General features: G+C 42.5%; 1 protein-coding gene across 10 annotated transcripts; it reads left to right on the forward strand.

Annotated features, from left to right (window-relative positions):
• The first annotated feature begins 30,146 nt into the window (after positions 1-30,146).
• On the forward strand, positions 30,147-94,834 carry ACSL4 (acyl-CoA synthetase long chain family member 4). 10 transcript variants are annotated; one of them, XM_056808950.1, is made up of 16 exons: positions 30,147-30,174; positions 49,311-49,353; positions 59,209-59,734; positions 60,537-60,714; positions 67,502-67,611; positions 68,170-68,308; positions 74,371-74,521; positions 74,868-74,991; positions 80,270-80,341; positions 81,950-82,089; positions 83,811-83,983; positions 84,573-84,647; positions 87,899-88,090; positions 89,061-89,175; positions 90,099-90,256; positions 91,896-94,834. In XM_056808950.1, the coding sequence occupies exons 3-16, from the start codon at positions 59,384-59,386 to the stop codon at positions 92,051-92,053; spliced, it is 2,136 nt and encodes a 711-aa protein (XP_056664928.1). In that variant the 5' UTR covers positions 30,147-30,174; positions 49,311-49,353; positions 59,209-59,383; the 3' UTR covers positions 92,054-94,834. The 10 variants fall into 10 exon arrangements, with proteins under 10 accessions (XP_056664928.1, XP_007506989.1, XP_007506987.1 ...); XM_007506927.3 differs by lacking the exon at positions 30,147-30,174 and adding an exon at positions 30,633-30,967 and having other exon boundaries at positions 49,311-49,357; XM_007506925.3 differs by lacking the exon at positions 30,147-30,174 and adding an exon at positions 30,633-30,967.
• The last annotated feature ends 49,345 nt before the right edge of the window (positions 94,835-144,179 follow it).

Genomic DNA, 144,179 nt, shown 5'->3' on the forward strand with positions numbered 1-144,179 from the left:
AACCTGTACATTTTGTGTGTTTGTGTGTCTACAGGTCAGTTGATAAACATTTCTTTAAAAAAAAAACCCTTACCTTCCATCCTGGAGTCAATTCTGTGTATTGGCTCCAAGGCAGAAGAGTGGTAAGGGCTAGGCAATGGGGGTTAAGTGACTTGCCCAGGGTCACACAGCTAGGAAGTGGCTAAGGCCAGATTTGAACCTAGGACCTTCCATCTCTAGGCCTGGCTCTCAATCTACTGTGCCACCCAGCTGCCCCCTGATAAGTGTCTCTTAAGTGTGTTAAGCCCTGGACAATAGGAAATTAATGACACAGTAGCAAAATCCTTAAAAATAGGAGTCAGATGCCCTGGAATGGCAAGCCCTAGTTGGGCTTCTGTCAAGTGACTGGCTGTGTGTCCATGCATAAGTCTTTTCCCCCATTCTGCCTTCCTTAATTTCTTCTCTGTAAAGTGAGGGGGTAGGATCAGATGCTCTCCAGAGTTCCTTCCTATTCAGGCATCTTAAGACTATTTAAACAAAACCTTGTGAGAGTCTCTTGGACAACAAGGAGATCAAATCACTCAATGCTTAAATAGATATTAATTCACTGGAAGGTCAAATAAAGCTTGACAGGACTCCTTGGAAAAGAGCCTACTGTTGGGAAATCTTGAAGACAAAAGAAGAAGGGAAGGCAGAGGCTGAGGTAGAGAGAGTGTCACCGAAACAATGAGAAGGAACTTGGTTGGACAGATTTGGAAAGATAGTGGAGGATAGAGGGGGCTGGTGTGCTATGATCTATGGGACCACAAAGAGTCATACATCTAGTAAGTGTCAGAACTGGATTTGAATTCAGATCTTCCTCATTCCAAATCAGATGAACCCAGGAGGCAATGTCCAGTAGCAGAGTTATGTCCTGCTATGTCCCCACCAGATCATGGGAACACTGTCCAGCAGAAACTACCTGCCCAAGGGACACAAGGTGCCTAATATTTGTGAAGAGAGCTAGCAATATGAGCTGAGCAAGGCTTGAAAACTTCTCTCCTGCCATGATTGGTTATCTCTTTTTTTGTTTAACTCCTCATCTTCTGCCTTAGAATGAATACAGTGCACTGGTGCTAAGGCAGCGGAGCAGTAAGAGCTAGACAATGGAGGTCAAGTGACTTGCCGAAGGTTGTAAAAATTAAAATTAATCTCAAATCATTTCAAATGTTATATCTTAGAAGATGCATTAATGATCACTAGGAATAAAAAGGTAACAAAATCAAACCACTTGCCCATGGCTAATCTACCTGTTCAAAAACCACGTTCCAGCAGAGTTGGAACCCAGGAAGCAGAGAGACAGGAACCCCACTCAATATATCCCCCGGCTATAGAAAGTACACAAGAACAGGAAGTCAGTGAGCTCCTGGGAAATGTAGTTTTTAGGGTAACAGATTTCTAATTACACAAGGTCGGCTAGGAAGGGTCTGAGGCCAGATCAGAACCCAAGACCTCCCATCTCCAGGCCTGGCTCTCAATCTACTGAGCCACCTAGCCACCTAGAGGGCTATAGTTTCTTACTCAAACCTTCCACACTGGTTACAGTCATTTGTCCCCAGTTTAGGCCCTCATCACCTGTCTGGCACCTAGATGCTAGGAAGTATCTGAGGCCAGAGCCGAACGCAGGTGGTCCCATCTCGCAGCATGGCTCTTAACCCACTGAGGCACCCAGCTGCCCCCCGTAGTAAGGGATTAATAAGTGCTTGTTAACTGACTGACCTCTAAGTCCTTTCCAGGCCTAACCCTGATGCTCTTCCTGAGTTCCAAATTGTTTGGTAAAGGAGAGGGGGAGTGATGATGGTTCAGAAGGACTTTTTGTTCCAATCTGCACATTGTGATTATCATTCAGATTAAGGGTAAGATTTGGAAGGGGCCTTCACATGAATGTGAGCCTGAACAAAAGGAAAGATAAGCAAGCTGGGTCACTGGGTCATCATCTTGGACCTGGATGGCCTGCCTCCCAGCTCTCTACCTGTCTTGTGTCTAGCCTGCTGTCCAGAGCCGACACCTTAAGAGGAGGGATTTGCCCAAGCTTCCCAGGCAATTCAATTCCCGAAAAGGGCCGAGAACTCAGCTCTGATCTCCGATGCCCCACCTCTCCACTGATCCTCCTTTCCCTGCCTTCCTTCCAGAGTCAACAGGAGTGAGGCCAGCCTGAATAATCCAACCCTCCAAACAGAAACTAGGCTCTCTCTGTGAGAAGGGAAGGGAGATTTATTGCTGGTCTAATAAGCACTGTGTACGCACATTTGCTGGAGAAACTGGATCCATACATTCAAGCAGATGAGGCTTTCAAGGTAATTAGATGCTTCAAGAGGGTAATCTAAGTATATGAGTTTGACCTCATGAGGAGGAGGCAGCCACCTGTGGGGTGTTAGGGGAAGAGCCCCGAAAGGCTGCCTGCGCCCAAATGTCTCCTTCGTCAGCTGCCCACGGGGCCCAACATTCCCACCATTCATTGCTCCTTAGGGTACACAACTGTTTTCCCCAAAGCTCCTCTTCAACGTAAGTGCCAGTGAGTAAACTGAAAGCCAAGATTCGGTACAGAATAGCCCCCACACTTTAGTGCAGGCTTACATTTTCAAAGCTTAACTATGCTAAGACTTTGGGGATGCTCTCTATAAGGTTTGCAAATACACAATCCCATTTGGCCCTCACAACAATCTTAAGAAGTAGGTGCTATTGTAAGCCCCATTTTACAGAACAGGAAACTAAAGCTCAAACAGGTTACACAACTGGCTCAGAGTCATATAATGAGTAAATGTCCAAGGCAGGATTTGAACTCAGGTCTTCATGACTTCAAGTCCAGCACCCATGCATTTACTCTAGTGTCCTAAAGGAGATTTGTAACTCTGAAGCTTATGAAGGATGGCTATAGTTTAAAGGAGGTCAGAAAGAGGAAGAGAGGTTTAAACTTTGGTATAAACAGCTAGATGGGATTGTAGTGGTTAGAACAGTAGGCCTGGAGTCAGAAGGACTTATCTTCTTGAATTCGAATCTGGCCTCAGGCATTTACTAGCTGTGTGACCCTAGGAAAGTCACTTAATCCTGTTTGCCTCAGTTTCCTCATCTAGAAAATGAGCTAGAGAAGGAAATGGCAAACTATCTGGGTAATCCTGGACAAGTCATTTCACCCTGTTGGCCTCAGTTTTCTCCTATGTAAAATAAACTGGAAAAGGACATGACAAACACTGCGGTATCTTTGCCAAGAAAACCCCAAATGGGGTCAAGAAGAGGTTGGACACGTTTGAAAAGTGACTCAAAAACAACAGCAATGACCAGAATCGGCCATCTCAGCAGAGAGGCCATTGGCAATAAGAAGGTACAGGGCTTCATATGAAGAGGAGACTCAAGAAGGGAGTCGGTAGCAAGGCGTAATGGAGCATCAGAGGAAGATTGTGCTGAGCAAGGCCCCTAGCAATACATATATTTTAAAAAGGAATATATTTAGTGTTTTGCATGAGAATACAACTATAACCCAGACCGAATCACTTGCCAACACTGGAAGAGGGAAGAGGAGAGAGGGACAGAGATAAGTTTGATCATGTAACTTAGGAAAACTTGTGCGGAAATTTGTTATAAAGTGCAATTGATAAGAAATAAATAAAAATATACAATAAAATTAAATAAACAGCAGGGACATATTCAAAGGTATTTACTGAGGGGCTGAGTTATAGTGTCCAGCATTAGGGAGGTGATCATTTTTCTAAATGATAACCTGGTCAGATACTCGAATCAGTTCTAAGAACCACGTTTTTAGAAAAGATGTTGAAGAACTAGAAAGAAAACAGAGGAAGGCAATCAGGGTGCTGAAGGGCTTGGAAAGCATGGCATATGGCTAACCGCTTGAAGGGGCTGGAAATATTAAATTTGGAGAAGAGACTTGGGAGGGACACGATTGCCACCCTCGCGCATCTAAAGGGATGTCACTAGGAGATGAAGTCGTTTTCAAAGGAAGAAATCCAAGCTGCACAGACAAATGGGCCAAATTACAGATTATTAGCAAAATGTAAATTCAAGCAACTCTGAAGTTCCACCTCAAATCCAAGATTGGGATACGTGGTAAAAAGTGAAAATAATGAACGTTTGAAAGGACTTCAAGGGATGTTCTCTTGGTGGAACTGTGAATTGTTCCAGCCATTCTGGAAAGCAATTTGGAACTATTCTCCAAAAGTTGCCAACCTTTGTGTACCCAGAATACCATTACAAGGGCCCATTACCTATGCCCCAAGGACATCAAAGAAAGAAGAAACAGTCCCGTCTGTATGAAAATATTTATAACAGCTCTTTCATAGTTATGGAGAATTAGAGACTACAGGGGTTCCTATCAGCTGAGGAATGGCCATACAAGTGAGGGTATACGAATGTGTGAATGTGAATTGTGCTATCTATCAGAAATGATGAAGAAGATCATTTCCGAGAAACATCAGAAGACTCATATGAACTGATACGGAAGGAAGAGAAAAGAATTAGCAGGATAATTTATACACTGACAATAGCATTGTAAAGTCAACATTTGAAAGACTTAAGAACTCTAATCAATGCAATGAAAAACTAGGGTTCCAGGGGAGTAATGGCCCACCTCTGGAGAAAGACGGTGGGCACAAGATGCAGAATGAGATTTTTTTTTTAACCCTTACCTTCCGATTGTCTCCAAGGCAGAAGAGTGGTAAGGGCTAAGCAATGGGGGTCAAGTGACTTGCCCAGGGTCACACAGCTGGGAACAGAATGAGATATTTTTGTATTCAAAATTTCACTTTGTTTGACTATGCATTTCTGTTAAAGTGGCTTCATTTTCATTCTTGGTTCCCAATCCTGACATATTTGGGGGGACTGGAGTGGAGAGATGAGAATGATAGAAAATTAATGCTTGTTTAAAAAAGGAAAGATGAGTTAGATTATCATTTTTTTTTTTGCTTTTCCAAAGAGATCAAAACTTGTGGAAGCTCTGAGACAGTCTATTTCAATAGAAGGAAAAGCATTCTACCAATTGCCCCAAAGTGGAATACCTTGCCTGTCGAGGTAGTGGATTTTCTCTCATTGGAGGCTTCAAGCACCAGTGAATGTCCAATTGTCAAGTACGACACAGAAGGAATCCTTGTTTGGGCATGCAGCTCAGACAAGAATAGGGTACCCATCATTATCTTCAGTACCAATTGGAACAGACCTTAGAGATCATCTAGTTTTTTTTAGCTAGATTTTACAGATGAGTAAACTGTGCCTCAGAGAGTCACACTGGGGACTCTGACTTGCCCGAGGTCATAAAACTGTGGCATTTGAATTCAGATCCTCTGACTTCAGAGCTGGAGCCCTTCCTCCTGTACCATGCTGCCCCAAAGCAGTTGTTCTTAGTAATCAGAATAACCTGAAAGTTCTGCAAGCAGACCACAGGCCACAGCCTTTCCCAATCCCTAACCAACCTGAATACTTGGAGGATGGGGATGATGACTGGCAGCCCGAGGACCATTCTAGCTAACATCAGAGAAACTTATCACCCAGGAGTGCTGAATTTTTCAGCCATGGAAATCCATAAGGACCACCTATGAAGGTGATCCTTATTGTCAACACTGGTAGAAGAAGAAACCTTTGATCCCTGGATTCCAAACAAAGGGTTAAGAGTGAACTGAACATTGTGTAAAGAAGTCCTCAAAGCCACCCAGCAAACAGAAGGCCAGCCTTGTAAACTGGACCATACCTGGCAGGACTTGAACTTCCTCTTAAGGTAGACCTATCCAAGAGCTGGATAAGGGCAGTCTCTAGCCTAACCCAGGAGTTTTCCTAAACAAAGAATTGCAGGAGTTATCTAAACAATCCCATCAGTCCCACCCCTTTCAGGCTGCCCCCACTCTGGCAATCTGGTTAAAAGAGGACCGACTTGAAGCAAGAACCTAACTCTTAAGAGTTCCTCCTTCCCCTTTCCTTTGTTCTACTTGGCATAAAGGGATTTCTGGGCTTTTAGGATGCCCCACCCACTTGCCCCCAGTCTAGAGTTTCTTTGTGAAACCAGGTGGTAACAAACATTCAGCAGGAGCCTAATAATAATAATAATAATTGTCAATTAATTGTGTCTGACCCTTACTGACCCCATTTGGAATTTTCTAATTTGCTATTTCCTTCTCCAGCTCATTTGACAGATGAAGAAACTGAGGCAAACAGGGTGAAGTGACTTGCTCAGGGTCACATAAGCTAATAAGACATGTCTGAGGTCAAATTGAACTCAGGTCCTCCAGACTTTAGGCCTGGCTTTCTATCCACTGAGCCAACTAGTTGCCCCTAACATCAGGGTCTTTTCCATTGAGTCCCGTCTTCTCATTATGTGGCCAATGAACAGTCCAAGCTAATGTTTTTAATTGGTCTTTAAGTGAGAAAACCAAGGTTCAAATCCTACTTTTGACCCATTACAAGACTGGGTGAGTCACTTGATTCTAGTGGCTTCCTTCCAAGATTTTTTTCCCATTTATGTTGGCTGTAGCTTGTTTGGACATTGTTGTTTTTCTGTTGTCTCAGCCATTAGACTTTGAACTCAGGGACTAGCTTTGGCTTTTCTTTGTATGGACATCTATTAGCACAGTGCCTGACACATAATTTGTGGTTCAGTTGTTTCAGTCATAAAAATGTTCTTCATCCTGAATTTCAGAGAACCAATGACACCACAGGGCGCTATCTTTATTCATGGGCGAATTGGACTTAAGTGAGACAGCCTGTATAATGGGCTCTTAATAACTATTTATTGACTGACGGAGAAACTGGAAAACTGTAGAATAGCTGCCAATCTGCACTTGTAGAGGGAACGTGTCCACTGGGAGTTCCCCATCCTATCAGTTCTCAAACTTGTTGGACTCAGGAGCCCGGTACACTTTTAGAAATGATGACGAATCCCGAAGAGGTGCAGTTCATAGGGGTGACATGGATTGGTATTCACCATCTTGGAAATGAAAAGAGTTTAATTTCATTATGGAAGTAGTTTTGACCTTGTGGATCTCCGGTGCCACCAGGGACTCCCAGGCCCTACTTTGTGAATCACTGCCCTCACTAATGATATCACAAGTCTGTTTTTTACCATTATGATTGTATCAATGAATGACTATGATATGAAAGCAAAAGGCCACACGAAGCCTTTTTAAAAGTTGCCAATAGCATGAACCTAGGAGAGTGAGATGATAGATACATTACATGATCGAGTCTAGATCCAAAAATATTCCAGCAAGCTAGAATGGTAACCTGAATCAAATAACGTGAAATTTAAGAGGGATGAAGGCCAACAACTGCCTCCATAGTGTGCGGCAAGTGGCAAGTGTGACAACTGGTAGAAATTTAAGACCAGAGAAATGTCTTTTGTAGATCAAGAATTTTATTCCTGCAAGTGCGGACTGGGATGTGAATCTCTCTTTCATTGCTCAAATTCCAGTTTTCATCTCCACATATCTCTTCCTCCCAGAGCGTTAGAAATAGGCCTAGATCTGGGAGCTGACTGGTGTAGAGAACTTCTAGGTGAGGAAACTCCCTCTCCCAGCACAGATTGGCAGTTTCTCTGCATTGTAGAGCTGAAAATTTGCTTGAATGTCCATTTTAAAAGTTCGTTTCTGTCACATGTATAATGATGCTTATAAACACAAGAACTATTCAGGTACTGGAAAAACCACATGAACGAAATGTTTTGATTAATACTAACCTTTACCTAGCACCTCTTAGGTGCCACGGTGGGTTTCAAGAAGGAATAGTACCTCTGGGGTGAGGGCTTGCCGAGCCCCTTCAGGGCTGCTCCTCCACCTTTGGGGTCCACCTGTCAGCCAACTCTCACTTGTGGCTCCAAGAAGCTGTGTCATGCACAGTGGCCACATCTTGGCAATAGGCTTTTAACAAACATGATCTCCTTTGATCTTTACAAGGGGCTGGCCAGTGATAATTATCTCTTTCCTTCTTCAGGACTCCCAAACCAGTCTTCTAATAATACATAGCTTCACCTCCAGCAATGTTGTCAACATGGCCACCTGACCTTCTCAGAAGTTTCTCAAGACCAAGAGAAACAGAGAAAAGCCCAGCTCTGCCAGTCCAAAGCATGTACCTCTAGCCTGTGGTCCTCCCACTTTGTCACTGTCTCAGTAGTAGGGGTTAAGAGTACAGTGATCCCTCACCTATCACAGGAGTTATGTTCAAGAGACCCCTATGATAGGTGAAAATCCTACAAGTAGTAGGAGAGCAAACAGACTGATGCTACAGTCATTGAGCCAATCAACACCCAGGATACAGAACTCAGCACTGTGGTTGGTCACCTTTCATCCCATCAGCCAATAGTGTGCCGTGTACAATCTCCAGTTGGCAAACTTATGCAGACAATAGTGGCATCCTGCATTACCATTGGGTACAGTATAATATTTATCCACAAAATCCCACGATTTAGCGAAAACTCCGTGATACAGAATTAGATATATATGTTTTTAAAACTTGTGATACAGTGAAACCACTGTGGACTATACATGGAATAGAAAGAAAGAAATGAAGATTGGTATGAAGTGGTACCAAGATAAGAAAGCAGATATAGAAGACTAGACACATTGACCATAATTGTATAATAATAAAAACAATCCTTTGATACTTAAAGGAACTCTGATTTTTATCTGCCCTATGTGTTTTATGCTGGGACTTCAAACAAAAGTCAGATAAAAGCACAAAGAGACTTCTAAAGGAAAAGGTGGGAAATGTGGGGGGAATGTTTTGCTCCTATCAAATATCAATGGATACAAAAGGATGAGTAAATTCAAATGGCCTTGAATGAGTCACTCAAGGAAAGCTGACTTCAAATTACCCTGAGACCCTTTTAGATTGACTCCAGACAAATGGGCAGACCCTGAAAGTCTTCTAGAGTATCCTTTGACTAGTTTGGGTCTCGATTAGAGAGTCAGGATCAGGTGTTCTTAATCTTTTATGTGCCACAAACCCTTTTGACCATCTGGTGAAGCCACTGAACCCCTTCTCAGGTTCTTTTTTTTAATGCATACAATAAAATATGGAGGATTAGAAAGAAAATCAGTTTGATCAAAATACAGTTACAGAAAGTTTGTTTTTAAACAAGTTCACAGATTAAGGTTAAGAACACCTGCCCCAAGGAAAGACCTCTGTGAACTGATACAGAGTGAAAAAAGCAGAACCAGGAGAACATGATACAGAGTAACAGCAATATTGTGGGATGATCAACTGTGATAGACTTGGCTACTCTCAGCAACACAATGTATCTAGGACAGTTCTGAGAGACTGATGCCAAAGAATGCTCTCCACCTCCAGAGAAAAAATTGTAGGAGTTGAAATGTAGACGGAAGAATAGCATTTTTCACTTTAGTTTATTTGTTTTGTTTTTTATTTGGGGGTTTTGGTTTTATATAAGTATTCTTTTACAACAGTGACCCATATAGAAATATGTCTTGCATGATAATACATGTATAACCCAGGTCAAATTGCCTACCATCTCCAGGAGAGGGGAGGAAGGGAGGCAGAGAGACAATCTGAATCTTATAATTTCAGAAAATGTATGTTGGAAATTGTGATTAATGCAATTGGGGAAATAAAATCTTTTTAAATTTAAAAATATATGTAAAGTGAAAAAATCATTTAATCATGGCTAAGTTCCTGTGTATTCATATAGGTCTTCTTAGATCGTTTCTGCATTTCTTCCTTTGTTTCTTGTTGTGAATATTTTATTTTTGAAAATTTTACTGATGTCTCTCCACTCTCCACCCTGACTCCTAGAACTGTTCATTGGAGGAAAGAAAGATCTACTGATCCAGCAAGCTGGTGCATTAACCCTAGCCAATGAAACTTTCAACACATATCTACCATGGAAGGATGTAAATCTCATTCTTTGAACTATGCAACCAAATAACAACACAGTTCGGTGGGAAGAGACTGGAATTTGTAATCCAAGATCTGAGTTCAAATCCCAGCCCTGCTACCAAGTCCCTTGCTGGGACTGAGTTTCCTCATCTATAAAATGTGCAGCTGGACTGCATGAACTCTAAATTCCAGAGTTTAACCTGAGGGCAGTCGCCTTTTAGAGTCGTTATCATTTCTCTTATTGTGTGTAATGCCTTCCTTCATCTCCATTTGTATTTTCAGAATTTGGTGTGCCAAGAGCTTCTCTTGGGCTGATTTCCCTGAAAAATATGAGCTCGTGGGATCCTTCCTACCTCTTCTTTGGAAATCCTTGGAAATCCATCCTCTTAAAACTAGCTTGCCTGTGAGACTCCATGTCTTTCCTCTATCATGAATTCAGAGAGAGAATATCATTTCCCTCCAAGGTTCCATTATCTCCACATTAGTAACCAGTTCCTCCTTCCGGTTATAATCTAGTCCAGAGTAGCAATTCGTCTCTCTGCTTCTTTCCACATTTGGAAAGATAACATTTTCATTCATAATAGCTTACATTTCTGCAACTGTTCTTTATGTATTATATCTAATCTCAATGGCAGGAGTTCTTCATCTGGGGTCTATGGACCTTCAAGAGGTCCATGGAGAGATTTCAAGGGGTTAATGAACTCGAATGGGGGAAAAAAGAAAGTCAAATCTTTATTGTCACAAAATTTCCATTTCCTTGGTGATTCTGCGTGCTCTGTTTTATGCGTTGGAAAACGTGATTCTGAAAAGAGCTCCACAAGAGCTGACAAAGGAGTCCAAGATACAAAAAAGGCTAAGAACGCCTAGATTATCTCTTATTAGATATTCAATTCTCTCATATGTCACATATTATATTACATACACATTTTATATTATATTCCTATTGTTTATATATAATAGAGTATAATACTATCAGATAGTAATACTATTTATATACATTAAAGTATATATTTATATAATACTATTATATAGTATAATATACTTGATATTATATTATGATGTATTTTATATAATACAATCTATTATTAATATAATATAGTATCAGATTTAATATGTTATATATTAAATTATATTCAATGAACTATTGTATATTTTCATTAAATAAACAAACAATAACTATTTTTACATAATTGGTTTCCTTTATCATCCTATGGGTTTTTTTAATTTTATGCATTTAAAAGCATTATCCTGAGAAGAGCTTCAGAGGCTGCCATGATATGAGGTTAAGAAATCCTAACCTGAGATCTCTTACTTGGTTAATATTCATAGGCAGTTTTTACAGACTCCTTCCCCTCACCTTCATTTTTCTGTTTCAAGCCCTATTGATTATATTTGCATTTTTAAAACCATCTCTTATTAGCCGTACAGCCTTCCTGGCTGAGAGCCCAGCAATTTTTCACAGTCTGGTCCAAAAATTCATATCCTGTTCCAAGATACCATCTTCTTCTTCTTCTTTTTTATTTAGAATATTTTTCCGTGGTTACATGATTCATGTTTTTTCCCTCCCCCCTCCCAGACCCAACAAGCAGTTCCATATGTATCACTGTTCAAAACCTATTTCCATGTTTTTCATATTTGCAGTAGAGTGATCCCTTAACATCAAAACCCCAATCACATCCCTACTGAACCATGTGATCAATTGTATGTTTTTCCTCTGTGTTTCTGCTCCCACAGTTCTTTCCCTGTATGGGGATAGTGTTCTTTCTCATAAGTCTTTCACAATTGACCTGGGTCACTGCATTGCTGCTGGGAGAAAAGTCTGTTACATTAGATTGTGCCACAATGTATCAGTCTCTGTGTACAACATTTTCCTGGTTTTGCTCTTTTTCACTCTGCATCAATTCCTGGAGGTCATTCCAGTTCACATAGAAATCATTCAGTTTATTATTCCATTGAGCACAATAGTACTCCATCACCAACACATACCACAATTTATTCAGCCATTCCCCAATTGAAGGGCATCCCCTCATTTTCCAATTTTTTTGCCACCACAAAGAACGCAGCTAGGAATATTCTTGTGCATGCCTTTTTCCTTATTATCTCTTTGGGAAGATGCCATTTTCTTAATAAGCTGCTAATTTCTCAAATCTGCCTTTCTCCTTTGAAGCTCTTTCTTTTAATCACAGGAAGAAACAAACCAAGAGAGGTGGAAGCAACTTGCCCAAGATCACAAATTAGATCATGGTTCTAGAGCTGAAACTTCAGAGGCCCTCAAATCCAATCCCCCCTCACTTTACAGAAGGGGAAACTGAGGCCCAAGGAAGGGAAAACACTTGCCCAAGGGCACACATAGAATCATTGATCTATAGCTGGAAAGGAACTCAGAGACCACCTACCAAGTGGAGAGATCTTTAATCTTTGAAGTGTCGTGTACCATCCCTTAAGTAGTCAAGTGAAGCCTCTAGAACTTTCCTACAAATTATTGTTTTAAATATATAAAAACAAAATCCATGGGATTCCCAGGAGAAGCGATTATATTGAAATACATGGTTCAAAACACATAAGAAAGAGCGAACCAAGTTTACAGGCTTGAGGTTGAGTTCCAACTCTAGCATTTTTTGCAGATAAGCAAAGTAACAGGGACAAATGCGATGACTTCTACAATAAATCTTACAACTTCTTACATCTGTAAAGTCCCTTTAAGATCCAATATGACTTTTTTTAACCCCTACCTTCCTTCTTAGAATCAATACTGTGTAAGGGCTAGGCAATGGGGGTAAGTGACTTGCCCAGGGTTACACAGCTAGGAAGTGTCTGAAGCCAGATTGAACCCAAAACTTCTGGTCTCTGCCTGGCTCTCAATCCACGGAGCTACTCGGCTGCCCTCTAATATGTCTTCTTTTTGCTACGGTCACTTGTTTTACATGATTTAGCACTGAGTTCATGAGATTTTGACAGCCACTTTTATCACCTTGGATATTAAGGGCAACTTTGGTGAAGGTCTATTTGTCCAAGTCTAGCCTGGATTACAGCTCATTGATTTTCAGAGACATTAAATCAGGTGAGTACCCAGATTAGGGAAGCATGTTTATCCTCATCTCTTAGATAAATTGCTTAGCCTTTTGTGGTATCTGGCATTGTGCAAGGTGAGGGTTTGTTGCAATATGCCACCTCCATTTGGGAATTCTGTAATTCTGGGCCAATTCTTCCTTTCTGTACCTTTGGATTTCCCTAAGCTACCTGGCAAATGTGTAGATAAGCCTCTACATTGATTGCCCTAAACACCTCCTTTTTTTCTTTCTTAGTAAGATCATTTACCCTTGCTTCTCTGGAATTTCATCTAAAGCTGACTTCCATTTTAGAAAACTTTTTGAGATCTATTCTCATAGTCTAAAGTACAACTATGTTAGACTTCACCTACTTCTCCATTATAAGTTCTAAGAAGAAGTGATCACTTTCCTTCAAGGCCTCTGCCATTTTGATTTGGCAACCAACTCCTTTTATGAGTCAAAAGCTAAGAAATCATGAAATGATCACTTCAACTTACCCAGAAGTGCTCTGCGTAGCAACCAACATGGGACAAGATTTTCCTTCCTATACTGGAGAAATAGGCAATGATGGCAAAAGGGAAGCACCATGTTTGAACCACTTCAAATCTCTATTTTTTGTTTAACCCCTCACCTTCTGTATTAGAATCAATATTGTGTATTGGTTCTAAGGCAGAAGAATAGTAAAGGCTAGGCAATGGGAGTGAAGTGATTTGTCCAGAGTGACACAGCTAGGAAGTGTCTGAGGTCATATTTGAACCCTGGTCCTCTTGTTTCCAGGCCTGAATTTCTAACCTCTGAACCACTCAGCTGCTCTTCCCCAACATCATTTTTTAAGGCACCAGCACTGCCCCCATCATTCTTCTAGGGCCACACAACTTTGTTCTTCTCATCAGGAGACTGATACATTGTGGCACAATTGAATGTAACTGATTTCTCTACTATCAGCAATGTAATGATCCAGGACATCCAGAGGAACTTATGAGAAAGAATGTATCCACATCCAAAGAAAGAACTGTGGGAGCAGAAACACATTAGAAAAATATATGATCAATCACGTAGTACAATAGGGATGTGATTAGAGTTTTGATGTTAAAGGATCATGCTACTGCAAATATGAATACATGGAAATAACACAGTAGAATTGCTTGTCAGTTCTGGGAGGGAGGAGGAAGGAGAGGAGGGGGAAATCATTAGTCATGTAAACATGGAAAAATATTCTAAATAAAAAAAGGAAAAAAAAAGAAAATTGTCACCAAAAAAAGTGATCCTTACTATAAAATATTACATTTTATTTTATTTTTCCCCAATTACATGTAAAAACAGTTTCTGACATTTTTCAAAGAATATTGTATCTTGAATTCTCTCCCTCCCCCCAACCCCATCCCCCACCCCTTGAATAGTAAGCCATCTCCTATAGATTTTACATGTGCAAACATAAAATATTTTCCCATATTAATCCTTTTGTGGAAGGAAATTAAAATAGAAAAAAAAACTAAGAAATTGAAAAAAGTTTGCTTTGTACTAAATTCAAACTCAGTTCTTTTTTTCTGGAAGTAGATGACATTTTTTATCATGACACCTTTGGGATAGTTTTGGATTAATGTGTTGTTGAGAATAGCCATTATTCATAGTTATCCATTATAAAGTATTCCTCAGTATCAAGTGATAATACAAATATAACCCAGTGGAATTGCTTATCAGCTCCAGGAGTGGGGAGGGAAGAGGGGAGAGAGAAAAAATGAATCATATAACTATGGAAAAATATTTTAAAATAAATAAAATTATAAAGTATTCCTGTCACTATACAGTGATCTACTGGTTCTGCTAATTTCACTCAGCTTCAGTTTGTGTAAGTCTTTCCAGGTTTCTCTGAGCTCCTCCTGCTTGTTTTTTTCTTACAGCATAATATTATTCCATTATAATCATATACTATAACTTACTCAGTCATTCTCTGGTTGATCGGTATCCCCTCACTTTACAATTCTTTGTCTCCCTTAAAAGAGTTATTTAAAATATTTTTGTACATATAGGTCTTTCCCCCCTTTTTTATATCTTTGGGATACAAACTTAGCAACAGTATTGTTGGGTCAAAGGGTATGTATTATTTTATAGCCCTTTGTGCATAGGTCCAAATTGTTCCCCTGAATGAACGAGTTTACAACTCCCCTAACAATGCATCTGTGTCCCAGTTTTCCCGCATCCCCTCCAAGTTTTGTCTTTTTCCTTCTCTGTCATAATAGCGAATCTGATAGGTGTAGGATGGTACCGCAGAATGGTTTGAATTTTTGTGAACTTTAGATTACTCCACCCTACTTAGCTCTTACTTTATAGTGAAGCTAGAACTTTAAGCTACAATCTATTTTTAGGTCTTACTGCAAAAAGGTGTTAAGTAACTATAAAGGGTAAATTAATCACAAAAAGGTTAAGTAACTAACAAAAGGTGAACTTAACAAAGAAGTGTTAAGTAACTTAAAAAGATATAATCAAACCAAAGAAGATGAGAACTAAAGAATGGGCAGTCCTGGAGAAAAGTGTCTGATGTGATTGGTAGATGTGAAAATTTAGAGGAGGGGACCCAAGAGTAAAAGGTCTATATATTTTGCATCACTTCCTATCTCTGGTACCTTTGGCAGTGGAGAGGTGGCTGGTGGCAGAGTGCTGGGCCTTTTGGCATCTTGGCATGGCTACAGCTATTGTCTGGTTCGGTAGTGAGTTTCTGGCTGAGATTTTCCTCCTTTACTTTCCCAACTTTATCCTCTTAGAGGCCTCTAATCTCCTTCAAAAACCTAGTGGCAGAGATCTTGAACTCCCCCTGGTATAGGCCAGGCGGGAAAAATCCTATACCCTCTTCCCTCTTTCTCCTTAAAATCCTTCCCTCTATATTAATTTAAATTACCATAAGTTTCCAGACTGACTTGGATATTTTATTTGGGATTTTTTCCCCTGGTGACCAATTAATTTAGATTTTAAGTCACAACCCTAAAATTATCTTTACATTTTCATTTCTCTAATAATGAATTTTTGTATGACTACAGAGAGCTTTAATTACTTTGAGAACTGCCTGTTCATGTCCTTTGACCATTTATCAATTGGGGAATGACTTGTATTCTTATATATTCAACTCATTTCTCTATGTATTTGGGGAAATTAAGTCTTTATTAGAGACCTGTAAAAAAAACTTGCACCATTATGATGCCTGTATATTACTTTCCATGTCATTTACCTGTATTTAGTTTCTCCCTCAATTTGCCCTCTTTTCTATCAGCCCCACCTCCTTCTCTTATCCCTTTCCCTTCCTATTTTCTTATAGATTAAGATAACTTTCTATATTCAACTGATTATGTATGTTCTTCCCTCATTGAGCCAATTCTGATCAGAGTAAGGTTCACAGGCTCTCCTCCCCATCTCTGCCATCTTCCCCTCCACTGTGAGCACTCTTTTATACCTCTTTTATGTGCAATAATTTACCCCATTTTATTTTTCCCTCCTCTCTCCTCCCAATGCATTCTTCTTTCTCATGCCTTAATTTAATTTATTTTTATATCATTCCACTATATTCAACTCACACCCTTGCCCGCTATGTATACTCCTTCTAACTGCCCTAATAATGACAAAATTCTTTGGCATTACAAGAATCATGTCCCCATACAGGCATGTATACAACTTAGCCTTATTGAATGTCTTTTGATTCTCTTTCCTGTTTACCTCTTTATGATTCTCATGAGTCTTGTATTTGAGAGCCAAATTTTCCACTCAGCTCTGGTCTTTTCATCAGGAATGTTTGAAAGTACTCTATTTCATTAAATAGCCATCTTTCCACCTGAGGGAATTATGCTCAGTTTTTCTGGGTAAGTGATTCTTGGTTGAAGTCTTAGCTCCTTCGCCCTCTGGAATATTATATTCCAGGCCCTCCTACAAGTCTTCCGTTATCCTGACCATGGCCCCACAATATTTGAATTGTTTCTTTTTGGCTGCTTGCAATATTTTCTTGTTAACCTGGAAGTTTTGGAATTTCACTGTAATATTTCTGGGGGCTATCCTTTTGGAAGCTCCTTCAGGAGGTGATCAGTGGATTCTTTTGGTTTCTATTTTTTCCTCTGTTTCTAGAATATCAGGGTAGTTTTCCTTGATGATTTCCTTGAAAGATGATGTCTAACCTTTTTTTTTTTTAATGATGGTTTTCAGGTAGTCTACAACAATTCTTAAATTAACTCTCCTGGATTTAGTTTCCAAATTAATTGTTTTTCCCATGAGATACTTCACAATTTTTTCCCATTTCTTCATTCTTTTCACTTGTTTGTTTCTTGCTGTCTCATGGAAGTCATTAGTTTCCACTTGTTCAATTCTAATTTTTAAGGCATGAGTGAGCTTCTTGAGTTTCTTGAGTGAGCTTTTGTCCCTCCTTTTCCATTTGGCCAGTTCTGCTTTGTAGAGTTCTTTTCCTCAATGAATTTTTGTACCTATTTTTCCAATGGAATAATTAATTCTACCATGTAAAAAGTTTTTTTCTTTGGTGCATTTTTGTACATAAATAGATATAATTTTTTCCAATTTGGCCAATTCTTTTTAAAGAGTTCTCTTCTTTGGATTTCTGTGCATCTTTTACCAATTGGCCTATTCTGTTTTTTAAAGTATTTTTTAAAGTATTAATTTATTCAGTATTTTTTTGTGTTTCCGCTACCAAGCTGTTGACACTTTTTATTTGAAGTATAAAATTTAGTTATTTATTTAGATCTGAAGAATTTTATTTAATTAATTTAGAATATTTTTCTATGGTTAAAAGATCTATAGTCTTTCCCTCCCCTCCCCACACCCCCCTCCCATAGCCAACATAAAATTCCACTGGGTTTTATGTGTGTTGACATTTTTTCATGATTTTCCTGTATCACTTTCATTTTTTCCCCAATTTTAATTTTATTTCTCCTATTAGATTTTTACAATCCTTTTTAGTTCCTCCATTAATTCTTTTTGGACTTGAGAGTAATTAATATTTTTCCTGGAGGCTTTGGATATAACAGTATTGACTTTCTTGTCTTCTTCTGAGTTTATGTCTTGGCCTTCCCTATCACCAAAATAACTTTCTATGTTGAGTTTCTTTTTTTGTTGTTGTTGTTTGCTCATTCTCCTGCCTTTTTTCTTTTAGTTTCAAAAACTGTTAAAGATGGGCTCCATAACTGTAGTGAAAGGAGCATTGTTCCAAGCTTCATGTTCTTTGTGCAGATAGATTCTCCAGTGCCAGCTCTGAAGGCTGAAAAATTACTTCCTCTTGTCTTTTTGTTGATTTTGCTACTCCAGAATTCCTTTGAGGCATTATATCATTGCTCTTTAAAGGGTCATTTGGTAGAAATCAGATGGGTCCCTGTATATTCTCTGCCATCTTGGATCCACCCCCAAACTCCTTCATTTTAATCTTCATTCTCCAGACATTGAAGATTGTCCATTGCCTCCTGGGGGCAATCACCAGCCTCCCGATTTTTGGCTTGTCACTGGAGTTTGATGATTCTGGAAGCTGGCAGAAAGTGATAATTCTAAGAAACCCAAATGAGGAGGAAGTACATTCCAAGCATAGGCACAGAGGGGGGAGAATTTCAAAAGCAGCTAGGAAGTTAATTCAGCTAGCACACAGAATGCATGAAAGAGTCATAAATCTAGAAAAGTAGACTGGAGCTAGCATGTAAAGGATTTTAGAAGCCAAACAGAGAGTCTGTATTTTTTTTCTAATATTATTTTATAATTCTCCAATTACATGAAAAAAAATTTAACTCATTTCTTTTTACATTTTGAATTCCAAATTCTCTCTCTTTTCCACCCTCCCTCCCTTTCTCCGACTCCTCCCCCATCCTTGAGATGGCAAGCAATCTGATATAGATTTTACATGTGTAATCACATAGAACATTATTCCATAGTTGTCATTTTGTGGAGGAGATCACAAATGAAAAATTAAACACGGAAGAAGAAGAAAGAAAATGAAAGATCAAATGTTTCAGTCTAGTATCAGACTCCATCAATTCTTTCTCAGAGGACAGAGGGCATTTTTCATCATGAGTCTCTGGGTGTGTCTTAGATCGGTACATTGCTGAGAATAATTAGGTCAGTCACAGTCGTTCATGAAGAAATGTTGTTTTCACTGTGTACAATGCTCTTCTGGTTCTGCTTGCTTCACTTTGCATCAGTTCACGTCTTTCCAGAATGTTCTGAAGTCATCCTGCTACTCATTTCTTATAGCACAATAGTATTCCACTGTGAACTTACTTTGGAAAATATTTTGATAATTGTACGTCAGTATTATTGTTTTTCCTTGTAAGTCTCTATATTATCTTATGCATTTGAAAAAAAAATGAGTCTAAGAAAGGGTCCCTAGGCTTCCCTAGGCTTCCACGTGGTTCTGGGTCACACAAAAAATGTAAAAAGCTGTCCTAGAGGCAATATGGAGCCACCCAGCCTGGGCTACAGGATCATCCCTTTGGCATCTGTTTGGAGGATAAATTAGAGAAAAGAGAAACTGGGAGCAGAAAGATCAATTAGAAGGCAATATATCGCAGTAGTAATGAATTAGAGTAATGCCTAGGTGAATGGAAAGAAGCCCCAAGACATGTTGAAGAGTCAGAATCATCAAGATTGGTCAACGGATGGAAGATAAGGGTTAAGGAAGAATCAAGAACCAGGGGGCAGCAAGGGGACTCAGTGGATTGAGAGTCAGACCTAGAGGCAGGGGGTCTTGGGTTCAAATCTGGCCTCAGACTCTTCCTAGCTATATGACCCTGGACAAGTCATGTAACCCCCCTCCCCCAATTGGTTGGCCCTTACTACTTTTCTGCTTTGGAATCAATATGCAATATTGATTCTAAGATGGCAGGTAAGGGGTTGAAAAAAAGAGTCCAAGGCTAAATGAAGGTTATAAACTTGGGTGGTTGGCAAGATGGCAGTCCCCTCAGCCTAAGTAAGTTTAGACTCTCCAAACACCTGAAAAATCACAGATCCCTGAATTATTAAAGGTGTGTGAAATGTAGAGACTAGAGCCAGCCAAATTCAGCCTTACAAAATGCAGCTTTTACAAAATGTCCAGAAAAAAGGTCTGATCCATCAAAGAGCAATGGGGGAGAGGAAGCCCAGGGACTAGTATTCAGTTAAATTGTTGTTTTACTACCAAACATGCCAACAGCTCTCACTTCTTTGTGTCTGTGACTCACTTTGAATGTTATTGCTTTTTTCCCATATAACAAAAATAAAGAATAAAGAAAGGGGGGAAAGCAGTTCAGCAAAACTGATTTTGTTGTTGAGTCATTTCAGTCACGTCCAACTCTTCACAATCCCATTTTGGGATCTTCTTGGCAAAGATACTAGATTCATTTGCTATTTCCCTCTCCAGATCATTTGCCAGATGATGAACGAAAGCAAACAGGGTCAAGTGACTTGCCCAAGGTCACATAGCTAGTAAGTGTCTGAGGCCAGATTTGAAGTCAGGAACATGAGTCTTCCTGATTCCAAAGCCACTGGTCTCAGCTAGGTAATGACTGCCCTATAGCTAGTTGCCCTATAAAACTAACTGATCCATTCAGCCAAATGTGATAGTACATGGAGTGTTCCACATTCAGAGTCAATCTCTGTCTAGAAGACAGGGAGGGATAAACTCATGGCTTTGAAGCCAAGCTTAGTAAAATCTAACTCTTTTTTTCTTACTGCTTTTTTAGTCACTTGTATATGATGATTTTGTGGTTCTGCTCACTTCACTTTGCATCTGTGTATCCAATGTTTCCATGCTTCCCTGTAACCTACACATTCATCATTTCTTCCAATATTGTGGTATTCTATCCTATGTGGTACAATTGTCCCAGTTTTCAATGGACATCTCTTTTGTTTTTAGTTCTTTGCTACCATTCAAATGAATACTTTGTGGTGAATATGGGATCTTCTTTTCTATCTTTGATCTCCTTAGGAAATATGTCTAACAGTGGGAGCTTGGATCAAAGAGAGGAGCATTTTTACTACTTTGTTACCAAAATTCCAAATTGCTTGCCAGAATGGTTGGAGCGATTCCTCCCATATCAACTTTTCACACCTTTTGCCATCTTTACCAGTTTGTCATACATGAGGTAAAGCCTCTGAATTGTTTTTATTTCTATTTCTCATTATTGGTGATTTAGGTGGGTCTTTCATACGGTCGTTAATGGTTTATAATTCTGCTTTTAAAAATGTTTTGTTCCTATTCTTTAACCACTTTCCTGATGGGTAATGGCTTTTGCTGTTGCGTATTTCTGTTACTTTCTTAAATATCTCAGATATTTGGCCCTTATCAGATATATTTGATGTAGATTTCTGCCTTCTTTAATTCCCACCCCCCAATCACCTGCTTTTCCTTTTATCTTGATACTGATTTTGCTAGCACAAAACCTTTTTAATTTCTTGTAATCAGAATGATACATTTTAACTTGGGTGATGACTTCTTTACTTTGATTGAATACTCTCTTTCTAGCAAGAGCCATGAGAATCACTTGACCTGTTTATTATGGCATGATGATTAATATTCAGGTCATATATCCATTCTGAGCTTCTTATGGTATATGATGTAAGTTGCTGGTCTAAATCGAGTTTCTGCCAAATTGCTTCCTCATTTACTCACCAGTTTTTAATCAATTAGGGAGTCCTTACCCCCAAGAAACTTGCTCTTTCAAACTGCTTTCCCATCTTCCTAGTAGTTTTCATCAAGCAGGGAGTCCAGACCTTATGTTTTCTCTCTTATTAAACACTGAGTCATTGAGTTTAATTATTTCTGATTCATCCTTTTCTAGTTTCTTCTGCTGATTTACTTTTTACTTTTAATTTTTATTTATTTATTTTTTAAACCCTTACCTTCCATCTTGGAATCAATACTGTGTATTGGTTCCAAGGCAGAAGAGCAGTAAGTGCTAGGCAATGTGGGTCAAGTGACTTGTGCAGGGTCACCCAGCTAGGGAGCACCTGAGGTCAAATTTGAACCCAGGACCTCCCCTCTCTAGGCCTGGCTCTCCATCCACTGAGCTACCCAGATACCCCTTAATTTTTTAACCATTATCAAATAGCTGTGGTGGTAACTCCTTTATAATATAACTTGAGGTTTGGAGGTGCTATTTCCTCTTCACTCCCATTTTTTTTTACTGTTTTTCTTTAAATTTCTAGACATGTGGCTCTTCCATAAGAATTCTCTTATTATTTTGCTTAGCACTATAAAGTATCTCCTTGGTAATTTAGCTAAACAGTAGCTAAATTATCAACATTAATAACTTTTCATAGGTTATTCCTTATTCTTCTATTATTTTAAAGAAACTAGTGTATTTTTTTAACCCTTACCTTCTGTCTTAGATCTAAGTATTGGTTCCAAAGCAGAAGAGTGATAAAGGCTAGGCAATGGGGATAAGTAACTTGTCTAGAGTCACCCAGCTAGGAAGTGTCTGAGGCCAGATTTTTTTCCCCATTTGAATAAGTTTATTTAGTCAATTTAGAACATTATTCCTTGGTTACAATAATCACATGATTTCCCTCCTTCCCCTCCACCCACTCTTCCCACAGCCAATGCGCAACTTCATTGGGTATTATGTGTGTCCTTGATCAGAACCTATTCCGTGTTGTTGTTTACACTAGGATATTCATTTAGAGTCTACATCCCCAACCATATCCCTTCAACCCATGTATTCGAGCAGTTATTTTTCTTTGGTGTTTTTATTCCTGAAGTGTTTCCTCTGGATAGTGGTTTTTCTCATAGGTTCCTCCTAGTTGTTCAGGATCACTGCATTGCCACTAATGGAGAAGTCCATTACATTTGATTGTACCACAGTGTATCAGTCTCTGTGTACAATGTTCTCCTGGTTCTGCTCCTCTCACTCTGCATCACTTCCTGGAGGTCGTTCCAGTCTCCATGGAATTCCTCCACTTTATTATTCCTTTGAGCACAATAGTATTCCATCACCAACATATACCACAATTTGTTCAGCCATTCCCCAACTGAAGGGCATCCCCTCATTTTCCAATTTTTTGCCACCACGAAGAGCATAGCTATGAATATTCTTGTACAAGTCTTTTTCCTTATTATCTCTTTGGGGTACAAATCCAGCAGTGCTATGGCTGGATAAAAGGGCACAGAGTCTTTTAGCACCCTTTGGGCATAGTTCCAAATTGCCCTCCAGAATGGTTGGATCAATTCACAACTCCACCAGCAATGAATTAATGTCCCAACTTTGCCACATCCCCTCCAGCATTCATTACTTTCCATTGCTGTCATGTTAGCCAATCTGCTGGGTGTGAGGTGATACCTCAGCGTTGTTTTGATTTGCATCTCTCTGATTATAAGAGATTTAGAGCACTTCTTCATGTGCTTATTAATACTTTTGATTTCTTCATCTGAAAACTGCCTATCCATTTCCCTTGCCCATTTATCAATTGGGGAATGGCTTGATTTTTTGTACAATTGATTTAGCTCTTTATAAATTTGAGTAATTAGACCTTTGTCAGAGGTTTTTGTTATGAGGATTGTTTCCCAATTTGGTGCTTCCCTTCTAATTTTGAATGCATTAATTTTGTTTGTACAAAAACTTTTTAATTTGATGGAGTCAAAATTATTTATTTTACATTTTGTGATTTTTTCTAGCTCTTGCTTGGTTTTAAAGTCTTTCCTTTCCCAAAGATCTGACAAATATACTATTCTGTGTTCACCTAATTTGCTTATAGTTTCCTTCTTTATATTCAGGTCATTCACCCATTTTGAGTTTATCTTGGTGTAGGGTGTGAGATGTTGATCCAAACCTAATCTCTCCCACACTGTCTTCCAATTTTCCCAGCAGTTTTTATCAAATAGTGGATTTTGGTCCCCAAAACTGGGATCTTTGGGCTTATCATAGACTGTCTTGCTGAGGTCATTTACCCCAAGTCTATTCCACTGATCCTCCTTTCTGTCTCTTAGTACCAAATCGTTCTGAGGCTAGATTTGAACCCAGATGTTAATCCCATCTCCTGGCCTGGCTCTCTATCCACTGTCACCTTGGTGCCCCCCTTAGTATTGATTCTAAGACAAAAGATAAGGAAAGAAAGAAAGAAAGAAAGAAAGAAAGAAAGAAAGAAAGAAAGAAAGAAAGAAAGAAAGAAAGAAAGAAAGAAAGAAAGAAAGAAAGAAAGAAAGAAAGAAAGAAGAAGAGAGAGAGAGAGAGAGAGAGAGAGAGAGAGAGGAAGGAAGGAAGGAAGGAAGGAAGGAAGGAAGGAAGGAAGGAAGGAAGGAAGGAAGGAAGGAAGGAAGGAAGGAAGGAAGGAAGGAAGGAAGAAAGGAAAGAAGGAAGGAAGGAAGGAAGGAAGGAAGGAAGGAAGGAAGGAAGGAAGGAAGGAAGGAAGGAAGGAAGGAAGGAAGGAAGGAAGGAAGGAAGAAAGGAAGGAAGGAAGGAAGGAAGGAAGGAAGGAAGGAAGGAAGAATAGGATAAGGTATAAGGCAAACTGGGTTACCAAAAAGGTAGTTTTTTTATGAGTTGGAAAAACATGGATATTTGTCTGTAAAAGAGAAAGAATTATTGAGTGAAAAATATGAAGTCAAAGATAGGGTCAGGGCTTCACTAGGCCTGAAGAACCTCAGGGGAGAATCTGACATAGGCAATGTTCTTTCTCAAGGTTGGTTAACTTAATGAAAAGCAGAGGTTGTAACTTCCAGGGGCACATTGACTGGAGGCGGATAAGAAGTACGTTCTGTCCATTCTTTCTAGTTCCTTTTCTGCCTGGAAGGGGACCTAAGGCCCAAGGACAGATATTTTGAGAATGTGCCAAGATTCTTTTAAGCAGAAAAACTCCACTTCTCACTAGAAGTAATATCTATATCAGTGTTTTTTATTGCTTGTTTATTTGGGTAGAGAAATTCTAAAGTTGGTGTGAAAAAACTCATTAATTAGAAATTAATTTGTGGTTCTAAAAGACTAATTGAAGTATGATTATTAGAAAAAAGTAGAAATTGTCTTTTATTTTTTCTAAATATACAAATTAGATCTGGTAATAGCTGATATTTCTATGATGTCACTTGATAACAACTTTGTGCGGTAAGGGATTTTGATTCCCATTTTACAGGTGAAGAAATTGAGGTCTAAAAATGATGTCGTTATTCATCGAAGGTCACATATAATAAATGGCATAGCTGAAATGTGAATCTAGAACTTCTGACTACAGGGAATCAGTCAATCAGCAGTTATCAAGTACCTACTATGTGCCAAGCAGTGTGTCATTTTGCTAGAGATAAAAGTACAAAGAATGAAACAATTTCTACTTGCAATCCACTTTGGAAATGCTCTCTAGTTTGTTTTTTTGTTTTTAACTCTTAACTTCTGTCTTGGAATGGATACTATGTATTGGTTTCAAGGCAGAAGAACAGTAAGGGCTAGGCAATGAGGGTTAAGTGACTTGCCCAGGGTCACCCAGCTAGGAAGTGTCTGAGGTCAGATTTGAACCTTGGTCCTCCTATCTTCAGGCCTGGCTCTCTATCACTGAGTTACCTAGATCTGATCTGTTGTCAGGGGGTCCTAAGGGGGGAGGAGAATGAGATGTGGTGAAAAGGATGACATGGGTCAGGAGGGTCACTGAAGCTGGCAGAGATCAGAGGTGAGGTCCATTGATCACAGCCCGTATTTTATAGAGAAGGTGAAGTAGGCTAAGGGATTAGGTAAACTTTTTACAGGGATGATGGCTAGGAATGATTTACAATCTTAATACAATGATTTAGTTTAACCTCACTGAAGCTTAGACAGAGTTTTCTATAGGAGAACAAATCATAGGTAAATATGTACCCATCTAGCCCCAATTCTCAGGGCAATGTTTGCTTCAGCTGGTAGAACAAGGACAGCCAGTTATTACCAAGTACCGCAGAGTGGGGGTTGGAAAGGAGGGGTTTGGGGGTCCTCATGTGACCAGTGATTCTGGCCAGACCATGGCTTCGATTTTACTGGGGACCACTCTCACTATTGGGGGCTATAATCTGTTTCATATTTTTACTATGTGCTCTTCCCACCCAGCAACACCACTACTAGGTCTGTATCCTGAAGAGATCAGATCTAGAAAAGGGGCCTAATTATACAAAAATATTTTGTAGTGACAAAGAATTAGAAACTTGAGGAGGTGTCCCTCAGTTAGGGAATGACTGGATAATAAGGTTTTAACTATTGCACCATAAGAAATGATCAACAAGATGATTTCACTCTGTGTGCCATCTTCAGCACCTGTGCCATAGGTTCACAATCACTGGGCTAAGCAATGGGGGTTAAGTGATAACCCAGGACCTCCTGTCTCTAGGTCTGGCTCTCATTCCACTGAGCTACCCAGCTGCCCCTTTACATTTAATTTTTGAAAAAAAATTTTTTAATTAAAAAAAAAAACAAGATGTGCTATTTCCAACTGACTTATCCGAAGTCAGGGGTCAGGGTTTATTAACATCAGAAAGCCTAGTTTAGAAGCCAGACCTTGCCCTTGCCAGTGGTGGTTAGCAATTTGTTGATCAATTGAATTATTGGAGCCCCCCAAATAGCCCATCAGCCTGAAGTGATTCATTTGACCATGGGCAACTCACTTCTTCTGTGATGCTCAGATTTCGCATCTGTAAAATAGGGCTAATGCCTATAGAACTTACCTTACATGGTTGTTATGGACATTAAATAAGATGATGCATGCAAAAGTCCTTTGTAAACAGTCTAGTGTCCTATAAATGCAAGGTATTATTATTCTGGGCAAATAATGAGAGCCCTGAAAATTATGTTGAGTGCCCTTCAAGAGCTTTTGGACTCTGGGCAGCCAATACATGTCTGACTGGTAATCCTTCTTCTCATACATCAGTGCCCTGGGCATCTACTACTCTTCCTTGTTCTTGCTTTTTCTCTAAAATGCTGCCAGTTTGGAGTAAGACAAATTAATTTATGCAGTCACATCAATTCCTCCAAATAACAATTAATTTTTAGTGGAAAAGAACAAGATGAATATGCTTTTTAACCTTCACTCCCAGCCTTCTTAATTTACATAAGACATTCCTAGGATCCTAGAATTTGAGTCAAAAAGCACCTTAGAGACCTTGCAATGCCACTCTTCCATTTTATAGTCGGAGAAACTGAGGCCCAGAGGTGCAAGGCACTTGTAGAGTGCTTGGCAGAAGTGAGACATTTGAACCGGGGTCCTCTGCTTCCAAATTCCTTCCTTCTCCCCACCCTCCACTGCCCCTCACTTTGGTTTCCGCAAAGGTCAGTTTCAAGGTTGCAATTTGTCCTCCTATATTTATGGTTGGGCACTGCAGGCAACTTCCCAGATCAACACAAATGATTGTTAGTTTTTCTTTAATCTCGAAAGATGAGGCCACATGCAGTCGTCCCCTTTCTTCTCACCCTAAAATTCTGACCAATAAAAATGATCAATTGGCCAAGAAGATTTTATTAAGCACTGTATGAGGCACTGGGGACCCAGAGGAAAATGAGTCCTTCAGGAGCTTATGACAAATAAGCAGTTCCCAACGGGAAAACAAGGAGCTCTCAGAGGTGCTGCCAATTTCTTTCTTTCTTTCTTCTTTTTCTCCTCCCCAGATCTCTTGAGCCAAAATCACATCGGATGGATAGATAGTTGCCTAGGCCACAAGGCTGGGGCTGGAGGGGTGTCAAAGGTGGGAGAGACAGCAAGGAAGCTTTTAAAATTTCTAGCCTCTATAAACAAATTTTTTTTATTGCCAGAAGAATGCTGGTCTTCCTGGTCAGGAGATGTTCCCTTTGTGATTAGCGAGGTTGTATGTCTCACAGTGACGTTCCCGTCTTTCCTAGACAAAAGGCAGCAATTTTCTGACCTTGGCCAGCAGGCAGGGTTGCCCACCTACATTGCTCATCTCTTTTGTCCTCTCTGAAGAGCTGGTTTGGAGCACGACTTTGTTTGCAGCAACCAATGAATCAGTATTTGGAAGAGATGCAGCTTGTGGGCTGTGGGGCTGGCCAGGTGGCCATTTGTATGTCTATGGTTGGCATTCTGAACTTCAGTCTCTTGGAGAAGAGGGAATGGGGGCTCCGGCTTCTTTTTCTTCTGCAGTAGACCCACGTCGCCCACGGCACTTTAACAATGCCTCTTGAGAAATGATTACCTGTTTCTGGCATCACAAGGAGATCTCATAAAAAACACTGGACAATTAACTTTGTTGTTTGAAGTCTCAGCATTTCTGGGAAAAGCCAGGAAAAGAATGATGCTTGGATGACTTCCTTAACCACGCTTATAGGCATAGCCTGGATAGTCTCTCTTTTTTGTCTTTGAATGTACAATAAGAAGCTTTCAGAGCCATAGATATGTGGGGAGGAGTCAATACCCCAACACACCTCATAATTCCTGAAGCTTGAACTTCTAGAGAATTAGTGGACTTCCTTCCTTGGTCAAGATTCCATTTCCCTCTGAGTTTACTCTTGTGTATGTTGTTGTTGTTCAGTAAGATGAGGAAACTGAGGCAACTGGGGCTAAGTGACTTGTTCAGAGTCACATAGCTAGTAAGTGTCTGAGGCCAGATTTGTATTTCAGGAAGATTCCAGGCAGGACTTCCTATCCACTGAGTCACCTAGCTGCCGCTTCAGTTAATTTTAGAGAGTTTCTAAGACAGAAGAGTAGCAAAGGCCATTGGAATTGGGAGTTGAGTGACTTGCCCAGGGTCACACAGCTAGAAGTGTCTGAGGCCAGATTTCAATGAAGGAAGATGAGTCTTACTCCAAGCCCAGCACTCTATCCACTGAGCCACCTAGCTGCCCAGTTTTTTTAACCCTTGCCTTATGTCTTAGTATCAAATTTAAGACAGAAGAGCACTAAGGACTAGGCAATAGAGATGGAGGTTAAGTGATTCCAAGCCTGGAGCTCCAACTACTGTGCCACCTAGCTGCTCCTACCCATACTCTTGAGTATACTGTCACCCAAACTGATCTCTACTGGATAGCTCCACTGATTACTGTTTTACCTGCTTGCCTTGACAAATATGATTGACATCTGGAATTGTCTTTTGCCTAATAAGAGTTTGATGTGAAGCAAGCAGGAGAATGACTGTGCATGAGCAATCACTCCTTCACTCTCCTTGTACAGCCTCTTTAGAAAATGAATGAAGGGGGGCAGCTAGGTAGCTCAGAGGGTAGAGAGTTGGACCTAGGGATGGAAGGTCCTCACTGTGTGACCCTGGGCAAGTCACTTAACCACTATTGCCTGGCCCTTACTGCTCTTCTGCCTTGGAAGGGATACACAATAGTGATTCTAAGATGGAAGGTAAGGGGTTCAAAGAAAAGGAAAGCAAAGAAAATGAATGAAGAACCTAGCTGAAATTTAGGAACTAAATGCACACACACACACACACACACACACACACACACACACACACACACACACCATCCCCAAACTTTAATAGCTTACACTGAATACATAAACATATATGTGTGGTATTTGTGCCTCTCATTCTCTAATTCTCTTTTTCTTTCTCATTCTCTCTCTCTGACTCCTGTCTACACCTATACACACAAGCCGCCGCCCCCCCCCCCAACACAGCTCTAGAAATAGATATGTATGCAGCTCCAGGAGAACCCTAGCCCTCACCCCAATCTGTGGTCCCCAAGTGTAATCCTGCAGGCTTTTTTGGCCTTTCAGCTCTCCAGCCCGCAAATTCCTTAAGGCGAGGGGCACTTTTTTGTCTGGATCCCCATTGCTGGGCACCCAGTAAGAGCTCAGGCATTGCTGATGCATCGATGCTTAATAATATAGCGATTCGGGCAGTTTCATCGGGGCAGAAGGGAGAATATTTCCCCCTTTGTGTCCATTGCTAGAGAGGGGCAAATCCACCGTTTCATAAGAGAAAAGGCATATGTATTTACTGAGCTTTTCAGATCATTTTGGGTGTGTTCGCCGCAGATCCTTGAGGATCGTTTGAGGTGCGTTTGCCTGCATCTACAGTTGAGTGCATCCGTGTTCCTTTGGGCTTCCCTAGCCCTGGATGCCCTTCGGGAAGCCCTTGGAGGTCCCCCAGATGCCATTAAAGGTCAACCTGGGCCCTAGGCTGGCCACACACTTGTCTCTGTCATAGTCGGCCTTTGTAGAACAGCCAACAGATGGTCCGGGGCCCCTTCCTCGCTCCCTTCCCCCCGCCACAGTCTGCTCCATCCCAAGCCTTCCCGTTTAAGGGAGAACTTTTATTGGCCCCCGAGCGAAGCCCGGTCCTCCGGAAACGGGCCCGGGCCAGCTATCCCTCTCTCCGTTTTCCCTTCTGGTCAACAACAGCCGGAGGATGCCGATGACAAGCAAGGTGGGCCACTGGTAGGCCGGGCTCAGCCTTGGTTTCCTTCCTCTCCCTCCCCTTCCCCCTCCCTCCGCTCTGTGGAACTGACACGGGAGGAAAGTGAAGGCGGGGCGGTGCGGGGCTGGCTGGGCTGCGGCCGGAGGATCACGAGGTACAGGGACAATGATGGCCACGGCGCGAGACAGCCAGGCTCAGGACAAGGCAGTGCGAACTCTTTGGCTGCTCATGCGAACTGCCTGGGCTCTGGCGTGGGTCCGAGGCTAGGGGACGGGAAATGGGAGACTCTAGGAAATGACTCCCCGAAGCCGTTAACTGCCTGACTCCCCCAGCCAGGAGGCAGCTAAGCCCCGCCCCTTCGCGTGAATTTTCCAGCGGGCGGGGGAGGGCTCAGGGGCGGGGCCTGGGGTAGCGGCGCGCGCCGGCTGGGCTCCCCCCTTCCCCCCCCCATCCCGTCCCCCGCAGCCGCGCGCTCGCGCGCTCACCAGCTCTGGCTGGCTGGCTGGCTGGCTGGCTGGCTCTGCGGCTGCCCCGCCCCGGCGGGCCGGCCCGGCCCTGCAGGCCACTGTTTCTGGCGGCCCCGCCCTGCCCCCGCCCCCGCCCCCCCAGCAGGGCGGTGGGTCGCAGCGGGAGCGCGCGCCGCTGCGGCGGTGGCTTTCTTCTGTTCCCCCCCCCTTCCCCCCCCGCGGCCACCTCCTCCCCTTTCCGGTGGCGGGCGGGCGGGCGGGCACGCGGCTCCCTGTTAAAGCTTCGCGAGACCGGCGAGCCGGCTGGGAGAAGGCTGTGGGTGCGCCTCGGCTGGGTGAGTAGCTCTAGGCTCCGGTTTCGCATTGGCATCCTCGATTGAGCCAGCGGCCGGGAGCTGGGCAGCGGTTGGATCGAGAGTCCGGCCCTCGCCCTCTACCTCTCTACCTCTCTACCTCTCTACCTCTCTACCTCTCTGCCTCTCTGCCTCCGCCTCTGCCTCTGCCTCTGCCATCCCCTCCCCCTCTGCTGCCGCCGCTGCCGCAGCAGCATCATCCTCTCCTGGCCGCGCCAAGCCGCGCCTCAGATGCCCCGGGAGGGCGCGATCCGGGGCCTCCGCTGCCACCACGGCCTCTTGGCCCTATCCTGACCGAAGACCCCCGCGCCTTCATCGACCACGCGGGCCACTTTCGTGGGGGGTGGCGAGGTTGGCATCTGGCCAGCCTCGCCCTGGCACCCATAGGCTTCACAGGGCCGCTGGTGCCAGTTGGCTCACAGGAGAGGAAACTGAAGCCCCTGGGGTGGGAAAACGATTGGCCCAAGGTCACCCTTAGGAGCTGATTTGAAAATGATGCCATCCATCCCCTCCAGTTCTCTCATTTTATTTAGGGGGTTGCGGGTGGGGACCGAAGCTTAGGGCTTTCCTAGCAACACCAGGTGCTGAATCCATAGCTGGGAGACCCCAGAGGTTATCTTATTTTACCGAGGGGGAAACTGAGACTGAGGGACAAGGTCAGTAATCAATCCAAACCTGACCTCCAAACGGGGCCTCTGCTGTTGTTTCCTGGGTCTTTGAGCAAATCTTTTCCCCTGCCTGGGCCTCAGTTTCCTCCTCTATAAAATACGGAGGCTGGTTTGGATTACCACAGGTCTCTTTCAGCTCCAGATCTCTGAACCTAGGTCCACTCGAGCTGAAAGGGATCTCATCGGCCATCTATTCAGCTCCTATAACAGGAGTGGAAACTGAGGCTCAGAGAGATGAGGAGGCCTGGCCAAGGTCACAGTAAGTAATCGATGGGAAGGAGGATTTGAACGGGGTCTTCTGACTGCAAAACCAGTGAGTGCCCCATTCCACCTTACCAAGGACTTTCTAGAAAGGGCTGGACCAGCAAAAGCTTAATTTGAATATTCCCTTTGTTACAATGCTCTCTTCATTCTGCTTTATATAGACTTCCTCTTTCCATACAATTTTTTAAACAGTCACCCCTGGGCAAACCATAACTATTTGCCTAACTCCAAGGAGAGGTTAATATTTTTGAACTGGGTTTGAATTTTGCTGCCAGGTAGTAGTGAAAGAGGGCCTGCATTCAGAGCCCAGTTCTGCCCTCCACTGACTCTGTAATCTTGGACAAATCCCCTAACTTCTTGGCCTCAGTTTCCCCATCTGTAAAACAAAGGGGATTGGATCACATGATATCAACGTCTACTCTAGCTCTCAGCATATTATGAACCTCTGAGATCCCTTCTGTGGCCAAACCTGAAATTCATTCCTGCAGCTTAAGGTAGCAAATAGAAGGCTTAATTTGGGGTGCAAAAGAGCTGGGTTTAAATCTAGATGGAATTGCTTACTAACTGTGGCTATGGCATTGGAAACTCCTTTCAACCGTTTAGACTCAGTTTCCCCCACAGTAATATGGGGCTGATAAAATTTGCATTACTCCTCAGAGGCTGCTTATGAGGAAATGTTACAGATCTTGGAGTCAAAGAAATGTAATTGCTAGCATCACCTTCAGAGGCAATTTATACTCTTGGAATGAATTGGCTTCTAGTTCCTAGTTTAAAATGAGCTAGTAATTTTATTCAAAAAACGTCAAGGGGCTCCCATGTGCATGGCTGAATGGTAGTTAGATGCCAGGATCACAAAAAATGAAGGGTGAGCTAATCCCTTCTCTCCAAGATCCGACTTTTTATAGGAGAGAAGGCAGATTTGTATTTGAAAAGGAGAGAGTGAGAAAGAAAGAGAAAGAAACAAAGAGACCGACAGACAGATGGGGGGAGGGAGGGAGGGAAGCATGTGTATGATGTATATATCATGGGTGGATGCATATATTCTGTATGTATAATAGAAGGTATAAAATATTGGATGCAAAGAAGAAATTCCAATCCAATATATCAGGGAAAGTGGAGGCTTTCGAATAAGCCCCAAATAGTTTGGGTCTAGAGGAGGGGAGTGGGGGGGGGGGGCGAGACAACAAGCCCTCCCTCCAAGTGGCGTCTGGGTTGAATTCTGAAGGATGGAGAGGCTTCTCAGGCAGAGATCAGAAAGTGGCCTTCTACAGGGTCTGGGAAAAGGCGCCGCATGCCAGTTACCTTCTTTCCTTGATGTTGCTTTAGAAAAGAAAGATGTAGGTTTGGCTGCATCGTGAGGACCAGGATTGTGGGTAAAACTGCTAGTATTTTATCATGAGCATGGTAAGACAGGCTTGAAATGAAATGAAGAGTGAGACAGTGAGAACTGTGTGTGTGTGCGTGCGTGCGCCTGCGTGCGTGCGTGCATGGGTGTGCGCGCGGGCGCTTGCTCGCTGGCTCGCCTGCCTAAGGAGGCTTATCTTTTAGACTGAGGCTGCTAAATTTTGAGATGGCACTCCGGCTGTAGTTAACATATCCTGAATGAAACGAATACGTTATTAAACCATCAGATAATAAGCAGTATTGGACATACAAATAGGTTAACATGAACCCTGATTAGAGAAATGATTTGACCTTCTGGGGTTGTGACATAATAGAAACCTTGAATAAATTCTGCCCATTTGAAATCTTTACTATATCATTAATTTAATATGAGTGTGAATGAGGGATGGTTTCTTTGGGGGGGTGGAAAGAATTTAGGAGGAAATGGGAAAACTCACAGAAAAGTGAACGTAGACCTATGAGTCAATGAACTGACCCAAGTTCTCATCTACCCACAACTAGTTGGTGACCTCAGACAGTCCCTTAATGACTTTGGAACTTGATTTCCTCATGGAAAATAAGACTAACTGGAGGGGTGGGGGAAGAGATCAGTCAGTTCCTCAGCTGAGGTCCAGTGAAAAACCATTCTGTTAGCCAAGGGCCAGCCTTTTTTTGTTAGTGGGGATTCTCAAAGACCAACTACTAAGACATGGTAAGAGGGTTGCAGTCTTCACTGGGGGAGGGGAATAAGCCGGCCAATTAAATCCCAATTCCTTGGAAGAATTTTACCTCTTGATTTTGAATTGCTTGGCTTGTGAGCTCCAGGTAATGTTGGCTTTAGCTCTAGATGACACCTAGATTTTTGAGCTATGTGCTGGAGTGGGACCTTCCTCTGCGTCTTAGTACCAGTGACCTTGTGCTAACTGGGCAGAATGATCTCCAAGATACCTTGCAGCGCTAAATCTCTGCACCTGATTATCTGAGAGGGTTTGCCCTGGAACAATATTGTTCTTGTGTACTTGGGTCTTTAATATCAGTAGTAATTTAATAACATCTCAAACATTCTAGTAAGCTCAGTGTTTTCATAGCTACCCTATGTATACTCTTCTGTAATAAAACCATCTACTTGTTATTCTTTTCTCTTCTTCAAATAAACTCTTACCTTCTGTCTTAGTATCACTTCTAAGGTAGAAAAGTGGTAAGGGCTAGGCAATGGGGGTTAATGACTTGACCATGGTGACCCAGCTAAGAAGTGTCTGAGGTCAAATTTGAACCCGGGGCTTCCCATATCCAGTCCTGGCTCTCTATCCACTGAGCCACCTAGCTGCCCCCCTACCCACCCTCGTGATTCTTTTAAAATATAACATTGTTTAGACTGTCACAATAAATAAAGGCAGAAGTATTATGCTAGGCAGCTGGGTGGTTTGGGTTTTTTTGGTTTCACTTTCTGAATTTAAATTATTTCAGCAAAAACTGTAGAACTTCGATTAACAAGGTTTTTAGTCAGCAATTTGAAGTAAAACAGTATAGTCTCGCTTGTAAATGGGCTAAAAAAGTCTATTTCTGTATTGTCAGCCATTGAAGTAGTAAATTATGACAGGGAATGTGATGGAGGTTTGTTTTTTTTATTTTGAATCAAGAACCCAGCCAATTAGAGCAAGACTATCTTTTACTCATTACCAGTGAATAATGGTTTTTCTTCATAGAGTTCAGACAAAAGTAGATCATTAATGTTCGCTTTACCCGACTTACAAAAATTCTTTAAGGTGGCTCGTTAAATTTCTTGTTTTGAAAAGTTAATGTGCAGGTATCATGAGAAAAACATGAACAATACAGATGTGCTATTTGGGGCATTTTTGATACCAGAAGTATTGCTGATACCTTCAATATCATTAAGCTTATTTTTAAATGCTCTTATAGCAAAAAAGTAAAGCATGAATTTTTAATATTCCATTGGATATTAATAGATAGACTATAAAAAATAATGGCTCACGGAATCTCAGCCCCAAAAAAGGTATAATGAGCTATTTATTCCAACTCATCTGAAAAAAAATTCCCTTTAAGGCAGAAGCAAAAGATGCCATCTTAGGAGATCTTAGCTTTAGAGCTAGCTTAAAAGGACTTTAGAGGTCATTTAGTCCATTTCTTCTCCTTCCCCCCCCCCCCCCCTTTTATAGTGGAGGAAACTAGAGATTCAGACCAAGAACACAGAATCCCAGAATTACCATTAGGAGAATTCAGTGACCTAGGCCAATCCACAGCTAAGAAGAAAGCCTTTTATTCCAGTGAGATCAAAGTCAAATAGAAAGGGGAAGGGGGGGGGGGGGATTCTGCAGGTTGCTGATTGATTTAAAAAAACCACACATTAACATTATCTACGTTCTATTGTATTTTTATTTATTTTGTTAAGCATTTCCCTCTGCCATTTTAATCTCACTGGTTTTTGACACCTGCTTTAAATTTTAGGGCCTGAATCTGGGGTCTATGAACTTGGACTGGGAAAACAATCACATCTTTATTTTAATATAATTGGTTTCCTATGTAGTCCTATGGCTTTTGAAAACATGATTCTGAGAAGGGTTCCATATCTTTTTTTAACCCTCACTTGCCATCTTGGAATCAATATTGTGAGGGAAAAAAAAAGAATCAAGACTGTATTGGTTCCAAGGCAGAAGAACAGTAAGGGCCAGGCAATGAGGGTTAAGTGACTTGTCCAGGGTCACACAGCTAGGAGGAAATATCTGAGAACAGATTGGAACCCAGGACCTCCCATCTCTGGGCCTGGCTCTCAATCCACTGAGCCACCCAGCTGTCCCTGGTTCCATACCTTTTACCAGCTGGCCAAAAGGGTCCACGCATGAAAATCGTTAAGGACCACAGCTCTTGCAACATCTTTTACAGGTAGTCCATCAAGCCTTGGCTTGAATACAGCCAAAGATGAGCAGCCTACCATTTGAGAAGGGAGTACATTCCACTTTGGAATAGCTTTTAAATTTTACAAAGTTTTCCCCTGTAGAAAGCCTAAATTAGCCTCTTTGCAACTCCCATCTTTCAGAAAGAAGGGTAATGTTTTCTTCTCCATGCAGATGGTCCCTAACTCCTTCAGCCAATCCCCATTAGACTCATTGCTTCCTTCTGGACACTCTCCAACTTATCTATGCCCTACCTAACTGTGGCACCCAGAACTTAACGGAAAATACTCCAGATGTGGGCTCACACCACTGAGTCATATTGAGTTTACGGTCCACTAAAACCCCCTAGGGTTTTTTCCCAAACTGCTGTCTAGTTAAGCCTTCCCCATCTTGTGTTTCTGAAGTTCAGTTTTTTAAACCCAAACAAAAGATTTCCATTTAGCAATAATCGATTGCCTCTTGGCCAATTTGGCCCAATGCTCCAACCTGACAAGGGCATTTTGCATTCTGCCACCTGTGGGTTAGCTATCTCCGGCTTTGGGGCATCTGCAGATTTGATAAGGATGCCGGGGTATGCCTTTCTCCAAGTAATTTGATAAAAATGTTAGAACAGCTCAGGGACACCCAGAGGTTTCAGAAGCACCCTCCTCTAGACCTCTTTCCAATTCACCGAAGTAGAACCCTTAATCGCCATTGCTGTTGGAGTCTGTCTCGTCCCCCCAGTTTCACCCTCTAGTTTTTCAAGACCACTCTTTGGTTTTCCCAAGTGAATTCAATCAAGGTACTTTCCTATCAACGACATTCTTTGACCAGTTTACTGTCCTGTCCCAAGTGGACATAATGTTATTCTGATGTGACTTATCCTTGACCAAGGCCAACAGATGGACTGATTCTTTGGGGTCCATCCCTTTCCAAGTACTGAATGACCTCTGTTCCTGTAATAATGAGTTTGGAGGGTTTGCCAAGAATTAGATAGTGGTAGACCTCTTGGCGCTCGGATGCCATATCTGGCCTTCTTCCCCCCCCCCCCCCCCACCTCCAGCACATTGTCTCCCATAGGCCTTGACTCCTTAAGTTCAATGTCAGGAACACTGAGAACTAGTGAGGAAAGAAATCCTAGTATAAGAGCATACTTAAACCGAAAGCCAACTAACACTCTTTTTTCTGGGGTTCTTATCTTGGGGTCCATACATTTATTTTTAATCCATTTAGTTGTTTAATAGATAACTAAACTATTTCAACAGCCTACATTTGTTTTGCACATTGAAAAACAGTGCTAGAAGAGTATGTACCTAAGCCTCACCCAAAGGTTTAAAAAGGTTCAGAACCTCCTACTCTGGTGAGATACTTGGGGCCAGAATTACAACCAAAATTGTTAGAGAGGTATCCAATCAGATCCACACCAGGCCAACCTGCCCTCAAGGAATTTATAGTTTAATGGAGGAGATAACAGAAATGTGAACCAAGCAAGCTGAGGGTTAGGAACACTTTCTGGCTGTGTGACCCTGGGCAAGTCACTTTACCCTGTTTGCCTCAGTTTCCTCTCCTGTAAAATGAGATGGCAAAGGAAATGGGAAACCACTCCGGCAGCCTTCTTGCCAAGAAGCCTCCAAATGGGTCCTGGAAGAGTTGGGTACAACTGAACAACAGTAATTATTATATACAAGATAAATGGAAAATCTAATGATAAGAAGGAAGGCTCTAGAATTCAGAGAGCTTAGAGAAGACTTTCTATAGTTAAGAGCCAGGGTCCTGCTCTCTCTTGGGGAGAGCACTGCTATAGTAGAATGGGAAATGCGCTTTTCTAAGGTGAAAGCTACCCTTTGGAGCACTGGTTATGCCAAGTGATGTTTAAATTCGTGTTTTATTTTGTGACTGCTACATAGTTTCATTTGTAATTCTAGAGAATGATAACTCTTATTTTTTGTTCTTTTTAAATTGTCTTCAGATAGAGTTAGACACTAGATCAATAAAAGAATCAGTATGATAGAGGACTGGACATATTCAAGCAAAGGTGTATGGTGTCTGCTTGAGGGGGCAGCTGGGTTGCTCAGTGGATTGAGAGCCAGGTGTGGAGATGGGTTCAAATTTGACCTCAGATATTTATTTCCTAGCTGGGTGACCCTGGGCAAGTCACTGAACCTCCATTGCCTAGCCCTTACTGCTCTTCTGCCTTAGAACCAATGCACAATATTGATTCTAAGACCAAAGGTAAGGGTTTATAAAAAAACAAATTAAAAAGACAGTAGAACAACATTGCAATCCATTTAAAATAAATGATTTGAAGGCATCCTGTCATCTTGTTTTTTCTTGAAATTACAGGGACAAAAAATAAAAATTAAAGGAATTTTTTTAAAAGTTCTCCTGAGGTTCGACCAGTTCAGTTCTATTTCAGATATAGTTGTGACTGGTTTCTTGGTTCTCCCTACCAGTATAAGTTACCATCAAATCTCAGTGGGTGCTGTGCAGCCTGTTTGGGGTGTACGACCCTACTTTGTCTCTGCAATAAGAATCCACAAAAATCAAAGCTCTTTAGGAATCTCCAACAATGCAGAGATTCTTGTGCGATGTTCAGGTTTACACCTGGCTACTACAAGAATTGGGGGGAAGGACATGCCTGTGAGAACCCTTCTGGTATATAGAATCAAGTCTACTAGAACCTCGCCTTGAAACCGGTCTAGAGATCTGTAGTATGGGCTTGGCTTGGCTTGGCTCCCTTTGGACAGGCTCCAACCTCAAAGTAGGTTTCTCTTTGTCGCTAATAACGATGGCAGCAGCCAGTACTATTAGAGTGATTTGGTCAAAGGCAGCTGTCTCAAAGGCAGTGATTTTTCAGTCTCTTTTTTAAACCATTATATTCTGTCTTAGAGTCGATACTGAGTATCAATTCCAAGGCAGAAGAGTGGTCAGGGCTAGGCAGTAGGGATTAAGTGACTTGCCCAGGGTCACACAACTGGGAAGGGTCTAAGGTCAGATGTGAACCCAGCTTCCACTCTCCCCTCTCCAGTCAAATCTCTACATAGCTGCCAAAATATTAATAGCTAGTACATAGATAATATATGTAGCTTTATTTAATATATTGTATATATGATACTGTATATAATGTATCATATAATATGATATATATTTAAAATATTTTAATACTATATATTAAAATATATGCTATATAAGATATGAATCACATAAAATATATTCTATATAATATATACATATATTTCTAAATATATTATATAACATGGTATATAAACATAAAATATATATTCTATTAAAATATATTGTATCATACATTTATATAATACAGTAAGTATAAAATATAAATACAATACATAGCATATAACATTTAAATATCTAAAATATATATTTAAACTGTAGCTGGCTGGTGAACAGACCTGGAGTCAGAAAGACTCATTGTCTTCAGCTTAAATCCAGCCTTAGATGCTGAGTAGCTGTGTGACTCTGGGCAAGTCACTTCACCTTGTCTGTCACCGTTCCCTTCTCTGTCAAATGAGCTGGAGAAGGAATTGGCCAGCCAGTCCAGGATCTTTGCTAAGAAAGCCCCAAATGAGGTCATGGAGAATTAGACATGACTGAAAAATGCCCGAGCAACGACAACAAATATAATGCTTTTAGGTTTGCAAAGCACTGTGTTTCTCACAAATGCCTGGCAATACAGGTGCTTTGATTATTATCCCCATTTTACAAATGAGGAATCTGAGGCTAAGAAGGACTGTGACTTGCCCCAGGTCCCACAGCTGGTAAGGTGGCATCTGAACTGGGTTTCCCTGCTTCCAGGTTTGGTCTCTGGACCACTTGGCCACCTCTAAAATGGCGCCTCTTGTGCATGTCCCTCCTGAGGCTCCCCCCAGATAACAATGCAGCCTTCTCTTGGCCGCTGGTTGCTTCCTCATGCTAAGCACTTATTGAGCCTGCCTCTCCTGGATTTGAAGTGAAATTTTACACTTATCTTGACATATTTCAGCGGCAGTCAACAAAGCACTTCTTTATCATCATCATCATCATTTTTAGACACCTGAATGGATACAAGAAGAGTGCTCAGGGCCAGGCGATGGAGGTTAAGGAATTTGGCCATGGAGTGTCTGAGGTCACATTTGAACCCTGGTCCTCCTGACTCCACACCACGGTGCCATCTATCTGATTGCCCCAGGGCATGACTCATTCTTTTCTCTCTCTCTTTTTGTAAACCCAAACCTTCTCCTGTCTTAGAATCAATACTGAGTATTGATTCCAAGGCAGAAGAGGCGGAAGGGGTCACCCAGCTAGCAAGTGTGAGGCCAGATTTGAACACAGGATTTCCCATCTCGAGGCCTGGCTAGTGGATAGAGATCCACTGAGTTTTTACAACTGTTTCTTCAGATTTGGCAGCCCTGGGACTCTCTGTAATCACCATTTCTTTTCCTAGATATTCTTTAGGTCTGTTAACAGGCCATCTCGGACCCAGGCATAAACTGAGAAATTGAAATAGTCCTCAAACAAGAAGAGGGTGCTTGAGCAATCCCGCCTAAAAACCAGTCTGCTCTGAGGGGATGGATAAGTGAGACGGTGTGCTGAATTCACAGCTATAGCACACTTTCGGGACCTCCCAGTGAGATGCCAGCTCTTATCCTCCTTTTACAGAAAGAAACTAAAGCTGAGAAGTGAAGTCACTTGCCTGGGTTCACAGACCTAGGAAGTGCCTAAAGCACTTCCCATTCCAAGGCATCATGCTTCCTCCCTGTTCTGTGTCATAGAGCTTCAGGTTCCTTATCAGCCAGCTAAGATTTTGCAATTCCTGGTCCTATGGAAAGACAAGCTGGGTATTGTGATGTTCATGGCTTGAGGCCATAGAAACATATTCTCAGATCAGAGATACGGTATTCCAATAATCCGAGATGTTACGGATACTCTCTCTATGGCCTTATCCAGCACACTGATGAGCTACCATTGACAAAGTTTACAAAATAGTGTACAGCTGGGTGGCTCAGGGAATTGAGAGTGTGGCCTCACACACTTCCTGACTCAGTGACCCTGGACCAGTCACTTGACCCCCAGTTGCCTAGGCCTTACCACTCATCTGCCTCGGAACCAAAAAGAATTTACAAAATGTGAAGTGGAATATAAGCTGGTACCAATTGGAAAATGGCCCCCAAACTTTGTGATGGATTTTCCATTTTATTGAATGCATGCACTGTCACCTCTGATGTGATATACTAAAAAGCCATTTTATTGTCACCCGCTATTTTACATTCAAACAAGCTCTAGTCTTTAAGAGGTAAGTAAGGGAGTGGGCAGACCCCTCAGGGTACACTGGTGGGGGAAGATATAGGACAGGATAGGATATGTTTACTATATGGAATTGCTTTCCAGATTGATCTTCTTAGAACACAACTCTGAGCGTAGAACTCTTCCGCTTTATTCTGCTAAAAAAATCAAGTAGCTCGGTTAAAATAAGACGTTTTAGGTTGGCATCAAGGTCCCAACCTATCATTCCAGCCTTCTCTCCCAACATCTTCCTTCATTCAAACAGCTGGGACCTTTTGCTTGAAATCTCTTCCTGGATTTTGCTCTTCCTTCGAGACACAGCCTCACCTCCTTGCCGCCATTGACAGGGGCTATGTATGTCTTCTTCTCATTTGTAGCTATAAAATGCTTTGGGGGCACAACTCTTTAGTAAATATTTCTATTTAATGAATGAGGGATTCAGTAAAGGATTGCATAGATCATACTTCTTGCTTCATGAATTCTTCTTCCTAAGAAGGAACTAAGTTTCTTCTTCCTTCTATTGAGTTGCCTTATACAGTGGTGTTCCACATTGAGGAACCTATCCAGTGTGGCTCTCTGGGAGGCTCAAATGACTAATAAAATGTATAGACACCAACAAAATGATGGATGCCACTGGCATCATCTCCCTGTCCTTTTTTTTAACCCTTACCTTCTGTCTTAGAATCAATACTAAGTATTGGTTCTAAGGCAGAAGAGCTGTAAGGGCTAGGCAAGGTGGAGGGGGGACTTACCCAAAGTCACCCAAGTAGAAAGTAACGTGAGGTCAGATTGGAACCCAGGACCTTCTCTCTCTAGGCCTGCCATATCCACTGAGCCACCTACCTTCCCCATAGTAGGCTCGTCATAAGTGCTAGTGGATAGATTGAGCTCTCTTTTATCAAGTAGAATATCCCTGCTGAGGAGAGAGGCCTTAGGGATAGGGGGGAATTGATATCAGGTTCTAGCATTTGAAGGACTGCCATTTGGAAGAGGGATTAGAATTGTGCTACTTGGCCACCGAGGTCAAAGTGGAAGAGATAACTAGAAGCTTTTTGCCAGGGCAAATTTCCTAACAAATGGAGCTGTCCAAAAGAAGAAGGGCCTGCCCCGGGGAGGAGAGGAGACTGCCCTCAGAGGGTACATATACTCTCGTGAGAATTCTTTTCTGGTGTGGGTCAGATTAGATGGCCTCTGAAGACCCTTCCAGCTAACTCTGAGTGTGATTTCAAATTGTTCTTCCCGGCCTCGAAAGATCCAGCCGGCAGTAACAGGTGTAAATGGCCAAAAGGCAGATTTAGGGTTGAGATAGAAAGAAGTTCTTCAAGATTTGTACTTGCCAGAAGTGGGATGGGCTCTTGCTAAGAGGATTCTTCAAGTATGGATTGGACTAGGGACAGCTAAGTGGACACTTCCTAGCTGGGTGACTCTGGGCAAGTCACTTAACCTCTGTTGTCTAGTCCTTACCTCTCTTCTGCCTTAGAACCAATACATAGTAGTGATTTTACAATGGAAGCTGGGGTTTAAAAAAGGGTATGAGTTGTTCTGGCTGCCCTCTGAGGCTCCTTCCAACTACCAGACTACCTTTGTCAACAAAGTGAATGTTTGATCCCAACATTTCCCTTTGTCAAAACCAGTGGCAACAAGGAAGCAGCATGGTACTCTGGAAAAACCTGTATGGCTTTGGGCCAGGCCCTTGTCCCCTTTGGACCTCAGTTTCCTCCACTATAAAATGAGAGTTGGCCTTGATGTCCTCCCAGCTAGAGATCTTGGATCTTCTGTGCGACGTTGGGAGACCTCTGAGGTCTTTTAGGTCTTGACAAACACAAATTTTGGTCTGGAGATCTTGTGGGATAAATTATGTTCTCCCAAGACAGCCCCATTGCACTGTTAGCTTTCATCATTAACGGGTTTCCTCACATCAAGCCAGAGCCAGACAAGGCTCTTCTCAGACATAGAACTGACTCCCCTCGTCCCCTCTCTGCCCAGAGCCCTTAGACAGGTCCCTCTCAGACCCTGCCCACCTTCAAGAGTAATATTTAAACCTAAGTGCCCAAAAGAAACCCAAGTAACTTCTTGTACTGGCAGTACTGAGATTTATTTGACTATTGTGGAGAGGAGGTCAAGTGAGACGGGAAGGGCAGAAGAATTGATTTCTAGGCTTAAAGTTTACTGTTGAGTGTCTTGATTCTGAGTAAGTGACTGGGAACCACTTCCTGGTTCTGAGATGGTAATAGTATGGTTAAGAGGAAGAACCTTCCTGCCATGTGTAGATTTAGAGAAACTGAGGGGCTGTTATATAGCCTGCTTATCGGAGTAGGAGATAGGATTAGGGTTAGGACTTGTTATTCCAGATGAAGAGCAGATCTGAAAAATATTTTTTCAGACTGGACAGAGAGTCAGACCTAGGGATCCTGGGTTCAAATTTGTCCTCAAAAACTTCCTAGTTGTGTGACCCTGGGCAAGTCACTGTTGCCTAGCCCTTACTGCTCTTCTGCCTTGGAACTCACACCCAGCATTGATTCTAAGATGGAAGATGAGGGTTTAAAAAAAGAGAGATTCCCATAGCTCTGCCTTCATGGTTGAAATTTGTACTCCAAAGACTTCTACTTTATTCTCCTGAATGTTGCATCATAACTTCTTATTTGACTTCCTGTCCTCAATTTGTGATTACTTCTTGCTGTCACATCTCATTGGCCTTTTCCCATTTCCCGCTTGGAACTCAACAATTCCAATTATGTGTTACCACTATTGTTTAGCCCATCTAAACAATAACCTAATAATCTGTAATCTGTAGCACGGTAACAGTGCAAACTGAAGAATTTGAAAGTCTTCCACTGAGGTGTGAAAATGCCATTGGCAGTGCCATGGTCGGCAGGCTCAATTTCCACCTCAGAAACTGGATTTCTTTTTGGTTTTTAGTAGGAGTTGTTTACCTGAAACCTTGGAGAAAAGGCCTGGAAGGCTTGTTTTCCAGCTAAGAAGTTCTGGCAGGCCCTTAAAAAGAATCATTACAAAGCCTCCCTTCTTTCCTCTGAGGCACACTTACCCAGGGTCCCACAGTTGGGTGGATTTTGACCCAGCTCTTCCTGAATTGCCCAGCACTCCTTCTACTCTGCCCAACTTCCTCTCTGATAGAAAAATACGGATTTGATAATAGGTAGAGATTTTTGAATTTCTGATTCTTCCCGTTTGGCCTTTGCTATCAATAATCTGGCACGAAATACTGTTGATCCTTCTTGGATAATGCCCATTTTTCTTTAGATGACTACAAACTTTGGTCCGGATTTCATCTCTTGCTTACACTGCTTGACAGTAACAGCTCCCTTGGCCTTTTCTAGTCTATACAAAACAAAAAGACTTTTTCTCAAGTGGTTTTTTTAATTTTCATTTTCTTAACATTTTTTAAAAAAGTTTTGAGTTCAAAATTCTCTTCCTCTCTCTGCCTCCTCCCCACCTATTTGAGAAGGTAGCAATATGATACCCTTATTACACATGTGAATTCATGCAAAACATTGCCATATTAGCCAGCAAGCAAAAAATAAAAGGCAAGAAAAACTAAAGTGAAAAAAGTGTTACATGTTTTCCCACGTTTTCTGAAGCCTTCCTCATCATTTTTAAAAAGATGTTTGATTTTCCCAATTACATCTAATAGCAATTTTCATCATACTTTTCCCCAAATTGCAAGATCTAAATTGGTTCCCTTCTTCCCATCCCCTGCCCTTCTCGCAGTTTCTTATAGCACAACAGCGTTCCATCACAACCTTAATACCACACCTTGTTCAGCCATTCCCCAGTTGATGGACATTTCCTCAATTTCATATTCTTTGCCACCATAAAAAGAGCTTCTACAAATATTCGTAGACCTCAAGGGCCTTTACCTTTTCCTTTCATATCTTCGGGGTACAGACCTAGTAGAAGAATTCCTGGGTCAAAAGGTATGACAGTTTTATAGCCCGTTGGGCACAGTTCCAAATTGTTCTCCAGAATGGTTGGATCAGTTCACAATTCTGCCAACACCTCATTAGTGTATGTTTTCCCATATCCTCTTCATTTTCCTTTTCTGTCATATTAACGACTCTGATAGGTAGGAGGTGGCATCTCAGAATTATTTTAATTTGTATTTCTCTCTGAACATTTTTATATGACTTGTTATTTTGATTTCCTGACCTTTGGCCACTCATCAATTGGGAATGGCTCTTATTTTTTATAAATTTTGACCAATTCCCCATATATAAGAGAAATGAGGCCTTTATCAGTGAAACTTGCTCTAAAGGTTTTCCCCCAGTTTCCTGCTTTCCTTCTAATTTTGGCTGCATTGGTTTTGTTTGTGCAAACCTTTTTAAATTTCATGTAATCAAAATGATCCACATTACCTCCTGTGCTATAAATTACTCTTCCCTTATCCACAGATCTGGCAGCTAATTTTACTCATGATGTCTAAATCATGGCCTGATTTTGGTAGAGATGCGGTAGAGATGAGATATGCCAGATCTCTGCCATACTGTCTTCCAGGGGGTTTTGGCCAAAAACTTCCTTATCACAAAGAAAGTTGTTGCCCCCCAAGCTTGGATCTAACACCATACTCCCTTCTCCGAACTGGGAAGTTACTCGTCTTAATGAGGACTAAGACCTTCATCTAGTTTTTCCTTTCTTTCGTGAAACATTTTTTCCAAGGAGCAAGTATTTTTGTAAATTGATCTCTCCCTCCCACTCAAGAAAGAGCCTCGCTCCCAAAACAAATGCATCCATATGTGTCTGTAGAGTCTGGCAAAACAGACTGTTTTGGAGGCTTAGCATTGCATTGATGAGAGTTCTGAAGTCTTTCAAAAAAATTTTCCCCTCTAGAATATTATCATTGTATGAATTGTTCTCCAGGTTCTGCTTACTTAATTCTGAATTCATTCATTGCTTCCCAATTTCCTCTGAATTGTCCTTTTCATTTTTTTAAAATCCCTTACTATTGTGTATTGGTTCTAAGGCAGAAGGGCTAGACAATGGGGGGTAAGTGACTTGCCCAGGGTCACACTAGCTAGGAAGTGTCTGGGACCAGATTGGAACCCAGGAGCTCCCCTTTTCATTATTTCTTACACTACCATTTCTTTCTTTCCATTAACTGTTACCTTCTATCTTAGAATCGCTACTGAGTATCCATTTCAAGGTAGAAAATCAGTAAGAGCTAGTCAGTTGGGGGTAAGTGCAGGCCCTTTTCTTTAACTGCCATTTCTTTAGCCATTCTCCAATAGGAGGGCCCTACCTTAATTTCCACTTTGGGGCAGCACAAAGAGCTGCTGTACATATAAGCCCCTTTCCTGGTTATTTTATTTATTCGGTGCCTAGACCTACGAGTGGTCTTTGCTGGGGCAAAGAATTTGTACAACTTTGTCATTTCCTGGCCATAAATCCCAAGCACTTTCCAGAATGGCTGCCCCAGTTCACAGTCATTTTCCTCAGTTGTCATTATTGCCAATAAGATAGGGGAGGGCCAGAACTTTGGATTTGCTTTCATTCACTTTTCCCCAATTATTGGTGTTTTCGAGCATTTTTGTGTTAGAATTGTTGATAGTTTGGATTTCTTCCTTTGCGAACTACCTGTTCATAGATATATGTATTTTTAATACCCCTTAGTTTCTGTCCTGGTAACAGCCCTAAGACAGAAGAGCAAGGGCTCGGCAAACAGGGTGAAGTGACTTGCCCAAGGTCACACAGCTGGGATGTGTCTGAGGTTAGATTGGAACCCAGGTCCTTCTGACTCCAGACCTGATGCTCGATCTACTGTCTAGTTTCCCCCTCGTCTTATAGTTTGTCCATTTCTCAATTAGAGATTGGCTCATTCTCACATATTTTGATCCTTACAATGATTTGATCTGTGGAAATTTCCAAGTGGGAAAACGATCTCTATTAATGCTATTGATGAGTAACTTCATTTTAGTGAGTTTTCTGGGACGCAGAGAAGATAACTGATAGTATAGCACTTGAACCCAGGGCCTGACCCCAAGCCCACCCCCCCACCCCCATGCTCTTTCTTGAGCTTTAAAATTAATCAAAGTAAATTTGAATAAGAAATAAAAGTGAGGTCATAGCTTACATTGAGAAGTCAGACACAGATCTGAACCGTTCTGTAGCCCAGCAGCTGCTCTTTGCTAGTGCATTTCATCTTTCCAGCCCACTGCTGCTTGGGCTTTTGGGGCTCCGTCATGCTAGTCCTCGGAGGACAACAGTTCACCACAGAATCTTTCCTCAGAGCCTCCTTCCCTTGGGGGAAGGCCTTGCTAAGTTGGGCTCCCCCCCCCCCCCACTTCCTGGCCACGATGGAGCTACCCGGCAGGACAGGTCTACACATATGCTTGTTTTCTATACCTGAGCGAATGTTCTGGATCATCAGTCGGTATAGCTCCTGGATATTTGGCCGGGAGTCGCCATCTTGCTCTCCATAGACATCATATTAGAACTCTGCCACCGACAGAACATCTTGGTCTCTGGCCAAAGGCATCTCAGAGACCATCCAGTGCCAGCAAAGACACTGAGGCCAACCACGTCTCCCATTCATTTGTCCCTTTCAGGAGTTACACTCTGCCAGAGCTAACTTTTGGGAAGAAGCCAAAGCCTTTTCCCCTCTCAACCCTTCTTGGAAGGCCTAAATTTCTCAGATACGTAGAGTTACATGGCAAGCTTACCATGGGTTTGCTTGACCCCAAACGTCAGAACTAGGCTAACAGCTGGTAGAAGGTTTTTGGTTGTTCAGTCATTTCAGTCACGTCCAAGTCTTGGTGACCCCATCTGGGGTTTTCTTGGCAAAGATACTGAGTGGCTTGCCATGCCCTTCTCCAGCTCATTTGACAGATGGAGAAGCTGAGGATGAATGGACTTGCTCAGGGTCATATGGCTAGTAGATGTCTGAGTCTAAATCTGAACTCAGGTCTTCTTGACTGCAGGTCCAGTGCTCTATCCACTGTGCCACCTAGTAGAAGTTGGCGAGTGACAAATTTTTGCCTAATGTAAGGAAAAAACTTGGCAGCAGTTATAACTGTTCATACGCAGAATGGCTTTTCTCGAAGTAACAGTCTCCAAGGTACCTAAATGGCTCAGTAGATAAAATGCTGGGCCTGGAATCATAAAAACCTGAGTTCAGATCCAGCGGCAGACCCTCAGCTAGCTGTGTGATCCTTGCCAAGTCACTTACTAACTGGCTTAGTGGAAAGAGCTCTGGACCTGGAATCAGAAAGGCACTGTTTTTCAAATCCTGCCTCAGGCACTTCCTAGCTATGTGGCCTTGGGCAAGTCATTTAACCTTTGTCTTATTCTGCTGAGGAAGGAAATGGCAAACCACTCCAGCCTCTTGACCAAGAAAATCATGAATGAAGTCATGAGGAACTGGATAGGACTGAATACCATCAATGAATTCTCTAATGTTAGTGGTGTTCAGTGGAGGCTGGATGCCAGGCTCTTTGGGGTGGTCCAGGGATCCGTTGGATTGGATGACCTCTAAAGACTCTGTTCCTGCCTTAATATAGCCTCCTGGTGTCCGTGTAGGAGGGGAAGGTAGAAAGAGATCCATTAGAGCTCCTTTCCATGTGTTCACAGAGTTGACGCTGCCACTTAGAAAATGGCTTGAGTTGACTTTTGGGAGTCCTAATTCTTTGTGTGTGAGTCAGTTATTTAATATTGATCATGCTAACACCATATGTAATCCTAATAGGCATCTCTAGCCATTTCTTCTTTGTCCTTTGCCCTCTTCCCACTGCTTGAGGTCTTCCTGCTGTGCCAATTTCTATTTGGATCCCCCTCCCCAACGGTTATTTTCTCACTCTAGGAGTTGACTCATGTTGTCTTTTGTTGCAGATTCTAATCGCAGAAGAGAGAACTATTCATCCTAAAACAGAAGGTCTGTAAGTATCATAAATACCTGAATGTCGTTTGCTTTGAAAGAATCTAAATGGAGAATTTGCTTGGCCTTTTGAGAAATGTAATCATTATGTTGACCGATTCTCTGATTTATTTTTGATATATCAAATGCGGACGGCATTTAGGGGGGCTTATCAGATGGACAAGATTTCTGAGAGTGAAAATGCCCCACTTCTCGGGCCCTCTTTAAGTTGTACGTGAGCGTTCCACAGCAAACAGCTTGCCGAGCAAATATCAGAACCAGACCTGTGCTGGTAGTCAGATGAAAAGAGTGCCTGTTTTTCAGTTTGCTGGAGGAAGTAGATGCGCAACCAGTTCTCAGGTTGGTTTCAACTTCTCCACGACCTTCAGAAATTCCAGCGGAAGCCTGCTTGGTTCTCGGCGCTTTAGTTCATGATGTAGAATTGCAGACGTGATCTTTCCAGCACAGCCAATAGAGAAGAGTTCCAACGAGCCATACTTGACTCATTCGTGTTAGACATATTTCAGGCCAGGACTGAGTTACCAAAGTTCTGCCATAAGAGCTAGCATAGCACGCCATGTGGAGATAGACTCATTCCCCATCAGCCTCATCAATTTACCTCTCTTGACTTTGCCAGAATGGGCCTGTGGCCTATAAAGAACTGAATGATAGAACAAACTTGAGCTATCCAAAGAGGGCAAGCAACAATGGTTACTGCAGATGTACAGCCCCTATGCTTTGGGGGATGAAGGGCATATTCAGGACTGTGGAGTAAAGCTGAGGGAAAGTATTTAGCTTCTGCTGCTTCCCACTTGCTTGCTCTTGGACAAGCCTCTGGAGTTCTCTAGGCCTCAGGTTGCCCCTCTCTAAATAAGGGGATTGAGTTCCCTTATCTCTCTGATCACTCTGAAAGTCTCTTGGCCTCCTTCCCCTCTCCTTTCTCATCAGGGAAGGCCCGAGTCGGACAGGCAAGGAGCTTAGAGACCTCAGAGTAGCCAGTGCTGGCGCTGGAGAAAGTGGTCCTTTTCAGCCATAGTATGGAGTATGCTTGAAGGGGCTGAGCGAGGAGGTAGAAGAGGATCTGGGGACCAGAATTTTCTTTCAAACTTGGTTTGTTTTGGCCTTTGTTAGTTAGCTTTCTTTCTTTTAAACACTTCCCTTCTGTCTTAGTTTCAGTTTTCAGGCAGAACAGTAGGGGCTAGGCAACTGAAGTTAGGTGACTTGCCCAGGGTCACACAGCCAAGAAGGGTCTGAGTCCCTGTTCTCCCCACTCCAGGCCTGTTGCTCTATCCAATGTGACGCCCAGCTGCACTTGGGATTTCATTGGTGACAGGAACTCGCAGAGAGGAAAATCCCTGACTACTAGTGCAGTGCAGACTCACAACTATTCTGCAGTTTATATTCTTAGCACATTACTAGGTCAGTCTCACGAAGGGTGAATGACTTAACTGGCACCCCATAGGCAGTATGGGTCACAGGTTGGCTTTGAATCCACGTCTACCAGTCTCCGCGACCAGCTCATTTCCTTGCATTCACTGATTAAGAATTGCTCATCCTTAGAATGCAGGATATTCTCACATTGACATTTTAAGTACAAAAATGGATTTTTTTAAACCCTCACCTTCCATCTTAGAATCAATACTGTGTATCGCTTCCAATGCAGAAGAGCCTGGTAAAGGCAATGGGGCTCAGGATCACACCGCTAGGAAGTGCCTCAGGCCACATTGGAACTTGGGACCTTCCATCCAGAGGCCTGGCTCTCAATCCACTGAGCTCCCTAGCTGCCGCCCCTCCCCCCAGAATATTGCTACCATTGTTCCTCTCCCTCACATTTTGCCCAGAGTCCCATAGCCGAAGGTGCCATCATTGCTTATGGCACGTTAGTATCACATTTACATTATAGCATTTTTTCCAGCCCGTCTCCTTACTTTACAGTTCTTTGCCACTACAAAAGGAGCTGCTAGAAATATTCTTCCGCAGCCGGGTCCTTTTTCTTGGGTCTCTTTGAGATATAAGCCCAGTACCAGTTACTTAGTGATTGGGGGGCCTCCAAGGGTATCGAGCAGCACGTGGCTCTCTGCACAGCCCCTCAGGCATTTGCCATTCTCATTTTGTTAAGATTGCCAATGAGGATGAGGTTGTTATTAGTGAGGGCCGCCGTAGCCTGGTTCCTAACAGGAGAGGCGCCTGTTCTGATACCTTGGCCGTTTATCGGTTGGGAAATGGCTCTTACTCCTAGACAGATTTGGATAGTAGGTGGCAGTGCACACTCACCAGAGAGACTTGTCACAGCATAGTTCTATAGGGCGGAGCATTTAATAATAATAATAATATCAATGATGATGATAGCCGATACTGACGTAGTGCTTACTGTGTGCCAGACACTGTGCTAAAATGCTTTTACAACTATTATCTCAGTCGCTTCTCATAACAACCCCATGAGGTAGGTGCTTCTATTCTCATTTTACAGATGAAGAAACTGAGGCAAATAGAGGCTAAGTGCCCAGGGTCACTGAGGCTCTATCAGCTCTTCTGATTCCAGGCCTGGCACTCTCTGTACTGCACCACCTATCTGGGATGCCCAGATGAGCCAAAGTGGGCAATTTTGCGAGTAATAATTTCAATCACTGTCATCGTTGTGGAATTTTGGAAAATAGCACTGGCAGAGGACCAGCCTCTTATGTAATGGCCACGAGTGAAATGTCTCCCCTCTGTGCAAATATGGATGCTTGCCTATAAAGTGAATTTCTCTAGCCCCAATTGTCCTGCTTTCTTTCTTGGGAAAATTAGACCTTGGCCTACAAGCAGTCATGAGCCCCCTGATCAGTAGGATCAAACTTTTAGTGGGAGGAGAGGTGAAGATCTCGGGCCTACCCCGCCCCAGCCCCGCTGCATGCTGGACATTGTAGTTTAGAAGCCGGAGCATACGTGTTTAGGCTCTCGCATCAGCTCATTTTCCTTTTTGAGTATTTCCCCAGCTTTCGCAGCTCCTTCTCTTCCAAACCCATGCCCATTTCTGCAATGCCTAGGAATCTCCAGATTCCGTACTTGCCTTTTTTATTTAGATATCACTTGTTTGGTACACTGTATTTCGATATTATTTTTAAACCCTTACCTTCTGTCTTTTCCACAGAAGAGCAACAAGCGCTAGGCAGTCAGGGTGAAGTAACTTGCTCAGGGTCACACTGCTAAGAAGTCTGAGGCCACATTCGAACTCAGGTCTTGGCCCAGAGCTTTATCCACTGTGCTACTACTACCTAGCCTCCCTGATTCCAAGGTTTTAAGTGTCAGAATTTTGTCCCCCTCTTTTTTTCTTTGAATTTTCAAATTGGTTCAGTAGAGTTGGGCTGTAATGTCTCAAATCCCCTGTGGGTGTCGCCAGCTGACACTTTCCCGGTAGTTTAACTCCTTTATTAAGCATCTACCCGATATGTAAGAGGTCACGCTTGGTGGTGGAGATGGCAAACAATTGCGTTTCTCCAGAAGCTTATGTTCTTGTTTTGAAAGCCCTCCCCCTTCCATCTTAGAATCCAGACTGCTAAATGACTTGCCCAGGGTCACCCATCTGGGAAGAAGCAGCTTATATTTTGCCAGAGGGTACAACTGGAACCCAAGTGAAAACGAGATATCCGAAGAAGGGAGCGAGTGCTGCCAAACAACTAGGGCGGGTCAGGAAGGCTTTGGCTAGGAGGGGGCGCTAGACGGAGTTTTGCGGGAAGCTGAGGCAGGCCTCTGAAAGGCAGGAGGGCATGAAAGGTATGGGAAGAGCCTTTCCCAAAGCATGGAGGTGAAAGATCAGGTGAACTGCATCACAGACTATGTAATAGGAAAGAATTCCAGAAAGGGATGTTGAGAGCCTGGCAATCGTTAAAGCCTGCTGGAGGGCTTTTGAGGTCTTAGCCAAGAAGCAAGAGGCAGCCGGGGAAGTTTGTTGGGTATGGTGAGCCTCGTTCCTCATGAATGCACAGGTAAGAGGTTGAAAACCAGGACAATTAGGCTATTGCTATATGTCCAGGGACAGCTAGGTGGCACAGTAATGGAGCCAGGTGAAGTGATAGAGGTGGCCAGAAAGACTCCTCTTCCTGAGTTCAAATCCAGCCTCAGATACTTACTAGCTGTGAGACCCTGGGCAAGTCACTTCACCTTCTTTGCCTCAGTTTCCTCATCCATCAAGTGAACTGGAGAAGGAAATGGTAAACCAGTTCAGTATCTTTGCCAAGAAAACCCCAAGAGAGTTGAAAATGACTGAAAAATGACCAAACAGTCTAGGCTAAAGGTGATGACAGCCAGATCTAGGGTGGTCTGCAAGTGACTGGAGAGAAGAGAGATGTTAGATGTCTTAGCACAATCAAACTGGGCTACTGCTTGGCTGTAGGAAGGGGACGAGGGAGACAGGGTGGTCCAATGGGAGAAAAGCACCACCTCTGGAATTCCAAAGCCTCCTCTAGCACTTGCCCCCTGTGTAACCAGGGGCCAGTCATTTAGCCTCCTGGATCCAGACTCTGTTTCCTCATTTAAAATGAAGGAGTTGAGCCAAATGACTTCTAAAACCCTTCCGGTTCTAGATCTGTGACCATAGGAAGGTAACGACTAGAGGATGAGCTGAAGGCTTCAAATTCGAATGACTAGAGGACTGCAGTACTCAACAAACAGCTACACATTTGGTGCAGGACATGTTGAGTTTGAGATGTTACTGAGACCTCCAAGTGGAAATGACCACCAGGCAGTCCCTGGGCACTGTTAGAAAGAGGCTTAGGCAGAATCTAGCTAGTTGGGAGTCTTCGATGGACCTATGAGGAGAGGAGATAGAGAGATGAAAGGACTCAGGAGAAACCCTTGGGGGGTTGGCCCTAATAGATGGTACTACATGGTCCAGTATCCAGCAGAGGAGAGTGAGGAGGCCTGAGAGAGCGCAGCATTCTGTAGCCATGGAAAGAGAAAGGTGAGAGGCGGCAGATAGAGTCACGGCCTCCAAGGACGCCAACTAGGATAACCATTGGCTTCAGCAGTGATGAGATATTTTGGTATCTATGGACCGAATCAATATTTCTCAAATAGCGTAATAAATGTCAACTGAGGGAATATTTTAAAATGGTCTCCAATCAAAGCTTCCTATTATCAAAAATGAAATCATGTGTTATTTCCCAAATTTGTTGCAAGTTTGAAATTCTGTATATTGACTTTACCTAGAAGGAGTGACTGTACGTACTTGCACACAATATATGTGGAATGTGTAGGCAGCAACACTTACTTTATGTATGTAAAGTATCCATATCCCATAGTATTTCAACACTGTAGAGATAGACTCCTTGTTATACCATTCTGACCTAGAAAACACACACACACACACACACACACACACACACACACACACACACAATATCTGGTACCTCCCGAGACATTCTTAAGGCATTCTGGGAAAGGACCCATCTTCATCATGGCTGCTGAAGTACTTTCGTTGCTGGGAAAGGCTGGAAAGAAACTTGCAGGATGGCGGTTTCAGGAGTTACTATCTCCCAAGGTGATGAAGCAAACAGGCTGGGTTAATCTTGTGGGAGACGCACCCAAAGATCAAAGCTGTGGGAAGCTTTTAGGCTGAACTAGCCAGGCACAGTGGTGTGGCGGGGTAGTGTGTTGATTTGTAGTCCTACTATGGGAATCTTTGTCTTCCTCCTAAGTAGTTTCTCTTTCTGTCTTAAAGAAAAACGCTCTCTTTATTGGATAGATTGTTAGATAGCTTCAGGGGGTTTTCTGCAGATTGCGTAGTCTCATCTTTACTTAAAGTGTAATCCTTTATGAGTTACTTGAGACCTCTGACAGAGGAGCGAAAAAATGATTGAATGGTGGACAAATGCAGTTGTTCACATTGCCTGATAGCCACAGATTTGTTGGTACTTGATTTCCTGGAGGGGAAGTCTGGTCCTTTGGAAACATTACCTGTGTTTGAGTGTATGTGTAAAGTTTGGGGTCCACTGGAATTCTTGAACGTTCTATTTTCAAAGAAAAGTGCTTTTATTTATTCATTTCTTTCTTTCTTTTCTTTACGGAGCACTCCACCCCTTTACAGAATTCTCGGTGATGCAACATCTACTTAGCAACATAATCTGTTTAAGTGAATGGGTATCATTCTTGTCTGTTTCATCTCTTCGAAACTCTCAGAATGTTTCGTTTCAAATTTGGTGCATCCTGATGAAATGCTTGAGATCAGACAAGATCTAGAAAGTTGGTTTCTTGAAATGTGGCATTTTTGTCCTCAATTCTTGGCTTCCACATGATTTACGTGCTTGCAGAATGTCCAATTTGGGGGAAATGGAGGAAAGTTAAATTGGCACCCACACTGCTCTATCCCAGGTTTAACAAGAGGCATAACATCTCCTTTGCTTTGACGATGATGCAGTGTCTTTGTTAACCCAGTGGAGGTTATTTAATTTCTCACTCATCTTTAATTGGTGGGGGGCTGCTTGCTTGTGGGGAGGGTGAGATGATTTCCTGTTTGAAGGCCAAGCTTTGATTGCTCTGTGCTGTCTGTTCACTGTAATTTCATGTAGTAAGTACTAACACTTGTTTTCGGTGTAGCCTAATAAACTCTTATCAGAAGCTATACTTGAAGTAACTGGAATGAAACAGCCATCATACTTGACTTTAGGACAAAAGGGGGGGGGTGCAATTGACATTTAGGGATTTCTTTCATAGAAAAAAGAAAAAAGATTTGTTTTGGGATAGATTCAAGGAGAGGATGTAGGACTCAATATTCCAAACTGATGGCAAATTAGCTTCCTCCTCTCCTGTGGGTGGTTTGTCCCCAAGTACCATGTCAGCATGACCAGCCTCACCGAAAGGATCTCTCTTCTGTGGACACTCCTGCCCCTTTCCACCAGGTCACAGCTGTGTCCCAAAGCCCAAAGTATGACTGACCCTGCACAGCCAAGGGAAGCCCCTGGTTCTGCTGAAGTGGGGGGATTCATTAGTCTCGCTGTTTCCCACAGAGAGGATAGCTCTTCTTATTCTAAGGTGAGGAAAGGGGATAAAAGTTTCATGTGACACAGAATTTGCACAATCCCCACTGTGAAGCTTCTCTGTGTGGCGGAGAGCCTTCCAGCTTTATGGAGCAATGTCGTTATCTGCATAATCAGAGATGTTCCATCAGTGATATGCAATTTGGCATGAAGAAAACTTTGAAAGTAGCCAAAGTGAGACAGCTACCCCTGGCCCCCTGGTACCTTGCCCTCCAATGAGTTCTAGGCTTTTGTCAGTTCCACAACACCCACAGCCCACTCATTTGTTTCTTTCCAAGATCTGTGTGAATTTGATTGCTGTAGGTATACATTCTCATCATCAATCCTTACTCTTAGAGAAGGAAACAGAGATGTTGAACCATTTGCCCAGCCCATAAGTTCGAAATTAGTGGAACTGGACTGGAATCAGATCATGGGAGTCCTGGTTGGAGATTTGTTTTTAGGACTGCTTTAGGACAGGCTAGGAGCCATTTATTCCCTTCAGGCTAGCAATAGGAGTTTTTGAGTTTGCACTGGTTCAGGACGTTTTCACGTGCCCGGCACTCTTTACTTTATGGAATAGATTTGTTTTTTCCACCATTACTTTCTCTTTCTCCCCATTATAGCCAGGATGTCTTACCGTGGACAAAATCTCCCAATAGCCTGATTGGAAAGAGAGGATTAAGGTGGCAGGCAGTCCCAGGACATCTGGCCTCATTGCATTTCTCCCACCCTGCCTCTTGCCTCTTTTTACTGCTCTTCTCACAAGGCAGGGATTCATTTCATTCCTCGAGTGCCTTCTGACATCTCAGTTGAGGCTCCCCAAACTCTGCCAACTTCTTGCAAAGGCCTTCTCACTTTGGGAAGGGGGGTTCCTTTGGAATATCAAATCCTCAAGTCAGGTTGTAGTTGCGCTAGTAGGTGTAGTTCTTGTTGGGTGTAGGTACGTTCGAAAAGGAGCCCAAACCCTAAAAGAAGGCATTGGTGCCAGGCCTTGAGGAACTTAAACTTTCCTTGGCAAAAGCCCCCCGACTCCAGAAAGTGGCCCAGTGGTAAACACTAAAGGGCCAGCAACCATCTTCTACCACTCTGTGACCTCAGGCTGGTGCTAAGTGCTCAGTTGATGTTCATCGGTCATGCCATAATCAAATCCTAGAATGTCCAGCAGAGACTAAGAGGGATCCCAGAAGAGAAAAGTCATTGGGCGTGTTTCATGGAGAGGTGGGCCTTGAAGGTGAGGGGAATGGGGTGGGAATAAGGCTTTGTATAGTGCCTACTATGTGCCAGGCACTGCCCTTTCCAAACATTTCTCATTTGAGCCTCACAACAACCCTGACAGGTAGGTCTTATTATTATTCTTGCTTTATGGTAGAGGAAATGCAAGCAAACCATGAAGTTACTTGCCCTGGGTCAGCCAGCTAGTAAATGTCCAAGGCTGGATTCGACTCCTGGCCGGGCTCTCTCTCTGTTCCCCAGCTCCCCTGAAGGCAGGGCTTCAGAGAGGTTAATGATGACATTTCTGGTGGAGGGTGGAGGGGAGAGATCACGAGCAAGAAGACAGCCAGAAACCCCCTTTTCCAAATGAGACTGGCTTGACTGGACCACATCATTCATGGGGGAAAGCAATAAGAACTAGGCTCGTGTGGAGGCCAGGAAGTCCATCCCGGGCCGCCTCTAAGGTCTTAGACTTCACAGGAGCTGTAAACTCCCTTAAAACAGCCGCTGCCACAGGCTTAGGGTAGCTGAAGAAGTCTGCTGATCTGCTGAAACCCCTCCCAGCTTCCTTTTCGGAGCCTCTCTGCCTTCAGATTTGTTCTCTTCTGTCCTGTCAGATCAGATCCTCTCATCGGCCAGCCTTCATTCTCACTACTGGCCAGCGTGTGCCCTCAGTCTCCCCGCCAGGCTCCTGCTAGGTAGCTGCTTGATCAGCCTGCCCTCCATCTCATTCCCTATCTGAAGTCTTGACCTCGTTTTCAAAACCCCCTTCTTCCAGGAAGCTTTCCCAGATTACTGCAGCAGCCAGGAGCGACCTTCCCTTTCCTTCAGAGTACTACAACACTGAGTCTGTTCACAGAACTTAGCACTTGTGTGTTCTGGTTTTGTTTCCTGTGTTGTAGACTTGTCTACCCAACTAGGTTGTTGTGAGCACCTTGAGGATTCAGCTCTTCCCCCAGGACAGTGCTCCTTTCAGCTAGTGATTCGAATGGGGGCAGGAGGTAGCCAGCAGAGTCCCATCCCCCCCCCCACCCCCCAGTATTTTGGGCCTACCAGCTGGGCCCAGAGAACAACCATGTTTGGGGTTTTTACTGTTCCTGTAAACACACCATCTATCAGAATTCTGGTCATAACAGTTATTTAAGAGTCAAGTTGTTGACCTGCTGTCACATTGAAGCCGATTCACTCATGCAGACCTTTGTTTAGGATTATTATGTTGCAAGATGGCACGCCTTTTTTTCAACCCTTGTGTAACTTCTTAGTCTGGATATCAAAAGTATCTTAGACTTGACATTAAGTAGCTACAGTATCTTAGAATTGACTCTAAAGCAGAAGAAAGTGCTAAGGGCTGTGGGAGCAGGGTTAAGTGACTTGCCCAAGGTCACACAGCTAGAACAAATTGAAACTATTCAGGGGCATTGGTGTCAAGGAAAAAAATTCAAGGCAAACGTTGAAATGATTCAAAATAGATCTTTTTTCCGATAGTGAATAAACATGGAATGCTATTTTCATACCAGTTATTTCAGCTTTCTGTTATGAGTTTCATAATAAGATAGAGTCAGTAAAGACTAAAGCAGTTAAGTTCATGGTGCTGTTACCTTATTAACTTTCTTTTATTTTTGTTTTCCCTGCTCTCTGCCTCGGTTGTCCTCTTCGCCTACAGGTGTGTTCTATTGTCGGCTTCCAAAGATTACTAACTTCTATCTATAACCTTAAAATTGAACTGCCTTGGCTCTCCTGCTGTTCCTATTGCTGCTTCCATTACTGCCTTCTTCAAACAACACTCAAAATCCAAAGAATAACAAAAGACAAACACGATTTTTAGACGCCTTTCCACAATGAAACTTAAGCTAGATGTGCTTACTCTTATTTTGCTCCCTGTCCACTTATTAATATCCATATACAGTGCCCTTATATTTATTCCATGGTATTTTCTTACCAATGCCAAGAAGACAAGCACTATGGCAAAACGAATTAAAGCTAAACCCACCTCAAACAAGCCTGGAAGTCCCTACCGTTCTATCACCCACTTCGACTCACTAGCTGTCATAGACATCCCTGGCGCAGATACCCTGGACAAACTGTTTGATCATGCAGTAACCAAGTTTGGGAAGAAGGACTGTCTTGGGACCCGGGAGCTGTTAAGTGAAGAAAATGAGATGCAGCCAAATGGAAAGGTGTTTAAAAAGGTAAACCCGATTTTGTGTTAAAAAAAGGCAGCTGAGACTCTAGTTTCCCTTCAGATCATCTACATCTTTTGCCTTTTACTAAAAAAGATAGCTGGAGTGTCCCTTGGGACCTGTTTGTTTTTACTTCACCTTCATTTATGAGGCTGTCCTTACCCTGGGAGCCATGCATTGGAGCAAAGACTTTCAAAAAGGGGAGAAGCAGTTCAGAAAAACACACCACACACATTGACAAACAAAAGCACAAAACAAAAACAAAACACTCAGCAACCAAGTCTGACCATTTGGGGACTCTTTCCCCACCCATTGAAGAAAGCACATCTCCTTACCTTTTAGTATATTCGTGTTTTGTTACAGAACTTTGTTCCTTCTTGTTTGGGTTAAGAAAGCTTGCATGTTTTGGTTTGTTTTTTAAAACCCTCATCATCAGTCTTAGAATCGGTGCTGAGTATTGGTTCCAAGGCAGAAGAGCGGGAAGGGCTAGGCAATGGGGGTCAAGTGGCTTGCCCAGGATCACCTAGCTAAGAAGGGTCTGAGGTCAGATTTGAACCTGGAACCTCTAACCTCTAATCAGGTTTGGTGCTCTATCCACAGAGCCACCCAGCTGCCCCACTGGTATGATTTTTTTTAATTTTATTTTTATTATCATGAAAAACACACTTCCATATCAGTCCTTGTTGTTTTAGAAATGTTAGTAGTATTTCTATTTTCAACTTGGTGGTGGTTTTGCATACTCCTCACTCTGAATTGTTTATATCTTGCCTGCTTCAGTGACTGTGCCAATATAAGAGTTTTGCTTCAACAGCTAATCCTAGGAAACTATAAATGGATGAACTATGTCGAGGTGAACCAGAGAGTGAATAATTTTGGCAATGGACTTACTGCATTAGGCCTGAAACCAAAGAGCACAATTGCCATCTTCTGTGAGACCAGGGCAGAATGGATGATCTCAGCCCAGACCTGCTTTAAGTATAACTTCCCCCGTGAGTATCTTGGCTTCGTTTTGTAAAGATGTAATTATATCAGTCTTCCGCAGTGCTTTCTTTCCGTTTCTGTTTGACCTCCTCTCCCCTTTCTCCAGAATTCTTTTTCACAGCATTCCCTGAGAAGCTCGTAGTGCTCTGTTCATGACAAGCCATGATTTAGAGCTGCGTTCCCAGTTGGCTCAGAACCTTTACCTGAATTCTCTTGACCAAGTTGTAATCAGAACAGGGTTTCTGCTTTGTCAAGCCTTCTGGATAGTTCCTGGCACATAGGAAGCTCTAATAAAAGCTTGTTGATTTGATGCGAATCTTTCAGTACCCTCAGCTGTTTCTCATGCGTGTACCTTACTCACAGAATGAAACTCAAGTGACATACGTGTATTCATTGGGTGGGAAATTGTTTTAAAATGTGTGATCTGGAAGTCTTTTTCTAGAATTTCTATAAGGACTAAAATGATTCTCTAGCGTTCTCTAGTATCTCTTATATTTCAGAAAAGTAACAGTTGTCACCTGTGTTAGGTATTTCAGCGCCCTAATATTGATTAGCCCATTGAGTTCCCACAAGGAATGGGTCTATGATCTAGAACTACAACGAGAGAGTAGGAAAAGAAATTATTTGACTTCCCTTTGGTGGCTCCTTCCCTGCTACCAATGCCTTCCCCTACAAAGGCCTCAGAATTGAATTTTCTGGGTTTGTGTTGCTTCCTCCCCCCACCTCCAATAGGGAGACCTAAAAACAGGGAGTATTTCATTTTTGCCTTCCTACCCCCAGTGCCTGGCACACAGTAGGCACTTAATAAATGCTTAGTGAAGAATAAAAAGGGAGCCAGTGAAGATACTTGAGCAGGGGAACATCCTGGGTATCCAGAAGCTTCTTTTGGCAGCTGTTTGAAGGATGAATTAGGGAGGGGGAAGATTGGAGGCAGAGATGTCAATTAGGTGTCCATAATAATAGTGCAGTGAGAGAACAGAAGGGCCTGAAAGGGGAAGGATGTAAGAGAGCCTATATTAGCCAACTCATACATGAATTAGAATTGCATTCCTGTATTACAAGTGACCATCCAGTGTGACAAGGAAATAACTTTTAAAAGACTGATATATATTAATTTAAGGTCGCCAAGGAATTCAGCTATGTAATTCCTAAATGAAAACTCAAGTCAGCCGTCAACCTTTTATGGAGTTTTAATTACAAACAGGAGGAAGAAAGGAATTAGCGATAGAGAGATAGAAGTAGAGAGAAAGGGGAGAGAAGGGAAGAGGGCTTAAATACCCCTTCTGTTTAGGCTGGGCCAAAAGGCCCAAGCCCTTAGATAGCTGGGGCAAAGAAAGGAGATCAGTCCCTATTACTCACATGATCAAAATGGAGAAACAGTCTCAGAGCCCCCACCTTCAGCTTCCTTCCGAGCAAGCTTCTCAGAGCACACTGCAACTACTCCGACAAACTCCTAAAACCACCACTCTGAGTCTTCAGACCCCTCTCTCTTTAAGGAAACCATCCAAGTTGCCTCCCCTCAGTTCTCACATCTACCAATCACTGTCCATCAATTTCCCTGTGCCAATGGAGGCTCTAGCTTAACCCAGGACCGCCCAGAGGTCTCTGGCTTTGCACATGTCTGTTGAAGGTCATATTTTCAAATAATTAAATCTTTGATCCTTTGCTACAGCCCTTCCTAAATCCTGTTAGGACTGAGTAGGGTGGAGATTGATTCCAAGTATCTCCATTGTATCAATTCTAAAATCAATCATGACTCAAAGAAATTCCTGTTCTATGCTTAAGCATAGGTCAAAGTCCTTTCCATTGTTCAGCAAAAGGTTTCTGTCCTAAAGTAATCTTAAGAAGGGAGGAGGGGGAAACTCTCATGCCAATGGGGTTCACATTCCAATAGCCAAGACCCACTATCAATAGGAAATTTTTCAAGTATGAAATTTCCCAATGGTGAAATTTCCAACATTTATAAGTCTAAGAAATTTTGAGGTTTACAATAGTCTTTGCTGAAAGAAAGCCACTGCCTCTTGACAGCCCGGTTTTTATTGTTGTTTTTCATTTAGTTGGTTTTCAGTCTGACTCTGGGTGAACCTTTTTTTTGAAGGGTTCTTGGCCAAGATCCTGGAATGGTTTGCCATTTCCTTCCCCAGCTCATTTTACAGAGGAGGGAACTGAGGCAGGCAGCAGGAAGTGACTAGCCCAGGGTCACACAGCTAAGATCCTGGAGTGGTTTGCCATTTCCTTCCCCAGCTTATTTTACAGATGAGGAAATTGAGGCAGACAGGGTCAAGTGACTTGCCCACGGTTACAGGTCTTCCCAACTCCACAGCCAGGTACACTGTCACCAAGCTGCCCCTGTTAAATTGTTTTAATTATTAGGAAGTTTTCTAAATCTGCATCTTTCTAGTCTCCACTCATTCTTTTGTTTCTGCCCCCTGGGATTAAGTCGCTAAGTCAGATCCTCAGATACTTGAGTGTTGCTGTCCCGTCCCAGGTCCATTTCCACTTTTCCAGGCTAAACCCATCTCTGCTTGCTTGAACCAGTCCTCAGATGGCTTGAACATAAGGCCCTTCAGTATCCCTTAACGGCCTCTTCTGGTGATTCTTCAGCTCATTCATGGCTTTTCTTGGCCCTCCAAGTTGAACGCTGTTCTCCAGAAGCCCTCTGCCTAGGGTGCAGGGTGGGGGACTCTGACCTGCCCAAGTCTAGGCACACTGTATGTCTCTTGAAATACAGTGTGAGATTGCGTTTTCTTTGTATCAAGCTTGCAATCCACAAAAACGCCGAGCTGCTGCCTTGCTGCCGTGCCTTCGCCTTCTTCTGGGAGAAGCCATTTTGAAGCCGTGTGTCAAACTTAACATTTGCCCTTGTTCAATTTCATCATCAGTAAGTCAGCTGTCAGTTGGGTCCACTGTGCCGGCATGCTGTGGCCACCTTTATCTGAGTCCAGCACTGGACCCAAACGAAAAAACAACCAGTGAAACCTTGGATTTCTACACGGAGTCACAGCAGCAGCAGCTTGAACTGCACTCACCTCTAACTCCAGCCTCTCTCCCCCTGCCCAGAAGAATAGCACAAGAGAGAGTCTGCCACACACATTGTTCAGAAGCTAGCTGAGCTATAGGCATAATGGTCCTTCCATCTAAATGTCAACAGAGGGAGGTCAGTCTGTCCTGTCCTGACCTGTACTGGATTTTGATTTGATCGCGCTTGTTCCTTTGTGGGTGTTCTCTAACCAGCTCTTTCATAAGATATTCCAGGATTTAGTTAGAATCGGTCATTCCCTGGCCTGTAATTTGCAGGTTACGCCCCCCCCCCCCCATTTTTGAGAACCCAAACCATATGAGGCCTTGATTCTGGGTGCTCTCCCCTCCCCCCTCCCTTATTCTGTGACTCAGCAGTCAAACCTTGTAGCTCTTTTGGTACCGCAGGGTTTAATTTCTCTGCTTGGTGACTTGAACTCACAAAGATCAGCTAGCTGCTTTCCTCTATCTAATCTCCCAGTTAGGTATCTGTGTTCTGTCCTTGCCAGTTAGGGGTCATTTTCTTGAAAAGATATAAAATCAAAATAAATAGTTGAGCAGCTCCATTTCATCATCTGTAGATGTCCCATCTGAGACTTCAACAAGAATATATTAAAAGCAGGGGCAGCTGGGTAGCTCAGTCAACTGAGAGCCAGACCTAAACACAGTAGGTCCTGGGTTCAGATATGACCTCAGACACTTCCTAGCTGTGTGAACCTGACTGGACAAGTCACTTGACCCCCATTGCCTTCTCCTTACCACTCTTCTGCCTTGGAACCAATACTCAGTATAGATTCCAAGACAGAAGGTGAGGGTTTAAAAGAAAAAGAATATATTACCAGCAGGCTATGTGCACAGCACTGTGCCACAAGCTGGGGACATAGCAACAATAGGAAAAAGAGCCCTTGCCTCTGATGAGCTGCTATTTTGCTGGAATCTACAGCATGCAAACAGATAGGTACCTACATGATAGTAACTAGTTATGGATAGTAACTGACAACCAGAAGGGGGTGGAGAAAGTTTTCCTGTGGGGGGTGATATCTCATCTGGATCTTGAAAGAGGCTGAAGATCCTATGGGCTTTCTAGGCATGAGCCACGGCGGCCAATCTTAGGGAACAGCAAATAGTATATATGCATTGGCAGTAGGGCATCAGTGCTGAGATCATTTTGGAGAGGAGAGACGGGAAGCATGGAGTTCAGTTGCAGTAGCCTAGGTGAGAGCCGATGATGGCCAAAATGTTGGACAAGTAAAGTGAATGTGAGGGTTGTTGGGAATTGGGTCCAAGATTAACTCAGATGTTACAAATGGAATGGATCCTTGCTTCTTGTGGAAGTGGAGGAAACATAATGAGTTTGTTTTCCATCTGATTTGGCCTGTTAAGATATTCTGGTAGTGAGGGATTAGGGCTGTCAATATAGATTTGAGACTCTTTTGCTCTGACATTAGTGAACCTATGGGTGCTAATGATATCACCAAAAAGGGGATATTCTATATACATAGACATGTACACACATACTCTTATATATAAAATATATATATATATACACTCATATATTGTGTGTATGGACATACACGTGTGTACACACATAATTAATTGCCTGTGTATTGTGTGTTATGTGCATAGATGTGTGTGTGCTTGTATACACACATAATTATATTACGTTGTGTGTGTGTGTATACATATGAGAGAAGAAGGGCCAAGACAAAGCCTTGAGAGACATTTAATGAGTAGAAGACTGATGAAGCTCAACTAAAGGGACAGAAAAGGAATCTCTGAAAGCCACAGGAGTAGGTGAGAATTTAGAATAGCTGCTCTGGGAAACACAGTTGAGTCAATCAAGACAAAATAAAAGGCTTGCCATGTGGCGGTGAGGCCCAGTTGAGGCAGGATAACAAATTTGTAGCAGTTAGTACAGTTATGTGGCTTTCTCCAGAGTCAGTCAGGAGCTCACAAGTAGGATTCCAAACCCGGGTCTTTGGACTCCAAAGCTAATGCTTGCCTAGATTCTACACCAGACATCCTTGCTCTTTTATCACTTACTATCATAATGATGAGGGTCCTCATCAGCCCCTCATTGACCTATTACAATAGCCTCCCATGTCTTCCCACGGGCTTCCTTTCCTGTCCTCCATTTTGTCCATCCTGCTGCTGCCAGAATACACTTTATGTGAACTGGATTATCAGCCCCCTCAAGCCTACACTTCACTATACTTTTTTTCAGTGCAAAAGGTATTTAATGAGATAAAATAGCTTTGAGTTTCTTTTTTTAAAGTAAAAACTAAGCCCTTCACTCACAAACCCTTGGCATATATTCTCCAACAAATCAAAACACCAGAAAAATGAATTCATTCGGAATATATCTCAAAGAGTCATACATGGAGAGGACAAATGTGGAAAGGCCACAAGTTGGGTTTATGTGAAGTCTCTGCATATATATGGAGGGACAACACAAGTATTTCCCCAATGCTTCAGGCACATTGACGTCCGTCTTCATTCTCCTCCTGTTGATCCTTTTTTCCTCTGGTCTCTAATGGGAAAATCTTATCACAGTCTCAAGTTTCTATTTTGCTGGTCATGAGGTTGTGGCTCCTCCATTTTCAGCTCTTGTCTTCAGCTAAACTGCCCATCCTTCCTCATAAGTACACTCCCTCTTCACCCCATTTTTGAATTAGAATGATAAGTGTCTAGCTTCCCCAGGGGGAAATACTTCTGACAATTCAAATCTTGGCAAAGTTAAATAATCAGGGGAAACAGACAAGAGTGCTCACTCTGCACAAAGATAGTTTTCTTCCCTGAAATAAGCCTAGAAAGCATTGTTACCATTGAACCAGAAATGGTTTGCTTTGAGGGTCAAAATGGTGAGGAAGTAGTCAACAAAAATGTCACTGGTGTGTAACAAGTTACAATCAGGGAAACAGCTGGTATTTAATTGTTGGTACTTGATGGCGGCGGGGGGGGGGGGGTGTGTAAGCTTAAAATGTCTGGGTAATAGGTAAGAAACACTGCGTTGAGTTAGAGATTGCACTTTCTCTCCAATGCCCATCAGGAGAGAAAGCACCCTCGTTTTAAACACCAGGACCCAGGTCTTTAAAAGGGAATCTTCCTCGAGTAAAACATAAATCCACAAAAGCTTCCCTTATTCCCTAATTCCTTTCTTCTAGTTCTCTGATCCCCTAGCCTTCTCTGATATGTTCTTCAGAGTCAATCACCCTAGAACAAGTGTGCTATGAGAATTTCTGGGACCAGTTCCCTAAGACTATCCCCTTGTAAATTAACAAATCGGCATTCTGGCTTATAAATCAATTTTTATGGCTTTAGCTCTGGGGGGCAGAGCTTCATCCCAACTAACTCAATAAATATTTCTGAACCTTAGCCAAAATCCTACGCCTGATGAATCTTTCCCTCCTTGACTCTCAGTCCCCTGAGCCACCCAGCTTAGAATGCCTTCCTGCCTGTTGAAATCGTTGCTGCCTTTAAAGCCCAATGCACATGGCTACCTTCTTCATGCCAACTCCATGGAATAATAAAATCCTGTCAACTGTTAAAGAGCATTGCATTTTCCGTCAGATAATATTAGATCTCCACTATTCAATATACTGTATGAGAACTTTGCCATGTAGACTATAATGGCAGGGTAAGAAGGTCTTGTCTGAATGGAATATCCCTCTCCGTGTGGCTTAGTTACTTAAACTTAATTCAAGTTTGTTGATGATTAAGATCCTTCTTTTCAGCATTCTGATCGTTGATCATTTCCCCCCTGTGTTTATCGGTCAGTTGTAACTCTGTATGCCACTCTTGGTAAAGAAGCCGTAATCCATGGACTGAATGAATCAGAAGCATCCTATCTGATCACAAGTGTTGACCTTCTGGAGCATAAACTTAAGGTAGGTGCGAAATGGACTTCTTTCCCGAGTTTTATTCGGACTTTCAGTGCCTCGTGAAACAACGGTGATCCTGCATTCCCAGAGGCTTTGTGTTCAGGTCCATTGCCAAAGGACTGGGGTGGCCACACTGGGAATTTGGGGGTCCCAGCAGTTCTTGAAGGTCATCAAATTGCAAGTCCATAGTGGGACTGCAGTTTGTGTCATTGTAGGAAAGCACCGTCATCATCAAACACCCCAGTAAGAGATGAGATCTACTAAGATGGTAATTTAGCGATTTAATGTGCATCACATGGATTTAGAGCTATGAAGGACCCTGGAGGCCCTCTGGTCCAACTCCCCCATTTTATAGATAAGAACATCGAGGCCAAACGGTCAATATAAATTGTGTAAGGTGGTGAATTACAGGGAATTGGCATTTGCAAAGCAATGGCTTATTGTCATGGCCCCCATTTTTCAGATGGTTCATAGAGATAAAATGACTTGCCGAGGGTCACATAGTCCCTGTCTGAGGCAGGATTTTGACATAAGTAATTGCCAAGGTTTCTTTCCATTTCCTAGACCGCCCTTGTAGACATCAAATGTGTTCAGCATATCATCTATGTGGGCAAGAAAACTGTTGATAAATCAGAATACCCCGAAGGATTTGAGATTCATAGCATGAGTTCAGTGGAGGAATTGGGAGCCAGGCCCGAAAATGGTAAGTAATAATTGTGTTTTTAGGTGACTTAATAGTAGTTTTCACTTCTTATGATTTAGAGGAAAGGGCCAAAGTCTAAACTGGTGATTTCCCCCTCTTCTTTATTATTCTTTATTATATTATTATTATTCTGTTATTGGTTGTCATTCTTTGCTTTTTAAATCTTGAGTTTGAAATTCTCTCCCTCCCACCCACTGAGAAGGCAAGCAATATGATATCAGTTACACCTGGGAGATCACACAAAATCATGTTGCCATCTTGTCCCCCAAAAGGCACGAACAATGAATGAGGTGAGAAAACTAGACTTCAGTTTGCATTCACCAGTTCTTCTTCCTCTGGGAGTGGAGAGTGTTTTTCGTCATGGGTCCTTTGGACTTGTAAATAAGACTATGTTTCTGGGAATCTTTCTTGCTCTTTCAGAAAGATAACTGCCATTTCCTAGGGGCAGCCAGGTGGCTCAGTAGATTGAGAGTCAGGTCCAGAGATGGGAGGTCCTGGGTTCAAATCTGGCCTCAGACACTTCCTAGCTGTATGACACTGGGCAAGTCATTCCACCCCCATTGCCTTGTCCATCCTACTCTTCCACTTTGGAACCAATACACAGTATGGATTTTGCAATGGATGGAGAGGGTTTGTTTGTTTGTTTGTTTTTAAAGATGGCTGCCATTTCCTTGAAATAAAAATAAAACAGTTCTGACTTTAGAATACTTGCTGACCAGCTTTTATTTTCTTTAGCACCTCTTTATGGGACAAAAATGAAAATTTCTTCCTCCAGGCCCTTTACTACTTGGCAGACTCCCTAAGTAGCCCTCATAGATTACATATTTTTAAATGATTTTTATTCACTAAACCAAGTAAGAATGGTGATTCTTCTTCTCTTTTATTTTTTTTAATTTAAAAAATTTTTGTTTAACCCTCACCTTCTGTCCTGGAACCAAGGTGGAAGAATGGTAAGGGTTAGGAATTGGGGGTTAAGTGACTTGTCCAGGGTCACACAGCTAGGAAGTGTCTGAGGTCAGGTTTGAACCTAGAACCTCCCATCTCTGGGCGTCTCTCAATCCACTAAGCCACCTACCTGCCCCCCTCTTTTTTCTTTTTTAAACATCGATATCTTTTGTTTTTATGTTGCCTATCTCTCCCGATATAGCCTTCTCCTTACACCCCTCCTGGAGGGCCATCCCTTTTTTCATTTTTTTGAACCCTTACCTTCTGTCTTAGAATCTATACTAGGTATTGGTTCCAAGGCAGAAGAGTAATTGGGGCTTCTAAGGACTAGGTTATGGGGGTTAAATGACTTGCCCAGGGTCATACAGCTAGGAAGTATCTGAAGTCAATTTTGAACCCAGGTCCTCTCAACTCCAGGCCTGGCTCTCAATTTGCTGAGCCACCTAGCTGCCCCAGCCATTTCTTCAAATAAAGAAAAAAAAGAGGAAGAGGAGAAAAAACAATTCCCTCTTCTTGGACAGTGGTGATTTTTCAAAAGTTGTAAGGGGTTTCATGCCAAGACTTGCCCTGCTACTAATTTGAACATGGAACCAAACCACTCAAATCTCTGGTTGCAAGATTAGAGGCTTTTAAGCTTTTTTTCTCCATTTTAGAAAATGCTGTTAAGATTTCAAACTAAAAGCTTGGTTAATATATGTTAGGTTTTATTTGCACAGGCAAAAGCCGAAGGACCAGCATTCTTGAGGAAGTAATTCTACCAGCCGGAAAAAAACAAAACACAACTCAGTAGGGCCCCAGGAAATTAACCAGCAAGCTCTAGGAGCTGGCAATCTCATCCCCAAAGCATAGAAACTATCAATGGGAAGGGAACCCCAACATCATCTAGCCCAGCCAATATCAGAAGAGAACTGGAAGACGACCACTAGCCTGGTACCTCCTGAGGCTACCCATTCCTCTTTTTGGACAGCTCTAATTGCTAGAAAATGTTTCCTTACATTGAGCTGAAATGGAAACCTCTGTAACTTCGACTCACTCTCCAGTCTACTCCTTGAAGGCGGTTATCACAATGACCCTTTGGGCCTTCTCACTCAGCCAGTTCCAAAGCCACATAACTGTGTTCTCCTTGAGCCCACTTCTCACTATCTTCTTGTTGAAATCTACTTAGACTGTGCCCATAGCATTCCCCTGATTTATGAATCAGACAATCCTGGTGAAAAAGGAGTTTGGTGTAATCTCATCTCCATGAAGCCCTTTCCAGCCAAGTTAAAAAAAAAAAAGAAAAGAAAGATTCCTTTCTCCTCCTCCTCCTCCTTCCTTTTCTAGATAACCATTATTCCTTTATATAATATTCTTATTGCTAGACCTGGAAGCCAAGCTTACTGATTGATAGTTTACAGGAATAGAAATCCTTCCCTTTCTTTTTTTTTTAAAGGAAGTTAGTACATTTTCTCTTCCCCTTTTGATGTGTACCTATTATCTCTCTGATCTACAAAAATCTCAGAAAAAATCTCACAAGTTGTATCTCAGTACCTAGGGTATAACTCTATTTTTGGCAAACCTATGACATGCATGCAAACCTATGACATGCATGCCAGAGGGGGCTACTTCCCTCCCCCTCTCCACATGCACCTGAGGATGTTTCTCACATGACCCTCCCCTCTGCCCAGCAGCCCAATGGGAGCACTTCCTCCCTCCCCTGTGTGCAGTAAGGAGGCGGCTCATAGGCAGCATGAGGGTTGCAGTTTGGCACTCAGTCTCTAAAAGGTTTGCCATCTCTGTGTAGGCTCTCAGGCCTGCTAACTTGAAGTGACTGAGGAGAGCTATGAATTCTCATTATCTTCTCACATCTTGGGTTTTCAATCTTCCTTAACTATTTTTGTTCTATTTCCCCCTTCCCCCTTTTTAAAAGCCCTTACCTTCTGTCTTAGAATGGATTCAAGTATTTTTTCTAAGGGAGAAGAGTCATGAGGGTAAGGAAATTTGGATTAAGCCTAGGGTCCCACTGCTAAGAAGTGTCTAATCCAAATTTGAACCCAGGACCTCCTGTCTCCAGGCCTGGCTCTCTATTCACTGAGCCACCTAGATGCCCTTCACTCCCATCCTTTTCTAGGTTCTCTTGACATCTGTTGGCAGCCCAAGCCCCTTAGATGCTTGAACAGTCTTGATACTATTCTTGCTGGCCCGTGTCACTCTCTTTGGCAGTCATCTCTACTGAGCTTCCCATTTTACTCTCATGTGCCTTTTTAAAATCTAACTTGGATCTGAACTTCTCTGTATAGCTAGGTCTGTTTCTTTAGGCAGCTCTTCCTTTTCCTCTTAATCAAAATTTTTTCTACTAATGTCTTCAGAATTTCGTTCTTTTTCTTAAAGATATTTTATTTTCCCAATTACATGTAATAGCAATTTTCTACTTAGGTTTTCAACATTATATGATCCAAATTGTCTCTCCCCTTCCCTTCCTTGAGCTGACAAGCTATTTGATCTGGGTTCTACATGTATTATGCAAAGCATATTTCCATAGTATTTGTTTTTATAAGTGAATAATCTTATAAAATGAGAACTCCCAAATATATACCCCAAATAAACAAGTGAAAAATGATCTGCTTTCATGTGCACTCTCATTCCAGCAGTTCTTTCTCTGGAGATGGAGAGCATTCTTTATCCCAAGTCCCTCAGAATTGTCCTGGATCATTCATTATAGTTGCGTCTATCCCAGTTGATCATTCCACAGTCTTGCTGTTTGTCTTCCAGTTCTTTCTGAAATCACAGGATTTCATTCTTGAGAGACTCTCCTACCTCTTGGACTACAGCTTTGTAGAACTTTAGGCCTTGGAGTCTTACCCATCCTTATTTCTAGTGACTTTGAAACCTGCTTTCCCCAAAGCTAGGCCACAGTGATGCATCCCCACTCCCCTCACCATGGGGGTGGACTAGAATGACGGATCATTTTTTCTCCTCCACCTTTCTGGGTTCCTGCAAGGCCAGAAACAAGCAGCCATTCTGTTTTGGACCCTGGGAGGTGTTTGAAAGATGGTTGTTTCTTATGAGATCTAGAGCACCCTTTCATCCATCTCAGCCTTGGCTTCTTTCTGCTTTTATAGTTTCTCTCCTAAGTGGCCTGTAGCATAGCCCAATGAGAGGGTTCTCCTGCTTCACCTTCTGTTGGGCCTCATCCAAACATGCTCTCGCTCTTTGCTTCCCAAATTCCTTCATGGCTTTTTTTTTAAACCCTTCTCTTCCATCTTAGGATTAGTACTGTATATTGGTTCCAAGGCAGAAGAACTGTAAGGGTTAGGGCAGTGGTCATTGGACTTGCCCAAGATCACTTAGGGAAACAATCCTGTACTCAGTCCCTATCTAGCTATTGCTTGATATTGGCAGAAAAAGAAAATAGAGCATCTTCTGTTGGGAAAGAACCTGGATCTGTGATTTCATTGATGTAGGGGACTCCTAGATGAAGAAGCTTCTTCTCCTTGTGCAAACCCATGCTTTCTCTGGCATTTACAGCCTTAGGTTAAAGTGAGATCCTTAGTGTTTCACTGCCAGGATGGATCTGAAGTGGGACTTGAACTCAGTTCCTGCTGACTTGAAGGCCGCTTGACTCCAGAATTCCCCTTGCCTTCCAGGCTTGCTCTGTTCTTGCTGCTAAACTCCTGGGGCTAACCTCCTTGGTAAAGTGCTGAAGCAATTGTTGCCGGCAGGCCTGTTTTGGCAGGGTGGGTGCCATTTTCTAGCAGCTCCTCCCTGAGCAAGGCCTTATTGTGCTTTCTCTGCCCCAGCACCAGCTTGCTTAACAGGTGGAAAGAGCAGCTGCCTTCAGCTATCTTCTTTGGGAAGGTCTCAAGCTAGCAGGATGAGTTAACAGCAAGGGCTCCCCTAACCCCTTGGCACACGGTTGGCACCTCTCCTCCCTCTGTTCCAACAGATTTCGTTTACCTTGGCTTCCCTGGCTGCAAGTTGACAACCATTCATCAGCCAGTGCCTTCTATGTGCCAATGCACAGCTCTGCTGGAATTTGGGCCACCAAAAATAATAAGGCCTGTGTACACAGAGAAACAGCAGGAGAACATTTGTTTCTTGGAGGGGAAACCCCCAAATCCATCAGACCTTCCCAGCTAGTCTACCAAGAGACAGAGACATCAAGAGAGAGGCACACAGGAAGAGAAACATTGTTTTAAAAGCCATGCAAATTGAGGGAGCTAGGTGGCACAATGGATAGAGAGCCAGATCCTGGGTTCAAATCTGGCTTCAGAAACTTCCTAGCTGGGTGACCCTGGACAAGTCACTTCACCTCCATTGCCCAGCCCTTACCACCCTTCTGCCCTGAAACCAATACTTAGTATTGATCCTCAGACAGAAGGTAAGGGCTTAAAATAAATAAATCAAAGTAATACTTATTGCTGTAATCTTTAAGTTTCGCAAAGTTCTTTCCACAGGATAATACATGAAGATTATGAACCATGGCTTGAAGGCCCTCTCTTGTAGGGGAAACTGAGTCTGTTTATTTCACTCTATTGAGCCCCCCAGAAATTATTTGGGATCTTTTTGTTTCTGTGTAGAATATAAAAGGAATTTGTGCCCAGAGCTTCTGTGCTCAGGAAGAGGGAGGCCTTCCGTAGGTATTTCAGGAACAGCTACACTGGCCCAAGTTGTAGCTTTGTGAACCTGGACCCGTGAAAATGGGCTCCTTTGAGGTGTTCTCCACCACTGGCCACCATCACTTGTGGGTTTGGGTTTTGGGGTGGTGGGAGTTGGCCTTGTTGCTTTTTGTAGTATCCAAAAACATGTTGGGGAGGAGGGGAGCAGGGGACCAAAGAAACAGGGCAGTCATCACAAATTCTAAACCCAAATAGAACCACGGTTCCCAAAGCTGTGCCTTTCTTAATTCTGTGCAGTGGGGAGGGAGGCTCTCTGCTCTTGAGGGTTGCCCGGGCACCTCCCAGTGGGTGTCTTGCAGTAGCATTGGGATTAGCCTGAGCCATGAATGGGAGTCTCCCCTGACCAAAATGCAGGGTGCATTTGGGACTTGCCCAACTTGTTGCCATTAGCATGATAACCTGGCCTGTGGCCCGGCCATCGAGCTCTGAAACTGAAGAAAGTATGATTCTCTCCTCCAGCAAACTTCAGCCCCATTAGACCGGGCCCTTCGGACCTGGCTATTGTGATGTACACCAGCGGCTCTACAGGGAGACCTAAGGGAGTAATGATGCATCACTGCAACTTGATAGCCGGAATGACAGGGCAGTGTGAGCGGATTCCTGGCTTGGGGTAAGGACTCTCTTCAGCCCTCTAATTGGCATTCAGATTGATCACTTACCAGTCCTGGCACTTTTTGTTTTCAAGCAATCATCTCCTTTCTTTCCTCAATGGGAATGCTGTGAAAAAGAATATCCTGGGAGTAGCTAGGTGGCTCGGTAGATGGAGAGCCAGGCCTGGAGATGGGAGGTCCTGGGTTCCAATCTCAACTCAAGCTGGGTGACCCTGGACAAGTCACTTCACCCCCATTGCCCAGCCCTTACTGCACTTCTGCCTTGGAATCCGTACACAGTAGTGATGGAAGGGAGGGGTTTTTAAAAAGAAGAAAATGTCACCTGAGCCTTCTTTTTTCTTTCAGACCAAGAGACACCTATATCGGCTACTTGCCTTTGGCTCACGTGTTGGAGTTGACAGCAGAAATATCGTGCTTTACGTATGGCTGCAGGATTGGCTACTCCTCTCCTCTTACACTGTCGGATCAGGTGACAACCTTTTCATTATCTCAGGGTGGTTCATTTTGCTACTAACCCATTCCTGGAAAGCAATAGACACACTCATTCCCCCAGACTTCCTCCGTAGTTCCTGAGAGTTTTGTGGTCTAGACCACTGTACAATGGTCAAGCAGGATTTTATGAAAGCTGGATTTTGCCGGCGAAGCTCTAAATTATTTCCAAAGAAATCCATTCATGTTCCTTTCTTCATGCTCTGAGTAGCTAAGACAGTAGAAACCAGGGCTGCACTTTGACTTTGTCGGGCATTTCTCCCATGGACATATGGGGGAGCTTCATTCGAAGGACCTCCAAAAAGGCTTTTATTTGTGTCTGAGAAATGGAGCCACTTGTTCTTAGCTGTCCCCACTTGAAGCACCTTCAAATATCAGCCCACATGGGCAGCACCTAACTTGTAACTGCTTTTTTCATTATTATGAAAAACTCTTACCATCCATCTTAGAACTGGAATATGGAATATCCTTTCTGAGACAGAAGAGCGGTAAGGGCTGGGCAATGGGGGTTAGGTGACTGGTCCAGGGTCACACTGCTAAGAAGGGTCTGAGGCCAGATTTGAACCCAGGTCCTCCCATTTTCAGACCTGACTCTGTATCCACTGAGCCACCTGGCAGCCCCCTGCAATTGTTATTTTACATTCCCAAACCCATCTCAGAACACTTTGGGTGACTTTTTTTCCAGTTGTAAACCACAGCTGAGCTACTCGTTGTTGTTCAGTTGTTTTCAGTCATGCCCAACTCTTCATGATTCCATTTGGGTTTTCTTGGCAAAGATACTGGAATGGATTGCCATTGACTTCTCCAGTTCATTTTACAAAGAAGGAGATTCAGGCCAACAAGGTAAAGTGACACACAAGGTCACACGGTTGTCTGAGATCAGATTTGAACTTGGGTCTTCTGACTTCAGGCCTGGCCCTCTGTGCACCAAGCCACCTCGCTGCCCCTTTCCTACCTTTTTAATGTGGCTTCTGTGTGGAAATGTGTTCTGACTTGGCCATACGTACAAGTGAACTCTTTATAGAAGGTAGGCGTCCGTTGTTATTACGTCCATAGATGTATTGTTAAGTAAACAAGAAAATTGAAAACCTGTTCCATTGTGAATGGAGAGAGAGGAAGACAGGCTCATTTCACTATGTAAATTCTCGAACAGAACCAGAGCATCTGGTGAGCCAAGTCAAGCAGTGAATGACTCGGGGAGCCACGCCATTCTTCTTTACTTGGGATCTTTGCTATTAAAACTCTTCTCAGTTTGCCTCATAGAAAGAGGAAAATGCCTATCGTGTCTTACGGTCGGTGAAGGGGGGAAATGTGTAGTAGGCCCGAGTGTAGGGTTTCCCCTCCTAGGAAGTCTGGAAGTCAGCCATAAGCAGTCCATTTCTTCCATTCCTTCCTGAAAACAATAGCGACAGCCTGGAGAATGCAATGAAATTTGAGATTGTTGATGGCCTGGCTTTTTCCATTCAGTAAATTTAGTCCAACAGGAGAGGCCTGTTATGAAGAAGTCTTTAAAGGGACTTCTCCCTGTCTTCGTGGGTAACTATATTATAATGAATCACCAGTTCTTCTAGAAACCCCTTTATCTACAGGAAACGGTAAAAACGTGGGCGCAGATCTTTCCTCCCCCCAACTTGGGTCACTTTGCCTTGCTCGGTCTGTACTGTTCTACTGGCAGACCAGATATTTGACCAATGCAAATGTAAATAAGAGGAAAGTCGAGTGACAGGTCTTGGAATAACAGCAAAAACAGGGGAGTGCATGCCAGGCTGCTAGAGCTTCCTAGTCACAGGCAATGGCAGCTGTTGACCAACAGGTGACCCAAAGCTCTGGGGGAGGCAGATGAGGGCCATTTTTTCTCCCACCCACCGATGCAGATTTCACATTTTCCTATTTTAGTCATCCCTTTTCTCTCCTGATCTCATGTGTATCTTTCTGAGGTTAGATAGAATCAAAGCAGCCCAGGTCTCCACAGGCAGCATCCAGGAGCACAGCTTCTAGAGACATCCGTCCTCCCAAGGAGCCTGCCTTCCTGGCTTTCCTGTTTCCCAGTTTAAGCTGGGAGACGTCCAGAATAACAAGGTTCTTGATGACAGGCATACTTTAAAAGCCAGCTATGCCAGACTGGCCTAAGATTATTTGTGGACGGTAACAAACAGAGGAGAAATGGAACACGTCTCCTCCTATTTCCATTAGTGGCAGCAGTGGAAGCGCCAATTCAAACTCAACTCCCACCACCCAGTAGTTGCAGTAGTACTGTTTGATGAAACAATGGTAACGGTACTCAAGGTGAAGTCAGGAAAGAGTGATAGACAGACCGTCTGCAGGAAGGCCTGGAATAGGGATGGGGGCAATTTCAAAGAGGGGAGATTTCCAGAAGAAGAGAAAGATTGCCCCGAAAGACATTACCAAGCCATGTATGTGCCTTTATTTCTAAATTATCCAAAATGTTTATGCATATATGGCATCATTACATATAATCTATCAAAAAATGGGAAAAGTTTTGGACAGCATTTTTAATCAAGCATTTTTTACCAGCTTACTTGATCATTTAAAATTAATTTTTTAGCTTGATGAATAAAAACTCTCGTGATCGATATTTGTCATCAATAAATGACTATTTACCTTTTTAAAAATTCCCTGGATTTACACACTAATAAAATGTGCCAAGCCGCCCTATGGGCTTGGCTATATGTGTGTTGAGGGGGTGTTCTTCCTGAAAACATTACAAGGGATTGATACACTTTTTCACAGAATTTTCTCCAATCAGGTACATTTTTATAATATGTGTATATACATGAAATATAATCAGACATTCGGATGTGTTTGTGTACATGTACACACTGAGAGGTGGAGAAAAAATAAGTTCCTGCCTTTTCTATTTTTTAAAAAAGTTTAACTCAGAACAACATATAACCTTCTTTGAAAAACCCTTAATTTTTGTCTTTGAATAAATATTGAGTATCAGTATCCACTGAGCAACCAGCTGCCTCTCTTTGCATTAGTTTTTAAACAGAGGTAAAAGCTAGGCAATGGGGGGGGGGGTGAAGTGACTTGCCCAGGGTTACCCAGCTAGGAAGTGTCTGAGGCCAGATTGGAACCCCAGGACCTCCAATTTCCAGGCCTGGCGCTCTATCCACTGAGCTACCCAGCTGCCCCTTTCAATCAATGAATGCCATGATCTCAGAAAAGTAAAAACTACCAAGACTCAAAGAATAGTGATAAGATGGATGGTAGGTAGCTCTGTTACCAGTAATGACTTAAACTTGAGAAGAAGAGTAAAGGACATCATCAGTATAGCACGCATATCAGTATAGATAACCGGAATCACAGGTGGGCCAGTAACATGCCAAGTGAGCACCAATGGATAGCCTGAGCTCTTGTGAGGCATTCCGATAATCTGAGCACACTGGGCTAGCCCACGGAGTGTGCGCTACTGCTGAGTAGGCTCAGGCACACCTCAGTACACACTGATTAAGCACTTACTATGTGCCAGGCATAGCAAAACGACAAGGGAATTCTCCCTGCCCTCAGGGAGCTTCCTATCTATCCGGGGAGGAACACTGCCTCTTTTGGACTCTATGAGCTACCCTTTCTGGAAGACAAGGGAGTGCGTTGGTCAAGCCTGTGTATAAGTGAATGTTGTATATGAGGAAGGGCAAGAGGGCCAGATTAGCTGGACCACCAAGCGTGTGAAGGGGCGGGAGTCACATATTCGAAAGGTAGCTTGGAACCCACTTTTCCTATGTAGTTCCAGCCTGCCTTTCTGGGGTGCGAAAAAACAGAGTTTATATTTGATCCTAGAGATAATCAGGGCCGCTGGCGTTAAAGAACAACAGAGTTCCATGACTACACCTGTGCCTTGGCAGCTGGATGGAGAGGGTGCAGACCAATTAGAAGGATGTTGAAATAGTCCACTCAAGAGATAATGAGATGTATGATAATACATAGACTATGGGAAGGAGACGATTTGAATCAGAACTTCGGACAAGTTATGTGGAAATTGGTTATTCTGTGCATTTGATTAAAACAATATCTTTATAAATAAGAGATAATGGAAGCCCAAACTGGAGTGGAGGCCAAGGGGATGGAGCAAAGGAGCCAAATACAAGACGTGATGTGGAGGTAGAATCAACAGATTTTAGGAACTGATTGGAGGGACAGCTGGGTGGCTCAGTGGATGGAGAACCTGGTCTAGAGATGGAAGTCCTGGGTTCAAATCTGGTCTCAGACACTTCTTGCTGTGTGATCTTGAGCAAGTCACTTCTTCCCCATTACATATCTCTTACCAGTCTTCTGCCCTAGAACCAATACATAGAATGGATTCTAAGCCAGAAGGTTTCTGAAAAATGAACTTAAAAAAAAATAGGATTGATTCCAAGATGAAAGGTGAGGGGTTAATAAAACAAACCAATTTGATCTAAGTGAGATGGAGGATTATGAACCTTGGTTACTAGGAATATGGCTGTACCTTCAACAAAAAAAGAAGTTAAATAGGCTTAGAAGATGAGATGATGAATTCCATTTGGGGCAGGTTGAGGTTGAGATGCCTATAGTTTGAAATGTCCACTAGGTAGTTGGTGATGGGGGACACTCAGGAGAGCCTGGGGCCTAATTATACATGTGGGGATCATTTGTGGGGAGAGGAGAACTGAGCCCATGGGAGCTGATAAGATCATAGAGGGAGAAAAGAATAGAACCTTGGGGAACTTTTAGATCCACGGTTAAGGCCTTGGGCTTTGGAGGATTTCTGGAAAGACAGAAATAAGCATCCACTAGAATGAGAAGGTGGGGCAGTTAAGTTGACCAATGGATAGAGCACCAGGCCTGGAGTCAGGAAGGCTAAGCATTCAAATCCAGCCTCAGATACTTCCTAGCTCTGTGACCCCAGGCAAGTCAGTTGCCTGTAGGCCTCAGTTTCCTCCTCTGTAAAATGAGCTGGAGAAGGAAATGGGCAACCATTCCAGTATCTCTGCCAAGAAAACCCCAAATAGGGTCACCAAGAATTCGACACAACTGAACAACCCCACCAGAACAAGAAGGCACAGTAGGGTTTTGATCTGTCAGCCAGAGTGGGCATAAAAACAAGTGGGGAAATCCCAAGCATCAACATAGAGCTGGCATGATGTCCATTTGGCATTCGAAGCTCCTCTCTTGGAATAGCTCGTATTAGTGACTTTCTCTAGGACAGCATCTGAGTTATTTTCTTTTCTTAAACTTTTGGGGGCATGTCTTTATGATGAACTTCTTCTTTGCTATAGTCCAGCAAAATTAAAAAAGGAAGCAAAGGCGACTGCAGCGTTCTGAAGCCCACACTCATGGCGGCTGTTCCGGTAAGTTGGGGATAGAGAGCATCAGCAGTGAATGATAATGGTTCCATTTATGGAGGTGGCACTTGAAAGTCCCAAAGCACATCCCTCAGAATTTTGGAAACAGGAAACAGTAACAGTATTTCCATCTTAAAGGAAGAGGAACCTAGAGCTCTGGAAGGGTTGTTCAAGACCACCCAGCTAGTGCAGGTGTCAGAAACTGGGTTCAAACCCATCCCTTCTGACTCCAAATCAAACCTGATTTCCAGTACGTAACCGCTTTGATCATGAATTTGTTGGAGAGACAGGTGCCATGGCATGCCTTTTATTCTTTTTTAATAGCACTCATGGATAATGTTTGGGTCATTTTCATAGCTTGGCTTTTTATTTGGTGCCTGAGAAAAGCAAGCTTCTCAGATGGGTGGTTTAAAGTCACCTAAACATTTGAGAAAAGGAATTCAAGAGATTTGCACGATTTATGGCCTTCTTCATTGAAGACTACAGAATTAAAAGTCTTAAAAAATTAAAAATCTTTCTCTTGTGGTAATGATACAAATTCACATTTCCAGAAGTGTCACTCACTCCCCAACAGCTTTGTGAGGTAGGTGGTACTAATGTTACTCTCTCCATTTTGCAACAGAGGAAACTGAGTTTTGGAGAGAACACGGGTCCTGAGCCTCCTGACTCCCAAGTTCTGGATTCTTTTATTTCGATGCCTTTTTACCTCTCTGCTATTAACTTGCATTCATATAATGTCTTTGAAGATCCATGTAGAGGTGTTTCCAACTCCAGTCCTTTGCCAAGGAAATTGAAGTGTTGGAGATCTGTAGTCTGCCAAAGTCAGTCCACCTATTTCCTCCGTTCCAGTCTGGTCAGATGTGATTTTATTTTGTCAGTTGCTTTTCTCATTATTGTTGCCACTTAAGTGATCATTCAGAACAGGCTAACTCCAAAGCCACTGACTGTGGCTGGGAGTCACTTACAGTAGTAGCTCAGTAGTGCATCATCATCCCCAAAGCAGTCAGCTTATCTATCCCCTTCTCCCCCCCGATTTAGCAGAGGAAGTAGCTGAGGCTCAGGAGTATAGGAATAAAGTGACCCAAGGTCAGACATCTAGCTAGTGGCAAAGCACGGTGAACCTACCCCAAGTCCTTGCATGGAGAATATTGATGTTTTTTAAAGTCCTTCTGTCTTAGAATCAATAATACGTATTGGTTCCAAGGCAGAAGAGTGATGTGTAAGGGCTGGGGTCAAGTGACTCATCCAGGGTCACGTGGCCAGGAAGTATCTGAAGACATTTGAACCCAGGATCTCCCATCTTTATGCCTGGCTCTCTCAATCCACTGAACCACCCAGCTGTCCCCAACATGTTCATTAAATAATTTTTTTTAAGCTTAAGTGTGCAAGAGGGGCAACTCCCACCTCATACCTTAGTCATTTTTCAGCAGTTAATTATTACCCGTAATTGAACCGTCAGTAAAATTACAGATTAAAGGAAGAAAGTAGGCATGACATGCCAAAAATTGTCCCCAACAATTATTAGCCACAAACTGGCTTCAGTGAAATGTGTGTGTGTGTGTGTGTTCCGTAGAAGGCACTGTTTGCAGTTGTCCATCTTCTCTTCAACTTTAGGAAATCATGGACAGAATTTACAAGAATGTTATGAGCAAAGTTCAAGAGATGAACTATTTTCAGAAAACTCTTTTCAAGATAGGCTACGACTATAAGCTGGAACAGATCAAGAAAGGATACGATGCTCCTCTGTGCAATTTGTAAGTACACTTCCTGGCTCCCGTACTATTTCCAGCCTCGCTGTGGTGCAATGGAAAGAGCCCTCTATTTGGCCATATGTTGGAGAAATGCTGAGCCTTGCTGAGGCTTCATTTTCATCCTCTGTAAAATGAGGGGGCCGCACCAGGTTCTCTCTACGAGCCCAAAGGACTCGGGCCTGAAGGGCAAGCCAAGCCAACTTTATTTTGGAGTGACTACCATGCTGGATCCTGTCTTAAAAGCCATTTCCTCCCAGTGTGAAAGTATTAAAATTCTTTGCTTGGTCATGTAGCATACATGGCGATTGCATGAGAAATGAATGAGAACTTTGCCGACAGTTTGGGCTCAGCATTTGACAATTTTCTTATAATAATGAATGAATTTCAATGCCATCATTTGCTTGTATAAGTTACGAGCAGAATTCTTGAACTTGGTTTTCCATAACTGTTATTATTTTCAGTAATTGTGAATTATTAGTAAGTTATAGGATAATTCTACATGTAATACCTTTGAACTGCGAATCAGAAAATGTGACTTAGAGAATGGAACATTGGATGTGTGTTGGTTCATTTGTCAAAACACAAGATTATATCAATTCCATGGTGCAAAAAGAGATGGAAATTGGAAATAGGGGGAAACAGGGTGACTACTTGAATTTCTAAACCTGTAAAATTTTTAAAAATAATTTTTAAGCCCTTCCCTTCTGTCTGTGAATAGATACGTATGGTCAGTTCTAAGGCAGAAGAACAATAAGGGCTATGAAGTGTCTTGCCCAAGGTCACATGGCTAGGAAGTGTCTAAGGCCAAATTTGAACCCAGGACTTCCTGTCTCTGGGCCTGGCTCTCAATCCACTGGGTCACCTAGCTGCCCCCAGTTTTTTTTAAAATATGTTTTAAATCCTTCCCTTCTGTCTTTGAATTGATACTGAGGGTTGTTAACGAGGCAGAAGAGCGGTAAGGGCTATGCAGTGGAGTTAAAGTGACTTATCCAAGGTCACATGGCTAGGATGTATCTGAGGCCACATTTAAACCCAGGACCTCCCTTTTCTGGGCCTGGGTCTCTATCTACTGAGACACCTAGCTGCTCCTATTAGTATCAATTCTAAGACAGAAAAGTGGTAAGGGCTAGGCAGTGGGGGGTAAAGTGACTTCCCCAGGGTCACCCAGCCAGGCAGTTAAACTTGTATTCTTTTTTTTCCACATTTGTAAATTTTATTCATTTTTTAAAAATATTTTCCTATGGTTATGGTTCCTATGGTTTCTCTCCCTCCCCCCTCCCTGAGCTGACAAGCAATTCCACTGGGTTATACATTCATTATTACTCAAAACCCATTTCCATGTTATTCATTTTTGTAATAGAGCTCTCTTTTAAAACCAAACCCCCGAATCATCTCCCCATACAAACAAGTTAAACGTGTTAAAACGTCTTAAACATGTGTTCTTGGCCATCATTTCTAGCCATACATTGGCCCAGTATTTGGCCCAGGATTCCCTTTTACAGATACCGCTACAATGATGACTTCTGTTCTTCTGCAAAATCTAAAATTCTTTCTAAAAATTGAAAATCGTAAACTTCTCATGTTGTAGCCTCTTCGTGCTTTATGGGCTTGAGCAGAGAAAGCCTTCGTATAGCAGTGTTATTCTCTTTGATAGGCTCTTTACAGAACTCATGTCAGTAGCACGAGTGTTAAATTCTCTCTCTTCTCCCCCTCCCCTTCCAAAGCCTCCTGTTCAAAAAGGTAAAAGCCCTACTGGGTGGCAATGTCCGCATGATGCTTTCTGGAGGGGCCCCGCTTTCGCCACAGACACACCGCTTTATGAACGTTTGTTTCTGCTGCCCCATTGGCCAGGGTTATGGATTAACAGAGTCTTGTGGAGCTGGAACAGTTACTGAAGGTCAGTCTTGTTTTTGTATGCTTAATGATGCTAAGTATATGCTCTGGCCCTCCAGGTATTTCCATTGGTACATAAACCTGAGCATAGCCTCGGAAGGCTCGGGGGCACTTGGCGCCTCCCGAGTGCTAGCAATCTCATTTTGTGGTTCCTGAGCTAGAGCGATGGGAAACACTCCTTCCCCACGAATAGTTGTAAAGTGTAAATGGACACTTCCTGTTTCTAGCTAGATTCTGGGGGAAATCATGAAGAAGTGTGGGCTGGAATGCTTGGGCTAGTTGGGGGAACAAGACTTAGAAGATATTTGTGCACTCTTCCCTTTTCCCAACGTCCCATGCGTAGGTGACGTCTCCTGTAGGATCCCCCTTGCCCTGCCTCCAGGGCTTCATCAGTTGCTCCGACGTCCCTATCATACCCCCTTCGGAAGAGGGGAGCTCCTTGACCAGGGCACTTGGTGCAGTGCCCGGCACTGAGTAGTTCCTCTCCTGCCAGTTAGTTACCTTTCGCTTTTTCTCTCTGCCCTCCCCCCATATTGGCCAGTCTACAAATGCCATGGTAAATGCTGGTCTCTTTTCTTCCCTTTCACTCCCAGTTACTGACTATAGCACTGGCCGAGTTGGAGCCCCTCTTATCTGCTGTGAAATTAAACTGAAGGACTGGCAAGAAGGTAAGACTGTCCTACAGCCACTGGCTAGTGCCCACGGAAGAGCACAAATGGAGGGCCTGGAGGGTCCCTGGATGCTGGCAGTAGCAATAAGGAACGTAGCTGGAGGTTTAGTGGTTGGTGGCCCTTCAATCACTGAGTTGGCAGGCGCCATGCTCCAGAATACTCCTGGTACCAAGTTCTCTGAGGCAGCATGCTTTAGGTCTTAAGCTTCCCCTTCAGGGTTCAGCCACCACCTTGGGGTCCCCCAGAAGAAGAGACTCGTGCAATCGCCATATATTCATGCTGGATTTGGAAATCTTTGACAGATATTGAAGGACATTCCTTTAGTAACTTGGGCCAACTGGGTGATGAGATGCAGATCAATAGCTAGAAATATAATTCACTTTGAACACCCCCACTTTTCTCATGATCTCTTGGCTGATTTATTTGTAATCATTTAAACCAGAATCAAATGTGTGTCAGTTCTAAGAGCAGTAAGGGCTGGGCGTGAATGGGGGTGAAGTGACTTGCCCAGGGTCACACAACTTGGAAGTGTCTGAGGTCATATTTGAACCCAGGACCGGCCTCTCAATCCACGAAGCCACCTAGCTGCCCCCCTGCTTATTATCTGATGTTTTGGGGTTTTTTTGCTTTGCTCCTGAAGGTAAAGGTAAGCTAGCCCTCACCATAAAAAAGGAAAAGAACGTTATAAACTATATTAACATCCCTACACAAATGGCTGACAGATCCCTCCCGTTAGACCCTCATTCCACTGAGGGCAGGTTGTCTTCTTGATCTCTTCTGTCTCCCGACAGTCAGCCCTAGAACACAATGGTCCATGCCTGGGAATCAAGAGAACCGCATTCTTCCTTGAGTTCCATCCTCCACACAGTCAACTGCCATCACATGATTATATTTTGCTTGAATCGTTTGATCTTGAAAAGTCTTTCCATCAATATCAGAATTCCCTACTGCACTGCTCTGCCCCCTCTAAGCCTTAGAACATAGTGACTTCTCAGTGGGTGGGTGGTGGAGGGTATTTCGCCTGGTACTTCTCTCCAGAAAAGTAGCCTTCTCTGGACATAGGCCAAACCCCAACCAATGGACACACAGTCCATCTCCTGGTCTGGACTCAAGGCATTTCTTTTATTTTTTTTTAGACCCTTACCTTCTGTCTTGGAGTCAATCCTGTGTATTGGCTCTGAGGCAGAAGAGTGGTAAGGGCTAGGCAATGGGGGTCAAGTGACTTGCCCAGGGTCACACAGCTAGGAAGTGGCTGAGGCCGGATTTGAACCTAGGACCTCCCTAGGTCTCCCTAGGTCTCTAGGCCTGGCTCTCAATCCACTGAGCCACCCAGCTGCCCCCTCAAAGCATTTCTAAGCTTGGGCAGATCGTCCAGGCTGCCAGTGCCTCCAAGCATCTGGATCACCTACCTCCACTTCAGGATGGATGGGATTTAAGCGGTGGCCTCGATTCCATCCAAAGGCCACATGGATTTTCTGAGGGAGTTTGTGCCTAGTTTGCCAATAGAAGTTTATAAGGAAGATGGCGGTTGAACAGTCAGTCCATCGGAAATTTGTCAACAGGAAGTACAAAAGCATCATTTTGAAGTACACAAAAATGGAAGATCATTAGTAGAATACATGAGATAGTAGGAAGTAGTAAATAAAAGGACTTCTTTTCAGATGCTGACCAGCGTTACCCTTAGTACAGTTTCCATAGCTGTAAAATGGCCGTGACAGTATGCATCTTCCCTGCCTCACAGGGCTGGGATATTGTGAGAAAAAGCCATTCCCAAAGCCTTGAGCTGGGAGCAGGATGCTCCCTGTGTTGCCATTGTTGTTGGGAAGCAGCTCCCTGGGACTCTCAACTATCATTTCTCCAGTCTGGATGGAGCTCCCAGTGTGGAAACTCTCCACCAGTGCAAAAGACCAATTTGGTCCTTACACCCAAGTCTGGCTATATCTTGGAGAAGCTTAATCATTTCTCCGATCATACAGCTTGAACCTGAGCCTTTCCAAGACTCGTCCTCTCTCTAACCGCTGAGATGTGCTGCCTCCCTTGGGTTTTCATTCTCATAATTAACTGCTAAGCCTCGGGCCTGTCCGTTTTCATATCTTCCCTCCCTTGGCTCTTCTATTACCCTACCTCTTAGAGCATAAATTAAGCTACCAATTCCCATTGAAAACACTCTTTAGCTTTATCTCTCACCTAAGGGCCCCAAAAACAAAAACTCGTCCTCTCACAAATCAGTATGACCTTTTGTCGAATCTGGAGACATTTAAAGAGATCTTTGGGCTACCCCAGTTGTCTTGTGCAAGAAGACTCTCCTACAAATCAGGCTTTAGAAACGGGTCTGCTAAGCGTGATTTTTAGTTTTGTAAAATTGGTTAGAAGCAGGTTGCTGTGGGCCACATTTGCTAGGAGATAGAGATAGCAAATCCAACTCGGTCATGGAGAGGGTTTGAGAAATTACACTTTTCCCGGAACAGTTTGCATTGAATCCCAATTTCTAGGCATACTCTGCAGACTAAGGCCCATAGAACCTCAGGAGCTGAAAAGGCTTTCAGGAGGCCAGATTACGGCAGAAGAAGAATCCCCACCAAATAGCCATCCATTCTTTACTTGAAGACTTTTCTTCCGGGGAGGAGGAACCCACTGCCTCTCCAGACAGTCCAGTCCACTTTGCAGTAGCTCTGTGGACATCTTTCCCTATATCAGACTTAACTCAGAGGCTTTTAACTACAAACTCTCAATCTGATTTTCTGTCTTCTGGGGCTAAATAGAACACGTGTAACCTTCTCTTCATGTGATAGCCACTCAGATTTGTTTTCAAACCCTTACCTTCTTAGACTCAATACTATGTATCAATTCCAAGGCAAAAGAGCAGTAAGGACTAGGCAAGGGGAGTAAAGTGACTTGCCCAGGGTCACATAGCTAGGAAGTGTCAGAGGCCAGATTGGAACCCAGGATCTCTCAACGCCAGATCCGGCTCTTTATCCCCTGGGCCTTCCATTCAGGTATTTGAAGACAGACTTCCTCTTCTGCCCAAATCTTCTCCTGACCCTCAAATGGAATGATCTCAAGATCCATTACTATCCAGCATGTTCTCTAGCTTACTCACACATGAGGCCAACCCTACGGAAAATGGTATTTTAGCCTAACATATCACGATGTTTGATTATCAGCCAATTACAGAAAAAAATGTTTTAAGGATTAGCAAAGAACACTGTGTTTCTAGAAGATAGGCAGTTTGCTTTTCTGATTTCCAGGAGGCTATACAATTCATGACAAGCCAAACCCCAGGGGAGAGATTGTCATCGGCGGACAGAATATTTCCATGGGCTATTTCAAAAATGAAGAAAAAACTGCAGAAGATTATTCTGTGGACGAAAATGGGCAAAGATGGTTTTGTACTGGCGATATTGGCGAATTCCATCCTGATGGGTGCTTACAGATCATTGGTCAGTAGTTTTTCCTTTCTGCAGGTTTAATTGGAGGTAATAATGGGAAAATCCTTCACAACTGAATTCTCAGGCCCTACCTCTCTGCAGAGCACTGAGCTAGGTGTAGGGCTGGGGCTCTCATGGGTTGAAAAGAGCAGTGCTGGCTGTGGGTGTCGAGGGGTGGCGGGATGCCCACAACCCACAAGCGTGCAGCCGCCAACATCCCTCTGGGCCCCTCTGAACAACACTGGTTCTCTGTCCTAGCTCACTTGGCCTCCCACACCTCTACTTTCCCCTAGTCCTCGATTGTTCTCATTGTCAGACTGCCCTGCCAAGGAGCAGCCTAGACACATTTGGTAGGTGATTGCTTCTTAAGTAGGGCTAGCTCAATTGAGTCATTAGGAAATGACAGCCAGATTTCTGTTTTTCCTGCTTTGACCCTAGTTCAGAAGATTCCTGGGCAGGTGAATTCAGAGTCCTGCAGAGTGCTTGGGAGAGGCTCGCAGGAATTTCATTGAGCCCCAGACTTCTGGAACCGGTCTCAAATCCCATTTGGATTGGGACCCCTGGCAGGGGGCCTCGTCTACCCCCTGGGCTAATTGTACAGCTCAAGATTGGGTGGCCAGGCCATAGCTGGGCCTTTGGTCCCAGTGCTTGGATTGTAAAGGCCTCTTTCCTGGTCACTTGGAGCTCCAGCACAGCTAAATACTTAAAGGTGCTGGCTTGCGGGGCCCATTCGGATCTTTTTTCTTAGGCATTTGTCACATATGAAATAGGAGGGGATTTTGTCACAGGTTTTTTCAGGGGTTTCAAATTCAGATCTGGCTCTATAGAGTGACATGTTCCTGTTCCTAGCTGCTCTGAGAATAAAGGTCAAGTAAAGTGAGGTGCAGCCAAGTGTTGGGCACTGCAGAAGGCTGGCCTCTGTCTCTGAGATTGGGCTAAAGGAGACATTCTGGGTAACCCAGAGTTCTCCCTGACTTCCTAGATCGCAAGAAAGATTTGGTGAAGCTGCAAGCTGGAGAGTATGTGTCTCTGGGCAAGGTGGAGGCCGCCTTGAAGAACTGTCCACTCATAGACAACATCTGTGCTTACGCCAAAAGGTCAGTGCCCAATGGGCAGAACCGCATTCTGACAGGAGCAGGGCTTACTGGGCAAGGACGGGGCCTGGTGTGTGGGGGGGGGTGTGGCTGGGTGCCATCCTGTAGTTAGAGGATGTTCCAGAATGGAAGGAACCTCAGAGCTGTAGCCCCACCCTTTTTTCTTTCTCTTGTTATATTTATTTCAATACATGCACTTTCCAAGAAAGAATTACCCCATAGTACCTGCCCTCTCGTTTAAAAAACACACAAGCAAAATTCTAAAAGGCAGAGATCACAATTGACAGTGCAGAGCTTTTCCCCTCTTTGTGTTTTATCCTACCTTCAGAAAGCGAGTTTCTGATGTTCTAATGGTCAGACACATATATAAACCCGGGTTTTCAGCCCTTGCCCAGTTTGGGGGCCCACATTTTGTTTTTCACTACCTCTGGGATTCCCTGAGAGTATGATAAACCCAGTTGTGCAACTCATTCAGAAGAAGAGACTGAACCCCCAATGCGGAGAGTTCAGCCAGTCCAGAACTGAGCTATCGGATACTGCCATGGAAAATTTTAAAGCTAAGCTCACTGGAACGTCCTACTTTCCGGCTGGGTTCTTTTTTCATGGCGTACCATCTTTATTAAGCATCAGACGTTCACATCAAGTTTGCTTTAAAACTGTGGCATGGTGTACATATACATCCCGAGTATCCGAGAAGTGTAGACTAGACTACCAGGTAGAGCCGAAGCACTTGAACGTTGAGCTGTATGACACCGTGATGAAGAGCTTTGCAGCCACATGTTTACATGGATCTGTGTGTCCTCTTTTTGTGGCAATGTAGTCAGTCACCCGGCCACTCACAACGTAGAGAATTACAGCTTTGTTCTTTTGTCATCGTTCGTGATCAGCAGCTTGTTGGAATGACACATACTTTTCCAATCTTGCAGTGACCAATCTTATGTGATCAGTTTTGTGGTTCCTAATCAGAAGAAGCTGATGACCTTGGCCCAACAGAAAGGGGTAGAGGGATCCTGGGTAGACATCTGCAACAATCCCACCATGGAAGCAGAAATATTGAAGGAAATTAAAGAAGCTGCAAACACCAGTACGTATGACCCTGGCTTCTGGCCCACCAGCATCAGAAGCTTAGAAAAGACCACCTTGTCCTCTTCCTCAAATCATGGGGCTTTACCTTTTCTGGAGGGCTGTCTAAGAACGGAAACTATTTGGTTAGTCCAGGGGTTCCAGCGCCCCCCTCTTAGGCCCAAATAGCAGTTCAAGTACTCGAGGATTGCAACAGGGTCTCCCCTACCAGGAACTGATGGGAACATAGAGAATGAGCAGAGAGGAGAGTGACCAGGAGAGAACTCTGAAGGATACCCACACAGAAGGGGACCTGGAAAGATTTAGGAGGAAAACGCCTTCTATTTTCTTCTCTAAAAGATATTACTATTTAAGAATTAGATGGACTGACCAAGTGATTTCAGCAATTTCAGACACCCCTTGAATTCTCTTTCAGAAAATTTAAAAGCAGAGCTCATTGGCAGGAACTATCCTCCTCACCTGCCCAGAAAGTGGGCAGGTCATTGCCAATCGCTGTAGATGTTTTTTAAATTTTCATTTCTCTCTTAAAATCCTGCGTGCCAAATGCTTTGCAAGCCTTAAAGCACTACCTAAGTCCTAAGCAGCATTATGATATTTTTATCGCCAAAGCACTTGAGTCTTTTCAGGAAGTTAGTTTTGTTGGTCTTTTTTAAGCCCTTCTCTTCCATCAGGAGAGCAGTCAAGACAAGGCAATGAGGGCTAAGTGACTTGCCCAGTCACCTAACTAGGAAGTGTCTCAGGTCAGATTGGAACCCAGGACCTCCTGCTTCCGGGCCTGTCTGTATCCACTGAGCTACCCAACTGCCCAAGGAAGTTAGTATTAAGTAGTGCTAGAAGGCTCTTTCCCTCTTTTTGACCTCTTTCTGGTTACCTTTCAGATCCAGCTGTTGGCTGGATCCTTCCTTTGGGGGTATTTTCTTTGAATCGGTAACATGTAAAGCATGAGTGCCCTGCAGATGACTATGAAGAAGCCTCAGCACTTTAGTGAATAATAGACACCAGGAGAGAAGAGAGTTCTTTAGAATTAACATCTTCAGGTGCCGAAGGTGTTGGTCCAGCTTCCTAAATGGCCCGTCTACCACATCGGAGACTTTCCTACGAGGTTCACCCTCAGTGTCAAGAGACAGTTTTCCCCTGACTTTCTTTGCAATTCAGTGAAGTCTATCTAGGACGGCCTGGGATTTATCTCCTACTTAGTACTTGAGCTCCCATGATGCTCAGAAAGAGCCACTGTATAAAAAGAGAAACTTCTGCAGGCAAAAAGCTCATCCAAATCAGGGGACAGATAGGAAAGCACCTTGTGAAACAGGAAGTGTTGTGGCCTTAGACAGTACCTACTGGGTGACCCTGGGCAAGTCACTTAACCTCACCCTTACTGATTCTGCCTTGGAACCAATGCACACTATCAAGTCCAAGATGGAAGGTAAATGTTTTGCTTTGTTTTTTAATAGAGGAAGCGTTAGTAGAACTATATGGCAGCACTATTATTCTTGTTGTTATTATTAGTTTTACGCCAGTACACATTCCCATTCTCCCGTGTGTACAGAGCATCAAGCAGGAAGTCCAGCGTTCCTGTCTCATTTTCCCTTCATGCCATGAAGCCCATTATTGATCAACTCTCATCATTCGTTTCCCTTTAGTGAAACTGGAGCGTTTCGAGATCCCAATCAAAGTGCGCCTGAGCCCGGAGCCCTGGACTCCAGAAACTGGCCTGGTAACTGATGCTTTCAAGTTGAAAAGGAAGGAACTGAAGAACCATTATCTCAATGACATTGAGAGAATGTACGGGGGCAAATGATTATCTGGCCTTTTCCAAATGTAGTTGGGGCCTGCCCTCGACAGTACCAAGCCCCAGTGTTTTCTTTTCGCCTCTCTGGCTATTAGACTATACATATAGCTATACAATCTAAAGTTAATCAAATCAAAGCAAAACACAAGACCAATTCCAATAGCTATTGGGTCTCCTCTAATTTTTCCTTGCATTGTTGTAACAAAAAATCTAGATGCGAAGTCATTTGCCTCTAGCTCGTTTATTGGATCTTGATTCTTGACCCCATCTGAGCCACAAAGCCAAAACGTAACTCCCGGGATAGGATTGGGCCCCAGGTTCATTTCAGATCCCTTAACCACAGCAAAAGTAAATTCGGCACACAGTAAATGAGCAAATTTGCACTTTCTGGGGTCAGTTGTTTTCCTAATTTAGAACCGTCTATCCAAGACGGGTTTGACAAATCGATGATATAGGTCACTACTCAGTGCAGCAGCGCCAGGGGGCTTTGCCATTCACCAAAAGACCAATTTGTGGCTCTAGCATCATAATCACATACAAATGAAATACAGTGTTCTTGAAAAGCGTCTGTAAGGCGGAGAAATAAGTTTACAGACGCGTGGTAGAGATGGTGTCATCTGTACGGCAGTAGAATCTTGTGGATACTTTACAGTGCCTGAAGCGTGAACTGAAACAAAAAACATTACTAAAGTAATATATTTAAAGGGGAACTGGATTGCTCTTCCTACTGAAGGAGCTCCAAATTCAATAAACCACATTCCTTTGACATTTATAAGTGGTGAGCATGTGTCTGGGGGGGTGGGGGGGGGCGGGGTTTCTGTCAATGTCTGTCATTGTTTGTCTGAAAACCAGGGATCGAAAGCAAAATGATGGGTGGAAGGTTACGATTATGTGTCGTCTGAAAGGCGACGGGGTCTCACCAGTGGCTGTGACTAACACACAACACTGAGGACTTAGGAAGAGCTCACATTTGCTATTGTTTCGATGCCTCTGGGGAATCCATTTCTACGTTTACTTCCATTAAAATGGCTCCCTTTTAGGGTTTTTCTGTCGCTGCTTGGGATTGTTCGTAGTTTTCATTTTGCCAAGTCTTGCTGTTCACCCTAATTCTAGTAGATCGACAAATACGTTATTTTCTTAGCTATCATTTTCAGGTCCCATGGGTGAATAACCTGGTTCCGTTTGGGGAAGTTGGCTTAAAAGGGAAGAAAGCTCTTTCTTCCTCTTGGTAGAAGAAGTTAGAAACTGGAAGTTGTAGGTGTGAGCGGGGGCCTGTTCAATAAGGGTTCGTTTATTGTTTATGCTGTAACTTATTGTGTGTGTGATTGTTTTTTAACCCTTTGAAGATCTCTCTCCCTTTTTCCTGCTGGCTGTTCACACCTGAACTATGATTACTATTTTAAAGAAAAAAAAGGGAACGTTTTGAATACGTTCTACTTTGCACTTTTTTTCTTAATCATTTTATGTTGTGTGTGTGCGTGTACACCTTACATTTCTTAAAAAAAAAAAAAAAGTTGGCTGCCACTACAACAGGATAGTGTTCCTTACTCTAAAATATTTATATTATAAAGAAAATAGATTCTTCTATTCATAAATATTTAAATGTTATGTATATGATGGTAAAAAGGAAAATAATCTGGAATGAAGGTTTTTGTAAAGATGTATCTGCTTCGTGTTCAGGGATGTGAAATTCTGGGCAAATTGTTTGTGCAATGAAATGTGTATGTGGATAATTCTCCCTATCCCCCAGCTCTCCTTTGATCTGTAAAAGTCAGCCATTGTTAGTAAGTGGACAACTCATCATCCTTGACTGTTTGTGGCCCGCTGTTTTGGGACTGGCCTTTGTGGCCTCTTTTCTTGACCGTTTTAATTTTTCTTTCCATCTTAAAGCCGCCTTTGAGAAAGGTGATTTTGATCCAATGTGTGTGATATTTTCTCTCAGCTTTTCGTTTTCCTCTTCTCATCTCCCTAAAGCTAGAACACTGCCAACTAATCTACTGTCTAGACCCTTTAGATTGAGTAAATTAACACTTTTAGGTGCTGCTAATTCTTTACAAAAATCCAAATATCGTTTAAGGGACCAGGACCAGGGAGATGCCACTACGCCCCACTTTTTTTTTAATCCAAATGCATCTTTGTTTACATACACAGAAAAGTCTTTTCCATATCACTAGTGGCTTTTCAGAGATTTGATCCCAGAGACTGACCCCACATATTTTTTATACTTGTTTAAATTGCTCACTATTGAGTTTGATTCTGTCAGCCATTTCACAAAAGCCATAATTCTAAAAAATGAAACCGAAAACTAGCCCAATTCCATAGGCATGATTCTAAGCTGAACCTCTGTGATTTTTGCTTTCGACACCTACAATATCTCATCTCTCTACTGTTTTTTTGTCATGACCTCCATTGTACGTAGAAGTATAATTGCATAACTTTCAGAGATTGAAATACATTTGAATGGTTCACGAAGTCAGAGCACCTAGAAAGAGGGCTTCGTTCCTTTGATCACAGAGATGAATTAGAATACTTAGCTGATATTGTCTCTATAGAATATGTAACATGTTTCTAAAGTAGAGAAATAGGAGCAGAAAGGAGTGTGCTGTTTTCTTGGTTTAGGGGGAAATGTTTAATTTTCAAATATGCACCTATTTGTACTTTCTGTTTAAATGCATGATTGCGAAATCATTATTGGGTGTGGTGTGTTGATTCCAAATGGAAAGTTTTGTTGTATTTTCAAAGTTTGCACTCAAATCTTAAGAAATAAATTCATCCATAGTATCAAGCCAATCCGTGTCTGGTTTTGTGATAAAATAGAATTTTAATGGATGCGCGGGGGCCAGAAAACATCTTTAAGGATCTTCCTTTTAAAACTTCGTTTTATTTACACACACGCGTGCACACACACACACGCATGCACACACACACACACACACACTAACAATTATATGTAATAACAAATTTCCACACACATTTTCCCAAGATATCTGATCTCCTTCTTCCCAGTGTTGGCAGATGATTCCATTTAAAACTTGTTTGTTTGTTTTTTAAAAAACCCCACCAAAAAAAGAAGAAAAAAGCAAAGAAGATAAAAAAATCCCCACAAAACTAGAATTTACATCAGGCCCCATTCATTTTGTCCATCTGCCCCATATGAGATCAAGGATCATGGGAATTGAGACTCCTTCCTTTTGGGAGAGATTTTAATGTGTGTGAGACCAAACTGACTCCCATATTATCTAAGCTTCATGCTGTTAGAGCCTGGAAGTTCTTTTGTCTACACTTCATCCAACTCCATTCATCGACACGGTTTGGAAAATACCAAATGATCCAGTGCCCTGAGAGTTGCTGGTACGACTCCTTTTTTTAAATTTAGTTTTTATTATGCAAAACATGCTTTCATATTGGTCAGCGGCTCACAACAACCCAAATCCCCAAATAAACCCATAATGCACCGCTGTGAAACACAACTCCATTGGAGTTCTTTCTCTGGAGGTGGAGAGCCATCATGTCTTTTCAGGACTGTCCCCGAGCTCAGTCTCTGTGCACAATGTTCTCCCGGTGCTGCTTATTTCACTCCGCATCACTTCCTGGAGGTCTCTCCAGTCTTTCTGAAATCCTCCAGTTCATCATTCCTTCTAGCCCACATGTATTCCATCACAGTTTGCTCAGCCATTCCCCAGTTGGTGACACCCCCTCAGTTTCCGGTTCTTTGCCACCACAAAAGAGCTGCTCCAAATATTTTTGTACAAACAGGCCCTTTCCCCTTTTTCCTGATCTCTTTGGGATCCTAGTCATTACTAGATCATTACCAGATCAACAGGTATGCACGCTTCCATAGCTCTTTGGGCATAGTTCCTAATTGCCCTGCAGAATCAATTCACAGCTTCCTGGTATGGCCCCTGAGGCCTACAGGGAAATGTCGCTGGCCCAGGAGGAAGGGCGCCTAGCTTCTAGTCCCAGCTCTGCCACTAACTAGCAGGCAGGGCCTCCCCCTCCCTTTGAGCCTTTGTTGCATCCTATGAAGAGGTTGGGCTGTATAGTTTGTTTGAACTCAGTAGTGCTATACTTCTCTTCCCGAGGCCTTTTAATTAATGAGGAGCATTACACATTTTCTCTAGTTAGTAGGACCTCACCCCCAAATTAGAAAAAAAAACCGCTTATGAACTGGGAGCTGTGAAGTATTTGGGGGCCTGCTAGGTGTCTCAGTGGACACAGAGCCAGGCCTGGAGTCTGGAGGGGTCCAACTATGACCTCCTAGCTGTATGACTCTGGGCAAGTCACAACCCCATGTGCCCAGCCCCTGCCCTTCTGGCTTGGAGTTGTTGCTAGGGCAGAAAGTCAGGGTTCTAATAAGAGAAAGTTTTCCATTTTCTGAGACCCTGAAAGAGATCCCCGCTCATCCCTCAAAAGGCAGGCTCAGTGCTAGTAGGTTTGGCGCCCAGGCGGCTGTCCTTGGAGCAGACCATGCTTCTGCTTTCTTTGTCTTCCCTCCCGAGATACTTCCCTCCTAGTGAAACACGCCACCAATTTTGTACCAAAACTAGCTCAGAAATTATGGGGCCCATATAAGGACGGGAGAAATACTGGCTGAGCTCTTGGAATTCTCAAGTCGGACATCACCTACCTCAGTTGTGCAGATATGGATATGGCCCTAGCCTGTATCGACTACATGAGAAAAGCCATCCAAGAGCTGATGGCGGAGGTGCAAAGCTCTGAAATATTTCCCAGGGAGTTTAGAGAAACTGAGGAAACTAGCCTGGAGCACCGGCCACCATGTCCTGCAAAGGCAGGATTTGCCCCAGGAGCCAGGGCTCGCTCTCTCCCCTCCACCTTGTTTCTGCAACTTCTCCCACGTTCTCTCCCTGAACCATTTCATCAGTCACTTCCATGGCTTCGTGACTCCCCCTCTCTGTTCTGGGACTGAATCCCTTCTCTTGGTCAGCTCCACCTAGCTAGCTTGCCAACACTGCAGACTTCATATTTTCAACTTCTTGCCATTTCTAGGGATGGCAGTTGTCGGGGCCAAGGCTGCAGGATCACCTCGGACTTCCCTCCCCATCTTCTAGGCAGGTCTCATGTCTGACTCTTCCTTTCCACTCTCAATGCAGTTTTCCCAGCCCTGCCGCTGCCACCTTCCTGATGTGCCGTGCTCCTCTCCTCCAAACATCTCAAGTGCCCAATACCGAAACCATCCTAACCACTCTTATCGCATGCGGGTCCCCTCGGACTCCAGCTTAGCCCAGCTGGGCTCAATACCGCATTTTTATCCTTGTGCCTTTGCCCACATTTTGGCCCCAATGCCCACAGCCCTCTCTTTCAGTTGTGCCTGACTCTTCTTTGCTGTTTTCTTGCCATTTCCTCCAGGAGATTCAGACAAACCGAGGTTAAACGACTTGCCTAGGGTCACACAGCTAGTGAGTGTCTAAGGTCACATTTGAATTCCCATCCCCCTGACTTCAGTTCTATCCACTAAGCCACCCCCTCTATTTGCCCCCCAACTTCCATCTTAGAATCCACACTGTGTATTGGTTCCAAGGCAGAAGAGCAGTAAGGGCTAGGCAATGGGGGTCAAGTGACTTGCCCAGGGTCACACAGCTGGGAAGTGTCTGAGGCCAGATTGGAACCCAGGACCTCCCGTCTCCAGGCCTGGCTCTCAATCCACTGATCGGCACCTCTTTATTTCCCTTCAAAGCTGGAAGCCCATTTGAGGCAGCTTCCTTTGTTCCTGCCAGGGGGTAGGCACTCTACTCTCCTTGAACTTCCCAGAGCATTTGGCCTAGATCTATCTTTGGCACTTTCTTATACCCCTCACCTCGGCCTCAGTTTAGTACGTGCCTCGGAGCCTTACTGGCCATGGGACCTGAGCAAGCCCCAGCTTGTTGGTGCTCCAGCCAGCTCCCTAAGACTGCACCTTGTAGACTAGAGAAGCATTGCTCTGTCCCTTCAGTAGCAAAGGGTCAGCCTCTGTTTCCCCTCTTCCCTCTTAGGTCCTTGAGGACCTTTCATTTGGTATCCCTGGTCCTTCCTTGCACACAGCCATCCCAGAATCTCAAAGTTGGAAGGGCCCTTCGTGGGCATCTAGTCCAAGGCATACGCCCAAGAACCTCCGCTACAATACGCCCAGTGCTTTTCTGGCCTCTGCTCAAAGGCTTTACAGTGCATGAAGACACACTTGATGCAACACTTTCCACTTGTTAGGTTCTCTCATACCCAACCTGGCTGTGAGACCCTGGGTCAGTCTCTTAACCTCTCAGGGCCTCAGAACAGTCTCTAGTGTGCCGACCTGCACTTAGAAAGGGGGTTTCCTCCCTCAGGAGTTCCTCATACCAATGAAGTCACAATTGCAGTCCCTGTCCCTAACTAAATCCTTAGGAAGATTTTCCTGAGAATAAGCCTCAATTTACCCCTTTGCAACTCCCACTCCTCATGTCTGGATCTGTCCTCTGAGGCCATTCACAACCAGTCGAGTCCCCTCTGGAATCCTCCCTCCCCATCTCCACTGGCTGAGCTGCTTTTCTCCAGGTGAAATCTCCCCAGTTCTTTTACCTAATACTCAGCTGGGTGACACAGACTCCAGGCCCTTTGCCTTCCCCCTCGATCAATAGCCTTCTTCAACCCTGTACCCAGAATTGATCTCAGTACTCGGGGGGAGGGGGCAAAGAGACAAGGTGGGACCATCTCGCCCCTACTTCTAGCTGTGGGCCTCTACCAGCAGCCCCAGGCCACGTTATCACACTACCGACACATTGAGCTTGCAGTCCACTAAAATCGCCAGCTCATTTTCCTTTCCTTTTTTTAAACCCTTCCCTTCCATCTTAGAATCAATACTGGGTATTGGTTCCAAAGGCAGAAGAGTGGTAAGGGCTAGGCAATGGGGGTCAAGTGACTTGCCCAGGGTCACCCAGCTGGGAAGTGTCTGAGGCCAGATTGGAACCCAGGACCTCCCATCTATCCACTGAACCACCCAGTTGTTCTGCCAAGCTGCTGCCTAAACCATGCCTCCGTCTTGGTGGGTGAAGTTAGGGTTTTGACCACAAGTGTAAATTAACTGCAGTTATGCTTCCATCGAGGTAGAGAACTCCCGGATGGAAATCGCTTCTACACCGCAATAGCTCTGCCTTTTATAGTTTTCAAGAGCTGCCTGGGGAACGTATAAGTTGTCAATGGATCAGTCAATTGCCAAGCATTTATTAAGCACCTGCTGTGTGCCAGGCCCTTCCCTAAGCCCTGGGGATAGAAAGATCCCATTCCATGGGCTCCCATTCCAAGGGGCAGATGAGATAGCACGCACACAATGATGGAGCTACGAGATCCAGCCGGTGGAAATGGAAGGTAATCTCCGGGGGAAAGGCACTAGCGTTTGGGAGGCCCAGGAAAGGCGTTCTTGCGGGCGGTGCGTTTGAGCTGAGCCTTCTTGGCCTTTTGTTCTTCTGGGTGAACTTTGTTATTATTTTTTCTAGTTCTAGAAAATAATTATTTGGCAGTGAAGAAATCGTTTATGTAGGTAGAATTGCCATTTGTATTGAGCCGAGTCTTGAAGGAAGAAGACAAGGAAGCTGGGAGTTAGAGGTGGAGATGAGGAGGGGCAGCATTCCACACACAGAGTGTGGTGGGGAGGAGACCGTGAGGAGACTGGAAGGGTAGGCGGCAGCCACATTGTGACTTCCACAAGAAAAGGAGCCCCGAAGAGCTTGCGAAGGGCTGAAACTGACTTGTCCAGGGTCCCACAGCCAGGCTAGGTCAGAAGCCGGCTTGAATTCCGCTCTTTCTGATTCTGAGACTAGTCAGACCAGGCTGCTCCTTGTTCGGTTACATTTTTCTCTTTTTAACATCCTCGTGTTCCACTTATTAAGCCCCTGTGAGTGCCAACTGCGCCCTCCCCGCTTGGTGTCATTTGCGAATCCAGTGTGTGTGACATCCAGGACTTTGTATCTGAGCCAACTGACAAGAACATCACAGGAGCCCAGATGCCTAGGACTGAGTTGCTCAAAGCCTGGGGAAATGGGTGGCTGGGTGGCTGGGTGATTATCGTCCAAAATGACTTGTGACTTGTGCATAAATTGGATTGAAGTGTGGCTGAGCTGCCTCATCTTCCCTTCCAGTCATCAAAGACCAACGGCAGAACAAGACAGGACTGATGATGGCCTGGGATGCAGCCGATGGCCTCGGCCTCTTCCACATCTGCCCAAGCTCTAAGAGCTCGCTCAGATTCAGCTCCCTCCAAGGGCCATGAAGCAAACTGTTCTCATCCACCCATTCTCCCTGAGGGAAGTCTTTGCACACCTCCAGTAGCCTCCTCCCTGGCTCGCCAATGGGCTTGACACCTGTTGGTTACCTTCAACCTGGTTTAGCCTGCCCAGACGGTTTCCTGGGGTGGGACCACTGCCCATGCTCCAGCTCCTTGGAGCCACGGGTGAGAGCTGGGTGGCAGGTGGCTACCAGAGGAGGAGGAGGAGGTGCTAGGCCTCCCTGAACCCCCATCCACAGCAGCCATGAACATCTGTTCAGACCGGAAGTGAGCTTCTCAGTGGGCCCCCGGCCTTCCTTCGGCTCTTCCCAAGGAGCCCTGAGCTCTGCTTTACATTTCAAACCACACAGAGGAGATCATCTGCAGGGCCTGCCTCTACTTGTACGTTCTCAACCCCCCCAAACCTGCTCCTCCTCACTCCACCCTTTATCTCAGAGGCACTGTCATTGCTTGTGCCCTGCCTCCTCCCAGTCTGGCACAATCCTACCCTCCCAACCTTGCACCTCGTTCCCTCCCCACACACCCCCTCCCTCAGGGGTGGCCCTGCCTGTCCGGCCCTTTGCTCAAGTTCTGCTTTCTCCCTGCTGGGGAAATCCCCCCCAGCAGCCAACAAGAGCCAGCTCACATACCAGCTCCTCCACGTGCCATTCCAGGCTTCTCTCTCCTCAGCAGAAGCTCATGGGTCTAGAACTGAGAGGGTCCTCAGAGGCCAGCTCATGTAACTCTGCCTTCCCGTGGGGAAAGGGCACACAGGCTAACATAGGTGAAGAGCTGGAGGGGGCCTTGGTGCCAGCTAATCTAATCCCCTCATTTTACAGAAAAAGAAACCGAGCCCCTCACAGGTGGTTACTTGAACAAGGTCACCTCCTAGATCTAGAGCAGAAAGGGATCTCTGAGGCCATCTCGTCCAAGGTCCTCATTTTGCAGGATGAGGAAACTCAGGTCCAAGGAAAGGAAGGGACTTGTCTAAGGTCACTCAGGATCCTAGATTTAGAGCTAGAAGGGATGTCAGAGGCTATCTAGCTCAACACAGAGAAGCAAGGGCACAGAGGCTGTCAAAAGCCATCAGCTCCAACTTTCTCATTTTACAGAGGAAGAAACTGAGGCTCAGAGGGTCTAAGTAACTGGCTCAAGGTCCCACAGAGGAGTGCAGATTTGGAACTGACTGATTTCCCCAGTCCCAAAAGGGTAAGCGTCCAAGAGGACATCGGAATCCAGGTGCTCTGACTCCAGGAACAGCATTCCAAGTGGCCTCTCTAAGTCAGAGCTTCCTCAGACTGGACTTTGTGTCTCTTGCTCATTTAGCGAGTTCGGCTTGCTATGGCCATCTGTCTGACCTCAGTAATGCCCCGTGCCCATGAATCATGGACCGCCTAAAGCGTGGCCTTTCTCCAGCTCTGAGCTCTCTGGGTGAGCTGCTTCCCTTGGTGGCAAAAGCCTCTCTCCAAATGGGCGGCCGTGGGGCCACTCGGAGTCCTTACTTGGGAAGGGAAAACAAAACTACGTAGCCAAAAGAGACAGATGAAAGGCTGCCCTTTCCAGCTGCTCGCAGGGTGGAGGCCTTTCAAGTCCATGTCCATGTTGGGAGTGGACAGCAGCTCCAAAGATGGCTTCCTTCCTTCCTCTCTCCCTCTCTCTTTTTGGGTACAGGAAAAGTGCCACTTGTGACATAGGGTAGGGACGTTCCCTCTTTTTAGAGGGTTCCAAGATGGCGACTGATGGCAACGAAACATTGTCTGATTCCTCTACTACCAAATCCAGACTCGGGGAATCTTTGGTTGAGGGGACCAATAATCTAAGAAGCTATTTACATGGGGAAACAGAGGCTTCTAAGCTAGTTTCAAGAGTGACAGCAAAAGAAAGCAAGAGATAATTAAAATGACATTGGTAGGAACAGCTGGGTGGCTCAGAGGACAGAGAACCAGGCCTGAAGACAAGGTCCTGGGTTCCAGTCTGGCCTCTGACATTCCTGGCTAGGTGATCCTGGGCAAGTCACTTACCCCCCATTGGCTAGCCCTCACCAGTCTTCTGCCTTGGAACCAATACACAATATTGATTTTAAGGTGGAAGGTGAGGGTGTTTTGTTGTTGTTGTTTTAAGGAGCAGCTAAATGGCTCAGTGGAAGGAGCACCAGGCCTGAAATCGAGAGGATCTTGGTTCAAATCCGGTGTCGGACACTTCCTGTGTAACCCTGGACAAGTCACTTAACCCCAGTTTCTGATACTCAGTATCAATTCCAAAACAGATGGTAAGGGTCTTAAAAATCAACCCGTGAATGAACAAATCAAGGAATGAATAACATTTCATTGGTACACAGGGTTCGGGGAGTCTTCCCTGGGGGATGAATGCCAGGAGGCCGACCTTGGGCTGTTCCCGCAAGTAAAGCTCAAAGGTCCTCCAGCTGAGACCTTTGGATGTCTTGACAGCTCTTCCCTTGGAGATTATTCTGCATTACTGCGATCGGAATTCTGTCAGGGGCACAAAGATCCCAACATGGGGCCAAGGCCCCAAATGTGAGGCCGGCACAGCCTGAACGTGGGCGTGGACTGCCCCGGCTCCAGCACACACTTCTCAATTCATTTGGATTCCCACAAAGTCCGATAAGAACTTGCAGTTACAAAATTCAAAGAAGTAAACATCTTTAGCGTATCTTAATAAAGGGCACAGAAACCACCAAGCAGCCGGTGGGGCCCAGAGCTCAGAGAAGCCCTATGCCACCCTCTACCCCATTCCCGCCTCTCCAGCCAAAAGAAGCCAGAGGGCCATGGAGAGAGAAAGCTACAGTGGGTGGAAGCAGGCTGCATCAAGTTCTCAGTGGTGATTTCTAGGCAAAAGGTGGACACCTTCAAAGACACACACGATAGGAGAAAGAAGTGGAGTGAGGCAGACGACTCACGGCGCACATTTACACAGGAAATGGATAGAGACCAAAGAAGGGAAGCTGGGATGCTCAGTGGCTAGAGTCAGGCCTAGAGACAGGAGGTCCTACAGACACTTCCTAGCTGGGTGACCCTGGGCAAGTCACTTACCCCCCATTACCCAGCCCTCACCATTCTTCTGCCTTGGAGCCCATGCACAGTATTGAGTCTAAGACAGAAAGTAATTTAAACCCTTACCTTCTGTCTTTATATATTTTATATATAATTTATATTTCATAGACATACTGTGTGACCATGACCTCCATTACCTATTCTGTCTTGGAGCCAATCTACAGCATTGGTTCTAAGATGGAAGGTCAGGGTTTTACAAAAAGGTGTGGAGTGACTTGCCCACAGTCACACAGCTAGGAAGTGTCAGGCCAGATTTGAACCCTGGTCCTCTTGTCTCCAGGCCTGGCTCTCTAGCCCCTGAACCACCCAGCTGCTCTAACCCAACATCATTCTTTAAGGCACCAGCACGGCCCCCATCATTCTTCCGGGGCCACACAACGTCGTTCTTCTCATCAGGAGTAGCCCCATTGTAACTCTCAGAGTGCCATATTGGTCCCTACTCCTTGCTCATCAAAAATTCTGTGTTCTCTCCATCTGGATTTTTGTCCTTGCAAACCTGCCATTCGTTCTCTTAAGGAACATTTAGCCATAATGGAGATTCTTTTCCAGGAATGGGTTGATGAAGTGGCCTTTCAGGTCCTTTCCAAGCCCGATTCTGGGATCCAAGGAAGCTACGTGGGCCTTCGGGACACAGGTGCTTCTCTGGATGCCGCCCCCCACCATCACTACCTTGGTAGGGTCACTTGAGGGTCAGTCTCCTACCTCAGGCTTCAGTACACACAAGCCAATGGAGGTCACGGCCCAGGCACATTCTTTCACTTCCTGGACCCGCGCCTCGTGGCTTCTCAGATCGGAGGCCCACTTGGTCCAGATCCCTCTGCTTCCATTCCAAGATTCGGGAACTTTTCCTTTGCTTCGTCGCTGAGGCCCCAATCAGTCCATCACTGCCTTCCTTGTCATTTTCTCACTGGCTCCCTCTGCTGCCGTCTCTAAGGTTGTAGATGGCCTTCCTAGAGGCCTTCTGTGGCTGCACTGGCTTCCCTCCATTGTAATGGCAGGAAGGGGGCATCATATAAACAACTGTACGTGTAGCATTCAGGCACTATAGATGGAAGGACGTTTGAGAAGGTGGGGAGGAAGAGATCCCTACCGAAGAGGGAATTTGAGCGGAGGCTTGAAGGAAGTCAGAGAAGCCAAGAAACGAAGGTGAGGAAGGAGAGGATCCCATATGTAAGGGGAAAGCCAGCCAGAAGAGTCAGATGAAAAAGGGAAGACCCTGTACAAAGCACTTTGACGATAACAATTTCATTTGTTCCTCAAAGCAACCCTAGCAGGGAGATGCTGCTCTTATCCCCATTGTATAGCTTGAGGAAACTGAGGCAAACAGAGGTCAAGTGATTTGCTCAAAGTCTCCTAGCTAGTAAGTGTCTGAAACAAGATTTGAACTCAGATCTTCTTGACTCTAGAGCCAGTCAATGCTCTTTCCCACTGTACCACCAGCTGTCTCAGGATAGAATTGGGGAAATCAATAAGAATTTACCCAGAGGGTACAGCTGGGTGGCTCAGTAGATTGAGAAAAAAGGCCTAGAAACAGGAGGTCCTGAATTCCAATCTGACCTCAGACACTTCCCAGCTGTGTGACCCTGGACAAGTCACTTGACCCCCATTGCCTAACCCTTTTCTGCCTTGGAGCCAACACACAGTATTGATTCTAAGATGGAAGGGGAGGGTTTAAAACAAAATGAATTTTCATCATGTCTCTACCATGTAGTAGGCCTTGGAAAACCTAGTTGGTTACCAAGTACTACAACAAACTGGAGCTGGGCCTGGGTGAACTGAGGCAGTCTCCCTCTCAATCCGCACACAAGCTTGTGGACCAGGTTCAGTCCTGAGGGGTTTATGGGGCTGTGACAATTCTTCTGGGTCCTTGAGCCACATGGAATTTCTCAGAGGCTAGAACCTGGGATCTGGGGAGACATTCTAGACACTAACTTGGGTGAGAATCAATTAGCCCTTGTTTTCACCAGCCTCAAATAGAAATGGAGCACTTCCTTCCGATTCGGAATTCTAAACAATATGGGATTCGGAGCAAGGGCCCGGTAGGCTCCCTCCACCAGCCTGCCAAGGGGGCCCATGACTTTGGGAGGGGTAAGAAGCCCTGCTGCTGCAGCCTGACTGCTGTCTAGGCCTTTAGCTCAGTGGCGCCTGCAGAGCTGCTGGCCATTCCATCTGGGCTCTCATGAAGTCATCGATACAAAGGGGGACTAGCAGAGAGCCACGTACAGAATGCCGCGGCACGCCCCTGGAGCCCCGCCCCCAAGTTTTAGTACTAGCTCCAGTCATTGAACCACTTTGGAATCCATCCGATTTGATTCACTCCTCATGGGGTTCACTGGCTTCTACTTTATAGACTTTCCTTTTTCAACAACAGCTATTTGGGGAAGGAAGGAAGAAAGGGACCAAAAATGAACTGAGTGCCTACTATGGGCCTGATACGTGCTAAGTGCTTTACAAATATTCATTTTATTTGGTCTTCATAGCTGTGAAATTAGGTTCTATTCCCATTTTACAGTTGTGGAAACTGAGGTAGGCAGGGTTTAAGGGAGTTGCCCACTATTTTTATTCCCTTCTTAAAGTTGAAGAAAGAGAGAAAGGCAGAGTTGTTAAGTGGCTTGCCCATTATTATTGTTCCCATTTTACAGTTGAGGAAACTGTATGGAGGTTAAGATGGCGGTTAAGTGAGTTGCTCACTCTTCTTATTCCCATTTTACAGTGGAGGAAACTAAGGCAGGCAGAGGTTAAGTGAGTTACCCAGGGCTACACAAGTGTCTGGGGCCAGAACGGAACTCAGGTCTTCCTGTCTCCAGGTCCAGTGCTCTCTCCCCTGCCTCACTTGACTTTGTCCAGTTCTATGTTCCATGGCTCCCTTGTCCTGTTCTGTGCTTGTTAAGTTGCCTTTCTGCACCCAAGGACAAGGCTTTGCCTTTATCCCCACTGAATTCTATCCTATTAGATTCTCCTTCTTCGAAGCTGACCCGGCATCTCGTATATCAGCTCTCCCTCCCGGCGTTGTGCCATCTGCCAAGTTGGTGGGCCCGACGGCATCTGCGACTTCAGCCAAGTAAGCTGCAAAGACGTTAACTAGGCCGAGGCCGAGGCCAGATCCCTGGAGCCCCCCTTCCCAGGTCACTCCGTGAGCACCGCTCAACTTCTCTGCTAGCTTCGAGCCCACTCGGCCATCTTTGCCACCCAGGCAGCAGGAAATAGGTCAGCAACAGCTTGGCTCCAATCTAGGTTAGCTGCGTTTACAACATTCATTTCCCAGATCAACCAGTTTAGTCACCTGCTTGAAAAAAGACAAAGAAAAGAATAAACTTAGTCTGGTATGACTTGTTCTTGAGCCAGACACCTGATTACTCCTTGGGATCTCAACTTCTCTTTAAAAGGAGGGGAGGGGAGGGGAGGGGGGGGAAGAGGAGGGGGGAGAGGGGGAGAAACCCTCACCTTCTGTCTTAGAATTGACACTGTGCATTGGTTCCAAGGCAGAAGAGCCGTAAGGGCTAGGCAATGGGGGTTAAGTGACTTGCCCAGGGTCACTCAGTTAGGAAGTGTCTGCGGTCTTTTTCTTCAGCCCTTCCCTTCCATCTTAGAATCAACACTGTGTATTGGTTCCAAGGCAGAAGGGTGGTAAGGGCTAGGCAATGGGGGTGAAGCGATTTACCAAGTCTTGGTAGTGTCTGAGGCCAGATTGGAAGCCGGGACCTCCTGTCTCTGGGCCTGGCTCTCCAACCACTGAGCCACCCAGCTGCCCCCCTGACCATATACATTTTGATATGGTTTCACCCCCCAACTCCACCACCATTTAGTTCCATCACTATGCATAGAAGTGAAACTCGCATCTCAATTTTGGTGTAGATATTGCTTTTCTGACACCTGCTGGTGAGTGGGGGTAGTGCAATAGAAATTCTGCCCCAAGGGCCTGTGGGTTGAAGCTTTGCTTGGAAGGAGAGGGTTCTGTTTCAGTAGTGGGGGGGCTCATGGTATGGAAACTCCCTCCGCCAGTGCAGAGTAGCAATTCCTCCACAGCTAGTAGGCCTTTTCGTATAGGAAGAGGAGCAAAGACATTAAGAAAACTCAAGAAAGGAAAGTTAAAGTCAAATGAGGTGTGGCTGTGTAGGGGGATTCCAGGTGAATGATTTGCAGTATTTTGCTCGTAACGCTAACATGGGAGGATCCAGAGGTTGTCTCAGGTGAGATTTCAGACCAGTCTAACGCTGGATCACATAGGACTAGATATGTGTCCATCCTGCTTTGACAGCCCCCTTGAAGAGAGAATGGAATCATGGCGGAGCTAAGAAATCGCTCTTCCTGTAGGTTAACACGCAGGTAACTTGTAACGATCGGATTTCAAACGGGGAGCGTTGACAAATAGCCAGTTATCTGCACATTTTCTGTCTAAATGATTATCTTACCATCCATCCTAAATTTCAAAATTGACTGGATTCAGCTAAGTAAAATCTAACACTGGCCGGAGCTCTTTCTCACTACAAAATCAGATCACTAACAGTTCCTAATCTATAGCTGATCCTAAACTGAATCTACTCACTTGTACGTGTGGAAGCACTTGTAGTTTGGACCAACTATTATTCCTATGAGAACTTAGTAAATGATCAGTACAAACTAATTGTCTTCCTTTCATCTTGGTTTGAATTATTTTTTTTTTAAACCCTCACCTTCCATCTTGGAGTCAATATTGTGTATTGGCTCCAAGGCAGAAGAGTGGTAAGGGTAGGCAATGGGGGTCAAGTGACTTGCCCAGGGTCACACAGCTGAGAAGTGTCTGAGGCCAGATTTGAACCTAGGACCTCCCATCTCTAGGCCTGACTCTCAATCCACTGAGCTACCCAGCTGCCCCCAGTTTGAATTATTTTAAAGGAATTTCAAGGAACACATAGCAAAATGGAGAAAGCATATGAAGAAAATGGCCAAAGCTAGCCATAGAACAGAGCTCCAAGACAAGGGGGGAAATGGGGAGATTATATTGCAGAATTAAACAAATACAGTTTCCTGGAGGCCCCGAGAGGTTCTGATGCCCAAAGTCACAAAAGCAAACTTGAACTCAGGTTTTCCTGATTCCAAGGATGTCCCCCTATCCACCAAGTCCTTCTGCCTCTGTCAAAGCACTTTATGCCATATATGCAAAGAAATTGAGAAACCTTAAAGGAAACATAAGAAACACTTTCTCCTGGTGTCCTGGGCAGGCAAGATGTTGGAGGTTTATGGCTGTTGCTTAAGGAGTTTGGGGCTGGATGTGGCCTCTGAGGTCCCTGACAGTTCTAGATCTGTGCTCCATGAGCCTATGAGTGAGGAGTCATTCTAACCGAGGCAGATGAGACATCATGAAAGAGGGGAAGGACTTGCCCAGAATTGCATCATAAAACATGTTCAGAGTTCCTCAAAACCTCATCTAACGTGAGGAAGTCCACCTCTCTCAGGATATCTGCCTTCAAGGCTTCTCCTGCCTTCTACTGATAGTTAGCAGAAAGCACTGCCTCCTCTCTCGCATTATGTAATTTGAAATTATTCTCTCTGTTTTCCCCTGTTTCCTTTCGACCCTTCCTGCAGGTCCATGGGCACCTGGTCTATAGACTCAGGACAAACAAGTTATCTTATTGGGTGCCCCCAGTGTGACCAACACAGAATACTCATTCTTTTCCCCTTCCCCTGCTCCCTTGAGTATGTCCTTCAATATGTTCATTAGTGTACTGCAAGAAATGAAGGAAGGAGCCAATTCAGAGAAGCCTGGGGACACTATATCATCTGGACTGATGCAGAGGGAAGTAGGAAGAACCAAGAGGACAATTTTATACAAAGAGTGCAACATGGTAATAGAAAACAGTCAGGTAGAAAAGAGATAACACACCGCTAAGATCACCCTCTTCAATATTCCTATCCCTTAACTAGCAACTTCCCCATGTTATCCAAGGATCTTTCATGGTCAGATATAGAGTTGGTAGTGGGGCAGATGCCTATGAGGGAGGGGAAAGCACCCAGGGAGAAGGTACTTTTGCAACTAGAGGGGAAGGAGAAGACTCACTGAAAGGAGGGGAGACATTAAGGCAGGAGATGCTCAAGGAAGGATCAAAAGGAGAAAACTGAGGCCCAGGGAAGGGAATTTAACTTAGAGGAGTAGATCTCTAGAGTGGAAAGGGACTTCAGAGGCCATTGAATCCAACCTGCTCATTTTACAGAGTTGGAAGCTGAGGCTCAAGGTCACATGGGTAGTAAATGACAGAGATGGGATTTGAATATGCCTCTTCTGATTCCAAAGTCCCAAGTAAGGGCATGGGAAATTCAATTAACTGAGCCTCTCTAGCTTTGGCCCTGACCATCTGTATTTTCAAGGCCTTCTATAAAACTATTTGGATCAATCTCCTCATTTTATTCTCTTCTTATATGTCCTGTAATTTTTTTTAAGTATATGCAAATGAATAACCAATTTCCTAATTATGGTGAGTAGCAACCAGAGGAAACTCCTTCTACTCATTTTTTTAGTTTATGATTAACCCACTACCCCAACAAAGTCAGTGGACCATTTCCTTTTGTCATCATGCTCAGGTTCAATGACTTGGGAAAGTCCCCTGGCCATGAAAAGCCACTTCTGAGTATGTGACCAACAGAATAGTCATTTTCTTCTCCTTCCCCTGTTCCCTTGAGTATTTTCTTCAAAATGTTCATTCTGGTAATGAAATATTCATGTACTGCAAGAAATGACGAAAGGAGCCAATTCAGAGAAGCCTGGAGACACTATATCATCTGGACTGATGCAAAGGGAAGTAGGAAGAACCAAGAGGACAATGTATACAATGAATACAATATTGTGATGGAAAATAATTCTGATCACTACAATCACCAACCACAACTCCAGAGAAGCAATCAAAAGTGACAATAATGTTCATGACAATAACATTTATATAGCACTTAGCTCATGCTACCCACCTCCCACTGTGGCCAATGTGGGCATTTGTCTTGCTTGATTATGTTTGTTGATTACAAGGGCGGGCTTTAAAAAAAACCATGGGAACTATGAACTGATACAACCATCTTGGAGAGCAATATGGAATCAGGCTCAAAGAGCCACAAAGCTCTGCATACCCTTTAATTCAATAGTACCGCTACTGGCTTTTTCCTTTTCCTCATCTCTGATCTCTTTGGGGTATGGTCATGTAGCTGGAAGTTAAGTGACTTGCTCGGAGTCATTCAGTTAAGAAATGTCTAAGGCCAAATTTGAACCCATGTCATCAAGTCTCTGGGCCTGGCCCTCTCTTCACTGCAGCATGGTACCTAGCTACCCTAAAGAGATTCTAGAAAACAGATCCAGACTGAATTTGAACTCAGGTCTTCCTGGCTCCAGACCCAGGGCTCTTAACCACTGAGCTGCCTCCAATACTTAATAATACTTGGCTGATTGAATGAGCTACAAAAGGAAAAGTTCCCGTATGGAGCTGACTTTCTATAATAACTAATATTTAGGTCAAACCCTAAGCCTTTAAAAGCACTTTTGATTGATCCCTACATCAACCCAGTAGGTGGACACCATTATCATCACCCTCATTTTACAGATGAGGAAACTGAGACTGGAGAGCTTAAGAGACTTGCCTGGGGTCTGATACAAGATCTGAACTCAGGGCTTCTGAACATCTAGTCCAGAACTCTTTCCACTGTGCCGTCCAGCTAAGGGATAAAGCATGCAAAAAGTTAAATGTGTACATGTACAATATTCAACTAAATTGCTTTACAGGCATATATACAAATGGTATAGTATAGACAGATGGAGGATTCAACCTAGAGTCATAATGAGCTGAGTTTGGATTCTGCCTTGGTTATTTACCAGATGTGTGACCCTGGGCAAGTCTCGTGGCATTTCTCAGTCTCAGTTGCCTCATCTGTAAAATGGGGACAATAATAGCACCTACCTCCCAGGTTTATTGTAAGGGACAAATGAGATAATATTTATAAAGTCATTGGTGCTACTATAGGAATTATCATTTGGTTTTCACAACAATCCTGTGAGGAAAGTACTATGGGTATTGTTGCTCTCATTTCACAGATGTGGAAACTGAGGTAGAGTGTTAAGCCAGGCTTTTCTGATTCCAAGCCTAGTGTCCTTATCCACTATCCCATAGTGCCTCTTTGTCAGAGTCAACAACCAGAACTAACAGGGACTTCCCAGAGGAGGAGGCATGCCAGGCAGTGCTGAAAACACAAGAGCCTTTCACCTGGGTGTGGAAGGGAAAGCCACATGCTTAACTGGAGCCACCCAAGGGAATGGAGGAAAGGATCTCAGAGGAGCCCAGAAGTGCCCCCACTACCCTGGACATACACACACACACACACACACACACACACACACACACACACACAAATAAGCATACATACACCACATACAAGCACATATACCACTCCCACAAACACACACAAAAGCATATACATGCCACTCACATATAAACACACAAATACATATACAAGCACACACACCACACAAAAACATACAAACAAACATATATAACACACACAAATCCCCTTGCCAGGTCTGGGACTAATTACCCTGAGGCCCACTAGGAAAGGGCCAAGGGTAGTGGTACTCAGCTCACAGCTCACTTGTTCCCCAAGACTACCAAGAAGATGTTCCCAGACCTCTCCCCAACCTCCACTAGGACTCCTGGGGCCAGGCTTTAGGCCCTCTTGGAGCCCAGGCCCCTCGAGAATCAGGGTTACTTTTATAGGTCATTTTAAGATGGGTCTTCTCAAATGAGTCTAATTGGTTTCCTATCATTAAGGTCACATGTAAGGAAATATCACTCCAACTAGGAAACTGGACATTTCTAGGCTGGAATATTCAAAGTGCAATGGGGGCTCTACCTCTCCCACACAAAGCACCGTGTCCTAGGGACTATAGAGTGCCCTATGCCCTATGGGGGGTCCTTTTCTGTCACATTAGCCAATACCTCAAAGTTGGTTTAATTTGCATTGCCTAATTTATAGTTATTTAGAGTATTTTTTCATATGATTATTGATAGCTTTGATTTCTTCACCTCAAAGCTTGCTTGTTCATATAACCTTCAACCATTTATCATTTAGGAAATAACTTACATGTTTTATAAATTTGATTCTGTTCTCTACATATATGAGAAATGAGGTTTTTATCAGAAAAGCTTGCAATAACAATCTCTTCCCCTCCTTCACCCTGTTTCCTCTCTTCCCTCTAGGTTGCATTGGTTTTGTTTATGTGCAACCTTTTCTAATTTAATGTAATAAAAATTATCCATTTTCCTTCCCATTATCTTCTCTATCTCTTGTCTGGGCATAAATTCTTCCTTTATCTATACATCTGACAGGTAGCATTTTCCATGCTCCCCTAATTTGCTTATATTACTCTTTATATCTAAATCATGGTCTCATTTTTACTTATCTTGATATATGGTGGGAGATAATGGTCTATACCTAGTTTCTGCCAAAATTGCTTTCCAGTCTTCCCAGTAATTTCTGTCAAATAGCCAGTTCTTATTCCAAAAGCTTGGATCTTTGGGCTTGTCAGATACTAGATTACTATGGTCATTTACCACAGTATATTATGTACATAATTTATATATTGTATTGGGTATCGTATAGCCTTACTGACCTGCCACTTTTTCTTAGCCAGTATCAAGTTGTTTTGATGATTAATGCTTTTTAATACAGTGTGAGACCTGGTACTTCAAGGCTGCCTTCTTTCTTTCACACTTCTTTCATTGACTCCCTTGATACTCAACCTTTTGCTCATCAAGAAGAATTTGGTTATTATTTTTCTAGCTTTATAAAGTATTTTTGAGTAGTTTTGGCAGTTTGATTAGTATGGCACTGAATACATGAATTAATTTAGGTAGAATTGCCATTTGTGTTATATTAGCTCTGCCTACCTATGAGCAATTAATATTTCTCCAATTGTTTAGATTTCTTTATTTGTGTGAAAAGCATCTTGTAATGGTGTTCCTATAGTTCTTGCATTTCTCTTGGCAGGTAGACCCCCCAGATATTTTCTATTGTCTCTAGTTATTTTAAGTGGAGTTTCTCTTTCTATCTCTTTCTGCTGGGCTTTGCTGACAACACAGAGAAATGTTGATAAATTCTGTGGGTTTATTTTTATACCCAGAAACTTTCTTGAAGTTCTTAATTATTTCAACCATCTTTTAAGTCAGCTCTCTGGAATTCTCTGAGTGCACCATCAGATCATCTGCAACGGGTGATAGTTTTGTTTTCACTTTGCCTAATTTCTTCCATTTCTTTTTCTTGTCATATTGCTATAGCTAATATGTCTAGCATAATATTAAATAGTAATGACAATGGCCATCCTTGTTTCACCCCTGATCTTACTGGGAAGGCTTCTAGCTTATCACCATTAAAGATAATATTTGTGAGGGCAGCTGGGTGGCTCAGTGGATTGAGAACCATGCCTAGATATAGGAAGTTCAAATCTGACCTCAGACACTTCCTCCTTGTGTGACCCTGGGCATGTCACTTGACAACCCTGATTGCCTAGCCTTTATCACTCTTCTGCCTTGGACCCAATGCACAGTATTGATTCTAAAACAGAAGGTAAGGATTAAAAAAAAGATAATTCTTACAAGTGGTTTTGGATATTTGTCATTTTAAGGAAAGTCCCATTTATTCTTATGTTTTCCAGTATTTTTAATAGGAATGAATATTCTATTTTGCCATAAGCTTTTTCTGCACCTATTGAGATAGTCATGGAATTTTTGTTGATTTTGTTGACGATGTGGTCAATTATGCTGCTAGTTTTCCTAATATTGAAACAGTCCTGCATTCCTGGTATAAATAGGGCCATTATCTTGAGATTTCTGCTTTGCTTCCTCAATTGCTTTTTCAGGAGCTCACCATTAAATGTTTGGATTATTCTGTTGTGGAAATCTAAATTTAACTCCCCAGCCCTTTGCTCATGGATTCAGTGTCAGGCTACCCCCATAGGTAGCCTTTCCTTGTCTTCTCCACTGGGGCTTTCAAAGGATCTCTAGCTTGGGAATCAATTACAAGACTGGTGGGTATTGCCTTCTAAGGATAACCACAGCCAATAACAATCCCCCATGGGGGTTGTCTAATTAAAGTGTTGTTTTTCTTTTTTCTTTTTTAATTTTATAGTATTTTATTTGATCATTTCCAAGCATTTTTCATTAAAGACAAAGATCATTTTCTTTTCCTCCCTCCCACCCCCTGTGGCCGACGCGTGATTCCACTGGTATCATATGTGTTCTTGACTTGAACCCATTGCCATGTTGTTAGGATTTGCATCAAAGTGTTCACTCAGAGTCTCTCCTCTGTCATGTCCCCTCAACCGCTGTAGTCAGGCAGTTGCCTTTCCTCGGTGTTTCTACTCCCACAGTTTGTCCTCTGCTTATGGATAGTGTTTTTTCTCCTAGATCCCTGCAGATTGTTCAGGGACATGACACCGCCACTAATGGAGAAGTCCATTACGTTCGATTATACCACAGTCTCTGTGTACAATGTTCTCCTGGTTCTGTTCCTCTCACTCTGCATCACTTCCTGGAGGTTGTTCCAGTCTCCATGGAACTCCTCCACTTTATTATTCCTTTGAGCACAATAGTATTCCATCACCAACATATACCACAATGTACTCAGCCATTCCCCAATTGAAGGGCATCCCCTCATTTTCCAATTTTTGGCCACCACAAAGAGCTCAGCTATGAATATTCTTGTACAAGTCTTTTTCCTTATTATCTCTTTGGGGTACAGACCCAGCAGTGCTATGGCTGGATCAAAGGGCAGACAGTCTTTTAGTGCCCTTTGGGCATAGTTCCAAATTGCCCTCCAGAATGGTTGGATCAATTCACAACTCCACCAGCAATGAATTAGTGTCCCAACTTTGCTACATCCCCTCCAACATTCATTGCTTTCCATAGCTGTCATGTTAGCCAATCTGCTAGGTGTGAGGTGATACCTCAGAGTTGTTTTGATTTGCATCTCTCTGATTATAAGAGATTTAGAACACTTCTTCATGTGCTTATTAATAGTTTTGATTTCTTTATCTGAAAACTGCCTATTCAAGTCCCTTGCCCATTTATCAATTGGGGAATGGCTTGATTTTTTGTACAATTGATTTAGCTCTTTATAAACCAAAGGAGATTCTTGTTTCCACCCCCCTGGCATTGTTTTTCACCTTGGTGGGCAAGGAGAAGGGCAGGTCTTCACAAAGCTGCCTCTACTCTGCAATTCAATGCCTTGAGGATGGGATTTTGAAACAAAGCAAAACAAATGAGAGCAGGAAGAGGGCAGGAAGGAATCTCGGGCAAGTGGATGGCTGGGAAAATGGCGAGTTTAATTGAATATGTACTCAAAAAGGAAAGCAAGTGGTACATAATCAGAGATTTGTAGCTTTGAGTACAATCCCCTATCCAGTGTCTATGGGCATGCTTGTATTAGTTGGCATTTGTTGAGTCAGAATAAAAAGGAAGAAAAAGTCAATGCCTTGACATGCCTGGTTTTCAACTGGTTATCTTGACAGGCCAGTTCTTCCTGTCCCAATCGAAGATAACTATAGCATCATTCCCATGTGCAAGTTCCTAGCCTTCTCGCTTTTTTAAATCTCCCCTACTGTCAAACAACTATCTTCCTTTCCTCCAATATGCAGATGAGAGGATTCTGCCATCTCATACCAAGTGCTGATGTCCAGCTGATCTGTCATTTTCTTCTTCCCCTTGCTATTGAGAATATTGTTTGTTCTCTAAGTAGGTTCACACTCAAAGAGCATAACTAATATAGAGAACTCTCTGAAGAGGCAATTCTCTCTGCCAATGTAGGTAGCCCCTTTGCTGAGGGTCACTTGGCCAGAAACATGGCCAGTGTGTGTCAGAAGTAGATTTGAACTCACACCTTCCTGTCTCCAAGGAATCTTATAATGTTCCAGGACATCCTCAAGCACGTCCTATAATTTTGTCTTGGTTGTTGCTTTCTGTCCCTTATGTTCACCACATAGTAGGCTGTGCCTCCAGGGCCTTTGAGTCTCCTCCCCCCTTACTTTTCTCTATCATGCTTAGACTGTATCTAGAAGAATATTCAATGACAAAAAGGGAATTACTAAAAATTATCATGGTTGTATCTTTCACTCCAAAAAAACTCAATGACAGTCTGTATACATGAATCCGGAGCTGCATTACAAGCAGGACCATAGACTTTTCACTTCACAACCTGACCCCAGCAGACAAGGTATATATAAAGAATTTCTAGTGCGCTGGAGCAACTCAGCCTTCCTGGGAAGGGCTGTTTCAAATATTGTTAACCATTCCAACAGCTATAAAAATTGGAGAAAAGGACTCAGATTCATTGCTCATATGTAAAGAGAGCATCTTCTATTGAGACTGATTGACTGTATCCTATCACATGCATTGGATATAGTAGTCCATAGACAAGTGGATACTGTTTTGGGGAACACATTGAATTCCTGAATTTTTATTTTATTATTGCCTTTCTTTTATTTTAATTAGAATATTTGATTTTTCCCCTTTTCTCATTTCTTATACTTAAAGTACATATAATCAATATTAATTTTTTATTCCACAGTAATATAAGTTAAAATATATATTTGCTATAATATTAATGCATACCCAAAAGCTTCAGACTATGGAAACCTGCCATTTATTGATAAATGTTATGGGACTGTGGTTAATGATTGTGTCTGATTCCAGGAGAAGGGAACAAAAGAGCCATTATACAGTGCCAAGAGCCACAAGGTCAAGGAGACCAACCAATCCCAATGAGGTCAATGAGAATCTTCATAGTGCCTAGGAGCACAAGCTCAAAGGGACCAAACTAATCCAGGTAGGACTGATGAACTTCTAAGCTGATATGAAAGGACTTGAACCTAGTGTGAGACTCGAGGTTGTGGCGCTTGACATATGTTAAGACACAAGATGCCTTGTACCACACTCCTTGTGAAATGCTCACAGACAAGTACTGAAGTTTGGCTGTCATCCTGGCTCCCCCTATACCTGGGAGTGAAGGTAAAATCAGATCAGGGAATGATACTTCCCTATCACACAAAAATCAAGTCCTTTTTTCTCTCTTATAGTATGGTAACTTCCTGTAGTCTTGGCTGCAAATGGGTAAGTGAAATATTACTGCATTTTGTCCTACAGACTTGTGAGATAGAAATTACTTAAATTGAAGCCTAATACAAGGGCCTGTTATGAATTTATTAAATTCAATCCTAATATAAGGGCCTATTCTGAATTTATTCTTGTTTACTCAGAAATTTTAATAAACCTAGATTTTTGATATTTTGATTCTGACTTTCAACTTTTTTCCTTCTCCCAAAGTTTGATTTTTCTTCCATTTGCTTTTCTTTTGTTTTTGTTTTTTTATAATTGACTCATACACTCCATAACTCAACTGTGCATCCTGACCTGAACTGGTCAACACCCTCTTTGGGGGGATTGTGTTTTCATAAAATCCAAGATTTAAAATTTTGTTCAAGAAAAAAAAATTCAAGATAAACTGTGGGAGTAAAAACACCAATGAAAAGCAACTGCTTGACTATAGGGGTAGAGGGGATATGACTGAGGAGAGACTCTAAATGAACACTCTAATGCAAATACCAACAACACGGAAATGGGTTTGAATCAAGAACACATGTGATACCCAGTGGAATTGCGTGTGGGCTATGGGAGAGGTGGTGGGAGGGGGGAGGGAAGAAAAGAACATGATCTTTGTTTCCAATGAATAATGTTTGGAAATGACCAAATAAAAATTAAAAAAAAAATTTAGGGAAAGAAGCTTGCTAACTCCTTCAAATCCAGAGAATGAACTGTTTGCAGAAAAATGCCTACAAAACCCACACTGCATCAAGAAGATCCAGAATGAATTTTGGGGTGCAGTTGATTGAACTGAAGGAGGTTGAACATTTATTTTGAATGTATACTCTTATTCCAAAAGAGGACTGCCCCCAATTGGATTTTGTCAATGTGCCCAGCAAAACATTGGTTTTGCTTTCTCTTCGATTTCCCTTTTATCTCTAATTATTGTAGTTTCCTCTTAGAAGGTGCAATTTTGTATGCACCTGTAGTTAGACAATTTTTAGAGGTACAAGATGATTATGTTAAATGATCAATTGGGGAGAGTAGTCTCCCAAATGATCATCAGGGGGTTATGAAGATGGAATTAACTCCACCCTACTTATTCTTTATATTTTTAGACACCAGGAATGTATAACTCCCACTTAAAGATTAAGTGGGAGGGGGGAGGTTTATGACCCACGTGTGCTAGTGAGTGACAAATCAGAAACAACTGACTTCCCCCTGGGCAGTCAAAAGCCAAGTTTAAGCCACCATTGGTACATGTAAAGGTGGACCACAGGCACATGAAGTGATGCAAAGAACTGCCTTTAAATTTGGTGGTCACTTCCTGTGAAGGGTCTTTGCCTTTGAACTTAGCCTTGGAGGAGCTCAGGCCTGAGATCTCAGACTGTTTCCCTTTGGACTAGTACATGGTGAGTGAATAGGGCTGACTCCTTTCCTTGGCTTTTCTGGTGGCACTAGCCTCTGGAGAGGCCCCTTGTCTTGGAGGAGGCCTCATGACTGGAAGTCTTGTTAAATTTATCCTCTTACCCCACCCCCTTGCTGCAGCCTCTGAATCCCTACCTTGTTCAGACTAGGTCAGAGCACCTCTCTCTCTCTCTCTCTCTCTCTCTCTCTCTCTCTATATATATATATATATATATATATATATATATATGTGTGTGTGTGTGTGTGTGTGTGTGTGTGTGTGTGTGTGTGTGTGTGTGTGTGTATATATACAAGATTATTTTAGAATCCTCACATATTTAGTCAAATCCTTACTTTTCTGACTTAACTAATTCACTGGAAATTAGTAATTAAATTCCTGGTGACCATACTCTCAAATATTTAGTCTAACCATAATTTTTACCCCTTATACTATGCCATGATGCCTTGTGTCAGGCCAAGTAGCCTCAATTTAATCAATGTCATCATGCTCATCTACATGATCACAAAATATAATTATACCAAAAATAGCATAGATTCCTTAGGAGATGGTTGTTATTATAATCCCCACTTTACAGGTGAAGAACTGAGGCAGTCAGAAGCTAAGTGACTTGCCCAGGGTCATACGCTAGGAAGTATCTGAGGTCAGATTTGATGCTCTATCCACTGAGCAACCTAGCTACTTTATTAAAAGATAGAGAGTGGGGGAAAAGATACAAATGGATGTACAAAGAAGAGGAGGAGAAATAGACCCTAGTTGGTTGCAAATAGTAAATTATTACCCAGCCTAGTGTGAAGATTGGATTTAGCTATCTCTTGATTTGTAACAATGAAGATGCTTATTCTAACAATATCAGGGATGTTTGGGGAATTTTGCATTACTCCACCCTATTTTGTATACAAAATCTGGAATGTCTGTAACCATGCTTGAAGATTGAGAATTTAGGAGGATGGCCTTTGATAGAGAAACTGACAAATCAGAAACAGCTGAAAGACCCCTGGGCTGTCCTAAGTCAAGCTTAGGCTACAATTGGTGCAGAGGAGATGCAGGAAAGGGAAGTAGAATCGTCTAGGTTTTTTTTTTTTTGCAGGGCTTCCTCTCATCTGTCTCTTTCCCTGGAGGGGTGGTTCTGGCTGTCAGAGTGCTAAGTGTTCAGACATCTTGACATGGTGGCAGGTATTTTTCTGGGTTTTGGCGGTGAGTTTGCCCTTGAGCTAATTCAGGTTCAGGCATCTTGGCTGAGCCCTCTTGGAGTTCAGGCAGATTCCTTCCTCCTTTACTCTCCAAAACCTTATCTTCCTAAAGCCTCTAATCTTTCCCCTAGCACAAACCAGACAGGAGAACTCCTGCACCCTTTTCTTCTCCCTTCTTCTTAATTTCTTTCCACTATATTAATTAAATCATCATAAATTTCCACTTGACTTGGGTATTTTTTTATTTGGGATATCCATGGCAACCAATAATTAATATAGTTTAGGTCACGATGCTAAAATTATACTTAACAGTTTTGGCTGACCACATCGGTTGTGACGAAATACCCTCGATCTTTTTAACTTTTCTAAACCTTTTCTCTACTGTGACTATCTCTAAGGTCAGCTTTTAATAGCTTATTTTGATCAGCTGTAGAGGTAAGTAAATTTGGATTTTTTCCCTCTCTCCTTAAATTAGATAGAATACAGCTATTTTTTCTTTTTCTTTTTTTAAATCCAAAGCATCAGGACTGGGAAAGCTGTTTAGCTATGAATCCCCTTTCCCTCAGGGAACAACTGCCTAGATTACTCTTAATTAGGAGTGAAGGGGACCTAAAGAGAGTTTTGGCCTTGCCCTTCTCCCCATGTGTTTTGTGAAGCCTGCAGGAAAATAATTATAAAACACACACACACACACACACACACACACACACACACACACACACACACACACACACACATATATATATATATGAATACTACATTATTTGAAATTTATATGGCAGTTGAAGAATTAGGGACATTGAGGAATTCAGCATACCTCCAATTTATTTTATTATTAGGTAATGTCATTTTGTACTACTCAGTACTGTGTTTAGAGATTCTAACATAAAAAATTATTTGAAGCTGAAATTCAGAAAAACATGCAAATTCCAAAGCTAAAATACAAGAAATTATGTAAGAATCTGAAGCTAAAATATGGAAAATTATAAAAAAAAACATATAAGATAAAACACAGGGAAATATAAAAAAATTTAAGGCTAAAATGCAGGAGAACATACAAGTCCAATTGGATAATTTAAAATGTTTCTTACAGGATCAATTGGTAAATATCCATCCCTCCAGAAACAGGTCTGGACATGACAGACATGTTTCTGAACCTCTAAATGAGGAAATTTCCTTCCCCGAAATAGAGATGAAAAACACCTTCCCTATAGCTCAGCTAATAGTTCTTTTATGGTGTGCAAATCTTGGCTGAACTTAATCCCCAAGACCCTTCCCCTGCAATCCCAGTTTCTCATGTTCCTTCTCCTACACAAAACCAAATTCCAGCCCAAAGGAAATCTTGTCCTTCTAAAGAAACTCATATTAGTCAAACTGACCCACAGGTACCAAATTCAATTAGAAGCCTGTTTCCTTTAAGAGAAGTACCTGAAATACGATGGAATGGGGATGTGGTGTCTTTAAGGCACAATACACCGTTTACTCCCCAAGAAATAAATGAATTTACACAAAATAGCCCCACATATGAACAAGATCCCTTTGCAGTAACAAAAAAGATGACAGAAATATTTTTTCAGTATAATCCGTCTTACAAGGATGCTGAAAACTTGCTGCAGATGTTTTTAAATGAATATGAGAAAAATAAAATAATTGCTCATGTTAACAAAATCCGGGGGTGCAATGCAGCACATTAGCCTTCTCAGGATCCCGAATGGGACTATAACGACTCTTAGGATCTTTTACAACTATACCTTTGTAGAGAGGCCATATTAACAGCAATGAGAGAGTGCGCAGACAGTACAGATAAGTGGACAGAATTTGAAAAAATTAAGCAAACTGAGAAAGAGACACCCTCCAGATTCATGGACAGAATAATCGAGTTTGGGGGTAGATACCTGGATTTTGACCTATCTAAAGAAAATTGCATAAGACAAGTTAGAAGGCACTTAGTCAATAACTCTTGCAAAGTGATTAGGGATTATTTTAGAACACACTGCCCAAGATGGCTAGAAATGGAACTTGAAGAATTGCAGAAAACAGTTCTATATGTTTCAAAGGGAAACAAAGAAAAGGAGGAAGAAAATAATGATCTCATGGAGGAAATAAAGAAAGAATTGAGATGTATAAAAGATAAGATGGCTAAAATGGAAAGTGGGCATGATACTCAACCAATGACACTTGCCCCTCTCCAGGAATCTAATTATCAATCCATTACCTGCCAATTCTGTGAGAAGGGCCACAAAATGATAGAGTGTAGAATGCTTTTCAAGGTTATCAGAAGGAATACGCAGTTTAATAACAACTACAGAAGTGATAATTATAGAAATAACTATAATAATAATAATGGAAACCACAACTTTAGGAATGATAACTATAGGACTAGATATTGGGAAAATGACAACTCAAACCAAATGAGTCCACAACAATATAACTTAAATGGTGCTTGTCCAAAAAACACTCAGCGTGCTAATGCCCCTCAGGGGGGTGCCCAAGGAACTTCCCAAATACTATGAAGATGTCCAGGGGAGGCTGGGGAATAGGAATCAGAGGATACAATCTTTGGTTTTCTGGACACTGAAGTCCTAATACCCGTTGTCCCTATCCACTGCCCCCCTATACTAATGAACCCCATGTTACCTTAAACAGGGATAACACCTATTATGATTGTCTTTTAGACACTAGAGCTTCCAGGTCTGTATTAAAGAGTACACCTGACTTACATTGTTATTCTGTTGGCTCAGAGAATGTAATGGGAGTGTCAGGAATACCCCAAAGGGTTAAAAAATATTCCCCTATGTAAAAATAGATTCAAATCCAGGACTTCAATCCCCAGAGATTCTTGCTCCACTTCCCCAGAATGCCCTCTAATCTCACTGAATTCTCACCTGGGCCGAGAGCGAGATGGGGTATTTAAACCTGGTTATGAATAGGCTTGGGCTCTTTTGGACTTCTGTTTTGGAGCAGATGCATCTCTTTCATGATGTGAGGATATACTTGTCTAGGCCTCTCTGGCCTAGACATATGCTTTCTTATTCTGTATTTTCTTTAATCCTTAACCTTTAATAAACCTCTTAAAAAATAATACTCCTTGCAGAAAGAATCTAATTTCTATCTTACCTAAGTCTCCCCTAAAATTTTTTTAAACATTATTTTATTTGGTTATTTACAAACATTATTCATTGGAAACACTGATAATTATCTTTCCCTCCCCCTGCCACCCTCCCACCACTTCTCCCATAGCCGGTACACAATTCCACTGGGTTTCACATGTGTTCTTGGTTCGAACCCATTTCCATGTTGTTGGCATTTGCACTAGAGTGTTCATTGAGAGTCTCTCCTCAGTCATTTCCTCTCAGCCCCTGTAGTCAAGCAGTTGCTTTTCATCGGTGTTTTTACTCCCACAGTTTATCCTCTGCTTGCGGATAGTATTTTTTAGATCCCTGCAGATTGTTCAGAGACATTTCATTGTCCCTAGTGGAGGAGTCCATTACCTTCGATTGTACCACAGTGTATCAGTCTCTGTGTACAATATTTTCCTGGTTCTGCTCCTTTCACTCTGCATCACTTCCTGGAGGTTGTTCCAGTCTCCGTGGAATTCCTCCACTTTATTATTCCATCACCAACATATACCACAATATGTTCAGCCATTCTCCAATTGAAGGGCATCCCCTCATTTTCCAATTTTTGGCCACCACAAAGAGCGCAGCTATGAATATTCTTGTACAAGTCTTTTTCCTTATTATTTCTTTGGGGTACAAACCCAGCAGTGCTATGGCTGGATCAAAGGGCAGACAGTCTTTTATCGCCCTTTGGGCATCCAAATTGCCCTCCAGAATGGTTGGATCAGTTCACAACTCCACCAGCAATGCCTTCATGTCCCTACTTTGCCACATCCCCTCCAGCATTCATTACTTTCCATAGCTGTCATGTTAGCCAATCTGCTAGGTGTGAGGTGATACCTCAGAGTTGTTTTGATTTGCATCTCTCATATTATAAGAGATTCAGAGCACTTTTTCATATACTTATTAATAGTTTTGATTTCTTTGGCTGCAAACTGCCTGTTCATGTCCCTTGCCCATTTGTCAATTGGAGAATGGCTGGATTTTTTGTACAATTGATTTAGCTCTTTGTAAATTTGAGTAATTAAACCTTTGTCAGAGGTTTTTATGAAGATTGCTTCCCAATTTGTTGCTTTCCTTCTGATTTTAGTTATATTGGTTTTGTTTGTACAAAAGCTTTTTAATTTGATGTAGTCAAAATTATTTATTTTACATTTTGTGACTCTTTCTATGTCTTGCATGGTTTTAAAGTCTTTCCCTTCCCAAAGGTCTGACATGTATACTATTCTGTATTTACCTAATTTACTTATAGTTTCCTTCTTTATGTTCATGTCAGTAACCCATTTTGAATTTATCTTGGTGTAGGGTGTGAGGTGTTGATCTAGTCCTAATCTCTCCCACACTGTCTTCCAATTTTCCAAGCAGTTTTTATCTAATGGTGGATTTTTTGACCTAAAAGCTGGGATCTTTGGGTTTATCATATATTGTCTTGCTGAGGTCACTTGCCCCAAGTCTATTCCACTGGTCCTCCTTTCTGTCTCTTAGCCAGTACCAAATTGTTTTGATGACTGCTGCTTTGTAATATAGTTTGAGATCTGGGACTGCAAGGCCCCCATCATTTGTGGGTTTTTTTTTTCATTATTACCCTGGATATCCTTGATCCTTTGTTATTCCAAATGAACTTTGTTATGGTTTTTTCCAAATCACTAAAGAAATTTTTTGGAAGTTCTATGGGTATGGCACTAAATAGATAGATAAGCCTGGGTAGGATGGTCATTTTTACTATATTGGCTCGTCCTACCCATGAGCAGTTAATGTTTTTCCAATTCCTCAAGTCTAGTTTTAGTTGTGTGGAAAGTGTTTTGTAGTTGTGTTCATATAGTTCCTGTGTTTGTCTCGGGAGATAGATTCCTAGGTATTTTATTTTGTCTAAGGTGGTTTTGAATGGGATTTCTCTTTCTAGTTCTTGCTGCTGAACTATGTTGGAGATGTACTTATGCAGGTTTATTTTGTATCTTGCAACTTTGCTAAAGTTGTTGATTATTTCAATTAGCTTTTTGGTTGAATCTCTAGGATTCTTTAAGTAGACTATCATGTCATCTACAAAGAGCAATAGCTTAGTCTCCTCCTTGCCTATTCTGATGCCTTCAATTTCTTTTTCTTCTCTAATTGCTACTGCTAGTGTTTCTAGTACAATGTCAAATAGTAGAGGTGATAATGGGCATCCTTGTTTCACTCCTGATCTTATTGGGAATGCATTTAGTTTATCCCCATTGCAGATTATATTGGCTGATGGTTTTAGATATATACTGTTTATTATTTTTAGGAACGACCCTCCTATTCCTATGCTTTCTAATATTTTCAATAGGAATGGGTGTTGTATTTTATCAAAGGCTTTTTCTGCATCTATTAAAATAATCATGTGATTTTTGTTGGTTTGCTTGTTAATATGGTCAATTATGTGGATGGGTTTCTTAATATTGAACCAGCCCTGCATCCTTGGTATAAATCCTACTTGATCATGGTGGATGACCCTTCTGATCACTTGCTGGAATCTTTTTGCTAGAATCCTATTTAAGATTTTTGCATCTATATTCATTAGGGAGATTGGTCTATAATTTTCTTTCTCTGTTTTTGACCTGCCTGGTTTTGGAATCAGTACCATGTTTGTGTCATAAAAGGAGTTTGGTAGAACTCCCTCTTTGTTTATTATGTCAAATAGTTTGTATAGTATTGGGATTAACTGTTCTCTGAATGTTTGATAGAATTCACTGGTGAATCCGTCGGGCCCTGGGGATTTTTTCTTAGGGAGTTCTTTGATGGCCTGTTGGATTTCATTTTCTGATATGGGATTATTTAAGAATTCTATTTCTTCTTCTGTTAGTCTAGGCAGTTTGTATTTTTGTATATATTCATCCATATCGCCTAGATTGCTGTATTTATTGCCATATAATTGGGCAAAGTAATTTTTAATGATTGCCTTGATTTCCTCTTCATCAGAGGTGATGTCCCCCTTTTCATCTTTGATGCTGTTGATTTGCTTTTCTTCTTTCCTTTTAATTAGATTGACCAGTATTTTCTCTATTTTGTTTGTTTTTTCAAAGTACCAGCTTCTAGTCTTATTTATTAAATCAATAATTCTATCACTTTCGATTTTATTAATTTCTCCCTTAATTTTTAGGATATCTAATTTGGTTTTCTTCTTGGGGTTTTTAATTTGATCGCTTTTGAGTTTTTTTTATTTGCATTTCCAATTGATTGATTTCTGCTCTCCCTAGTTTGTTAATATATGCACTAATATAAATTTACCTCCGATTACTGCTTTGGCTGCATCCCAAAAGGTTTGAAAGGATGTCTCGCCATTTTCATTTTCCTTGATGAAATTATTTGTTTCTATGATTTCTTCTCTAACTAAACAATTTTGTAGTATCATATTGTTTAATTTCCAATTAATTTTTTATTTGGTTTTCCACATAGCGTTAATGATCATTATTTTTATTGCTTTGTGATCTGAAAAGGCTGCATTTATTATTTCTTCTTTTCTGCATTTATATGCCATGTTTCTGTGACCTAGTGTATGGTCAATCTTTGTGAATGTGCCATGTGGTGCTGAGAAGAAAGTGTATTCCTTTTTGTCCCTATTTATTTTTCTCCATATGTCTATTAAGTCTAATTTTCCTAAGATTTCATTCACTTCTTTTACCTCTTTCTTATTTATTTTTTGATTTGATTTATCTAAATTTGATAATGGTTGGTTCAAATCTCCAACTAATATGGTTTTACTGTCTATTTCTTCCTTCAGTTCTCCTAGTTTCTCCATTAGAAATTTGGGTGCTATATTATTTGGTGCATACATGTTGATTAGTGATAGTTCCTCATTATCTAAAGTCCCTTTTAACAAAATATAATTACCTTCCCTATCCCTTTTAATCAGGTCTATTTTTGCTTTGGATTTATCAGATATCATGATTGCAACTCCTTCCTTCTTTCTATCAGTTGAGGCCCAGAAGGTCTTACTCCATCCTTTAATTCTGACCTTGTGGGTGTCTACCTGCCTCATGTGTGTTTCTTGAAGACAACATATGGTAGGGTTTTGGATTCTAACCCACTCTGTAATTTGTCTATGTTTTATGGGTGAGTTCATCCTATTCACGTTCAAAGTTATGATTGTGACTTGTGAATTCTCTGGCATTTTGATATCCTTCCCTAATTCTAACCTTTCTTCTTTAGCTCTAACCTTTTAATCCAGTGATTTACTTTAAATCAGTCCCCCTTGTCCCCTCCCTTGATATGCTTCCCTTTCTAGCCCCTCCCCCCTCTTCTTCCCTCCCCTTTTGTTTTCCCTCCCCCCCTTCCCCCCTTGGTTTTCCCTTCTCCCTTCCCTTGTTGGGTAAGATAGAATTCAAGATCCCAATGGATCTGGATGTTTTTCACTCTCAGAGTTGATTTCCCTGAGAGTAAGGTTTAAGTAAAAACTCTCTTCCTCTCCTTCTTATAGGAGTTTTCTTCCCCTCCCCTTCCCATGTGAATCTTTGTGTGAGAAAGATTATTCTATTTGATTTTTCTTTTCCCCCTATTTACACATTACATTTTCCATATATTAATATATATAGATTGATATAAATATAGTCCTTATAGAAGAGAGTTTGAATAAATGAAAAGATAACAATTTTCCCCTTTTCCCTTTCCATCATATTTACCTTTTCAGGTATTCCATGCTCTTTGTTTTTCGATATCAAACTTTCCACAGAGGTCTGGTCTTTCTTTGCAAAAAGTTGGAAATCTTCTATTTTGTTGAATGCCTATACTTTCCCTTGGAAGTATATAGTCAGTTTTGCTGGATAGCTGATTCTTTTTTTTTTTAATAGTATTTTATTTGATCATTTCCATGCATTATTCATTAAAGACAAAGATCATTTTCTTTTCCTCCCTCCCACCCCCCCCTCCGTAGCCGACGCGTGATTCCACTGGGTATCACCTGTGTTCTTGATTCGAACCCATTGCCATGTTGTTAGTATTTGCATTAGAGTGTTCGTTTAGAGTCTCTCCTCTGTCATGTCCCCTCAGCCATTGTAGTCAGGCAGTTGCTTTTCCTCGGTGTTTCTACTCCCTCAGTTTGTCCTCTGCTTATGGATAGTGTTTTTTCTCCTAGATCCCTGCAAATTGTTCAGGGACATTACACGGCCACTAATGGAGAAGTCCATTACGTTCGATTATACCACAGTGTATTAGTTTCTGTGTACAATGTTCTCCTGGTTCTGCTCCTCTCGCTCTGCATCACTTCCTGGAGGTCGTTCCAGTCTCCATGGAATTCCTCCACTTTATTATTCCTTTTTGCGCAATAATATTCCATCACCAACATATACCATCACCAACATATAAATTAATTTTAACATTAACAACCACTGATGACTTAAATTTATCACTTTCCTATAATGAAAAGGAAGTGGAAAATGGAAACAAAAATTCAAAGCAAAACAAATTAATGGAGTATGGGTATCATCTAAAGGAAAACCCCTACTCCCTAGATGTTCCTATCACCAAATCTGCCAATCTATTCATAAAAATGGTCACTTTGGCACCCAGGGCATCATGGACTCTGTTAAGAGAGTATGGATAGCCCCTGGTATAACTACTATAGCCTCTAAAATGTGTTCAACCTGCGCTACCTTCCAAGAATATAAACAACATGCCTTTTGTGGCAAAGCCTTTGGTGGGTGTCCTCTAGCTTACACACCTTTTGAGCACCTACAGATAGATTTCATAACAATGCCAAAGGCTAGACATTACAAATTTTGTCTAGTCATAGTAGATCAACTGACTAGATGTCCGGAAGCATTTCCTGCAACCTGAGCCACAGCATCTTTTGTTGCTAAGGTGCTTTTAAAAGAAATTATTCCTCACTTTGGCCTGCCAGCATGTATTGATTCAGATAGAGGAAGTCATTTTACTGATTCTGTCCTAAATCAGATATATTCTTGCTTGGGGATAACTCCCAAATTCCATGTTCCATATCATCCCCAGAGCTCAGGCCAAGTTGAAAGAATGAACAGAGAACTTAAACTATGATTGGCAAATTATGCACTGAGACACATTTAAAATGGCCTGAAATTCTTTCTCTGGACCTATTTTATCTTAGATGCAGACCCAGAGGAGACCAAACATCTCACAATTTGAGATGCTTTTTGGACATCCACCTATACAGGCTAAGCCTTTCTCCCCTGCATATACATCCCTATTAGGGGGAGATACTACTATTGCTTCCTATATACAGGAATTACAGCACAAATTGCATGATCTTCATGAATCTGGAGCTGCAGTACAAGCCGGACCACTAGATTTTTCTCTTCATGACCTGAACCCAGGAGACAAGGTGTATATTAAGAATTTCTAGCACACTGGAGCAACTCAGCCTTTCTGGGAAGGGCCATTCCAAATATTGTTAACTACTCCAACATCTATAAAGAATGGAGAGAAGGATTCTTGGATTCATTGCTTGTCACGGGCAAAGTCCATCCTTGCCCGAGACTCCAGGGTATCCTGACTGGTGGCAAATGATCAGTCAACAAAATAACAAATGGAAGACAGCTTAATCATAACAGCCATGGGATTGCTTTGCATCTGACAGCTGCTCCACTTTCCCGATGTCTGATCTTTATTTTTATACCCATTCTCTTGGCATGCATATACACAAAATCAAAGAGAGATAATTAGAAAAGTGATACATCAACTTTGAACAAATCACTAGATTAACATTCTATATTCTTGTATTGTGATTACAGACAGAATAAAGGTTGAACACAAGAAATGATTTCTGTCACTGGTGGCTTGATTTTCTCATTACCCTGTGAGAAGTTTTTTTTAAACAATATTTTATTTGATCATTTCCAAGCATTATTCATTAGAGACAAAGATCATTTTCTTTTCCTCGCCCCCCCCCCCCCATAGCCAACGCATGATTCCACTGGGTATCCTGTGAGAAGTTTTGAGTTACAAACAATCAAGGAAAATTGCATATTGCTTTTAATAAAATGGAATAATTAATCAGCAGTTCTTAGAAGACAATTCAACACTCATATCATGGAGGCTGAGGGGTCTGGGAACACAATTCAAATTTAGACTGGTAGTTTCTAGGGAGTTACTGATTTGTGTAATCAAGTCACTGAGGCATACTGAAGCTTGATGTACTTGTACTTATCGCTTGGGTCTCTATGATTGATTTGTGTGCTGACTTCATGAGAATAGGCTTCTGTATGTGGGAAAGTTTTTGGCTTGGCCTATAACTGCGGTTTCACTGGGAATTATGTACCTAAGTAAAAGTTAACCCATGATAGTCTTTTTGGGACTGGGTTTAAGGGTCTGGTCTTTTGGTGATGTTTTAGAGAATTAGGGTACAGATGTTTTGCTCTTGCATTATTTCTTTTGAGATTAGGGGGAATAATAATCATGTCAATTCATAGGTAAGGGGCATTGATGAAAGAAGTCATGCAAGGGGGATAGAATGAGAAGTCACATCTCGCCAAGGACCACTCTGTGGTCTCCCCGGCTACCACGCATGACTCTGTCAAGGTGTCGTGGACTGATGTCCCCCAGCAGTTTCTCACATGTAAAGAGAGCATCTCCTATTGAAATTGACTGACTGTATCCTAAACATGCATTGGAGATAATAATCCATTGATGAGTGGATACTGTTTTTTTTAACACATTGAATTCCTGAATATTTTTCTTTTCTATTTTTCCTTATTTTATTATTGCTTTTCTTTTATTTTGATTAGAATATTTGATTTTTCCCTTTTCTCATTTCTTGTACTTAAGGTACATACAATCAATATTAATTTTCATTCTACAATAATATAAGTTTAAATATATATATACTTGCTATAATATTAATGCAATATTAATTAAAGCTTTAGACTGTGGGAACCTGCCATTTATTGATAATTGTTATGGGACTGTGATAGTTTGTGTCTGATTCTAGGAAAAAGGAACAAAAAAGCACAGACTTAATCTGAATAGTGCCCCAAAAAAAGCACAGAGGTAAAAAAAAAAAGAAGAAGAAGAAAGCAATCCAGGTAGGATTGATGTACTTCTAAGCCAATACAAAGGACTTGAACCGAGTGTGAGACTCGAGGTTGCCACCCTTCACATACATTAAGATGTAGGCCTTCCTTGTATCTACACTCTTTGTGAAAATACTTACAGACAAGTATCAAAGTTTGGCTATCATCATGGCTCCCTCTATCCCTGAGAATGAAGGTAAAATCAGACCAGGGAATGACACTTCCCTATCAAAATAAAAAGCTGGTCCTTTTTTCTCTCCTATAGTATGGCAACTTCCTGTAGCCTTAGCTGCAAATGGGTAAGTAAAATATTACTGCATTCTGTCCTACAGACTTGTGGGATTAGAAATTACTTTAATAGGACCCTAATACAAGGGCCTGTTAGAAATTTATTCCTGCTTACTCACAGTTTTGTATAAATAAATTTTCAATATTTTGATACTGATTTTGAATTCTTCTTTAATATATATATATATATATAATAAAAGAGTTTAATTTTTCTTCCATTATTTTTTCCTTTTGTCTTTTGTTTTTTTGTTTTGTTTTGTTTTGTTTTGTTTTAATTAACTCACCCACCCCCATAACTCAAACATTGCATCCTGAGCTGAACTGGATGTTGTTTTTTTTTTTAACACCCATTTGGGGGTTTTTTTTTTTTTAATTTTTATAAATTATTTTATTTGGTCGTTTTCTTATATTATTCACTGGAAAAAAAGATCATTTTCTTTTCCTCACCTCCCCCCCACCGCCTTTCCCTCTCCCATAGCCAACGCATGATTCCACTGGTTATCACATGTGTTCTTGACTCGAACCCATTTCCCTGTTGTTGGAATTTGCATTATAGTGTTCATTTAGAGTCTCTCCTCAGTCTTATCTCCTTCAACCCTGTAGTCAAGCAGCTGCTTTTCATCGGTGTTTTTACTCCCACAGTTTATCTTCTGCTTGTGGATAGTATTTTTTAGATCCCTGCAGATTGTTCAGGGACATTGCATTGACACTAATGGAGAAGTCCATCACCTTTGATTGTACCACAGTGTATCAGTCTCTGTGTACAATGTTTTCCTGGTTCTGCTCCTTTCGCTCTGCATCACTTCCTGGAGGTTGTTCCAGTCTCCATGGAATTCCTCCACTTTATTATTCCTTTTTGCACAATAATATTCCATCACCAACATATACCATAATTTGTTCAGCCACTCCCCAATTGAAGGGCATCCCCACATTTTCCAATTTTTGGCCACCACAAAGAGCGCAGCTATGAATATTCTTGTGCAAGTCTTTTTGTCCATTATCTCTTTGGGGTACAGACCCAGCAGTGCTATGGCTGGATCAAAGGGCAGACAGTCTTTTATCACCCTTTGGGCATAGTTCCAAATTGCCCTCCAGAATGGTTGGATCAATTCACAACTCCACCAGCAGTGCATTAATGTCCGACTTTGCCACATCCCCTCCAGCATTCATTACTTTCCCTAGCTGTCATGTTAGCCAATCTGCTAGGTGTGAGGTGATACCTCAGAGTTGTTTTGATTTGCATCTCTCTGATTATAAGAGATGTAGAACACTTTTTCATGTGCTTATTAATAGTTTTGATTTCTTTGGCTGCGAACTGCCTGTTCATGTCCCTTGCCCATTTGTCAATTGGAGAATGGCTTGATTTTTTGTACAATTGATTTAGTTCTTTATGAATTTGAGTAATTAAACCTTTGTCAGAGGTTTTTATGGAGATTGTTTCCCAATTTGTTGCTACCCTTCTGATTTTGGTTACATTGGTTTTGTTTGTACAAAAACTTTTTAATTTGATGTAATCCAGATTATTTGTTTTGCATTTTGTATTCTCTTTCTAATTCTTGCTTGGTTTTGAAGTATTTCCCTTCCCAAAGGTCTGACATGTGTACTATTCTGTGTTCGCCTAATTTTCTTATAGTTTCCTTCTTTATGTTCAAGTCATTCACCCATTTTGAATTTATCTTGGTGTAGGGTGTGAGGTGTTGATCTAAGCCTAATCTTTCCCACACTGTCCTCCAATTTTCCCAGCAGTTTTTATGAAACAGTGGATTTTTGTCCCAAAAGCTGGGATCTTTGGGTTTGTCATATACTGTCTTGCTGAGGTTGCTTGCCCCCAGTCTATTCCACTGATCCTCCTTTCTGTCTCTTAGCCAGTACCAAATTGTTTTGATGACCGCTGCTTTATAATATAGTCTGAGATCTGGGACTGCAAGACCCCCTTCCTTTGTATTTTTTTTCATTAATTCCCTGGATATCCTTGATCTTTTGTTCTTCCAAATGAACTTTGTTATGTCTTTTTCTAAATCAGTAAAAAAAATTTTTGGAAGTTCCATGGGTATGGCACTAAATAGATAGATGAGTTTGGGTAGGATGGTCATTTTTATTATATTGGCTCGTCCCACCCATGAGCAGTTAATGTTCTTCCAATTGTTCAAGTCTAGTTTTAGTTGTGTGGAAAGTGTTTTGTAGTTGTGTTCATATAGATCCTGTGTTTGTCTCGGGAGATAGATTCCTAAGTATTTTATTTTGTCTTGGGTAATTTTGAATGGGATTTCTCTTTCTAGTTCTTGCTGCTGAGCTGTGTTGGAATTATATAGAAATGCTGATGACTTATGTGGGTTTATTTTGTATCCTGCAACTTTGCTAAAGTTGTTGATTATTTCAATTAGCTTTTTGGTTGAGTCTCTAGGATTCTTTAAGTAGACCATCATGTCATCTGCAAAGAGTGATAATTTGGTCTCCTCCTTGCCTATTTTGATGCCTTCAATTTCTTTTTCTTCTCTAATTGCTACTGCTAGTGTTTCTAATACAATGTCAAATAATAGAGGTGATAATGGGCATCCTTGTTTCACTCCTGATCTTAATGGGAATGGATTTAGTTTATCCCCATCGCAGATGATATTAGCTGATGGTTTTAGATATATACTGTTTATTATTTTTAGGAATGACCCTTCTATTCCTATGCTTTCTAGTGTTTTTAGTAGGAATGGGTGTTGTATTTTATCAAAGGCTTTTTCTGCATCTATTGAGATAATCATGTGATTCTTGTTGGTTTGCTTGTTGATGTGGTCAATTATGTGGATAGTTTTCCTAATGTTGAACCAGCCCTGCATCCCTGGTATGAATCCTACTTGATCATGGTAGATGACCCTTCTGATCACTTGCTGGAGTCTTCTTGCTAGTATCCTATTTAAGATTTTTGCATCTATATTCATTAGGGAGATTGGTCTATAATTTTCTTTCTCTGTTTTTGGCCTGCCTGTCTTTGGAATTAGTACCATGTTTGTGTCATAAAAGGAGTTTGGTAGAACTCCCTCTTTGCTTATTATGTCAAATAGTTTGTATAGTATTGGGCTTAACTGTTCTCTGAATGTTTGATAGAATTCACTGGTGAATCCATCAGGCCCTGGGGATTTTTTCTTAGGAAGTTCTTTGATGGCCTGTTGGATTTCTTTTTCTGATATGGGATTATTTAAGAAAACTATTGCGTCTTCTGTTAGTCTAGGCAATTTATATTTTTGTAAATATTCATCCATATCACCTAGGTTGGTGTATTTATTGCCATATAGTTGGGCAAAGTAGTTTTTAATGATTGCCTTAATTTCCTCTTCATTGGAGGTGAGATCCCCCTTTTCATCCTTGATGCTGTTAATTTGCCTTTCTTCTTTCCTTTTTTTAATTAGATTAACCAGTACTTTGTCTATTTTGTCTGTTTTTTCAAAGTACCAGCTTCTAGTCTTGTTTATTAGCTTAATAGTTCTGTCACTTTCGATTTTATTAATTTCTCCCTTAATTTTTAGGATCTCTAGTATGGTTTTCTTCTGGGGGGTTTTAATTTGTTCATTCTCAAGTTTTTTGATTTGCATTTCCAATTCCTTGATCTCTGTCCTCCCTAATTTGTTAATATATGCACTCAGGGATATGAATTTTCCTCTAAGTACTGCCTTGGCTGCATCCCATAAGGTTTGAAAGGATGTTTCGCCGTTGTCATTTTCTTCAACAAAATTGTTAATTGTTTCTATGATTTCTTCTCTAACTATCCGATTTTGGAGTATCATGTTATTTAATTTCCAATTAATTTTTGATTTGGGTCTCCATGTACCCTTGCCGATCAATATTTTTATTGCCTTATGATCTGAAAAGGCTGCAGTTATTATTTCTGCTTTTCTGCATTTGAGTGCCATATTTCTATGACCTAGTGTATGATCTATTTTTGTGAATGTGCCATGTGGTGCTGAAAAGAAGGTGTATTCTTTTTTGTCCCTATTTATTTTTTTCCATATGTCTATTAACTCTAATTTTTCTAAGATTTCATTCACCTCTTTTACCTCTTTCTTGTTTATTTTTTGGTTTGATTTATCTAAATTTGATAGTGGTTGGTTCAAGTCTCCCACTAATACAGTTTTACTGTCTATTTCCTCCTTCAATTCTCCTAGTTTCTCTATTAAAAATTTGGATGCTATACCATTTGGTGCATACATGTTGATTAGTGATATTTCCTCATTGTCTATACTCCCTTTTAGCAGAATATATTTACCTTCCCTATCCCTTTTGATCAGGTCTATTTGTGCTTTGACTTTGTCAGATATCATGATTGCAACTCCTGCCTTCTTTCTATCAGTTGAGGCCCAAAAGGTCTTACTCCAACCTTTAATTCTAACCTTGTGAGTGTCAACCTGTCTCATATGTGTTTCTTGAAGACAACATATGGTAGGGTTTTGGGTTCTAATCCAATCTGCTATTTGTTTTGATATCTTCCCCTAGTTCTGACCTTTCTTCTTTAGCTATCTCCTTTTGAACCAGTGATTTACTTTAGGTCAGTCCCCCTAATCCCCTCCCTTGAGATGCTTCCCTTTCTAGCCCCTCCCTTTTTATGCTTCCTTCCCCTCCCCCCTCTTTTTCCCTCCCTTTTTATACTCCCTCCCCCCACCCCCTCCTTAATTTTCCTTTCTTTCTTGCCCTAATGGATAAGATAGAATTCAGGATCCCACTGGATCTAGATGTTCTTCCCTTTCAGATTTGCTTTCCCTGAGAGTAAGGTTTAAGTAATTCCACTTCACTTTCTCTTCCTCTCCTTCTCATATGAGAGTTCTTCCCCTCCCCTTCCCATGTGTATCTTTATATGGGAAAGATTATTCTATTGAGTCTCCCCCTATTTCTTGAAGTTAATCTTAGTATTATCGACAGTTCCCCCCTCCCTTTTCCTTTCTTTGCCCCCACTTTCCCCAAATCTTCTTAATGCCCCAATCTTTCCCTATGCATGTTTCTTCTAACTACTCTTATGATGCTACAATTTATGAGAGTTACACAAAACATTTTCCCCACATATTAATATATATAATTTGATGTAAATGTAGTCCTTATAGAAGAGAGTTTGACTTAAAGAAAAAGATAAGATTTATCTCCTTTTCCCTTTCTTTCATATTTACCTTTTCATGTTTCTCTTGCTTTCTGTGCTTGGATATCGAACTTTCCACAGAGCTCTGGTCTTTTCTTAGCAAATGCTTGGAAATCTTCTATTTTGTTGAATGCCCATACTTTCCCCTGGAAGTATATAGTCAGTTTTGCTGGGTAGTTGATTCTTGGTTGGAGACCCACCTCTCTTGCCTTTCTAAATATCGTGTTCCATGCTATGCGGTCTCTTAGTGTGTTAGCTGCTAAGTCGTGTGTGATCCTTATGGGAGCCCCCTTATATCTGAAGCTCCTCTTCTTGGCTTCTTGTAGGATTTTCTCCTTTTATTGGAAGCTCTTGAATTTGGCAATTACATTCCTAGGGGTTGTCTTTTGGGGATTTAGTATAGAAGGTGTTCTATGAATTCTTTCTATTTCTATTTTGCCCCCTTGCTCCAGAATGTGAGGGCAATTTTCTTTTATAATCTCCTGTAGAATAATATCGAGTTTATTGTTTATCTCTGGTTTTTCTGGGAGACCAATAATTCGGAGGTTTTCTCTTCTCCCTCTGTTTTCGAGATCTGTGACCTTCTCAGTGAGATATTTTATGTTTTCTTCTAATTCATTAATTTTTTGGCTTTGCTTTATTGATTCTTGCTGTTTTATGATCTCACTTTCTTCGAGGTGCTTAATTCTGGTCGTTAGGGACTGGTTTTGCTTTTCAGCCTTGTCTGCCCTTCTTTTGGATGCTTCGAGTTCTTTTTCCAATTGAGCAGTCTTATCTGTCAGACTGCTGATCTCTTTCTCCCATTTTTCTTTCCAGGTTTCCATATTTTGGATAAGTTCCAGTTTGAGATCTTCCAGAGCTTGTTGATAGTTTCCAATTTGGGAGGCGTGTTCTGATTTTTTTTTGATTTCCTCCTCATTCTCCTCTTTTCCTTGGGTACTTCCACCATAAAAGTTTTCAATAGTCACTTTTTTCCCTTTCTTCCTGGAGGCTTGATTTTGGGCCATGTGAGCCATCCCTTTTGTGGTTTTATTCCCCTTTCCTTTTTGGTCTGGGGTCTGGGTTATATGGGCGGTTTTTCTGTGAATTTAGGTTGCTTCAGACTAGTTCTTCCCAGCCTTCGAGGTTTCTTAGAGCACTGGGTCCCTGATCACTGCCACACTGCCCAGGTGGTCAGCTCCGCACAGATAATCAACGTGTGGTCCGCCCCTGGTGTTTAGCTCCGCGGAGATGTTCAGCGCAGCTGCCCCAAGTACAGCTCCGCTGACCCCCGTAATCAGCGCCGTATTCTCCAGTGAAACCACCCTGAGACGTTTTTTCCTGGCAGTCCCCAGATCCCAAGGACCCTGGAGTGCCCCCCCACCCCCGAGAGATGTTCCCCATTCACTCGCTGTCCCGGTGAGCGCTCAGGTAGCTCACTCTGGTTTGGTGTGGGAGGTGGGGTGGGGGAAGGGTGGCTCAGTTCACTTTTCTGTGCAAGCTTTTCCTCCTTATTATAGTGTGGAAATGTTCAAGCCCCATGTACCTTCGCCTCTGTGGAGTACTGGGAGTACTGGGGTGTCCTTCTGTTCCTCCAAAGGTGATTTTTATGCTCCTTTGATGTAGTCTATTTCGTTCGGTGCCGGGGAGAGGAAGCGTGTGGCGTCTAGATTGCAGCCATGATTACCCGGAAGTCGGGGGGTTGATTTTAATAAAACTCCAAGATTTTGAAATTTTTGTTCGAGAAAGATCTTTAAGGAAGAATCTTGCTAACTCCTAAATCCAGAGAATGAACTGTTGCAGAAAGATGCTAGAAAACCTACACTACATCAAGAAGATCAAGAATGAACTTTGGGTGTGGTTGATTGAACATTTATTTGAATGTATACTCCTATGCTAAAAGGGGTCTTCCCCCTAATTGGTTTTTGTCAATGCGCTCAGCAAACATTGGTTTGCTGTCTGTCTTTCTTTTATTTCCCTCTTTATCTAACTATTGTAACTTGTAATTTTCCCTTAGAAACTGAATATTGTATACATCTGTAGTTATAAGTGCTTCAGTTATAAGTGCAAGATGATTATGTTAAATGATCAATGGGGAGACTAGTCTCCCAATGATCATCAGGGTGATTGTGAAGATTGGATTTAGCTATCTCCTGATTTGTAACAATGAAGATGCTTATTCTAACAACATCAGGGATGTTTTGGGAACTTTGCATTACTCCAACCTACTTTGTATATAAAATCGGGAATGTCTATAACCATGCTTGAAGATTGAGAATTTAGGAGGATGGCCTTTGATAGAGAAATTGACAAATCAGAAACAGCTGAAAGACCCCTGGGCTGTCCTAAGTCAAGCTTAGGCTACGATTGGTACAGAGGAGACTCAGGAAAGGGAGGTAGAATCGTCTAGGTTTTTTTTTTTTCATGGGGCTTCCTCTCATCTATCTCTTTCCCCTGAGAGGCGCCTCTGGCTGGCAGTGTACTAAGTGTTCCTACATCTTGACATGGTGGCAGGTATTTTTCTGAGTTTTGGCGGTGAGTTTGCCCTTGAGCTAATTCAGGTTCAGGCATCTTGGCTGAGCCCTCTTGAAGTTCAGGCAGATTCCTTCCTCCTTTACTCTCCAAAACCTTATCTTCCTAAAGCCTCTTATCTTCCCCCTAGCACAAACCAGGCAGGAGAACTCCTGCACCCTTTTCTTCTCCCTTCTTCTTAATTTCTTTCCACTATATTAATTAAATCACCATAAATTTCCACTGGACTTGGGTATTTTTTATTTGGGATATCCATGGAAACCAATAATTAATATAGATTAGGTCACAATGCTAAAATTATACTTAACACTAGCTACCCTTGCCCTGTAGTATCCTGAATCCAGGAATAAGCCATTCCCAGGGAAGTATCCTGCACAAGTAGAGACATGGATTGAAAACAGAAAAATTACCTAGATCTAAGCATAGGTAAGCTATGTATGCCTATGTGTGTCAGCCTAGGAGAGCATTCATGTTCAATGAATTACTGTGAATTACTTCCCTGTGCAATGTATCAACTGTCATATGACCACTTGTGTTTTTAAGCTTCCTTCCACTGAATGTTGTTATAATTAAAATAGTGGAAGACATAAACTGTGGCAGATATTAAGAGTTGGAGCCTTAAATTGTGACCTCAGAAAATATGGTTTCAAGGCAGTGTCTTGTTTTTAAATCAAATTTAAGGTGGTCACCAGGGAAAAATTCCCAATTATTAAATATACCCAAGTCAGCTGGGTTTTATAGAGATTTAATTAATACAAATAAGGAATTAAAGAAAGGGAGAGAGAGAGAAAAAGGAAATAATGAGAAAAAGATAGGCCAGCCCAGGCCAGCCCTGGCCAACCCAGGCCCAAGCCCTAAGAGAAAGATCAGTCAGTCTTTTATCCAGTCACCACAACATTTGTCCAAGCAAAGATTCTAGTGTTCAGAGAGACACCAGTTCAGCTTTGGCCAGCTACCATCTCCAGAGAGAGAGTTCCTCTGAGACTCCTCCCTGAGACTGTCCTTTCCTCTCCTTTTAAAGGGAATTTTTTCCTCTGTCTCCTCCCCTAAATTCCCACATCTACCAATCACAGTAGACGTTTTCCAAAGGACAGGCCATTCTTAATTCACACCTAAGAAGGCTTGAACTTTTGATTAAGTTCATGCCTGAAAAACCTCTGAATAAGTTTCTCACCTCTTTGCTCCTTGTAAATTCACAAGTTGCCTGACCTTTATAGGTACTTAGCACCTTTTTGTATTAGATCTAAAAATAGGCACAGCTTAAGAACCTTAGCCTTACTATAAGTATGGGTTTAAGTATTTTTCATTGTTCAGCAAGGAGTTTCTTCCCCTAAAGCAGGCTTAAGTAGGGGTAGAGTAGAGGTCTCACATTCCTGAACTAAGTCCCTTCATTGTTTAAATGGGGAATGGTCTTAACCAAACCTTATGAAGTAGGGTCTGAGAATTTTTTAAGGTTCACAATGTATAAACCCAGAGGGTCAAGGATAATGTCTTCTACGTCTCATAAGTTTTTTCTTGCTTAATTTTTTTTCTACTGTTAGCCCTAACTATTAACCACTATATATGATGCTTGGTTTTTTTAACCAAAACCTAAGAGTTTGCACGTATTCCCATTATATTTCAGCTTAATCAACTAAGTCCAGTGTTCTAAGTAGTCCGGATCCTTTGAGAGCTTAATACTGTGTTATCTTTTCTAAATTTTTGTCATCTGGTACATGGATTAATAAATGTTTGTTGACTGATGAGCAAATCATTAATCTAGTAAAAATGTCACCTAGCACATCCAAATCCCTGGAGACCTCCACTGGAGGCCTCCTTCCAAGTTGATCACTTTTGGGGTTTTGCCATTCAATTAGTTCTAAATCCATATATCATCTAGCCCCTAACTCTCCAAATATTCCATGAAAACATTAAGAGAAACTGTCAGATGCTTGGCTTAAATCTAGGTAAGCAACATCTATAACATTTCAGTGATGTATCAATAATAACCCTGCCACAAAAGGGTAATGAGGTTAGTGTGAGATTAAAAATGGTTGAGGTCTTAAACTGTAGTGAGTTAAAATGGTGGAAGATATAAATTGTGATAGATATAAGAGAGGGTGAGTAAATTTGACCACAGAAAATATGTTTCACTACAGTGTCTTGGTTTTAAATCAAATATAAGGTGGTCGCCAGGGAAGTATTCCCAATTATTCAAATACCCAAGCCAACTGGGTTTTATAGAGATTTTTAATTAATAATATAATGAGGAATTAGAGAAAGAGTAGGAAAGGAATAATTATGAAGGGCCTCAAGCAAATATGGCCTAGACCTGAGTCTTAAGAGAGAGAATCAGTCAGTCAGTCTTTTAATACTCACCACAAGGTCTGCCTAAACAAGGATTCTAGTGACACCAGGCCAGCTCCATCTCAGCTGACTTCACCAGAGAGCCTTCCAGCCAGAGACTGTTCCAAAGGGCCTTTCTCCAGAGCCTCTCTCAAGAGATTCTTCCCAAGGGATCCTCATCAGAGATTCTCCAAAAGGATTTCTCCAAAAGGATATATCTCCTCAAGAGATTCTGCTTTTTCTTATATAGGGGTTTTTCTCCCATGTCACCTCCCCTAAGTCTCTACATCTACCAATCACTGTAGACACTTTCCAAAGGACTGCCCATCTAAATTCCTGCTAAGTCGACCAATCTCCTCAGTAAGTCTGAATCAGAAAAAATGCTGCTGTGTCGACCAATCTCCTCAGTAAGTCTGAATGAGAGAAAACACAGCTGAGTCAACTAATCTCATCAAGAGAAAACTTGCCCTACCCTTTTAGGTACCTAGCATCCCATTGTATCAATTCTAAAAACAGGCCTGGCTCAAAGAACTCCTTGCCTTATTAAGTATGGTTTTCAAGTACTTTCATTGTTTAGCAAGGAGTTTTCTCCCCTAAAGCAGTCTTAAGTATGGGTGGAGTAGAGGTCCTCCCATTTCTGATCCTGGCGAGTTCTCACATCAAAATGGGGAACGTTTCTCAGTAGGGAATTTGTTCCAATTAAGAATTCCCCGATGGGGAAATTTTTAACATTCACAAGTCTGAGTGATTTCAAGATTTATAATAGTCTGGCAATACCTCTTCTTAAAGCCAAGTTAGCTCCTTTTGGTCGCCACTTTCTTTTCCTTTTTTTACAGTTTTCTTGATGCCATTTGGTTTTTACATCATAGTTATTTCCCCTTGTCTCCCTTCTCCCAACAGTGAATCTACTCTTGTAACAGCGAAAAAAAGTTCAGCAAAACTAACATTGATGTGTTGACTATATCTGATAGTGTATGGAGATGGCATTCTCCAATAAAAAGAGAGCTACATTTCCTCATCTTTTTCATGGAATTAAGTTTAAATATTATAATTCTATGGCATTCAACTCTTTTTTATGGCTCTTTTCATTTACATTGCTACAGTCTTTGTGTCTGCTCTTTCCTTCCTTCTGATTACTCAGCATCGCTTTATACAAGTTTTCCATGTTTTTCTCCATTCCTTTTGTCAACATGGAATCTAGGAACCCCAAACTTGTGGCCTAGTGGGATCTGGCAAATCCCAAGTTTCAGGACTAGCTTATAGGTTTGAGACCCCAATGTTTGTACTTGTTCCCTGTTTTCATGGGAATCTACCTTGAAAGGAATCCCAGGCTAGCAGTTTCAGACTGAGTGCAAGACCCTCAGGGGAATGACAATCCACTTCAGGTGGGAGCTAAGCCCAACCTGAAGTCCAGAATCCTTTTCCCAATATATCACAGCCTCCTTCCAAGGATGGAACTCAGGACCTTCAGCTTGGGAGGCTGGCGTGCTGCCTATAGCGCCAGAGAGTCACTTGGACTTCCGATTTGGCTTAGCTCCCACCTGAAGTGGATTGTCATTCCTCTGAGGGTCCCCCACTCAATCTGAAACTGCTAGCCTGGGATTCCCTTCAGGGTAGATTCCCATGGGAACAGGGAACAAGTACAAACTTTGGGGTCTCCAATCTATAAGCTAGTCCTGAAACTTGGGGTTCACCAGATCCCACTAGGTCACAAGTTTGGGGTTCCTAGATTCCATGTTGACACTTTATAACAGGGTAATAATATCCCCTTACCTTTATGTACCACAATTTCTTTAGCCACTCACCATTGGATAGGTATCCATTTTGTTTTTAGTCTTTTGCTACCTCAAAAAAGGGCAGCTATAAATATTTTGTATATGAGACCTTTAAACTGTCTTTGAGCTCTTGTTATAGATACCTAGTAGTGGGGTTTCTGGGTCAAAGGGTATGGACATTGTAATCACTTTTTCATGTAATTTCCAATTGTTTTCCAGAATAGTTGGACTAATTTACAGCTTCAATGATAGTATATTAGCATTCTTTTCTTCCCATAGCACCTCCAACATTTTATCATACCTTCCTCTTTGAGATGTTTACTAACCATTCTCTTATTAATATGTTCTAGAATCTTGCCAGAAATTGAAGTGAAGCTCAGTGGCCTATAGATGGCAGACTCTATTCTTAAAAGATGAGACTATTTCCTCTTCTGTAGTCCTGAGAGAACAAGAGGGTTTCCAGAATCTTTCAAAGCTAACTGCTAAAGGCTCAGTCACTAATTTTCACGTAGCTTTGTTTGTTTGCCAAGGATAATGATTTTGGACTTGAAAAAATGAAGCCAACATAACTAAGTAGAAGTTGGTTCCCAGGATAAGTAAGATATAAAGAGTACCAAGATACCCTCAATGAATCCAAGTCACTTTACCCACATTACCTAAAAAGGAAAAAGAATGGGGTTTATGAAGTAGAAAGGATTGAATTTGCCACTGATTCCTGGCAAAAAAGTCTAAAGCATATCACTAAAAGGATGGGTACTGAACATCAAGAAAAAAGCAGCGATGATCACCAATAGCCAGCTGGCACAGTAACATCAAGAACAAGTAATGGCATACCAGTCTCACTTGTGTTCTTGGCATGATAAGTTAACTGGTGGATCTTGGGAATGCTAACAATAGGGTGTATGGAGATTTTAGTAAAGTGTTTACTAAAGCCTCTTCTTTTACACTTGTAGAAAAGATGAAAAGATATGGAATAGAAGGAATTCAGGGACTTCCAGGT

This window comes from Monodelphis domestica, chromosome X, assembly GCF_027887165.1.
Source record: "Monodelphis domestica isolate mMonDom1 chromosome X, mMonDom1.pri, whole genome shotgun sequence".
NCBI lineage: Eukaryota > Metazoa > Chordata > Mammalia > Didelphimorphia > Didelphidae > Monodelphis > Monodelphis domestica.

What these genes read in the sequence shown, in the direction of transcription:
- ACSL4 (XM_056808950.1), top strand. Translation starts at nt 59,384, where the DNA reads ATGAAACTTAAGCTAGATGTGCTTACTCTTATTTTGCTCCCTGTCCAC. An exon ending in CTTTAAGTATAACTTCCCCC is followed by an intron (nt 60,715 to 67,501) that starts GTGAGTATCTTG and finishes TTTATCGGTCAG; the next exon opens with TTGTAACTCTGTATGCCACT. An exon ending in TTCTGGAGCATAAACTTAAG is followed by an intron (nt 67,612 to 68,169) that starts GTAGGTGCGAAA and finishes TCCATTTCCTAG; the next exon opens with ACCGCCCTTGTAGACATCAA.